Raw genomic sequence first — 144,179 nt, forward strand, 5'->3', positions numbered from 1 at the left:
GATTAACAGAGGGAAAGCACTGGAACTAAGAGTTGGATCAGAGGCAGAACATTCCAGGCATGGGGGACAGCCAGAAAGAATGCCTGAATCAAGAGATAGAGAGGCACTGGAGGTGGGTGAGGAGTAAGGTGTAAGAAGACTGGAAAGGTAGGAGGGGGCTGGTTAGAAGAGGCTTTGAATGCAAAACAGAGGGTTTATATTGGATTCTGGCAGTGATAGGGAGCCACTGCAGTTTATTGAGTAGGGGATCATGTGACTGAACTTGTGTTACAGGAAAATCCTTTTAGTGGCTGAATGGAGGATGGACTGGAATGAGGAGAGACTTGAGGCAAGGAGACCCCCAGCAGCTACTACAGAAGAGAGCCCAGGACACAGTGTAGGCACCAAGCCTGCTCTTCCTCGACTTGCTGCACACCAACCCACCTTTTCCTTTTCAATTATCCATCTCTCTGATCATGTTCTTCATGTACCATTCTTGGGTGGGGACACATTCTAGTTGGCTCATGCCCATCTTCTGCCTCTTGATTGATCTTTGTGTGACCCTATCTCTCAATGCACAAGTCCAGGACTGGTAAGCAGACAGATCCATGGGAAGAATATTACCTGGGAAAAAATGGGCTTTTATTTCCTCATACATACAGGGACATTCCCTCTAGGCAATCTAGGTTCCTTTACTTCTTCTGTTTAATTTTGGGCTTAGCTTGTGGCCCACAAGTCCATTATCTATCCAAGATCAACACACTGAGGGACTTGCTCTATGAACTAAGGAAGTCTTAATAGTAGAAATTCTTATAGTAATAGTAGTGATGGTGGTAGTGATAGCGGTCATTGAGCATTTAGTATATACATATATATAACTTATATTTATATACATTATTTCTAAACATGATATGTGTATATGCATATGCACACATCCATATATATCTGTACATTATTTATATGTAGCTACATCTATGTATTATTTATATACATATATACACTTTGTGTATATATATTATATTTAAATGCATCTATATATTATTTATATTTCCATACATATATATATATTTATATATATCTCCCACTAGGATATAAGCTCCTTTTGAGTGGGGACCATTTTATTCTTTGCACTTTTTTACCCACAACCTGGCGCAGAGGCACATAGTAAGCACTTGATAGATTGTTGATGATTGATTGATTTTTAATCCACTGGAGTTTTCCTCTTTTGATAGTTCAGCCAAAACTTTTTGAGTGATTGTAGACATCATTCTAGAGGTTCTGCAAAATCCACGAGTCTGATGAAATCATGTGCACTTAACCTGTGGTCATTTGTCTCAAATACCAGAGATCCCTGTGTTTAATATGGGACAAAAGACATCCAGCCATCCTAGACACCTTTCCCGTTGCCTTCACTCCCTGCTCCATCCTCTTTAGCCACTCCATTCATTCCTATTTCTGGGAAAGAAGACACAGTACTACTCCAGTCTTATGTTTGCAATGGTATTCCTGGGAGTTATGTTTGTTCCAAGACCCATAGCATGACTTGGAGACATTTTTATGGTTTTCCAGTTGAGTATGAAGCTTTGAGCAAAGTGCTTAGAATAAATTAACAACACTTCTATATTTTACTTCAAGACTGCAATGAAACTTCACCTCTATTTCTTTCATTTTAACAACCCTATAGTAATACCCCATTTCACAACTGAGGAACAATTCTATTTTATAATTTTTGTGGGGGAGCCTGGGCCCATATGTCATCAAAACTGAAAGTATAGCAGCCCCTTACAGGCTGATGCCAATACTGATTGGCAAAGGCTTGAACTTGGTCTGTTTTTCTGGTCTCTGCCAGCCGCCCCTATTGCAACTCAGAATTTCTGAACTCAAGTGATCCAGTAACCTCCCTTCTACTCCAAGTACTTGGGGCTCAATGGAACTTATTTTCATGGCTGGCCATTCAATCAATCTCTCAGTAAGCATTTATTAAGCACCTGCTATGTTCCAGGCATCATGCTGGATGCTGAGAACATAAAGCTGAAAATGAAAAGAGTCCTTGTCCTGAAGAGCTTACATTATCTCAGGGGAGACAAAAATGTAGACATGTTGTAGAGAAAAACCTTTAAAATGCATTAAAAATAAATGCAGCATAGAAATGTCCACCAAAGTAAATATCAATGTCTTCCCTATAATGTGGTGCCTCGAAATACATGGGTGGTAAGTAACAAAATCAGGATTCAGATCTAGGTATCTTGACTCCACATATTGAGGTCTTTCTGACGGGCTGCCTTAAAGGCAGACAAACATAACTACCTTCTTTGACAAGGTTACTAGCATGGAAGATCAGGTCAATGTTGGGATCATAGATTATCCAATGTTGTGGGTTCTCAAATCCTATATAGATTGAAGGGAAAAAGTCTTCCATGTGATTTATTATGTTTTTTTTATTTTAAAAACTACTGGAAGAGTTGATTCTAAATTGGTTTAAATTTGAAGGAAGAAGGAAGGAAGGAGAGAGGGAAGGAGGGAAGGGAGGAATTGATTTACTAAACATCTACTATGTGCTTAGCCCTGAGAAAAGAACTTTACAAATATTATCTCATTTGATCCTCTATATATACACATGTATCTTCCACATTAGAAGGTAAGGGTAGGGAGCCTTATTTTCCAAGCGCATGGCATAATGTAGTAGGCACCTAATAAGTTGTTACTGATTGATTGGTTGATCGATATACACATATCTGTATATTATACATATCTGTGATATTTATGTATGTACAAAATAAATTTAAAGTATTTGGGGGGGGGGTGAGTGCTCTGGTGAGGGTGGATCAGAGTGGCCTGAGCAGCAGGAAGTCCCTCAACAACTAGGGACTCTGAAATGGAGCAGAGAAGGGAGTGATTCTAGGCATGGGAGATGGCCAGTGCAAAGGCACAAAAATTATAGGTGGAATATTTTGTGTAAGGAACTGCAAGAAGTCCAACTTGGATACACTAGGTGTGGCACTGAAGACAGTATTATATAAGAAAACTGGAAAGTTAAATTGGAGTCAGGGCATAAAAGGGATTCAATTCAATATCTCAGCTTATCATCATCATCATCATCACCACCACCACCACTACAATTATTAAAGGAAAAGATCTTAATGTTCTAAATCATCCCCACCCCATCCCTGCTCTTGAGAACTTTCTACTAAGGAGAGAATAATTATGGTTAATTGATGTTTGCTATTGCTAGTCTATTGCCGTTAGATCAAATCTATGACAAAATAGATTGTCTTTTTATGCACTGTATCCAGTTTATGGTACATTGGGGTCCCTTGTACAGTCACTGCAAAATCATTCATTCATTGTACCTTCCTTCAATAAACATTTATTTTATGAGACTGATAGTATATCTTTACTATTTCTGGTAATGGTAATGACTTATACTTGTAGTATCTTTATGTTTAGGATATATTGTTGGCTCTCTCTATAATTTACTTGAAGCTAATACCTTAGTCAGAATGAAAATCCCAACTGCAACATTATTCTCATGAATTGACAAAAGCTGCTCTACAACTATTTTCTCTATTACGTGGTTTCTAGAAATGTATTATGGCAAAAAGTGGGGACATTAGGGGATTGAAAAGAGCTCTATAGCAGCAGATAGCAGATTTTCTAGTCTTGACTCAAACTATATATGACCTAAGGTAGGTCACTTTATTGAGTGTCAGTTGCTGCATCTATGAAATGGCAATTTTACTGCCTAACCTCAAGAACCTTCTGATTCTATGATGCCTTCCTCCCCTTTCCAATCAAAGCTGGGTAGTTATCTGACAATAGAGGTCATTTAAAAATATCAATCTATTCCATCATTAATCCTTGATAGCAAAAGATGAAAGTATTAAAGGATAGAATAGAAGGAAATACACTTAACAATAACTGTGAACATGAATGAGATGAACTCACCGATAAAATGGAAAAGAAAAACAGAATAGACTAGAAAGCAGATTCCAACAATATGCTGTTTACAAGGAAGACACTTGAAATAAAGTCACACAAAGTTAAAAATAAGGGGTTGAAAGAAATGTTGTGCATCAGATGAACTTAAAAAAACTAGTGGTAGTAGTCATGAGCTCTGATAAGGCAACAATACACTTGATTGAAAGAGATAACAAGGGAAATTATATTTTTCATGTCCTATTGCATAATGGCAAGATCAGTTTCATCATTGGAGGATAATGGAATATTGCAGTACCAATAAGAAATCATTACATGGACAGCTGCATAGGAAACAACTTTTACAGTGATAACATTATAGAGAAAAAACAACTATAAAAGACTTTAGAACTCTTCTCAATGCAATAGTTAACACTAATATTATTAGCTAGTATTGAATGTGAAAGAATGAAAAAAGATGACTCATATGGTTCACCTCCTGACAGGTAATGAATTTAAAAACTCAGAAAAAGACATGTGTTTCTGGGCATGGCTAATGTAGAAATTTGTTTTGTTGGACTATGAAGTTTATATGCATACATACGTACATTCACATATGCATATGTATTTAAAATTGGTTTTGGATGTTTTAAAAATTGTTCTGTAGGATAGTGAGAGGGATGGGTTAATTTTTAATGCTTATTATTTGAAAAATAGCAAATTAATCAAAAACTTTAAAAACTATATTATTTTTAAAGGTAACAAAGACAATTGGTCAATATAAACATTTAACAACAATGCACTGAATGGCATAGGATATAAATACTTCAAGGAAAAATTAATTTATAGGAAGAAATAAGCATATTATTGTAATATTTTGCAATCTCAATGGATTCCTCTCAGATTTTGACAAATTTAACTAAAACATAAACAAGAAAGAAATTAAGAACCTGAATATAAATCTTGGATAAGGTAGATATGATAAATCTCTGATGATTATTGCATGAGAAGAGAAAGGAATATACTTATTTCTCAGCTATGAATGACTCACAAAGACTGATCTTATATTTGGATATTAAACTTCTCAAATAAATGCAAAAAAGCAGAAATATTAAGTACCTCTTTTACTTATCATGACACAATAAAAGTTACATTCAGTTAAAGGGCCTTTAAAGAAAAGATAAAAATAAATGGAGACTAAATAACTTAATCCCAAATAATTTGTGATTCAAAGAACAAGTCATAGAAATAATGGAGGATTTCATCAAAGAAAATGACAAGATAGCATATGAAACTTTGGGGAGGCAGCCAAAGCAAACTGAAGGGGGAAGTTTATATCTCTAAACATTTTTATCAATGAAAAGAAGAAAGCACATCAATGATTTGGTTATGCAATTAAAAATCAACAATTAAAAAAAATAACCAAACCAGGATAAAAATTCTGAAAGTCAAGGAAGAGACTAACAAAAATGAAAACAAAAGAATTAGTAGATTGAATGGATGAATATAAGAAGAAAGAGTTTTTTGTTTTTTGTTTTTTTTTTAGTTGACAAACCTGAGACACTAATTCATTCTTGGTAGAACTGTGAACTAATCCAGCCATTTTGGAGAGAAATTTGAAATTAAGGTCAAAGAGTTATAAAACTGCCTATACCCTTTTACCCAGCTATGCCACTGTTAGGTCTGTTTCCAAAGATGATTAGGGGAAAAGGAAAAGAACCTATGTGTTCTAAAATGTTTATAGCAGCTCTCTTTGTGGTGGCAAAGAACTGGAAATTTCAGGGATGCCAATGAATTGAGGAATGGCTCAAGTTGTGGTGTATGATTATGTTGGAATACTATTGTGCTATATGAAATGATGAGCTCAATGATTTTAGAAAAAATATGGAAGACTTGCATGAAACAACGAACAGTGAAACAAGCAGAACCAAGAGAATGTTGTGTATAGTAACGGCAATATTGTTTTAAGAACAACTTTGAGCGACCAAGTTATTTCGATTATTGTAAATACCCAAATTTACTACAAAGGACCTAGGAAGGAAGATGTTATCTGCATCCAGAGAAAGAACTGATAAATAGAAGTATGTAAAGTATGGTTTTACATACATACATACACACACACACACACACATTTGTATCTAACAGTAGCCATCTCTAGGGCAAGGTGGAGGGAGAGGTGAAAAAAAAATAAGAAAGTTATATGATAATTTTATTAGATATTTTTTAAAAAGCAAATTATACATAATAGGTTTGCAGTTTCATGTCCTTTTCTAGTTTACTTTTTTATGGAAATACTCGTTTTATTTCCTAAATTCAGAATAAAAAAGTTTGAAGAATTGATAAACAATTAGTTATCTGATTTAAAAAGAGAAAGAGGGAAATCCAATCACCAGGATCAAAAATTTTAAAAAGAGAGTTCAAAACAAATGAAGAAGAAATAAGGAAATTATTTTAGATTATCACCCCACTTATATTTCAGGAAAATTGACAATGTAACTAAATCTTTACATTATAAATATAAATACCCAGAAGAAATAGAGACTGCAAATAACCCAATCTCAGAAAAAAAAAAAAAAACTGAGCAAGCTATAAATAACTCTACCCACCCAAAATTCAGGACCACATGGATTTACAAATGAATCATATCAAACATTCAAAGAATATTTCATTCTAATATTACATTATTTTGGAAAAATAGGAAAAGAAGGGATCTGAATTCTTTCTATGATATAAATGACTGGTACTTAAAGCAAAGAGATGAGAGATGAGCATCCTTAAAACAAATGAGCATGAGAGTGAGAATGAGAAAAGGTCACTGGATTTAACAACTAAGATCATTAGTTACTTTGGAGAGAAAAGTTTTGATGGAATATCAGTACAAAAGTTTAAAATAAAGTATTAGCATAGAGTTTAAACCAATATGCCTAAAAGATGCCACATAGGATTTATTCTAGGAATACAAGGTTAGCTCAATATTAGGAAAATTATAAACATAATAATCTACAAACAATAAAAAGCACATGATCATATTAATGAAATTTTTTTTTGCAGAATGTAGCACCCATTTCTGTTAAAAAAAAAAGGGAAGAAGAAAATCGTAGGAATAAATGGGTCTTTCTTTAATACAGTAAATAGTTTCTATCTAAAACCAAGAGCCTGACATATATAATGGAGGTAAACGAGATGCTTTTCTAATAAGATCAGAGGTTAAAATGATGGTCATTATCACCATTATTATTTGACATGGTGCTAGAAATGGTAGCTACAGCAATAAGACCAAAAAAAAAAAAAAGAAATTAAGTGAACAGATATAGAGGTAAAGAGGAAACAAAAGTATCTCTTTTGCAGATGATCTCATAAGCTACAAGAGAACCCTAATTAACTAAAAAGTCATTCAAACAGTTAATAACGTCAATAAAGTAATGAGATTTAAAAGACACACAATTTATCAGCATCTAAACATTGCGAAAAAAAAACCAGCAAGAAGGGATAGAAATATAAGCTCCACTTAAATTAACAAGAGAATATATAAAATATTTAGGAGTCCACCTACCAAGACAAACAGTGAAACTATTTCAATACTGTATGTAAGGTGAATTTGAGTGTAAGTAAGGTGGATTTGAGTGTAAAATGAATTTAGTGTAAAGTAAATTTTTGTAATTATTTCTCAGAGTTCAGTTTCCCAGGATCCATAGTCATAACCATCTCTGGTTCCCAGGTACTAGATATGAGTTCCCACAGGTATGGTTCAAAACTTCTCCACCACATTTGCACAGAATTATATAACGGTAAATAACATATCCACTGCAGCTGCTCAGTGAGAAACAGGGATGGTGTGATGGAAATTTGTGAGGCTATTGCTGGCAATATGCCTTCTTTTTCTGTTGGCTTATAAAACAGGTGGTCACTAGACAGTGAATGGGAGACCCTTAAGGTTGAATGCACAGATGCTGTATGTGCCTCAACTGGCCCCCATTGAGGTTTGGAGGGAACCTTAGGTTTGAGTACACAAGCTGGAATGCTGTGTGTGCCTTGATCAGGCCCCATCAAGGCTTGGGGGGAATCTGTGTTTGCCTTAGCTGGCTCCGATTTAGGCTTGAGGGGATTTAGGGAAAGCACAGGCTGTGCCTATCTCGATTGACCCCATAGAGATGTAGAGGTAGTTGCCCCCGCTTCTTGCTGGCCCCTGTGAGAAGGGTGATTAGGGGGTTTGGGTTCCCGTTATCAGAAATCCTCTTCTGAGAAAACTAGACTAGAATAAAGCAAGATTATTAACCCCTTCTTAGTGTCTTTCCTGTCTGGCCAAATGAAGTGAACCTGTGCTAGCAGCCCTCCTGTGTTCTGTGTTTATCTGTCTTACAAATACCACCATAAAAGGTCAGAGAAATGGAGATAGCTAGACCTAAGGAAGGGAAGATGTTGTTATTCATGGCAACATAAAAATGACAATGCCTCCTAAATTATTTTTACTAATTCACTAATTTACTAAATTACAAATTTACTAATTTATTAATTTTACTAAACCAAGATTGTTCTGATAAATGTTAAACAATCAGTTTGCTGGGGGTAAGGGGAGATACAGACGTACAACAACACACCTGTAAGTTCAGTACTTTATTGTCACTTTCTTCATCATGTTCTTAAATCCAAACAATCAACGAAACGACTACAATCCCTGATTTGTAGGATTTCTTAGGTATCATTTGGCTCTCACAAGCAGGTTCCAGCTGGCGCCAGCACACCCCTGAGTGTGATAGAAGTGAATTACCTGTGGAGCCAAGACCCCTGAGTTCAAGTCTCCCATGGCTAAGTCTCAAACCCTCAGAGCCTCTGATAGGGCATGCGTAAGATGGGGGCGTTGCCACCTCCACTGCCTGCCTACCTTCCAGGCTGTAGTGAGGCTAAGACTTGAGTCAGTTCAGTTCTATAGGACTTAAGATACTGCTGTCACGCTCACAGTCTCACACTTTTAGTTTGCTTCACAAAACTTTTTTTTTTTTTGCCAAGAACTAAAGTAAAGCAACCCAGCTTCCCTTCTGAATGCTCTCAGTTTCTGAATTAGCGAAGACAGGGTTAAAGAGGCTTTTCCTCTAGATGACAGAATGACCTTGTCTCACCTGATCACCCACATCCACCATTTTAACTTAAGGGCATTCTGAAGTAAGAGGGAAAGGAAAACCAAATGGGTGTCAGTGAGACAGCACTAACTACAGCCCACGTTTACGAAGAGTTTTAAAAGATTCACAAAGGGCTTTGCATATATGATCTCATTGGCTCTTCACATCAGCCCTGGGAGGAAGATGCTATTATTGTTCCCGTTTTACAGAGGGGGAAACTGAGGTTAAGAGAATTAGACAAGGTCACACAGCTCTTAAATGCCTTGTCTTCAAGTCCGGCGTTCTGCCCAGCAGGGACTTGAAATCAGGCAAGACCTGAGTTGACAATCCTTGCTTGAATAATTTGCTAGGTGGAGGCAATGGGCACTCGGTTTACAGAGTGCTTTACGATTTCCACAAGGATGCTCTATCTTATTTGATCATCATAACAACTCCAGATGGTAGTCAGCCAGTCAACAAACATTTACTATGCACTGAAGAAGACCGTGCCATCAGAGAAATGATGACATGACATGCACTTGACTTTGTTTTGAGGGAGGGCTGGGCTGTGCAGGTCACCAGCCTCACTTCTCCTCTGGAGCCATCTGGATCCAGTGACCAGATATTCATCAGGATGACTGGAGATGACCCAGGATGAGGCAATTGGGGTTAAGTAACTTGCCTAAGGTGACACGGCTAGGGAGTGTCAAGTGTCTGAGATGAGTTTTGAACTCAGGTCCTCCTGACTCCTGCACTGGTGCTCTATCCACTGCACCACCTAGTTGCCCAAGCAGCAGGCGCTAATAGACGGTGCACCGAAAAGCTAACCGCACTCTGTCCCAAGAAGCTCACTCGAATGAAGGAGACAACATACAGACAACTATGTGTGAGCAAGGACAAATTGGAAATAATCAACAGAGGTTGATGGAAAAATCACATAACCTCTGACTCTGTTTCCTCCTCCCTAATTATAATCATCATCATAATAAGATGGCATTTATATAGCACTAAAGATTTGGGAAATGCTTTACGTCTCCTTTGAGCTCATGGTAACGTTGTGAGACAGGTGCCAATTATTGTATCTATTGTATTTAATAATAAGTACCCTAGCTGAGCTGGGGTAAGGGACTTGGCCAGGGTCACTCCAGTGTTTGAGAACGGATTCCACCTGGGGTCCTTCTGACTCAAGGCCGGATAACAGAATAGCCCCTGTCTAAGGTCCAGGGATGGTCATCTAGTCCAACTCCCACTTTACAGATGGAGAAACGGAGGTTGGGGACTTTCCAAAGGCCACACAGTGGCATTTAAACCCACTGTCATTTCAAATTTTAAAAATTAACCAACCTTAGGGTTAGGGTTTATTTATTTCGTAAGATGTGAGAAAGCTGAACATGTTCTCACCTTACTGAGTGGAATCCCCAGCACCTGAAAAATCCACGATGATTCAGTGATTCGTTTGAGGTTCAAATGAGATAATGGGCATATGACTGTAGATTTTATTTAACCTGAGAGGAGACAGAGAGGAACCGACTAGGATACACTCGGACTTTGGATGGAGGGGGAGGGACCGAGGGCTCAGGGGCCTGGAAAGGCTGATGGAAGTAGGGATTGTCGGAGGGAGGCAGAATTGAGGAGGGAGGGCATTCCAGTCTGCTCCATGTGGCCTTCGAAGCTCCCTAGACCATCAGCTTCTTGAGGGCAGGGCCTGAATGCCGCTCCGACGCCAGTGCCCCACGCAGGTGCTCAGAAGGTCTTGGTAACGGGGCTGGGAGTCGTAGATCGAGTCACCGAGCTGGGAGGGAAGCTCATACAGGAGCCCGGCGGCCCCTCCCGCTCTCTCTTTACTCATTCCTAGGTCACATTCACACCCCCACCCACCGGGTCCCGGCTTGTTACCGCAGGCAGCCGCCGGCAGCCCCAAGCGCTCACCCCAGCCAGGCTTCAGGGGAACTCCGACTGAGCGGGACTCGGAGCGGGGACGGCCGGGGTCTGGGGAGCGGGGCTGCCCCAGCACTAGCGGCTTCCCCTCCAAAACGTCTGCGCCTTCCACTCCTGGGCTGATGCAGCGGAGGCCGGGTCCGAGGGGAGCTAGGGAGCCGCGGGGATCTCAGAGGAGCGGTGACTCGGGCGCCGACGTCCCGGGGTAAGTGCCTGCCGGCGGGCGGCCTTTCCGAAAAAGGGGGTGGGAGGGACCCCGATCCCTGCGGGGCTGGGGGGCGGGCAAGTCCGGGAGGCCGCGGCTCAGGCTCGCTTGTCCATCCGAGCGCTCAGCTGTTTGGAGATGAGCTTCTTTCCCTCTGCTCCGAGCTGATGATTTGGGGGAGTTTGAAGGATAGGAGTTCACGGATGAAGAAAGGAAGGAGGGGTTGCCTTTTAAAAATACAGTAACTATTAGGAGTTGGAGAAAAAGGAAGAGAGCTGCGCAGAATACGGGGTTGTTAACTTTGTTCTAATAGACGTCCTTTTCGCTGTTGTGGCGGTGGCTCGGTGGAGAAATGGGTTTTACTTTTTTCTAGTAGCTTTCCATCCCTTACTCCAGGTGTTGCTAGGATTCTTTGGGGTTGGGTGAGGGGCGAGTTTGGTCAGAAGACTAGAGTACAGACTGGAATCGCCCCCGTCACTAAAAAGCCTGGAATTGGGGGAGGGGGGTTAAGGGAGGGAGGGAGGAAGGAAGGAGGCAGGCGTGTGTTATAGAGGGGGAGTTAGGTGTGGAGTGGCCACCCCACTACAGGCCTGTTTCCCACGAGCTTGGACTCGCTTTTGGAACTTTAAAAACGTTTTTTTGGCAACATAAGAAGTGGGAAGTTTAATTTTTTTGGATGCTTAGACCCCTTTGGCAATCTGAAACCTATGCACTGGCTCCTTCTCTGAATGTTTTTAAATTATGAAGACATAAAGAATTACAAAAGGAAGCCAATTGTTTTGGAAGAGACATCAAAAAATTTTAAAGTTCAGAGACCCGGATCTGTCTGTCAGCAAGCCTTAAAAGCCAGACCATGTGCTGTGAGTGCTGGTTAACCCCAGATTAAGTAACCCCTGATTTAAAGGAACTTTATTAGAGCAAATCCCACCAAAAGAGTTTCCTCCAATATGACTAGATAATGGAAGTAAATCAGCTGTTTATTTCACTTTGGACCGTCTTCACAATTGCTTAGCTACAGGAATGGATTTGTGGGACCCAACCTTACTTAGTGTGTCTTATATACAGAACAAGATATAACATTGGTTTGGTTACAGAGGAAAGGACAGTGGATTTGCAGTTAGAGACCTTGGACCCAACCCCAACTTTGTCACTTACTAATTCTTCGACCTTGGGCAAGTTTGACCTCTCTTATCTTCTTTCCTCATCTGTAAATTAAGGGCTATAGACTTCATGGCCTGTAAGGGCCCTTCCCCTTCTGCTCTTGCCTATAAGAGGCAAACTTATCTGATTCTTATTTTTCCAGTGTAGAGGAAACCATGCTTTTCACCAGCCATTTTTGTCAGAAGGCACCTGAAAAGTCAATAAAATCTAAGATCTTTAAGGATCTCTCCTCCTTTCATCCCCAACTTCATTTAAACTCATGGAAAATTATCACACGATTACCCTGCAGGCAAAAGAAAGAGACATTGTCTTTTCTAACACTTTCTTTTAAAAGACTGAATGGGATGTTTATACTTTTATAGTCATGTTACTTTTATATGGTACTTTGAAGGGACTTCAAATGCTCCCATGGAACTTTGGTCTCTGACAAATTATTTATTTCTTAAGATCAGAAAATTGGCCATCTAGAATTGGAGGGGATCTTGAAGGCCAGCCAGTCCAATCTCTTCATTTTGTAGATAAGTAAACTCAAGCACAGAAAAGGGGAAATGATTTGCTCAAAGTTGCGCCAATAATAATAGCTTGCCTTTATCTAGAGCATTAAAGTTAGCAAACTACTTTGCAAATATTATTTCATTCGATTCTCCAAACAACCCTGGGAGGTAGGTACTGTTATTATCTCTGTTTTTACAAATAAGGGAACTGAGACAGGTTAAATGACTTGCCCAGGGTCACATAGCTAGTATCTAAGGCCAGATTTGAACTCAGGTCTTTCTGACATTCAACATTCTATCCACAGTGCTACCTAGCTGCCTTTGCATGAATATTAAGTGGCAGAAATGGGATTTGAACCCAGGTCCTGGGACTCCAAGTCTAGTGCTGCTTCTACTACACCTCAATAAGGGTTTTACTCTCCATAAACTTAGCAGCAGTTGATCAGACTGCTTATAAATCCTCCACATAAATCCTGTTAGCTGCCTAAGACCATGCTTAGATCCAAAATATATCATGAAGCCCTCACAGAATCAGAATTTCTTAGATAGATAGGACCTCAGCATCCATCTCATCCAAGCTGTACCCCAAAGAACCCCCACTGGAGTTCACTGCTCTAGACTGGTTATCTAACCTCCAATGAAGGGCCACCTAGCACCACTCTGGGCAGTCCATTCCACTGATGGGCACCTAAGTGCCAAGAAGATTCCCCCCTGATGCCAAGCTTCAGTTTGTTTCTTTTCAAACTGCCACCCCTTGTTGATTCTTCCAACTGGGGCCAAAGTGAATAACTGATCAGTCTTCCATGTGACAGCCCCTTTAATACTTGAAGACATACCCTACCTAAATCTTCCTTCCTCCAGGGGAACTTCTCCAGTTCCTTCAGCTACATCATGTGGCAAGGACTCCTTTCAGCCAGTCCTTTTTCCCTTTGGGGTCTTGGGTGTACAATTAATTAAATTTCTGATCCCTCTACTTATCTATATGACAGATCCTGGGCTAAGAGGCAGATGCCTAGTGCACATCACACCTTGGGGTTCAACAAGGGATGAATGTTAATATGAATTTTATACATATATATTTTAAAGCCAGGAAATGTCCTGCTTTGACCATCATTGGTGTTTTTGTCATGCCAAGTGACATCCTGTGGGCAGTAACCCATGAATGTTTGCCCTTGGTACGAGAATTATTTTGATGCAAGTTCAAGTAGATTCACTGAGCACCTACAAGGAGAAGAATGTGTGCTAGGAACTATGGGGCTTTAGATTAAGTTAAGCTACCTGCCCTCAGGGAGTTTACAGACTAGCTAGGGGTAGAATGAGAGGGGAGGCAAATACCTGCAGAATTAAGTCTATACAAATGAGCAACAGTGTATGCTATAGACAGAAGATTGGCCTAGGAAATCTTACAATTTGAGCAAGACCCTCTACTCCTCTGGAGCACAGCCTTCTCATAAGTGGAAGGAATTTCATCGGATAATTTCTGGTTTCCTGTTCAGCTGTGTGTGATTCAGGAAATGGGCAACTAGGTAGCATGATGCATAGCATGTTAACTTGGAATCCAGAGGACCTGTGTTCAAATCCTACATCAAGTGCTAGCTAGTTGTGCGACCTCGGTCAAGTCCCTTAACCTCTCAGCCTCAGTTTCCCCCCTCCTCATCTATTCATTCCCACTTCACAGAATTATTGCCAGGATCAAATGAGATAATGGGTAAAGTGCTTCGGAAACGTTAAGCTGTTGTTACCCACTCACTTGCTATTATTAAACACAGGGTTGTAGGAGGTCAGAGTTGAAAGATAGCTGTATCCTGGAATGGTTAGGAAGCATGAGCTGGGCCTGGAGAGATGGGGTAGGATTTTGGTTGGGCAGAGAAGATGGAACACACTCTAAGGAAGTGGGCAGATCATATTAGTTCCAAGTGATAGGAAGTGAATGGGGGAAGGAGGGTTGTGGGGAGAGTCGAGGTATGCTTTGGGAGCCCACCATTCAACTTTCAGTATAAACATTTATACTTCAGAAATCAGCAAACCCTACAAATCTGGGCTTGGTCGATTGTTTTGTTGTCTAGACTTAAGAAAATGATGGTGAAAATGTGAAAAAATGTGAATTAAACTTAAAAGTATCCCCTTCCCCCACCATAGCTGATTGTACCCGTACACCAACTCATGAACAAAGCTCATTCCAAGTCACAGATATTTACCAGCACACCTACTGTGTGGAAATATTGTATGTCTGACTAGAGCTAAAGATACCTGGCAAAGAGTCAGATTAGATAAGGTTGAGAACTCCAGAGGAGTGAGGTGATCAAAGGATTTCATTTTTTAAAAATAAGATTTAGTCGTGCCTTTTCTTGGGAGATAAGTCATTTCTGAAAGTGCCTCCCTTCCCGTCCCCTCATTACCCATCAGCATTGAACCTTCTTTCAACAAAGAAAAACCAGTTAAACCCAAAGAGCCCATACAGTGACACACGTGATGGGGGAAATTGAATTCAAAATCAGTGAATTACAGAATTTTCAAGCTGGAAGGACTCCATGGCTCTAGCCATCCCCCATGCTTAGCTTCTACTAGCTCTTTAACTTTGCCTCAGAGTCCTTCTCTTCTTTGAAGATTCAGCTTAGGCACCATCTTCAACAGGAAGCTTTTGCTGATCCCCTCCCCCATCTATGAAGCTCCTTTAGATTTATTCACTCTGTGTGTTTATGTAAATATGTATCTGGATACACATATGTACACCTGGTATTTATGTTATCCAAGCACAAATACAACGATTGATGTCTTCCCCATTAGAATGTAAGCCCCTTTCAGGTAGGGATTATTTCATTATATCTGTATGCCTGGAACATAGTAGGCACTTAGTAAATATCTGTTGGTTGATTGATTAATCTAGTTCTAGTCCTCCCAAAAAGGAATGCCCAGTAGAATCTATCCTAAGCAGTCTTCCAGCCTTGGCTCAAAAGTCTCTCCTGAGGGAAGCCAAACACTTCCCATGAGAAGCAAGAGCATTGGCTGAGCTTGTGGATGAAGAAAGACAATTCACTCAGAGTGAGCGAGAGAGTGTCCAGTCAACAGACCAAATTTTAGAGAAAGCTAACCTCTCAGGAGAGAAAAGGTAGTCGTATCTCAGTGGGCTGAGACACACTGAAGCTTCATTCAGAATCATAGAACTAGAACTGAAAAGGACCTTAGCAGCAGTGGTGTGCTCTTAAATGTTTAAGAGTAAACTCTCCAAAGAAGCCTGCTGCAGCACATCCTGATTGGCCCCATTTTACTGATCAGGAAACAGGCCCAGGGAGAGGTGAAGTGACTTACCCAAGGTAACACAGAAAAGGTTTTTTTCTGCCATTCCATATGCTGCCTCTCGTGGTCCCGCTCCTCTTCAGTCTAATTTTGGGCTGCCCCTGACTTTCTCTAACATTTTGGTCAAGTTAAAGACTCCACCCTCTCCATCTCTCCTACTCCCCTTCTGTAGTTTGGAGATAATCAATACTTACTTTACAGAGTTAAGATCAAATTTAATAATTAAAGCATATACTGTACAACTTAGTGATGTACAGAATAAATGCCAGTTAAATATAATTAAGATAAGCATCTTAATTTTAAGCATATTGAGGATGAAATGAACCACTGAAAAGTGGTAGAAGCCCTCAGTAGTGGGGGTTTGTGGGTGAGACAAAAACTGAACTTGGTGATCTCAGTGAAAACACCTTGAGAAAGAGCAGCCATGATTAGAGCCTTGGTCTCACAATCCCTAGGGGATGTTTTGCAATTATCTGGAGAGTTATTGTGAATCCTCACAAAAGTCTCTAAACAAAACTCATTTTAATTAGTGGTTTTTTCTAAGGATACTTTACTGTGCTGAAGGATGGGGCTCAAGTTGGTATTGTAGCTGCTTTAAGATGGAACCCATAAAGAACTCCCATCAGTCTGTCATGACAGGCACTGTGCACTCCTGGCGGGGGAGACGGCCTGTGTAAAGACTTGGAGGTGGGAGATAAAGTGATATGTGTAAGGAATGATAAGACCAGTTTGGCTGGACTAGAGTCATAAAGGGAAGTCGTGTGTAATAATTTGGAGCCAGATTGTGAGAGGCTTTAAATAGTTTACTGACTCAAAAAAGAAAGCTAGGAAAAGAAGACCAAAAACCAAACCCACGATGCCTTTCCCAGAACAATCCACAATGTCTCTAGCTTCAGAATATCATCATGTTAAAAAACCTGGGAAAAGGCTTCCAGCACATTGGGTGGATCATCTCTGGAGGACTGATGAGAATCCAGGGATCAGGGTTCAAACATAACCTCTACCACTTACTATGTGTGGAACCTTGGGCAAGTTCGCTAATCTCCCTGAGCCTCAGTCTCCTCATTTGTACATGAGGGTTTTTCTCAGGTCTCTTCCAGCCCTCTGACCCTATGAACCTCTGTTTCCTCTTCCAAAAAATGAAGGTTGGACTCAATGACCTCTAAGATCCCATATAGCTCCCCGCCTCTGAAGGATGAGAATACTGTATGTGGTTGGGTCAAGATACCATTCCTCTACCAGTGTGGGTGCATGACTGTAAGACATGGAGCATCACTATCTTGCAAGAATTAAAGTAGAGGATTGGGAAGGCACATGACTGGTGGGTATCATCAGGCTATAGCATCTGGCAAGCCAGGAACCAGAATCATTGAGGGGATACCAAGCTCAGTTCAAGGAGAGGGAAGGAGCTCAAAAGGAAAAGATTTAAAAATGAAATCTAATTGGTTGTCTATGCAGCGAGTATTCCACAAAACAAACGGGAAAAGGTGGGTAGCTTTAGAAAGGGAGGTTGGGAAGGATTCATTTGAAGGCAAGGGGAATAAGGGATCATCAATGGGGGGGTTTAAACAATGACATCCAGGAACTGAGAATCACTGGGTGAGAGGAATTAAAGGGATGGGAATTTGTTAATCATTGAGAAATGAGTTCAAGTAGATGATTATTGTCTATTATAGAAATTCAGCCTGTGAGTAGAATTGTTTCAGGGCATCAGTTAGCAGTGGGGTAGAGGGAGATGAGGCAACTTCTATGCAGTTGTAGTGGTGGCCTGAAGGAGAGTTTGGCACTGCATCTAATTAGTGGGAAAGAAAAAGGAAGACTGAGCAGAAAGGGGGTGGAGGAGCTGAGAAAGGCAGAGAAGGAGAGAGAGGAAAGGGTGGTGAGTAGGGGAGAACAATGTGAAGAAAGAAGAGATGAGAGAGAGGAGAGAAGGCGAAATGAGAGAAACCCAGAAAATAGGAGGAGGAGGAAGGGAAATGAGGGAGAGAGGAAATATGGAAAGGCATGAGAAGTGAAGTGAGAGGGACAGAAAAGCCAAAGGGGTAATGGGATAGCAGCAGTTCATAATAGAAATGAAACCCCTTTACATAGTCATGAGAGCAAAAATGAAGCTGGGGTGGAGAGTCAGATGCTCTAGACAGCCATGAAAAAAGTTAATGTCTCTTTAAGGTAGAAGAAAATGGAAAACAAGAAAAAGTGGGGGTGGGGGAAGACAGTGGAGATCAAAAAAGACAAGACCAGGTGCTTTTTCAGTTGCTTATTTGAGTTTTGCTTAGAACATTTTGTCTGATCCCCTTCCCCCACCCTTCCTGGGGTTAAGAAAGTTAGGAAGAGAAATAGGTTTTGGAAGGAAGAAAATGAGTTCTCATTTGGATACAAAGAAAGGCAGAAATAATGATAACTGAATCCTTTGGAACTGCTGAGATTGCTGAAGGTTTGGAGAGAGAAGAGTACCAGGGACAGAGCCCTGGTGTACCCCCACACAGAGAGGAGGTCATTGATGATGATGAGGATGAGGATGAGGATGAGGATGAGGATGAGGATGATGCAGCAGCAAATGAGACAGGAGTGGTCAGGCCAGTAGGACAGCCAGGGGAGAGCAGTGTCATAAAAATCTAGGGAAGAGAGAATGTGCTGGAGAAGAGGGTGGTCCAAGGTGTCCGGTCCTGCAGAAAGGTCAAGAAGGATAAAACTGAGAAAGGACAATTATATTGGGCAGTTTGGTCATTACCTTTTCAGTTGGCTTTTTGAATCAGAAGATTTTGGCTGGATGAGAAGTGAATGATGGGTCATGAGGAGAGTTCTGGGATCCAGGGTTAAGGGAGTGGATGGGAAGGTCCATATCACAACCCTCAATATACGTCTTGTCTGTCACCCCACAGACCCCCTACGGAGAATCCACTGGGGTGCTGAGGGTTACCCCAGGTCTCTTGACATTTTGTGGTTACTACTGTACCCTCAACTCATGAAACCACAGCTGCAGTCAATGTAAATGATGAGCTTAGAGAAGGACGAGTGCCATACTCTTAGAGTGAAAGAACACAGGATGCAGTGTTTTTGCGAGCCTTAAAGTGCTGTGTAAATGCTAGCAATTGTGATCTTGTCTAAAAATTGAAATCGAGCTCCCTGGTCTACAGCTTGTAGATTCTGTGCGTTTCTTTCTTTCTTTCTTTCTTTCTTTCTTTCTTTCTTTCTTTCTTTCTTTCTTCTTCCTTCCTTCCTTCCTTCCTTCCTTCCTTCCTTCCTTCCTTCCTTCCTTTCTTTCTTCCTTCCTTCCTTCCTTCCTTCCTTCCTTCCTTCCTTCTTTCCTTCCTTCCTTCCTTCCTTCCTTCCTTCCTTCCTTCCTTCCTTCCTTCCTTCCTTCCTTCCTTCTTTCCTTCTTTCCTTCTTTCCTTCTTTCTTTCCTTCTTTCTTTCTTTTTTTATGGAAATAAGGATTCATGTTCTCCAATCTGTGGTCACCCTCCTGCTTTCCATGAGCTTTCAAATATAGGTGACTGTGGATCAGCATTGGCTGTGCTGGGTGTCTTCCCTTCATCAAAGGCAGTGAAGACCTTCCCAACCTACAGTATCACCTCCATTCTGTCATTCTCCTTGGAGAGAACAAAGCAAAGTTAGAACTGAGCAGCTCCCGCCTCTTTCTGTGGTCTGTCTGGGGTTCTTCCAGATCTGGACCCAGAGAGCAGGATCTGGACCCAGCAGAAGGAATGTTTAGTGTTGGAAGGAATGGATTTACATGATTCCATCCACGCCTGAAGGCATGTGTTTTCAAGGAAGCAGGCCAGGATTCTGAGCACAGCTTGTGGGAATGTGGCTTGATTTGCACTGGTTTCTCAGCAGCACAGTTAATCACAGTCCTGGGGTACAGAAATAGAAAAGTGAGAGCTAGGACCTAGGAATATGTGGAAAACTATTGAAAAGGCATGTGGCATAACATGTATATAAACATACATATCCATATGTCTTTAAGGTATCCAAATGGTCTTATATGCTGGGAGGGGTAGGTGCTATTACTGTCACCATTTTACTACTGAGGAAACTGATGCTGAGAGACTCTCATTGTCACATAGACACTAAATATCTAAGGCCAGGTTTGAACCCATGTCTCCTGATTCCAAGTCCAGTATGTCAGCACCAGCATAATGTCTAGAGTTCTAGACTTGGAGTCAGGAAGACCTGGTTTGAATTTTGGTCTCAGACCTTTCTCTGGATTGGTCACTTGAGCTCTTTGGACGTCACTCTCTTGTCTGAGACATGGGGTAATAATCCTGCAACATTTCTTTGCGGGGTGATTTTGAGGAAAGCACCTGGAAAATCTTGAGTTGCTACTACATAGCACCATGGGCTTGTAGGTGAATAATCTGCAATGAGAGTCAATCAGCAAACGTTAACTAAGGGACTGTGTAATTATTTACGTAAAGTCTTTCTTTTGTAGGTGATTATGTACATGTTGTCCCTGAGAGAATGTAAGTTGCTTCATGTCGTCTGTATCATCAATGCCTAGTTTATAGTAAGACCTAAAATCAAATGTTTGATCAAGTGTCATATAGTAGTTTTGAAAGCCCTTTCCTTGATACCACCCAGGGAGGTAAGGGATCAATACATGTGACATTGTCCCTATTTTATAAATGAACAAAATGAGGCCCACAAAGTTCATAGGAGCAAAAGTCACATCAGAGTAGAGAACAACGTGAATCTATTAAGAACCAGAAGATCCTGGGATAAGCAGTGTTTCACATGCTTCCAGCTGCACAAGAGAGGGACTTTTCAGGAAGGCCCCTCGAACCTGCTTCAGAGATTCAGAAGGCAGAGGTGCCTTCTTAGCAGAGCCAGGAAGCCCCAGCCTGGAAAGTGTCTGAGTTGGAGCAATGAGTCACAGTTCTGCCTTCCCTTTGAACCTCGGACCCAGCTCTACAGTTACCGTACAGTTTTGGTGTTGTCTCTTTAAGGCCAGTTGCATGAAGGATGTTTTCAGCTCTTGGGAAGTTTCACTTTATTGGAAAATGCCCCATTTACTCGAAGTCCTAAAGTGCTCTGAACGTCTTAGGAGGAAGCTGTAAGTTGGTAATGGCACAAGACGGTGTTAAGAGACAAGTAAAGTGAAACCTCATTTCTCTGCTAACCCTTTCTTCATTTTCTGCTGAGGCCAGAATCTTTGGGAAGTGGATTTTAAAGTTGGCCTAGGAGGAGGGTAGAGGGCAAAATTCAGGCCTGGGAGAGGAGAGCTCATTTGTATCAACACTAGTGACATCGGCGATCCCATTGGGTAGATGGCTTGGGGTTGGTGACCCCATCTGTAAAATGGGGGCATGGATCTGTGCCCTACCTACCTCACAGGCTGTGGGGAGGAAACTGTTTCATAAATTATTTACTACAGGTAGGATCTCAGGCAACCAGGGACAAGTGGCAGCTTCCTAGTACCTAGTTTCTTTGTCATAAAAGGAGCGGGTTGGATTTACATGACCTCTGGGGGTCCTTTCTACTTTAAATTTAAGGTCTATTACCCTGAACCATAAAGCACTATAAAATGTGAGTTATTTATACTGCACGCTTTGTAGACCAAATGTGTTAACACATGTAAAGCAATTTGCAAACTTTAAAACCCTCTATAAATGTAATTGCTGTATCAGTCTTTCCACCTCTATGGTGACATTAAAGCTTCATTATTTGAAATTTAATATCTCCCAAGTCAGAAATATAAATAAAACTGAAACCCAATCATATTTATATAAATTACGTTCAATTTATGAATATGTTGATAGAGATAAAACATATGGTTATATAACGTATGTGTATGTATATGCATGTGTTTGTACAGAATATGACATACTTATAAATGTATTGATAAACATATGAAATATATAAATGTATTTGTTCGTATAGATATGTTTGTGTATATGTACATTTATCTATACATATACATGCACACATGCATAGATACACACACACTACACACATCTTTCGATAGAACATAGCATCAGCAAGGCCATGGCTTCCCTTAATCTTGGCCAAAAAGCTTAGAAGTAAAACGTTACCTAATCATAACTGAAATTTATTTAATGCCTTAAAGCATTTTTCATTCATTCAAGTCTTGTCTTTTTGCATTAGAGACATTAGGAAAGGGCATGGCCCGATGGGTAGAAGGTTCATCATACAGTTGAAAAGACCTGGGTTTCAGTCTTGCCTGTAACATATACAGGCTGTTTGACCTTGGACAGGTCACTCAACTCCTTCAAGTGAGAAATAGAAACTATAGTAACAACTTGAAAAAGTTTCTCATTTGTTAATAATCCAAAATAGAACTCAAAACAACTGTGAGGTGTGCCTTGGTCTGGTCAAACCAGGACAAATCAACATTGTCCAGCACGTACCACTGGTTATGTCATTCCCTATTGCTTTCCAAAGGGGTTGAGCCTAGCAGTGCATGACGAGCACATCTGCTTTCCCTTCTCCTTGTCAATATGCATTTTTCTGTCTTGGCCAATTTGACCAGACAAAAGTGTCTCTCAGACTTGTTTTGATTTGCATTTCTTTATTATTAATGATTAGGAAATCTTTTTCAAGATGTCAGTTGATAGTTTGAGAGCAGCCCGGTATCTCTCCTGTCCTGATCAGATTTTACTATTTCTACTTCTAATCTAAAATAATTAAATTAGAAACCATAATTTTTTTTTAAATTCTGCATAAGGTAGAAAATATACATGTTTCTTAACTTTTTTCGAGAGGAGGATTTGGGGAGCGCCTGGAGATAATTGGCAACTTTAAAATTGCATTTAAGATCACTTTCTAGAGTGAAATGATTCTATTTTATGGCCCGTGAGGGTGAACCTATCTGCAAATGGGCTAGTGGTCCAGGCCAGTACTGGGGGGAACCCTCAAGACCGCTCAGAACCAGTGATGATTAGGCCACTTTTTTTTTCCGGCGATTCCTTTTTCATCCATGAAGTGAGGGGACTTATCTCCTAGGTGCCATGCAGCTTGAACTTCTGTGATCCTGGAATTCTGTTGCTAGCTCTGACCTCAGAATGCTGTCCATAGGAGAATTATCCTGTTTTCTTTTTCTGCCCATTAGATTTGGAGTCAAAGGAACTAGGTTGGAATTCCATCTCTGCTGCTGCTTCTTGATCTCTTTGAATGTGAGCAAGTGAACTCACTTTTCTTGGCATAGGACAGTGGGACATGGTCTAAACTTGAAGTCAGAGACCTGGGGTTCAAATCCTAGCATTAATGATTACTCTTCACTTCCTATCTCTGAGTCTTGGTTTCCAATAAAGTGAAGATTGGATAGCCTCCCAGGTCCCTTCCAGCTGCAACTCTATGACACGTCACTTGACCTCTCTGGTCCTCAGTTTCCCTACCTGTAAGATCTTCGGGAGTTGGACTTGATTGCCAAGGTCCCTTCCAACTTTAAATCTGTAGACCTAGGAATGTTCTTCCTAAAAGCTTTCATGGTTTTGTTTCCTGTAGTTGTCCCTTCCTTGGATTTTCCAAAGGGATTGCCATTTCTATGAGTTTTGACGTGTCCTGAATGTTTTGTTGTTGTAATCTTCCATTTAGACTGCATTTTACCAATAAATGAGTCAGTCTCTACCTATGGAATTGTAAACCTGCTGGTGACTGGAACTTTGCTGCCCTCAGTCAAGGGAGGGTGATGGGAGGTGGTAGGATAATGAACAAGATAGTCTCTCTGCTTCGCAGGAGAGATGATAAGTGCACACAGATAACTGGGGACTAGAGAGCCATTGTTGTGCCAAGTGTTTGGGAGAATGGAAGAACCCATCAGAGCCAGTCACCTGCCTTTGTTCTCATGTCCTATGTTCTAACTTCCCTGCCAGTTTTTCATTCTGATTTCTAAAGGCATTTACCTGCTATTACAGTCCACGTTCCAACATCCTCTCTGTTGCTCAGATGGCATTTTAAGGCCTTTTCCAACTCTAGTGTTCTGCGTTCTAAGGCTTCTTCTGGAGCAAACATTCTATGTTGTACTTCTGGTATTCTAGAGTCCTATCTAGCTCCCCCAGTTTATGTTTTTGGGTCTTTTAATCTGTTCTAACATGCTGCCTTCAGAAGTCCCTTATACAACAGTCTATGTTCTAGGACATCTTCTTGATCTGATAATATATATTTAAAGGTTGGAGCATCCTGTGCTCTCTGAGGTTCTAAGGTCTTTTCTAGGTCTCACATTCTGTATTCTCTAAATTCGGAAATCTTTCGTCACTTTTTCTCTGAGCTCCATCTCAGGAGGGATGAGTTCCCTGCCCTTGGAAGTCTTCAAGCAAAGGCTGGATGACCCCTCCTCTTGTATGCTATGGAGGGAGCCCTTTTACAAATTTGAGATTGGGTTCCATAGTCACTGAAGTGTCTCAGATTTTACAATTCTCTCTTCTAAGGCACAATCTAGTTTTTTAAAAATATCCAACAATTTGGTGAGTGAAAAAATGGCTTTTTAACTGTTGGAAATTATCTTAAGTTGCTGGATTTAGGTGATCTGCCTAAAATGCAGCTATTTATCTTTTAAAAATTATATACAGATGTTTATTTATCTAAAGACCTAAATGTAGTTTGTTGATTTTTAGAACCCGGGATCACCTTCAGAGAACAGTGTACCTTTCATGGCATATGCAGCTGGAGTTTACTCAGTGACCCTCATTTTATTCATCACATGGCTGTTAATGAAAGCAGAAATAGGTAAGGATATTATGTAAAAATAAACAGAGACCTTTTGCTCTGTTATGATTTACCGATTAAATGTTTCTTAGGAGTGTTCATTTTTCTTGCTCCTTTGCATTCAATCTCTCTCTAGTCATCTAAATGGATTCATTTTATTATATCTCTGTCTGTGGTTGTGTATGACAAGTGCCTTATTAATTCTGTTGTGCTACAGTCCTACTTTTTACTAAAGTGATAAAGTGCCCAACAAGAGGGACACCACTCAAGATGAGGAATTCTTAAGGGCTGCATTTTGTAATAACTGAGTCACAGAAGCTGAGTTGTTGGAAGGAACCACAAGGTCCATCCTATACCTGACTGAGAGCCCCTTTCTATACCATACCTCACACCTTCCCAGGCAGTCCTTTCCCTCAGTTTCATTCTGATCTCACCTCCCATCCTCTGCTTTTAGTTGGTCTTCTAGGGTCGAGCACAATAAGGTTAATTACTCTTTCATGTTATAAGCCTTCAAATACTTGTCCATCGTTAACAGGAGCATAAGTTCTGAACTTGAGGTCAAATTCAAATCAGCTTCAGACACTTATGAGCTACATAACCCTGAGCCAATCACTTCACCCTTTCAGCCCCAATGGTCATATCTGTGAAATGGGGATAACAGCCCCTTCCTCACAGGGTTGTTCTGAGGATCCAGGGAGATGTGTGTTATATTTTGTTATGTCTATCATCTATTACATGTGTAGTATAACATAATATATGTATAATATGTATTTATATATACACATGTATATGTGTGTGTATATACATATATATATGTATGTATTTTGCAAACCTTAAAGCCATATGTAATGTGATGATTCTGGGAGACATTGTTTCTGGGTCATTTAATCATTTTATTAATAAGGCTAGCACGTTTGTTAGTAAAAAGATGGTCATCTGGCAGTCTCTCTTAGACCAAAGACTTGTTATAGTGGTGAGCTCAAGTTTATAAGTCCGTGGAAGAGCAGAGTTCCTGAAGGGTGGAGATCAACTCTGGCTAACAATTAATGAATATTCCAGTGAGAGACTAGGCTATATGACAGTGAGGTCTTGGGGTTACATGAATTGGATTACCCAAATCTTGGTCAAAGAGACATCAATTTCCCTATCATCCATATGACAAAAGTGAGAATCCACACTTGCCAGACAGGTCTAAGCAAACACAATGAGGGGAAATACACCCATTAACCCAAAGTCAGAATTTCTTTTACCATCTGATTAGATCTTGGCCTGGGTAAATCTTTGAGATTTCCCATTCTGGTGGACTTCTGGATGAGGAAGTAGAAAAAGGGGGAAATCTTGGTCCTAATATAATTAGTTATTAAATAAAAGGGAAATATTCATTTCTCACAGTAATTTCGAGTTAGTAATAAATACTTGCTATGTGCCAGGGATACAAAGAAAGGCAAACAATCCTGCCCTCAAGAATCTTACATCCTAAGCTAAGGAGAGACAATATGCAAATAAATGCATATATCTTATCTATGAATGGAAGGTAGTCTCTTGGGGAGGAGTGGGAATGGAGCTGGATCTTGAAGGAATCCAGAGAAGTTGGACTAGCTAGTCCTTCCCAGGAAGGTGTGATCCTGCATTGATGCTTCTCCATCTCTGTATGAACGAAACCCCAATTCTTGAAGGCTCTGACCTATCTTCCCAAGCTGGAAAACCTGGGTCCAAAGACAGACTGTACCTGTTGTCAGACGACCTGACTTTGGGGTCTGGAGTTTGGGGAGAAGTTACTGATCTCTAGAGAGTTGGCCATCTGGGGATAATAATATTTTGGCCAGAACACCTCCTGAGGAATGGCTACCAAAGTGCGGGGGCGGGGGGGAGGGCGAAGAGGGGGAAAAGTATTCTTACCAATAAAATCATGTTCTTACTATGAATGAGGATAACTGATGGTTTGTCATTGAATGCATTCAGCTATGCTGAGGAAATAATGCCGGGTGCTTTGCTTATCATGAGGGATCTCCTTGGTTCTGAGCAAGCTGGTAGGCTCTCTAACCCATTAGGACAGGCAGTATAATGGTTTAATAATATAAAAATGAGAAATACTTTGTTTTACCCATCAGGACAGGCAGTGTAATGGTTTAATAAATGTAGAAATAAGAAATACTTTTTTTCCATTGCCCTCTTTTTCCCCCACCCCATATCCAATTTGTTGACCTGGCCCATTGATTTTATTGTGAGGTCTCTTGCATTTGCCCCCTTCTTTCCTCTGACTTTGCCACCCTCCCATGCAGACCCTTCAGCTCAACCTTGACTAAGCAAGGGCTGTTAATGGGTCTGCTGCCCTAAGTCTCCCTGTACACCCCCCCCTCCCCCCATTCCATCCTCCATTCAACCACCAAAGTACTTTTCCTAGAACAGAAAGAAGTCAGATGATGTCACCCTCTACTCAATAAACTCCAGTGACTCCCTATGGCCTCCAGGATCCAGTACAGAATGCTCAGGCTTTTAAAGCCCTTTCCAGACTCTTAATTCTTATTCCTGCCTGTCCCCCCCCTCCCGACCCCCCCCCCCACACACACACACATTCTCAGCAATCCAGGGACATCAGCCCTGGCTGCTCCTCAAACAAGATGTTCCACTTCCCAATTCTCTGTTTTCAGAGATTGTCCCCCATACCTGGAATTCCTTCCTCGTGACCATCTGCTGCCTTCCTTCTGGCTAAAATCCCACCTATTAGAAGATGCCCTCTCCAAGACGCCTTAATGATAGTGCCTTCCCTCCATCGATGATCTCCAGTTTACCTGTGTGCATATGGGCTGTCCCAAAAGTCTTAGTGCCATTTTAGGCCAATAAGACTAACTTACCCTACTGGAACAGGCTGCATCTAGTTTGTACCCAGCTGTATGCATGTTGTGTATCATAGCAGACTGTGGGCTCCTTGAGACCAGGCACTGTCTGTTGCCTTTCTTTGTATCCCCAGCACTAAGCATGGTGCCTGGCCCATAGTAGGTGCTTAAATATGGGTTGACTTGTCCCCTCAATTATTTTTTGTTTATGAGAAATAGACTGTGTATTTGATAAAGAGAGCTGGGCTCAGAACCTCACAGACTTGTATTCTAGCCCAACCTCTGACCCATATTGGTGGTGTGACCCTGGGCAAGTCATTTCACTGTTGATATTCTAGATGACTTTCTAAGAATAGAAGAGGTGCCTCCCTGCTTTGGAAGAGGAAGTTTCCTTACCTGAGATGACCATTTGCCAGTGAAATCCTAGGTCCTCATTCTTTGCACAGAGTTTGTATTCGTTTACATATTGGTCCCCATGGAATCGAAGCTCTTTGAGGGCAGAGACAGTTCATTTTGTCCATTGATTGGCATTACCAAGAACAACCCTTATTAGTAGAAGGCAGATGATACCAGCTTATTGACTGATAATCAAATTGAAGAAAATGATAACCTCTAGTCTTCACTTAATTCTCTTCCTTGAACACAGAGAAGATTCCTACAGATAATGGATTTTCAATACTCACTTATTGATTAACTTTTATATTTCTTCCTGTTTATGTAGTCTGAAATCACTGGCATAGATCAAAGAAACCTTATAAAACTTAAACAATAAATCTCTCCAGTGGAAGCTTTACACAGAATCTCAAAATGTGGAATCTGAAATTATGATTATAAATATAAATTTATAATCCTCTCTTTTCAACCATTTGGCAAACAACACCAAGAGAATGCCATGAATAATAGTTTCCCTAGATTGTAGCAAAGTGTTTGACAAAGCGTCATCTTGTGAGTAAGATGGAAAATGGGGTTAGACCATAGCAGAGTTAGGTGGATTTGAAAATGTGTGAGTGCCCGGGTCAAAGAGTGGTCATGAATGTTCCATGTCATCTTGAATAGGAGTCTCCAGTAGAGTGCCTCAGAGGATCTGTCTTTAGTTCAGTACTGTTTAACATTGTTTGTTAATGTCTTAGGGGCAGCTAGGTGGCACAGTGGATAGAGGACCGGTTCTGGAGCCAGAAGGCTTTGAGTTCAAATCCAGCTTCAGACCACACCATTTATGTGACCTGAGCAAGTCATTTAACCCTGTTTGCCTCAGTTTTTTCACCTGTAAAATGAGCTGGAGAGTGTCTTTGTCAAGAAAACCCCAAATGGGATCACAGAGTTGGGCACAACTGAACTTGACATCAATGTCTTAAATAAAAGGTTTGATGACATTTGCTGATGACACAAAACTGGAAAGAATCTCTAAGATGTTGGATGGCAGGCTACAAAGGTGTTGACAGGTTAGGGTAGTGGGCACCTTACTTTTTTTGATCACATACCCCTATCAGCAATTTTTTTCTGTTGGTATGCTGGGGAGATTGGAGGATTTGCTGCTTCTGTGAGCGTCCAGATCAGGGTTAGGTTATAACTGCCCCTGGGGACTGATGAAAAGGAGGAAGGTTGGGAGCTTTTGCCGCAGTCAGGATAAGGTGGAGTAGAAGGATGGTGGGTTATAATGAATGAAGTGCAAGCATGATTGTATTGAAAATGAGCCTCAGGATTGACTATCCTTGGGAACAGTGGGAGAAGACCCATCTCCTGCCCTCTGGTTGATCAGGTAACCCTCAACAGCAAGCCATGTTTCCCTTGAGGTTATGCCAGGGCCCTCCCAGGGTACCTGCTACCCTCCTCTCCACACTTTGGAGACCACCAGGATAGAACATTGATTCAGAGCTAAAGAAATGAAACATGAGAGATTAATATAGTCTTATAGTTGGATTTAAAAGCAGTGCAAGAGAGTAGTATGGTTATTCATCAGTTTGTCTGGAAAAAAAAATTTTGGGGCTTTCAAGGAGACTATAAGTTCTTTATGAGTCAGCAATAGGGGTATGGAAGCCAAAAAAAAAAAAAAGGTGATACAATATGAAACTGCACAAAGAGAGGCATCTCTCCTCCCTAGGACCATGGACGTGAGAGTCCCATGTCCTGCCCTGGTCAGAGCATATCTGGAAAGGCATATTCAGTTCTAGCCACCATGTTGTGCAATGGACATTGATCAGCTTGAGAGTGAGGGTGACCAAGACTGTGAAGAGGCTTGAGAGTCAGATCAGCTGAAGGATCAGGGCTGCTTATTCTAGAGAATCGAGTGTGGGGAACATGAGAGTTATGTTCAAGTAGAGTGCTAGCCTTGGTGTCAAGAAGATCTGGGCTTAAATCCTGCCTGCTTCTTACACTACAAGGATATCCCTAGGCAAGTTGTGGGATTATAGCTTTTGAGCTGGAAGAGTCCTGGAGTGGTCTCTACTCTAATTTCCTTTTACAGATGAAGAAATTTAGTCTTACAAAAATTAAATGACTTTCCTAAAGCTGCACAGTACTAAGAGACAGAAGCAGGTTTAGAACCCAGGTCTTCTGACTCTTTGGAACCAGTTTTTTTTACCACTAAGCGCTGCTGCTTCTTTCTCTTGATCTGCTTTCTTGCCTGGAAACTGGGGATGATGATGTCTGTAGTTCTAGATGGGCAGAGTAGTTAGGAAATATTGCAAAAAATAAATCACCTATTGTGGTAGATTAAAAGGGCTATAAAATGGAATTGTTACCATGTTTTTCTGTTGAAGTCACTGTTTATTGGGGTCAGTGTTTTCAAGGGCTCTATTAATTTAACCTGATTCCCGTTGCTTGTACATATCTTCATTGTGTCTCATTGAGAAACCAGCATAAACTGGGAGTGACACCTCAAGGTGCTTCTAGGATTTTGCTAGAATGATGTCACCAGGCTTGGTAAATGACCACATCTACCATTTTCCAAAAAGCCAGCCCCTGAAAGCTTCCTTGAGCATCACCATGTGCTTTTCATTGCAGAAGTTTGCAAGAAGGGAGTCGTAACTGTGAGTCCCGCTCGGACGATTTTGTTTGGATCCACGGTCAATGTTTCATGCTCTTTGAAGCCGAAAGAAGGCTGTTCACGCACTTCTGATTTCCAAAAGTTAACCTTCTACCAAAATCGCATTCGGGTTAGCTCCCTGAAGAGCCACTCGCTCAGCATTCAAGTCTCCAATCTCCACCTCGGAACAACTGTGTTTGTGTGCAAGGTCTCGTGTGGCGGCCTCACGGAGAGTCAAGTGTGTGGGGCTGATGTCTCTGTTGGCGGTAGGCAGACTTTTTGCATCCTAATGCTTTCACAGGCTTTTGGCGTAAAATTGAAATAGTAGATAACTGCATTTTTCATGTATCCCAGTACTGGGAAAGCTAGAATCACAAACCTGTCACATATGATCATAGATATAGAAATATAAACAGATATAGATAATAAAGATTGAAATAGCCAAACAACTGTTTTCTGTGCATCCCAACATTGGGAATGCTAGAATGTCAAGTCTGGCATATGTACATAGATATATGCACATGGGAAAACATTCTTAGAGCCCAGGTTAAGAATCCCCTTCAAAGAGAAAGCCAATACATACAGGGAAACGTGACTAGGGAAAGGGGGTGTCTTGATCTGGGAAGTCTTGGGGATGTGAGGGTAGCCAGGACAATTGACCTCTGGTCCTGCAGCCTTAGAGGTCTGATTGGTACATGTAGAGGCTTCATGTCCCTAGCACCTAGCACATCAAGCCCTTTGTAGATGCTCATTGACAGGCTGGGTCAAGTTGTCACTGTAAAATTAGGAATGGTACAATGTAACCGCTCTGGTCTCTTCCACCTCTAAATCTGAGATCAGATGAGCCTCTTTGGTCTGCCATGATGACCATTATATGTCTTTGCTGTCAGGTCTTCTGCTGCTTTGGAGGCAGGACAGGAGGTATAGAACCCAATTTTATTGGAGTCAGGAACTCTTAGGGAGGAAATTCCATTGATGGTGCAAATCGTTAGCTCCATTGCAACTTCTGAGAGTCATTGGGGTGAACTGAGACCCTTCTCAGGGTTCGGTGGCCAGTAGTGTTGAAGGCAGCGCCTTGGCCCAGTTTGCCTGACTCCGAGGCCATTTACCCACCTATGAAGCCACATTGCCCCTCCCCTCCCTAGAATCCCAGTCTTCTTCCTGGTCCCTACTCTGCCCCCCAAGCAGTCATTGAAGCATTCCCAGATAATTGAGGTTGGCTGCCAGTGGAAAATTGATCACAAGCATTTATTAAGCACTTATCATTTTCCAGAAACTGTGCTAAGAGCTGAGGATACACAAATAAATAAAATAAAAGGGCAAAAACCATCCCTGCCCCCAGAGCTTCAGTTCTAATGGAGAAGAGAAGATGTACAGAAATAGGGACAAAAGAGAGAACAGATGGAAAGGATGGTGGCAGTCACTGAGGGGGCTGGAAAAGGCCATCTTCCGAAAAAGAAACTGGAGCTTTCTCTTCCTCTTCTCTCTCCCTTGCTCTTAATTTTTTTTCTTTTTCTTTTTTTTTTTTTTTTGTTCTCCCAGAGTCACATAGCTACTAAGTGTCTGAGGTTTGATTTGAACTTGACTCCTTCTGCATCCAGGGCAGACATTCTATCTACTGCAGGACCTAACTGACCCTTTTCCTTTCTTCTTCTTCTCCTTTTTTTTTTTTTTTTTAAGATTCTTTCCCTAACAACAAGCATTTATTTTTTCTTCCTCTTGAGAAAGGAAAAAAAGGAGACCAAACCTTTATAATAATTTTACATAGCCAGCCAAAACACATTCCATGTTGCCTGTGTCCAGATACATATGGCTTATTCATCATATTCTACCTCTCCATCAGGAATCATGCTTCATCACCAGAACTCTGATGTTACTGGTCATTGCCTGATCAGAGTTATTAAGTCTTTCAAAAAGTTACTCAGCTTTTCCAAGCTGCTATTGTTTTAATAAAAGGTTCTCCTGGTTCTGCTCCCTTCCCTCTGCATCAGTTCATCCAAGTCTTCCCGGGTTCCTCCGAACCATGCCCTTCATCATTTATGGTACAATGTTTATATACCATAATGTGTCCAGGCATTCCCTTTTTGATAGGCACTTCCTTAACTTCAATTCTTTGCCACCACAAAAAAGCTATTTTTTATCTGTCTTAAAGGAAGGCAGGGGTTCTTACCTACATACTTGTCTGTATCCATGCAATCATCTCCTATACTCCGTTAGTGTTTACCATGATGGACCTCATGTGGGCTGGCTCACTGGGGCAAGTCATGGGTTCCTGTTGGGAGAGGTAACTGTAGAGACAAATGACTTAGGTGTGTTTGTGTGTATGTCTATCTGTCTGTCTATCTATCTCAAACACCCAAGTAATAGGCTATTACTCTGAACCAGGACAGCTGTTTCAGGAAAAGTCACAGTAACAGATACCTGTTGAGAACTCCTGCCTCAATCTCTCCCCACTTCAATCCATCTTCCATTCAACCACCACAGGGATTTTCCTAAAGCACAGTTCTGATCATGTCCCTCTCTTATTCAATAAATTCCAGTGACTTCCTATCACCTCCAGGATCAAATACAAACTCCTGTTGGGCATTCAAAGTCTTCCATAATCTAATCCCTCCTCCCTTTCCCATCTTCTTACACTCTACTCCCCACCACATAGTCTTTGATCCAGTGACCCCGACCTTCTGGCTGTTTCAGTAACGAGACCCTCCATCTCTCAGCTCTGGGCATTCTTTCTGTCTGCCCCTCAGACCTGGAACACCCTCCCTTCTCAATTCTAACTCTTGGCATCCTTTAAGTCTCAAATCCCATCTCCTACAGGAAGCCTTTTCCAATCCCTCTTCATTCCAGTGTTTTTCCTCTTTTATTTTTATGTGTATTTATTTCCAAATCAGTCTGTCTGTAGCTTGCTGGTATATATTTGTTTACATGTTGTTTCCCGTTAGACCATGAGCTCCTTGAGGGTAGACTATTTTTTTTGTGTGTGCCTATATTAGTATCCCCAGCACTTAGCACAGTTCCTGCCTAGTAGGAGCACTTAATAAAGGTTTGACTGACAAGGGAGCTTAACTCCACTGACGCCCTCCCTTGGTGGGGGAGCATGTAAGCTCTTCTTTCTGAATGACTCCTGGCCGTGACATCATCAGTAAAATGGAGTGTTCCGTGGGTGTTTGAAGCCCAGGTAGGGTTCTGAGTGTTCTCACCACAAGTCTGAGTAACCCTGACACCAGGCAGAGCTCTCAGGTTCAGTCGTCTGCAAGTCACTTCTCCCCTCCTTCCTGTGACTGTTCAAACTGTAATAACCAAGGGACCCTTGCTCATTCTGGGTTCCATGGAGGATCATTGGCCCAAAGACCATTAGGACATTAAGTAACCATAGAAGAGGTCTTAGACCTTAGAGCTTTTCAGGATAATTTTGTACCTGGTGCCTCATTTACTCAAACTGCTCTCTCCTTTTGGAATAAGGATCTTCCTACTCAGATGGACTGCCCTACACATGGGTTCTATTTCTGCCCACTGAACTAAGGATTCTTTGCTTTCTTTCAAGCCTCAGACCCCTCTGGCTGTCTGGTGGAAGCCTGTGGTTCCTTTCTCAGAAAATTCTTTCTCAATATGCACGAGACAAAATACAGAGGATTACAAAGGTCACCCATTATACTGAAAGACATAAAAAAAAATTCTCAGACCCAAAGCTAAGAAAGTATAGAGTAATGAGGCTATCCATGAGATGACTTAGTCCTCGAGACAGAGAATGGAGAAAGAATACTGTGTCTGTGACAGGAGACCCCTGAGTCGTGACTGTGAAACTTTAGGCAAGTTATTTCACTTTCTCAGACCTTAGTGCCTTCATCTTTACAAGGGGAGTGGGGGAGGTGGTTGTCATAATAGATGACTCCAAAAGTCCTTTCCAGGCCTAAGTTTACACTCCTATAAATCTCCTGTGGGCTGGCGGTCACTACTGTGCCCTGCTAGAGAGGGGAAAGGCATTCACAGCTTGTATCCCATAGCTTAGGGTTTTGAAGAGCATATTTGTTGCAGGTTGTGACTTCGTGCCCATCAAACCTGTCCTTGCCATGAGGAAGGAAGCACCTGCAGAGGGTTAGCAAGCACCTGGCTGCTTTCCCTGTTTTCTTAGCGTCAGGATAGGAACTAAGTAACAATAATTCACACGCATGTTTATGCCCCCAGAGTGAGAGTGGGCACGAGGGGCACTCGGCCATCCAGGGAGATAACAGATAGGTGTGGGTTTCTCTTTCATCTCACCATCTTCGCAGCAAATAGTCTACTTTCCACGTTTGCCCAGGCTGTGCTGGAGCCTGGGACGCTCCCCCTCATAGCTGCCTTTTCTGGGAATTTTTACCTCCAATTAAGTTCAGCTCAAGGCGTTTCCCATCTGTAAAATGAGCACATTGGACTCAATGACACCTGAGGCCTTTCCATCGAGATTCAGGCTCCTCTGACCACAGGTCACAGAGTAGATGCTGGCCTTCATTGGCCTAGAGACAGCTCCCTCACTAAATATCAAGGATGCCGTGTGTCTGGCCTCTAAGCTCCCAATAATTGCACATGATTGAATATTAACTGGATAATGTCGAGGAGGGATTTGAAAGGGTGAGATGAGATAGTGATTGGAAAGTTCTTAGCCCCATACCTGGCACCGTACGGTAAGCGCTATACAAATGTTGGTTATTAATTTTTGTGTTATCATGGTGTACAACACCATTTTGGTAAGACTCAGATGTCGTACTTACTGACCCTCCATTTTTTCTTTGCCTTGTTTTTTGGTAAAGTCACTCCAGAGCAGCCCCAAAACCTCTCCTGCAGCCAGCTTGGAGAGCACGGAAATGTGATCTGCACCTGGGATAAAGGAAGAGACACTCACCTGTACACCGTGCACACCTTGCAGTGAGTGATGCAGCCCCCTACCAGGGCTCCCTGAGACCAATTCTCTTCATGCCTGAGCCAGTGGGGCTTTAGGGAGTCCCTACAGAATGCTGCCTTACTTAAATCCAGTTCCCAAGCAAGTCAAGACATCACCCATGATGTCACTAATTTTCTTCAAAAACGAGGGACAAACAATTAAGGAATGGTGGAAAGAACACCGATCCTGGAGTCCCAAGATCCTGCCACCGATGCTTACTGCCTGGGGACCTCATCGAACTCCCTTTACCTCTTCGGCTCTCAATTTCCTCCAGCGTAAAAGGAGGAGGCTGAATGCTTTCTGAGAGTCACTCCTAGTTATCTATTAATCCTCCTACAACTGCTAAGATTCCACGATGATGTGGGACAGGGCTGGGACTCAAACCTGGGTCTCCTGCCTTCTAGTGCTCGATCCCTGGCACTGTGCTGCCTCTAAACACAATGAAAAGTCGCTCTCTTTTGTTCTTTCATTGAAGACCCCTCCTTAGAAAGAATCTCTTCCTGAGTCTCAGACCAGACACCTTTAATCCAACTCCTCCCAGGTGGAAAGGGAGACAAAATTCCCCGTCTTCCCCTCTCCCCCTCTCCCCCTCGCTCCCCGCCCCCTCTCGCTTTTAATCTAGTTCATGGAATCCTAGATATAGAACTAGCAGGGAATCTCCGCCGCTGAGCTCAGCCTCCTCCATGTACCAGCAGCAGAAGTAAAAGCATGGCTCTGTCTTTCCTTTTTCTAGAGGTTTCCAACATGCTTAATAAAACCACTTGGATCTGAAGCTTTTCTCTCAAACTCTCAGAAGGGCTGCAGGGTTTTTCCCACTTCTGGATGCCTTCAAAGCATTCTCGATGCACGATCTCAGCATCATGGAGCTGGAGCCAAGCCTCTGGGTGGTCTTCACTATTGCTCTCCTCTTTCTCTCTGCAATTTTCCCAGTCAGAGCCAGCTCTTCTCTGATGGCTTCAATTTCTTCAGGTTCTGAATCCTCAGCTCTCCAACTAATTCGCTTCTGATTGAAATGTTGCTCCTGGCTTGGGTACTGACCCACTCCTGAGTATAGCCCAGGCTTCTCTCTCCTCGTAAGGAACTGAAGCAGTGGCAGTAGTAGGTCTCCCCCCTCCCCACCTGAATACATTTATATACACCTTATTCACAGACAGATCTTACAGAAGAATATGAACACCTGTCCTTCTAATATACTTTTAACTAGCTTTATTTAAAAAACAAAACTCATTGTTTCAATAACAAATACTTTTGTAACCTTCTTCCCAAGAACCTTGTTAAATAAACAGGTGTATGATATTCCCAGTTACCAAATAGGAAAACTAAGATACGGAGAAGTTAAAATGACTTCCTCTGTCCCAAAGTGATAAGTGACAGAGGGAGGATTTGAACCCAGGTTATCTGTCACATCTCAGTCAAAGTGAATAAATGTTATTGTTGAGGGCTCTGTCCCTAGGATGAGAAGCCACACGTGTTCTGTGGAGTCTAGTCACTGCTTTAAACATTTCCTCAAGTGAGAACAGGGATGTCAAAACCACCCTGGGAGATGGGAGGGCCCACAGCCTTGTAGGTGAAGAGGACCCTTTTCAGGATCGTATATTGGTAGAGTTTGAAAACTCCCAAATTGTCATCAGATTTGGAAGCCTCTGAAAATGCTTGCTGTACAAGTTCAGAATAGGTCCTGGCAACAGAACGAGTCTGGAAGTTTGTCTGGAGCAGGGATGGCTGAGAAGATCCTTTGTTCAGAGCTCTCTTGTCTGTTCTGTTGTGTTCCCATTGGCTGATTTGATCCTCAGGGGTAGATGCTACTGTTTTTCTCAGTTTTTTAAAAAACAGTTTCATTTAAAGTTTTGAGTTCCAAATTCCGTATCTCCATCCTTCCTTCCCCTCCCCCTCCCTTAAAAGTAAGCAATCAGACATAGTTTATAAGTGTGTAATTATGTAAAACATTTTCATATTAGTCATTTTGTACAAGTAGATTCAAAAGAAAAAAAGAGAAAAATAGCCTGCTTCAATCTGTATTCAATCAATATCCGTCCTTTCTCTGGAGACAAATAGCATTTTTCATCATTCTTCCTTTGGGATTATCTTGGATCATTAGATTGCTGCGAATAACTAAGTCCTTAGCACGTCTTTGTTGACCAACGTTGCTGTTACTGTGTATAATGTTTTCCTCATTTCATTTTGCATCAGTTCATGGACATCTTTCCAGGTTTTTCTGAAATCATTCTGCTTGTCATTTCTAACAACACAAATAATATTCCATTACAATCCTATACCATAGCTTGTTTAGTCATCCCCCAGTGGATGGGCATCCCCTTGATTTATAATTCTTGTCTATCACAAAAAGAGCTGCTGTGAATATTTTTGTACTAATAGGTCCTTTTCCCTTTTTTTTGGATATCTTTGGGGTACAGACCTAAGGTAATGCTATTATTATTTCCATTTTCACAGATAAGTAAACTAAGGCAGAGGTGAAGTGATTTGCCCAGGGTCCCACAGTTATAATAAGTATCTGAGGCAGAACTGGAACTCAGATCCTGACTCCATTTAACTGCCTCCAGATGAAGCATTTCAACTATCTGAACCTCAGTTCCTTCATCTATAAAATGAGGGAATTGAATTGCATGATCTCAAAGGTTCTTTTTGATTCCAAATTATCTTGTTTATCCCCTTAAGCTCTCTGAGTCTCAGTTTTCTCCTCTGTAAAATGGGGTAGTAAAACTAAACCTGTGAAGTATTGTCATTTTGAAGAAAATGATTTGAAAACTTAAAGGTCTGGGCTTTAATCCAGAAAGACACTAATCTAAATCCTGTCTCTGATACTTCCTACGTATAAGACCCCAAACATGTGACTTAACCTCTGTTGCCTCAGTTTCCTCTTCTGTAAAATGAGGAGGTGGCATTTGAGGGCTCTTTCAATTTGTCATATGACAAGTCAGACTCCACAGTCTCAATTTCCTCATTTGTAAGAGGTGGAGATTAGACTAGATTGCCCATGAAGTCTTTCCAGCTCTAGGCCTCTAGGATCCTGTGACCTCTAAGTGCCATGGAAGTGTAAGTTATAGAAATAGGAGTGGTAGGAATGGTACTTGTGGTAGTAGTAGCAGCAGCAGTAGTGGTGGTGGTAGCAGTGATATTAGTTGTAGTAGTGGTGGTGGTGGTAGTGGTAGTAAAATTGGAAGAGAATTCAGAGATCACCTAGCCAATCCTCTAATTTTACAGATGAGGAAAACTGAGCCACATGAGATCACCTAGCTAGGAAGTGTCTAAGAAAGGATTAGAAACCAGTTTTCCCAGTTCTTGCCTTGTGGTCCTACATCTTATGGACACTAACGCATTTCTTCTTCGTAGGCTGACAGGGCCAAACAATTTAACCTTGGAAAAACAATGTGCTCCATATCATGATGATTTGGATCTTGGACTAAGCCTGAGCCCAGCTTCTCCTGAAGTCAATTACACAGCCAAAGTTGTTGCTTTGAACAGCCTGGGGAATTCTTCTTCACTCCCGTTGGTGTTCTCCTTCATGGACATAGGTGGGTGTCTTTTGTCCTCCATCTTTGTGGCTCACTTGATGCTCCGCATTTGCCACCTGTAGTTCTCAGCTGTTTTCCCCTGTGGCTCCTGGAAAAGTGCCCCAAGAGATGGGGAAGCTTCTTGAGGGGTAAGGCTGGCTTTGTGCTATTTCATCTACCTTTGCACCAAGCACTGTGCCTTGCACATAGTAGGAGCTCAATATGGTAACATATATCTTGATGGATTGCTTTGTTTAGACTGTCTCCCTTGTACCTGGAAGGCTTCCTGATTCACCTCTTGGAACCCCAGACTCTGTGCAGCGCTCCATTCATGCAAAATGCTCACAGGAAGCCTCGCTGACCCCCCAACTCCCTAATATTCTCTATAGAACCATTAAGTCCATACTTAATGATTGTGGTCTCCACCCAGGCATGTGTCAGCTCCTTGAGGATGGGTACAGTTTGGTTTTCACCCCTGTATGACCAGTAATTACTTCCTAGTAGATGTTATCAATTCAACTCAAGAAGCTTTTATTCAGCATCCACTTTGTACTAGACACTGGACCAGGCTTTAGTTCTATAAAAAAAGAACCAAAATAATCTGTGCCTTCAAGGGCTTCACGGTCTGCTAAATATTTGTTGGATTAGATTGATAAAATGCCTGGATCTTGGGGCATGAGAGGTGGCTATTATATTTAGCACCTGAGGATATGTGCAGAATAAATTGGATTTCAGGAAATCGTTCTAGTGTCACCTGCTCATATTCCTTGGTGACTCCCTGCCCATCCCACCCTTTATATCTACCACCACCTCTAAACTTCCTTTTTTCTCCTGCTCTTCTTTCTATTTCTAGTCCCTCCCCTACCAAATGTCCTGTGTTCATTGTTCTATGGCACCATCCCCTCTTTCTTCCTCTTCCTCTTTTGCCGCTTCTGTGTTCTTTCTAGCCTAGCAGGTCATTTCCCTCACATAGTCTGTATGTCATTGAATTAATGCCTTTAAATTAAAAAAAAAAGTCCACACCAATGATTCCATCTGTATAGGGAACTTTCAGTGTGGAAATCCCTCTGCCTATGAAGATTAGCCTTTTTTTAAAAAAACTGAGTCTTAGAGAATCTAGACAGAATTTCAATGCCTTAAGTAGGTTCAGACTTCCATTTGGTCCAAAGGAGGACTTGAACCCAGACTTCTGAAAATCCAAGTATCTGCTGAAGCAGCGAAATTAATGAATTAAATAAAATCATCACCAAGATTGATGGTAGTCATTGTCTAATTGGAAAAAGTCCGGAGTGGGTTATAGGAAGGGAAATCCATGTAACAACTCGCATCTTCTTCTCTTTCACCACAAACGAGACTTCACCAAATGAAGTGCTCATGGGAAGCAAGGTCCATAGTGCTGGTGACCCCTCGAATACCCCCGGTGGTGATGTCTAGAACTGCTGGCTAATTCCCTTTTCTGCTTGGGTTACTAGTGAAGCCTCTTCCTCCAAGTGACATCAGAGCTGACTTTCCCAATTTGTTGGCCAACTTCTGTACCTTGCAATGGCAGGACCAAGGGCCAGTGGTGCTGAATCGCCTCCAATTCCGGCCAGTCCGTGGGAGCACCTGGAGAACGGTAATCATTCCATAGTGGTGAGAAGGAGAAGGGCCTCACCTTTCCTTTAAGTGTGTAATATCTGTGGTGGGAAAGAGATTTCATCAGATATTTTCAATATGATGACCTCAGTCTTTCTCATTTTTATTCATCTCTTTCTATCTGAAAATTAGGGGCGCTGAGATGATTTGAACTAAAGGATACACGTTTGAGTCATTCCTGAAAGTCCTGTGTGGTTCTGTCTTTTAGTAAATGTCATAGACTTCGATCAATGATATCAATAGTTCTTTTTGTTTTTACATCCCTAATGACCAAAATAATCATTCACGTGTAACAAAGGTAATAATAATAGCAGTATTTATATAGCTCTTTTAAGGTGTGCAAGGTGACTTTACATATATGGTCTCATTTTATCCTTACAACAACCCTTGGACAAGAGATGCTTTTATGATCCTCATTTTACAGGTGAAGAAACTGAGACCCAGAAAGCTAAAGGACTTGCCTAGCTAGTAAGTGTCAGAGGCAGAATTTGAACTCAGATCTTTCTAATTCCAAACTCCAAGCCCTGCACTCTATCCACTCCTATATCAAAAGAGATAATATTTGTAAAGCATTTAGCCCAGGACCTGGCACATGGTAGGAGCTTAATAAGTGCTTGTTGAATCAAAATGACTTACACTGTTTACCCCAAGTTATTATGTTTTTCTGAGGGCTCATCAAAGTGAATCAATTAATGGTTTATATCTCTGAAAACAAATGAAAGTTGTTGCTTCCGCACAAGCCTCAGCTTTTTCTTTAAGGAAATAGAATTGGCAATTCAGTTCAATTTGTCAGGCTCTTATTAAGTACCTACTATATCCCCAAGCATTGTTCATGGCACATGGACAAAGGATGAAACATTCCTTATCCTTCAGAAGCCTATATTCTCTCAGGTGGCATGGAAATGTATGAGTTTACTAAACATACCTTTGATCATTTCACTGCCTTACTCAACAGGGACAGCTAAGTGGTGCAATGGAGAGAGCACCAGTGCAGGAGTCGGGAGGAGCTGAGTTCAAATGTCACATCAGACACTTGACACGCACTAGCTGTGGGACCTTGGGCAAGTCACTTAACCCCAACTACCTCATCCTGGGTCATCTCCAGTCATCCTGATGAATATCTAGTCACTGGATTCAGATGGCTCAGGAGGAGAAGTGAGGCTGGTGACCTGCACAGCCCTCCCTCACTCAAAACAAAGTCAAGTGCAAGTCATGTCATCATTTCTGTGATGGCATGGTGTTCTTCGGCAACAAAGGACGAACACACACCCTGCCTTACTCAACAAACAGCTGTGGTTCCCTACTAATACCCTTAGAGTCAAATACAGACTCCATTGTTAGGCAGCGAAAGCCCTGCCCAATCTGGATTCAACTACCCTTAGACCATTATATTACCTCTGTCGTCTTGGTAACCAGACCTTCTTCCTTTCCTCATCCACTGCGTTCTGTGCCTTGCCACTAGCTTGCCCCTCTGCCTAGAATGCATTCCTTCCACACCTCTCTTACAATCCTTTGCTGAGGAAGCAGAGACATGCTGAAGGTCACTCAACCAGTTAAGGGCCAGCATTGAGATCTGAACCTGGATATTTGGAAAGCCTCCTTTGACCCGATCTTGCTGAGACAGTGAAGGGTTGACGTGTCAGGGGTTGAAAGTGTCTGGAATCTGATCAGTGAAGAGAAGAGGAAAGAAAAGGATGAGTTAAAGATGCAGACACAAGAAAAAAGGCAAGAGAGGGTCAGGAGTGTCTGAAATGGAGTTGAAGACTTGTAGGCAGCAGCTTGAAGTTGACTTTCTGTTTCCACTTTTCTCACATCACTCCTCTTCAGACCTACTCCACTTGAATCACAAGAACCACTGATCTGCATTCAAGTCATGGACAAGACCTTTTTTCTGAATCAATAGCTTTATTTACATGATTCCCCATGCCTAGAAGATCTCCTACCAACATACTACCTCCTCTGGGAGACTCTTTCCTGACCCCCTTAGTGGTGGTGGTGATGATGGTGATAGTGGTGATGGTGATAACTAGAATTTATATAATGTTTTAAGGTTTGCAAAGCACTTTGCAATTATCATCTCATTTGATTCTCACAACAGCCCTGAGAGGCAAGGGCTATTATTATCCCCATTTTACAGATGAAGAAACTGAGGCAGAGAGAGGTTAAGTGGCTGTCCAAGGTCACTAGTAAGTGTCTATGGCTGTATTTGAATTCAGATCTGGATCTCTATCTACTGCGCTGACCTAGATAGATGCCTTAGTTGTATTCCGCATAGCACTTGTACCATCATATATTATGTGACAGTTATATGTGTTGTCATATATCTCCACTAGGTCTTAACCTTGGTGTGGGCAGGCATAGTAATTTAAATCTGTTCATCCTCCAGGGATCACTAGAGTACTCTGCACATCGTGTAAAGCTTCTCAAGCAGAGATTGTTCCACTCTTTGTACTCATGTCCCTGGCACCTATGCAGTAGGGACTTAATAAATGTTCAGTAATTGACATAGTTGGTGCTTAATGAATGATCATGCAAATGCTAACTCAGAACAAAGAGGTCAGAAACCCAGACTGACTGACTGTGATTTCTTCTCATAGCATCAGAAATGGGAGGTAGCTTCAAAGGCCATTGGGCTTCATCGTTCTTGGGCGAACAATACAAAACTTTTTGTTTGTATTGTATTTCAAGGTTCATGTCACTAATTCTGGAGGAAAATACGATCTGTACAACCTGAAACCATTTACAGAGTATGAATTTCAGATTTCCTCTAAGCTACATTCTGTCAAAGGAAGATGGAGTGACTGGAGCAAATTACTGAGGACTTGGACTCCGAAAGAAGGTATTGCACACGTGCCCACACACATGCACATACACGTTCTCATTACTCTAAATCTGAGGAAGAAAATTACTGTTGCTTTTTACTAATCTCTTCTTGAAATAGAATGTTTCCTTCAGTTATTTAAAACCATTATTCTGAGAATGGGCCCAGAACAAGATGATGCATGACCCCCTGGCCTTAGAGGCAACGTAGAATCATAGAAGACTTTTGAACATTCAAGAGCTCGAAACCTTTCTGATCAAACGGCTTGGGAAACAAGGATTTTTGTCCATGGTGCTCTTGTTTTCATTGGTTCTTAATCAAGGGAACACTCAGATCAAAGGTTGGAGTGGAGGTGGTTTGGACTAAATTGGTTTCAGTGTTTCCCTCTTCTTCATCAACAAACAGAATCAGAATTGTCCGAAGGAAAAGGCCACCACGTTTGGCACATTATCAGAACAATTTTGATCTTTTCATTTTAAATTAATTGTGTTCTATTTTTCCCTACCACATTTTTGGCCTAATCCATCAAACGTCTTATTCATGATATCTTCCAAAGTTTTAATTCAGTCTAACAAGGTGAACTTAAACTATTGTTCGATCATGTTTGACTTCATGAATGACCCCATTTGGACTTTTCTTGACAAACATAATGTAGTAGTTTGCCATTTCTTCTCCAGCTGATTTTACAGATGAGGACATGGAGGAAACCAAGATTAAGTGACTTCCCAGGGACACATAGTTATTAAGTGCCTGAGGCTGGATTTGAACTCAGGTTTTCCTGTCTCCAGGCCTAATGGTCTATCCCTCTGCACCACCTTAATTAGTAAGAGGACGGTCATCATCAAAGCCATAGGGAGAGAGTATGCTGGTCTTGGAGGCAAGAGAGACTAAGTCTGACACCTAATAATTACATAGTGCTATGTCATTTGCAGTTTCATGGATTTTATCTCAACAGATTCTCACAACAGGGGAAGCGAGGTAGGAAGTTAGATGACTATCGCCAGATAAAGAAACTGAGGGGTCAGGGAGGTTAACCTCTCTGGAACTTACCCAAGATCACACAACTAGGGATTCTCTAAAAGAGTAAGTTAGTGATCTGCCAGGTCTGAATAAGTGAAGGGAATTTCCACACTGGGAGTTATCCCCTCCCCTTTTCCATACAAATAGTTCAGGCTAAAAATAATAAAAACAATAATTTTATAATAATAAGCAAAATTAAATACTAAAACTCAGGACTTGACTTTTCATATCCCACAATATGCTCAGCAAGAGATCTGTTTGATATGGGGAAGCGGGTAGAAGATTGTCATTCTGAAGGCTTTCTGATACTCATGCAGAAAAATTGCCTACTCTCCTGAAACAGCCCTCCCTTAGCAGTCTTCTTGGCTGACGCCCAATGTTTTCATCTTCGTTTTCTGTATTTCATCTTCTTGTGGGTTGTTTAAACACCCTGGGCTGTATTCTTAGCTCCTTGACTCTTACCGCTCACCGCTATTTCTGTCATCAGTTCCTTTCTGAAACATTAATTGATGCAAGACCCAAAAGGTGTGATCTCTCTCTCTCTCCCTCTCTCCCTCTGTCTCTCTCTATCTCTCTGTCTCTCTCTCTCTGTCTCTCTGTCTCTCTCTGTCTCTGTCTCTCTGTCTCTCTCTGTCTCTCTTTCCCTCCCTCTGTCTGTCTGTCTGTCTCTCTGTCTGTGTGTCTCTCTCTGAGTCTCTCTCTCTGTCTCTCTCTCCCTCTCTGTCTGTTTGTCTCTCTGTCTGTCTCTCTGTGTCTCTCTCTTTCTCTCTCTCTGAGTCTCTCTCTCTCTGTCTCTATCTCTCTCCCTCTCTCTCTGTCTCTGTCTCTCTCTCCCTCTCTCTGTCTGTTTGTCTCTCTCTGTCTGTCTCTCTGTCTGTCTCTCTGTGTCTCTCTGTGTCTCTCTGTGTCTCTCTGTGTCTCTGTCTCTCTCTCTCTCTCTGTCTCTCTGCCTCTCTTTCTGTCTCTCTCTGTCTCTCTCTGTCTGTGTCTCTGTCTCTCTCTGTCTCTCTCTCCCTCCCTCCCCCTCTCTCCTCTCCTTTTAACCCCTTAGGCACACATTTGTGTGCTCGGGGTTTTTCACTTGGGTTTTTTCCACTACTAACTCAGTAGTAAGGTTTCAATTCAATTTCATTCCTACCGTAACTATTATTGTACATTGCACTTACATGAAATTGAATGTCAGCTTCTTTTAAAGCCCTCCAGCAGTGACTTGCTTCTCAAAGGCAAATGCTGACATATCATCTCAAAATCACGAAATCCTTGGAGCTGAATCAGTGGCTATGGAGCCCACCCCCTTCTAAAGTATCCAGTCCACCACATACCTGACAAATGGTCACCCAGCCTTTGCTGGAAGGACTTTAATGAGGAGAGAATCTGACAAAATATAGTATGGATTTAGTTGTTTGGAAGGGCTCATCACCAGGTTGGCCATCCCCAAATAACACCTCCTATGACATGAGATCATATATTTTAAAGTTAAGCCAATGTCCCAGGCAATGCAGAAATCCCCCTTCCCTTCTTTTTAAAATGTTCTTCTTTCCCCCATCCCATTCCACTTTTTCTTTTAAATGAGAGATTCTGTAGTCTTAGGAAATCTGATTTTCACCTCACTTTTTTTTTTTTTTTTTTTTGGAGGCAGGGGAAGCTTAACCTTTTCTAGTTCTTTTCATGTTCCAAAGTTCGTTGGGTAAAGAACTGGAGTCAGGAAAACCTGGGTTTGAACCCTACTGTTGACATTTACTTGACTCTGGGCAAGCACATTCCTTGAGTCATCTGTCAAGTGAGGATAATAAGCCCTGTAGAAGCCACCTACCATGATGGTTGTCAAGTTGATAAGCATTTATTAAGCTCTGTGTATGTGCCAGGCATTGTGTTGAGTACTGGAAATACAGAGCAGTCATTTGTTAATTATAATAATATAATATATATAATTATTTAATAATTAAAATAATAATAATTAATAAATTAAGCATTTATTAAGCTCTTCTGGTGTGCCAGGAGCTGCGCTAAATACCAAGGATACAAGCGTATATTTTAATGGGGGTTGGGTGGGGGAGGGGCAGTGGGAGATGAATGTGAAGTGCTTTACAAATGTCTAACGCTATAGAAACACAGGCTCTCCTCTCTCCTCCCTGCCTTTTAAAACCACCAAGATTTAAGGTAGGAGTTTAGATCATTTTTGTGTTGCTAAATGTGGGTTGTGACAGTAGTAACTGTATAAGCTAGGATTAGACCCCTATTCCTTAGAACAGGTGTTGCCTCAGGAAAGGACTATATTTTCATTTTCTTTGTATCGCTAGAGTGTAGCCCAGTGCCTGGTAGAATAAGCCCAGAATAAAAAAATAAATATATGGTGACTGATCATGACCTCGAGCTTTGGGCTTTTGCTTCTGTATGTCACTGCTTCTCAGCCCTGCCCAATTTATCATGTAAAGAGAAAGACCTCCTAGAAGGCTCATGTTAGATCAGTAATGAGCACTGACTTGGAGTCAGAAGACCTGGGTTCTGATTTTGCCTTAGTGAATGGAGTGCTGATCTTAGAGTCAGGAAGCCTCATCTTCCTGAGTTCAGATCTGTCCTCAGACACTTCCTAGCTGTGTGACCCTCGGTAAGTCACTTAACCCTGTTTGCCTCAGTTTCCTCTCTGTAAAATGAACTGAAGAAGGAAATGACAAACCATTCCAGTGTCTTTCCCAAGAAAATGACAAATGGAGTCACCAAGAGTTGGATATGACCGAACAAAAACTAATATCTTGTTAGTACTAATAATTATTTTCAGAAAAAGGCACTAGCTGCCTAACTCTGGGTAATAGTAATTTGGGTCCTGGGCTTGAAGTCAGATAGAAGTGAATTTGAATCCTACCTGCTGGGAGACCTTGGGCAAGTCATTTAACCATTACTGAACTTGGGTTCCCCATCTGCAAAATGGAGGGAAAGGAATATGCCGCATTTACCTCACATGGTTTTTGTGGGAACCAAATGAAATCACTTTTGTGAAGATTCCAAGGCATTGTACAAGTTTAATGGAGTATTGTTATTATTTTCTTCCGAAGAATTGTCATTATTAATCCTAATAATAGTAGTAATGAAAAGGATGTTACAAGTAGAGCAAGATTCAAATATATACTATTGTGGTACCTGGTATACAGTAGGCATTTAATAAATGCTTGTTGATGGATACATACTACATACACAGTACACATAGATGAGGGTGTGTGTAGATATGCCTTGTTTTAAAGCCGCCTTTCCCCACCCCCTTACCAAAGAGCATATTTTTAAATATCTCATAACAAGGTGTTTAAACCGATGATTCCCCTAAGGATCAAAACCAAGTACTGAAGTTCAATTTGTTGACTTAAGAGCTAAGGAAAACCTTTACACATTTGCATGGGATGGTGTGACTCTTTGATTCTATTCCAGCTAATTAGGCCTATGTTCAAGAGTTTGTGTCATTTATGAAATGTCATTTATTCAATTTTCTGGTCTACATCTCAAATTGGGTTTTGGGGGGCTTTTTTGTTGGGGTTTTTTTTGCCTCTAAGCACAATAGGTCCATGCAATGGTTTTGTTTGGTAAAATTTTTTTCTGAAATAAGGTTTTCATCAATTTCAGGGTGATTTGTTTTGTGGTTTTTTAAAATGACTTTTTAAAATCACTATTTGATGGGCAATATGGTAAGGTAAATGGAGCATAGGACCCAGAATGGGGAAGACCCAGTTTCAAATCCCATCTCCAACACTTACTGAGTGACCTTGGGCATGTGACAATCTCCTGAGTCTCAAAAATCTTTAAGATGTATGTAGTTTGACTGAAGAAAATTTCTGTGCCAGTTAAATCACAATTCATTGACATAGAAATATATGACATTTTGACAGTTCCATCTTTAATTAACAATCCAAGATAGTAGTAAGTCAATTCAGCATTTATGAAGTGCCTGCTATGTGTCAGGCTAAGCACTTTACATATGTTTTCTCATTTTATCCTTGCAACAACCCTAGGAGGTAGAGGGACTATTGTTATCCCCATTTTATAGTTGAAGAAACTGAGTCAGACAGAAGTTAAGTGACTTTTCCAGGGTCTGAGGCTGGATTTGACTGGCACACTATCTCCTGCAGAACTGCCTCTGCCCCTTACTTCTAGAACAGTGACTGACACAGAGCAGGTCTTTGATTAATTGAATTGACTAGAAATGGGATGCATTTAACCTGGGAGAGCCTTTAAGTCAGGAGCTCCTGAACCATTTTCAGTCATGGACCCTGTGGGGGTCTCTGCTGAGGCCTCTGGGTCCCTTTGCAGAATTATACTGAATTATACCAAATTATGTTGAAATTAGCAAAATATTTTATAAAAACAAAGTCTCCCCCCCCCCGCCCCAGGTTTTGAGTCTCCCACAGCCTATGACTGTGTGACATTTCGCATTTTTATAAATTTATTTAAAATGCCTTTGTCATCAATATTTTAAAAGCTCTGCGTGGCCCGGTTGAGACAGTTTATTTCTCTTCTTTTTGAGCAGAACCGGTTGGAATGCTGGACGTGTGGTACACAGTGGACTACCTGGAAGGGGGCCTACAAAACATCTCTCTGTTTTGGAAGGTGAGGCTGTGGTGGAAGTCTGAAAGGCTGTCGAATTCTTTCAAGTATCACGAGAGCTTCAAGACAGAGATGAGCCTGAAGTATGAGTCACTTTCTCTGTCCTCCAACATCCTTTAGTTGCCCAGAACAAAGCCCACTTATATTAGAGAGCATTGTCTGAGGCTCAGAGAATTGCTGAAGGTCACACAGATTTGGAGTGTCAGATTTGGAGCTGACTCTGGAGCCAGTTTGCCACCCGCATCTCCTTAGTGATAGAAATTATTCCTTAACTTAACCTCCCTGGGTCTCAGTTTTCCCGTCTGTAAGATGGCACAGGTTGAGTAAGGGGACCTCTGACATTCCTTCTAGCTCTAGAATTGTGATTCTCTTGTGGTTCCTGGTGGGGGAGTTAACACAGACGAAGGGGTGAGCCCTGGGGCTTCCGAGATGGATGCTCTGGGTCTGCTGATCCAAGACTTCCAGTTTTGGCCAGACTTGCAGATGTATCATCGGCAGTGGGCAGGATCATCCTGCTCCTCTTGGGACTAAGGAAAGTTTGACTGGAGGGGGCAGGGCAGGAAGGAAAGAAATTGAGTTTGTTCCCTCCAGTGTCTGCTGGGACCCTTTTCCCCCCGAGAACAACCACTTCCTGTCCCTCAAATCCTCTCTCTGCCCAATCACAACAAGGCATGCCTGGGAGTGTGGACAGTGTGCTGGCTTTGGAGCCAGAATGCTCCCTCAGATATTTACTATTTGGTTGGTCCTGGGAAAAAAATTTCATCTATTTCTCTTTTTTCTTCTCTATAAAATGAAGGGTTTACTCTCCACGGTCTCTAAAGCCTCTTACCCCTTCCTCTGCCTATATCAATCCCCAACCAGGCCTTCCCCCACCCTCATTCCCCTCACCTTCCTCCGCTCTGACAACCGTATTCCCTCTTCCTTAGCCTTGGTCCAATCTGTGGTCCCATAACCAACCCGGGCTTTCCCCTAGAGTCAGAAGATCTGGGTTCAAAGCTCACTTCTGAAGTGTACTGCATGTGTGACCCTCAGTTTGCTGTCTGTAAAATGAAAGTTTTGGCCTCTATGGTCTCTGAGATCACTTCTAGCTCCCAGTCTGTGATCCTCCACATTCTGTAACCTTGTCCTTTACTATACATCCGGCATGCTTTCTTTAAAAAAAATCTCTTTAATCGATCTTTTGTTTTTACACCACTTTAATTTCCAAATATATTCCCTTTTCCATCCATTCATCCTCTTTGACAAAACTTTTAAAAGGAAGAGGAAAAAAATCAGGAATCCAACCAACACACCAAATATATCTGACAATATGCCACACTCCAGGTCCTACTCCCTGTCCCCTAATCATAAAGGGGAAGAGCCAAGCGTGGACAGAGAGTTCTTTCCCCATCTATGACTCTGGGGTGTTGGTATAGGGAGAGAAAAAGAGGAAGGAAGGGAAACAGAGACTCATTGATGTTTCTTCCCACCCCCAACTGTAAGAAGGACATGGGTCACCTTTCCTGCTCCCAGCTCTGCCCCACACTTTGGCCCCTTTAACTCTAGGGCCCTACTGGGCTTGAGGAGGAACTCTCCAGAAAGAGGCTGCTCCTTGTTTCTCAAAACCCACTTCCCTTTCCTCATCATTGTCCCCAGAAAAGGATACAAAGCAGTTATATTGAGACAGATCCACAAAGTCAGAAAGGAAACTCCATGTGAGAAGGGTTCCTCGGGGGCTTGGAGGTAGGGATTTGACGGATAGTTTGGATCCTTCACTTGTCAAAAATGACGGTGGTGGAGAAGGAAGGAGCTCTCTCCTCCCCACTGTGGTTTTATCTTGTTTCTCCTCTTCCTCCTCTCTTTCCTCTCTCCTCCACCCTCATTTTTCTCTCTTCCCCCTTTTTCTCCCCTCTCTCTTTTCCCTTTTTCTACCTTTCTCATCTTTCCTCCTTCTCCATCTTTTTTTCCTCTTCCTTCTCACTCTTCTCTCACCTTCTCTACCACTCCTTTTTTTCTCCTTCTTTCTCTCCCTCCTCCCCATCCTGTCTCCCACACACAAAAGTTATTGGCTACCAGCATCAGCCTCTACATCAGGGACTTATTGTAAATGGCATATGGATTGGCCATCAAAGCCTTAGAATGGCTGCAACCATTTGTATTCCTTAAGATAGAGGTTAGACCTGTCATTTCAATGGCTTAGGGAACTCTTGGAGGAGGACAAGACCCCTTCTTTGCAATGTATAATCTTAGAGATTTGCCTGGAGCACTGAGAAGTTAGACTACAATCCAGGTCTTCCTGGCTCCCAGGCCAACTGTCTTTCTACTGCCATAGCACTTAGCGCAGCACCTGGGATATAATAAGGACTTAGCAAATGGTTATGGACTGACTTGCTAGGTCAAGGTGCATTCATTCAGATTAAAAATAAAACAAAACAACTGCTTCTGCCACCAAAGTGACCACCATCTTGGGGTGCTTTCAGAGAGTTACAATTTCTAGGAATGTCAGGGTGAGTCTGCTATCCCTGCCCCTAGTCAGAATTTACAGCTAAAATACTCTGGTCAGTCCTGAGTACCACAGTGTTAAAGGATATTGACCCTAGACAGCAGGCTATGGAGGGCAGCCAGGGTGTGGTGAAGAGTCTGGGCTTTGTGCCATGCGATGACTGGGTGAAGGACTAGGGGATGATTGCCTTGGAGAAGGTAACACTTGGAGAGACCAGACGGCTGTGGGTATCATTTACTTGATCTTAGTAAAGCTTCTGATAACCTTGCTCTCGCTATTTTTGTGCAGAAGATGGTGGGGTATGGGTTGGCCAGTAATGGAGCCAGACTGTTTTAAAGCTGGTTGGATAGCGAGATTTAGAGAGTCCATAGTTCTAATGACTTGGTGCTAGCATAGCAGAAGGTCTGCAGAAGAGTGCCCCGGGGATCTTTAGTCTTGTGCAAAGTGGCCAGTCAGTGACTTGGGTGAGGTTTGCTGGACAAAGATGCAGAAGGACGAGAGCTGGGTAGAGTTGGCAGGGCATCAGATGATGGAATCTGGATGAAAATGGTTCTTGAAGCTCCAGCACTGGGCTAGATCCAGGAAGGTGAAATGCATTAGCAATTCATGTAAAGTCTGTATACTTTGACACAAAAGTTCAACTTCACAAATAGAAGATGGAAGAGACCTGAATAGACAATGGCTGTTCTGAAAAAAATCAGGGGGTTTAAGTGGACTGCACGATCAGTCTGATTCCAGCAATGGGATATAACTGCTAATGCAAACATGGGTTGCACTAATAGGGGCTACTGTTCCTGGAATAAGGGAATGAAGCATTGCTCTGTGCCCTTCTCAGCCTCCTCTGGAGCCTTGTGCTCATTTCTGGGCACCGTGGTTCGAGAAGGAGGCTGATGAGCTTTGAGGGTGGTGGTGGAGGTCAGCAGGGGAAGCCAAGGCCCTTGAGCTCCTGTCATTGGAGGAAGTATTTGGAGAAATGGCTCACGTTCAGCTAGAAGGAACGATTTGGGGGAGGTGTAAGAGTTGCCTTTCAGTAAATGAAGGAGGGACATTCTGTTTGGATCCAGAGGGGAGACCCAATGGGAAGGCTGCAAGACGGTTTATTCATGTCAGGAAGGCTTCCTAACAGTAGGAGGTGTCCAAAAGCCTAGAGCTGGTGGGCTCCCTCTCCTTGTCAGCTTTTAGGCCAAGACTGGATACTGGCCATCAAGTGTGTGATAGTGGGGGATTCCTCAGTGTATGGGACAGACCAGGTGACAGCTGAGGTGTGCTTTATGCACTATAAGGGCTGCCATGGAAATAGGATTATTAACCCTGTGCGGCTGTACATCGAGAGGGCAAAACCAGGTGTATTAGGTACAAAGGGCCAGAGGACAGACAAATCAAGTTTGATAATCGACAGTCTTATCTGCCTCGGAACTGAATGGGCAGCTCTTGCCTCCTTTATCAGAAGAAGAAACTGAGGCCCAGAGAAGTCAGTTGTCCTAGGGCTCTCCGATGGTGTATGCTTCCAGGGGTCCCAGCCAAGGCTCTCCAGCAAAGTTTTAGTGGCTGCTCCTCAGTGTCTGGCCAAAAACACGATAACTATGGCTAGATTCTTCCCCTTGGTCTAAACAAAGTATCTTCCCTCAAGGAGTTTGCCACGTAAAGGAGTCCTGTAGCAAGAGAGCTGTGAGTTTAGCGAGGACCAGCCGCCAGGCCTGAGGCTTTCTCTTCCTTGGGGCAGCAGCACTGTGCAGGGATGCTTCAGCGGCTGCTGCTGGGCATTTGAGTCCCGATCATTTCCAGTTAAAGCCCAGCAAGCCAGCATCTGAGAAGAGAGAGGGGAGTTTTCTCAGCCTGAGGAAAGACTCGGGGTGCTGTTTCACTTTTGTCGGATGTTTACATTAAGAGGGGGCACAGAATGACTCGGCGCAGCCCCTAGAGCTGAGAGAAGAGGGAAAATCCCTCCCGAGTCACAAGCATTTCTAGGTAGTTACTTACTCATTTTTCCAGGGTTCTTGGACAAAGGGCAGTTTCTGTTTCTCCTCTGAAAGTACAGTTTCCCCAAGCTCTCTTGTCTTTCCTTTGGTGGTTATTTTTAGATCAAAAATTTCTTTCTTTCTTTAAACAGTCAAAAAAACCCATCCTAGAGGATACTATGAAAACAAACGCCACTGGTATTATGTTAAAAAAAAAATTAAGTATTGCTAAATAGAAACTCATCTTGAATTAGAAAATGACATAATTTGTGTTAGGTCAGAGCACAAATATACTTTCTTTTCTTGTACTGGATCAGCAGCACCTACTATGTGCCAGATGCCGTGTTAAACCTGGTAATACAAATATGAAAAAGAAAGTCTGTCTTTGTCCTCAAGGGACTTAGAGTTCAAAGGGGGAAGAAAGACAATCCACAAAGGGAAGCTGAAAAAGGGGGGTCCTCTGACTAAATACCCTTGCTGCTTTTCTCCTCTGCCTTCCCAGGGCAACATGGTGCTAGGGAGTTGGTTAAGAACGGTCAATGGAAAGTTCTATAAAAGTCCCATGAGTGAGGATGAAGACTTGGCAAAATTGAGAGTCACCCTAGAAGTTGGAAAGATGACAATTTAGGCTTGATGTCAGGAGAAACTTCCTAAGAAGTGGTGGGTTCCCCTCTCACAGAGGTCCTCAAGCCAAGGCTAGATGAACGTGTGTGTGTGTGTTCATTCTCGGGTCTCTCCCACTTTCAGGTGCTGGAATTCTGCTTCATAGATCTAGGAGCATATATTTAGGAGAACAGAATAGCAGATTCTTGAGCTACCCAAATGTTGAATGTGGAGGGCTTAAATTCTCTTTCACAGGAGATCTTCCAGCCAAGACTAGTCAACCGCTTGTTGCACATATCACAGAGAGGATTCTTCAGGTTCAGGCTTCTGAGGCCATGAGCTGCCTCTTCATTTTGGGTTCCTAGACGGTTAAAGACAGGCCAAGGACCTTGGGGTCCATCTGGTCCAGCCCTCTAAGAAGGGCTCTGAAATTGACCTACTCTGAGCTCAGGACTCCCTGCAGGAGGGGTAGAGAAGCAATAGCCATCAATGTTCTGGCAGCTTTCTGGTCAGTGAGAACAAGACCAGGATCATCAGAAACCTATATGGGTTAATGGTCACATGAAGGTGAGAAGGAAAGGACCCAGCAGGTCAAGAGTGAACTGGAAAGCGAAACATTGGCAGGTAAAGCTGTGAGTCACGCCTCAAATTCCCCTAACTTTTTTCTCTCCCTCCCACCTCTGCCCTCTTCATTCCCCCAACTTTTTATAATATTTCTATTGTTTTCTGGTTTCTTCCAACTAAGTGCCAGTAATTGTATGTTTTCTTTGAGGGGAAATGGTTCAGAAACAAAATGCTAGCGTATAGATCTCCCCTAAAACCCCAGACGCATTTTAAAAAGCCAGGAAGTTTATTTTAAACCTCAAAGTGGCAGGCATAAGAAATTGATGATTGAGATTCAGGGAAGTCATCCTGCCTACCTCTGCCTTGTAATTCTATAGATAATGCATGCCTGTGTAGGCTAGGGACCGTGCTCAGGACAAATTAGGCTCAAGCAGCCTCAGGGACTGGAACAGGGCCTTCGTGTCTCCTGGGCAAGGCTGCAAAGCCAGGCTGCTACCTACATCCCCAGTGAGTCACTGCGCCCTGGAGGCTCTGAGCCTTCATATTACTGTGGAAGCCTTCCTCTTACGAGCTAGTTGTGTGACCATGAGTAAGTCACTTAATTTTGTGACCTTGGTTACCTCATCTGTGAAATGGGGATAATACCTACACTTCACCATGATGCTCACTGAGATGACGTGCACAAAGCACTTTGTAAACTTCAAAGCATTTATTGTCACCCACCTGGTCCAGGCTCTGTACTCTTCACCTCCCAATTGCCCTTTTTATTTCTTTGAACAAAGAGAAGATGTGGCCTTGGAGTCAGGAAGACCTGGGTTCAGATCCTGCCATTGGCATACACCAACTGTGTGGCCCTTGACAAGTCACTTCTCAGTGTCCCAGGTAACTCCTCAACATCTAACACAAAGGATGAGGGCGGTGATTTGCCTTAGTGGAGGGAGTTTCCTCATTAGGAAACTCTACTTCCCTCCCTCTACTGCTGAAATCATAGAACTCACTCACACACACACACACTCACACACTCACACACACACACTCACACTCACACACACACTCACACACACACTCACTCACTCACACACACACTCACACACTCACTCACTCACACACTCACACACACACTCACACTCACACACACACTCACACACTCACACACACACTCACACACTCACTCACACACTCACACACTCACACTCACTCACACACTCACACAGTCACTCACACACTCACTCACTCACACACTCACACACTCACTCACTCACACACTCACACACACACTCACACTCACACACACACTCACACACACACTCACTCACTCACACACACACTCACACACTCACACACACACTCACACACTCACTCACACACTCACTCACACACTCACACACACACTCACACACACTCACACACACATTCACACACTCACACACACTCACACACTCACACACTCATACACTCACACACTCACACACACTCACACACACACTCACTCACACACTCACACAGTCACTCACACACTCACTCACTCACACACACACTCACACACACACATACACTCACACACTCACTCACACACTCACACACTCACTCACTCACCCACACCCCTTCCTCTCTCTCCCCAAGAAAAAGAAAGGCAAACTGAATTTTGAAGGCTCCAGGAGGGTACCTGGCACACAGTATTTCATTTACTAAGAAGTGTGGTACAGTACCCAGCCTTTGGATTCAAAGAACCTGGGCTCCAACCCCACCTTAGGCACAAGTCATTTCATTTCCCTTGTCCTCAGTTTCCTCATACGTAGAATGAGGGCTGGGTGGGAATTCATAGCATTTGAGGTAACTCCCTAGAATCTGTGATCTTATGAATGGAATCGAAATAGGATTTGCTTTTGATAGAGGAATCAGCTTTCATCATCCTTGGCAAGCCAGACACACGTGCACACAGACACGTCCAGTGGTGGGTGTCTCAGGGCCTGGCTGGTGGCTTGCTTCAGGTGTCTCTTAGCCTCTGCTGCCTGGGGAAATGAGAAAAAATCAGGCAGCTACCCCTGATCCTCTTTATTTATGAGGACAGAAGAAAACTCAGCCCTCACAGCCTCTTCATGCCCTCAGAACCTTGAGAGTATAACAAGCTCATGGGGTCACGGTTGTTTCTGCCGTGCTCTCAATCCTATGCACTTCTTTTTCAACCTAAGAAGTTTCCTGACCAACCTGAGGTCTCACCCCCTCCTTCCCTCTCTCCCTCTCCCCCTCTCCCCCTGTTCTCCTCTCCCTCCTGTCCCCCCCTCCCCCTCTCCCATTCTCCCTCTAGTGTGCCAAGCAAAACTCTCAGAAGAGCCCAAGTCCCTTTATTTTTGCCTCCACTAGAGGGAGCATTGAAACCAAGTGTGGCCTTTCCTCTCAGTAGGATGAGTGGGAGGATGTGGGTTATTTGGATTCCATAATGGGTGGGAGTCTATTCTGTTTTTTGGAGGGGGGATTGTCTGGAATGATAATGATGACTGTTGTTTTTATAACACTTTAACACTTGGAGTACTATAAAGCGCCTATTTCCTAACAACTTCCCAACTATTCCTAGGAAATAAAGACAGTAAGTCTTATAATCTCCATTTGACATACGAGAAAGCTGAGGGTCAGAGAATTTACACCATTAATATACAATGGAGTTAGAACTCGAACCCAGGTCATTGGACTCCAGGACCAAGATGGGGCACAGACCTGTTCTGATATTAGAGGCTCTTTTCTATGCTGGAACATCTCTGCTAAGAGTATTACAAGGGAAGTAATGAATTCATAACAGTACCTATGACATAGGGGAATGGGCATGGAACCTGGAGTCCGGTTCTCAGTCTGCTACTTCTTAACTATGTGATCTTGGACAAGTGTTTCTTCTTTGAGCTTTAATTTCCTCTACAAAAAAAAGAGGGGATTGGACTCAGCCTCTGAGATCCATGGTGGCTAAATCCTATGATCCACGGACCAGGCATGGTGGCAATAATTTAACTTCAGACTAAGTCTGGTATAATTCCACAGAACTTTCAGAGGAGAAATTTTGAGTCTCAGTCTGGTCCCTATCTGTCCGTCTGACCTGCCACTGATGAGCTGTGTGACTCGGAGCCTTCTTTTGCTAATGATGGATGAATGAATGATGGATTGTATGTGCCAACTGCCAGAGGTACAAATAGAAAAGTGAAATTATCTCTGTTCTCAAGGCGCTCACATTGGAAAAGAGCTTGGCTACAGGAGAGATGGAAAGGCCCCAGTCCTTAGAGTGTACTGGAAAGGCAGAAGGTGATGTCTTGGAAGACACAAGAGCAGAGCAAATGATAAAGCCTGGTGTCTCTAGGGTTTAGTGGTAGGTCAGATGGCCAGGATCACTGATCCATCCTACCTGAGGGATCATGGCTGGTGACTACTTGCTTATCAAAGCTGTGTGGGTGGCTGTGTCTGCCCTGCATCAGGAAGGCCAGAGGGGTCTGGGCCCACAATAATTTAGAAGAAGATCTTCAAAATGAGGGGGGCAGAGGAGATATACTTGCATTACATCCCCTAGAGCAGGGATTCAAGGAGCATGCAATTGGGTGGTTCAGTGGATAGAGCTCTGGGCCTGGAGTCAGGAAAACCTGAGTGCAAATCCAGCTTGTGAGTTGCATGACCTTGACCAAGTCATTTAACCTCTATCTGCCTCAGTTTCCCTAACTGTAAAATGAGGATTATAATAATACCTTCCTTGCCAGGTTATGATGATCTAATGAGATAATATTTATAAAGCACAGTGCTGGACATGTTGTTGGTGAGCTATTGTTAACAGTACAAACTGTAGTCATCTATAAAGTGCTTCATGAACATGAGTTACTATGATTGGCTCAGGTCCCTGCATCTTGGGAGAAAGGGGTTCTGGGGTCAGGACTCCAGAGTTGATGCCAGTTTCAAGTCACAGAATCCCAGAGGTGGAAGGCTCTCAGAACCATATTGACTCCACTGTACTTGAAGGCAAGTTCCTGCTGAGAAGCTGGAATCATGAGTGGAGCTGGAGAGAACCTGCCAGGAGACCTAGGCCCCGTGCCCCCTTCATTTTACACAGAAGGAGGCTGGCCCTTGGACAGGCTAAGATTCTCTGTCTAGAGCCAGGGAGCTTTTCACCATCCCTGAGAAGCAGTTTCTTCAGCCTCTGCCTAAAGACCCCCAGGTAGGGAAACCCCTGCACACACACACCTCCTGAGCCAGCCCATGGCACTTTTTGGACAGCTCCAGTAGTGAGGAACTTTTCCACCATATCCAGCCCAAACCTGCCTCTGCAACTGTTGGTCATGATTCCTTGTCCCTGGAGTCAGGAAGACCTGAGTTCAAATGTGACCTCAGACACATACTAGCTGTGTCACCCTGGGCAAGTCACTTAACCCCATTGGCCTCAGTCTCCTCAACTATAAAATGAGCCAGAGAAGGAAATGGCAAACTGTCCAGTATCCTCGCCAAGAAAACCCCCAATGAGGTGACAGAGGGTCAGACATGACTGAACAACAATTAAAATTCCTCTTCCACAGGACAGCTTTTCAAGTACTGAGAGATTTCTTCTTTTATCTATCCCAATTTATCTATCCCAGTCAGCATGGCATGATCTTAAGAGCTGATTTAGATGTAGATCCTACGACGGAAACTGCAGTGTGAGCATCCAAAGTCAGGAAGGCTTTTCCTGGTAGTGTCTGCCACTCTAGGCTTCTTCTCCCTGACTGGGCAAAGGCCACCTGGGCTCCTCCTTTTACCTCACCTCAGTGCCAGGAGCATGAAAGAAAAGGAATTTGACACACTCCTTTGCTTTCATATCCTTTTTTTTAAACCAAACTAATTATGCCATCTCTGAGAGCTTCAGGTGGGTGAGTCCCCAGCCAGCTCCATACCTGTCCTCCTCCTGGCCTGTGACAGACCTGGTTTCATGAATCCTGTAGGACAAGCTTGGCCTGTCTTACAACTTGTGCAGGGGTAGATTGCATGTGGGATAATAACCTTCATCCTTCAGTGCTCAAACTTGACTTTCACGAGGGTTCAACATTATTGATCAGCTTTACTGCCTGTCTCCTCCCACCTTTCTCTCAGAAATTCTGCTCAAAAGGAGGGCTATGAAGGTAATTTTGCAAGCCCTGGGCCCCAGTTCATCACCACTGCTGGGAAACTTCATTGATCTTTGAGGTCAATGTTCTTTTATCGGGCCACTGACTGTCCCAGGGTTGCAAACATTTGTGAGAATCTGGGTTGCCCAACAGCTTTGCCCTTGCTTCAGCAATTTCCAATTGCTTTTGAGTTAGATTTGCTTCCATTGAGGTTGGTGGCTGGTTAGGAGAATGGGGATTGATTGTGTAGACAGCAAGTATTCATTAAATGCCTACTGTACATCAGGTGCAGGGCTCAAAAGAAATGTGAGATGTGCAGATTTAGCAACCTATTTGTGCTTGACCTGGGGCAGAGGCTTCTGAGCTTTCTTTGGTCTGATCAGTCACAGCTGGTCATGCTGCAGACCCTGACTTAGTGGTGCCATTTTGGTCCTTTGAACATGGAGGACAATCTTGTATGTCAGGTGCTCGGCATTCAGAGACAAAAATGAGTCTTCACCTGAGACGACGTATGTGTATTTAAGATTTTTTTCCTTTAGAGTTTCAGGTTTTATAACTATGTCCCTTTAGGCCAGAAAAGGAGGATGAGTTGCTGTAACCCTCTGTGGATATCTTCCTTCAGGGCTGGAGGGACACAGGGGGCAGGCTGCCTCAGTAGCCCCAGCTCAAGGAGTTACCAGGGAGACATCAAAGAGAAGGGGATGAGTAGGAATGACCTTCCTCCAGCCTCAATCCATTCACCCTGGGCAAATGGCCAACACTTTCTTTAATTTTCCAAAGATCAAACAACCACATTCTTCCTTTAAAATAATAATAATATACTAGTCACTGACATTTCTAATGAGTAGAATTTGAATCTTGCCTCAGATACCAGCTGTGTGACCCTGAGCAAGTCACATTCTGTGCCTCAGTTTCCTCATCTGTAAAATAGGGATACTAAGAATCTATCTCATAGGGTTGTTATTGAATCAGAAGATCTGTGTGAATCATATTGCACATCAAAAAGTGCACATAAATAGTGGCTGCCATTGTTAAGGTTTGCAAAGCACCTTATATATGTGTTCATATCTCTAGCCTCATTTGAACCTCATCGTGTCTTGGTGCATCAAAGATCTAAAACGGTATATAACTTAAAACCTTAGAAAGATGCTTTTGGCTAACAAAGGTTTGCCATCTTGCCCAGAGTCACACAGCTTGTTGAAGGGGGGGGGGCGTAGTGGGGATTCTAATACAGGTCTTCCTAATGCCAAGGCTAGCTCCTCTTGTGTTCTATAGTGTGATGTCTAATGTTAAACCAAGGCTGGTAGCCACAGGTGATATGTCAGGGTTTTGTTAGGGGCTGGGAGAAGGGGCGGAGAACAGGGACCTATGAAGTAAGGAGATATATGGAAAATGGGCAGGGAAAGAAAGGGGGTGTGAGTAGCAGTTCTGCAGTCCACATTAACGACACATAGCACTGAAAATCTAAACATTTGACACTCCTGGCTCTGAGGAAGTTTGCAAGAAAGGGTGGAAAAGGGACCTCCATCTTGTGCTCAATATAGCTGGGAGGGGAGAAGGGGCTCCTTAGCAAGCAGGCATCTTCCCCTCCTGACAAACCTATGGCTTACGGACTTTCAGGAAAGAGGCTGAGGAGCCCAACAGGATGTCTCAGAACCTCAAGCGAAGGACCAGGATGGAGGAGAGCAGGTTCTATTGGGCTGAGGGGGTACCCAGTTTATTTAATTTATCAAGAGCAAGGGGCAGAATGTAGTGCGTGACCCCAAGACCCACAAAATGGCCATAGACATTCTGGCCACAGGCCAGAAGGGCCTGGTGTGTGAAGTACAGCCTCAAAGGAGATTTTGGGGGAGAACTATCTGTGATGAGAAACTGTGGATGGGTTCTAATCTGTTCTGATACATGAACTATCTCCACCCTAACAGTGAGATCACTGCTCCATCCAAATGTGGGTGCAGAAGCTCAATTCCTGGGGCCTTTCTTGGTCTGTCTAGCTGCTGGACTGAGAAGATCTTTCCTTATCCAAGTAAATCTCACCTATTTCACCATGGTTTGGGCGGCATGTAGATGTAGGATGCTTATAAATGCTTTGGGACTGATCCTATCCAAGAGTAAATAGGAATTCGGTTTGTTTTTGTTGTAGAACATGAGTGTGTCAGAAGCAAAGGGGAACATCCTCCGATACCAGGTGACTGTCCAGGAGGGGACTGGGAACAGCTCAGCCATGCCCCCTACCCTGGAGACCTTCACCAAGCACACTTACTTGGCCGTGGTTGTGCCCCAGAAGGACTATGCCGTGGCTGTTTCTGCAGTTAACTCTGAAGGAAGCTCCCCTCCCACCTGGACCTTTATCCCCCATCAGCCCCTCAAAGGTAGGACCAACTTTTGGCTAGCTTTCGCTCCCAGAATGCTCATGCCCAGGGAAGCCAGTTGCTCACTTCTTGGCCTCTGCGCTTCAGAGCCCTCTTGTCCCTGGACTCAAATTCCATCATGGCCCATCCTGTTCAGCTGCAGTCCTAGCTCTAATGAAAAGATAATTTAGTTCCACTGGGATGCACCCTTGGGATAACAAACCCTCAGACTGGAATGAAGCAGTGCCCTGGAGCAGCCAGAATGTGGGCTTGGATCCATCCAAGAATGCCCGGATAGATAGGATCATGTCCTACTATGTAAGTATAGATACACATCTATTTAGGTCTATAGATCTATATAAAATAGCTAGCGTTTATCTAGCACTTTAAGAGTGGCATCGCTTTTTACAGATGTTAGCTCCTCACCAATTTTAGGAATTACTAGGTACTGCTATTGTACTTATTTTACAGATGAGAAAACTGAGGCAGATAGAGATTAAGTGACTTGCCCACGGTCACACAGCTAGCATCTGAGGCAGGATTTGAACTCAGGTTTTCCTTACTCCAAGTTCAGTGCTTTATTCATTTCAATGATAAGAGGAGTTTATGAGGATGAATCTATGGGAACACAGATATTAGTAGAAACAGAGCAGTTGGCACAGTTTCCAGAAAAGAAGGGTATGATCTGCTGGTGGTCACAAAGATAGTCCAGGGAAGAGCTGACATGAGGATGGGGACTCTTCTGTCCAAAGGTGACAACTTGGAAGGCAGGTTATAGTCTGAACATATGAGGAATGAGTGGTGCAAGGCGGAGCTTTTGGCTGAGACTGGAGAACGAGCCTAGAAACATCCCCAGGGAGGAGGGAAGGGGCTTGCGTGGGTGCAGAGCGGGTGCAGGTGGGGTTAATGGCGAGTCAGAAGTGGACGCCACGTGTGTGAGCCTGGGCAGAGGGATCTGCATCAGCCTGGCAGTAGTGGTCTTTTAGGGCACTCAGATGGACATGGGAACAGCACAGAAACAATGGGCACCTGCCTCTGATTGGAGCTCAGAAGGAAACAGTCACTTCATGAGAGCGTCCTTCAGTGCACATTCTTTCACTCAGCAAATACTAAGCGTCTCTGAGGTGCAATGATGTGGGCAGACGTACGCTTTATAGTACAATGTAAGATACGTAAACTATAAGATATACCATTTTAAAATGTTATATATTTATGTTATAACGTAATAATCTGTATGGTGTATTCTATAACAGATATATGTAATACATTATAATATTTTACAATATATAATTACCAATGTACAATACATATGATATGTACAATGTTTTCTGATATATAGATACATGTATATCACCATATATTATAAAATATAATTAATTCTATAATAGAGACATAGATATGTGTATAATATATCGCAATATATGATAGACATATATTGTGTATACATATGTATATATGTATTCTATAATACATATACACAATGCATATGTATTTTATAATAGACATGGATAATATATATTGCAATATATTATATATGATTATCAATACATATATAATACATGATCCCTAATCTCAAGAAACTTACAATCTAATAGAGGAAGGAGATAAGGACCCATGGATGACAAATTTGGAATTGGAATCAACCAATCAAGAAACGTTGATTAAGCATCTTCTATGGGCCCAGTCTTGTCTTCTTAGGTACTTGGGACATGAAGGCAGGAAGGAAGGGAAAGAAAAAAATAGAATCCTGCCCTCGTGCAGCTTCTGCTCTATCAAGGAAAGCAAGTTCTAGAAGTGCCTGAGGTCTTCTGGTCCAAATCCCTCCTTTCATGGATGAGAAAGCAGAGGCTTTGAGAGGCCTAACTAGTAGGCAGTGAGAGGTGGGATTTGAACCCAGATTTTCTGGACCCCAATCTGGCACTTTGTCCATGGAGCCATCCATATGAGGACAGAATCCTGGCCATGGCCCTAGTAGGTCTGAGTCCCATCCCGAGCTTGGGGCCTACTCACATAGGTGGCGACTTTCCTCTGGACTGGCTGCTTTTAGGGCCCCTTCCTGTGAGGAGTCTATGACTCTAGGATGGTTTGACCTGTATAGACGTGACTAACACCAGATACAGCCTGAGCACCTAGGATGAACCTAGGCTCAGGGAGGGTCAGGATGCTAGGGGAGGAGGCAGGCAAGACCTCGAGGCACAGCATGCCTTTGAACTGCCCACAGTGTCTGTGGGAGCCCAGGAATGGTCTTAGTTTGGCTGCGACAACCCAGCCTCATGAACGCTGTCTAGGAGACCTCCCAGTTAGGAAACCCTGGGTTCCAGCCCAGCCTCAGGCACTCGCCAGCTAGGTGACCCAGCAAGACCCTGCACCTCAGAGCACTTGGGGACTTTCTGGATTGTAGATGAGATGCTAACCTGGGTTAGTGAAGAGTATTTCCTAATTGTGGAGTGCCGTGTGTCAATGAAATGACAAACCCAGGTCCATTGATCAAGCACTTGCTGTGTGCGTGAGATAAGACTGAAGAGTTAGCTCCATGGGATTTAGAGTTTAAGATGGAGTTTCAGTCAGCCATGGGAAGTCATCGAAGGTTCATTCATTCATAACTATTTTTTAAGTGCCTACTGTGTGCCAGGCACCACACTAAGAACTGGACAGTCCCTGCCCTCCAGGAGCTTTACAAGCAAATGGAGGAGACATACATGACAGATGGCCGTGACACAGAGGGAAGGCCTGGAATTGAGGGGGGTTGAGGGAAGGCTTCCTGTAGAAGGTGGAAATTTAGGTGAGACTTAAAAAAGAACCTGGGGGGTCCTGTGCTCCTGTGTAAATTAGCAATAGCCTACGTTGGTAAAACTTCAAAGTACATGTTTGATCCTCACAGCAACCTTGTGAGGTGGGTGGCATTATTGCTCCCTTTTTACAGATGAGGAAACTGAGGCACACAGAGGCTAAGTTACTTATCCAGGAATACAACCAGTAATGACTGAGGTGGGATTCTAACACGCATCTTCCTGGTGCTGAGCCCAGTGGCTTATTTACTATCCCAGGCCTCCTCAGTCTCCCCAAGGTAGATGAAACCCATCATGGCTTACACTTCTATAACACAGTGAGATACGCAATGAATTTTCTTCTTGTCATATGCTGGGAAAGCACTATGGCCTCTACTTTACACATAAGGAAACTGAGGCCCTGAGATGTTAACAGACTTGCTGGGAAAGCATCAGAGTGAGGATTTGAACCCAGGCCTCAGACTTAGAAAGACATGGAGATTAACTGAATGGGGGGAGGAAGAATTCATATGTTCTAGAAAGATAAAGGTTCTAGACAGATAGGTTCTAGGAAGATAAAGATTAAAGAAGAAAAATTAAAGCAAAAAAGAAAAAGGAACAATTAAAAAAATAGCCTGGAAAGAGATGCCCATATGAAGCCTCTACTAACAAAAATCATAGGAAATGGGGAGGGAGCCAGTGAGGAGGCAGTCTAGAAGAAACTGGGTAAGACCTGCCCGGAGCTGGAATCCTGGGAACCAAGATGGTGTAAGGAATGTTCTGGAGGATGGTTGATGGAACTCGAGAACGGGACATGTGATGGAGGAGGTAGCGTGGAGAGTTACAGCACTGGGTGGCTCAGGACCTGGGTTCAAATCTCACCTCTGACACCTACTTGGGCAAGTCAGTGACCTCTCTGGACCTCAGTTTGCTCATCTGTGAATGGTAGGTGGCCTCTAAGGCCCTTCCCAGCTCTCTCCATGACTGCCCATAATGCATCATCCTTCTTCTCTAGTCCTCTGGAGGAGAAAGATGGAACCTGATCTTGGCATGCCAAGGTCTCCACACTAGAAATAACTCCCACATGTAGGAAGACACGTGGCCCTTCAGAAAAAAGAGTGATGAGCCACAATGCACATGAAGAATAATGACCTAAAAGCACCTAATAAACGCTTTCCCATACGTCCCAATCATTATCATTCATTCATTGGATCATAAATCTACAGCTTCACAAGAACTTCCAGGGGCCATCAATTCCAACCCCCTCATTTTACAGATGAGGAAACCAAGGCACAGAACAGTCAAGAGACTGGAGTCACATAGCTACCAGGCGAGGCAGGATTTGGACCCAGATCCTTGTAACTCCGCGTCTAGTATTCTTTTCATTGTCATGCTCTTTCATGAACAGATGCAAAGTGAGTCAATCAGAGTCATGAAAAACCTGTGTGCCCTGACTACAGTCTTGTAAATGGAAAAAGACTGAAACTGAATGAGTTACACTCTAGCCTGGCTTCTCCACAGGTGTTCACTTTCTGCACAGAGGTGGGACACCGGGTCTGCGTGATACCATTGACTTTTTCAGTGTGCCGCTTGGTTTTGCTGAACAGTCTTTTCTTTTCTTCTCTCTAAGTTGATAAATATGTATTAAACACCAACTGTATGACAGGCACTGTGCTAAGGACCAGGGACACCAAGAAGGTCAAGGCAGTTCCTGCTCTCAGAGAGCCCACAGAATAATTAGGGAGTCAAGACAAACATCTACACACAAACCAATCCTGCAGGCTATGTGGGGATTGTCTCAGAGGGAAGGGACAAGTGCCACGGGGACAGGAAAGGCCGGCAGAAGGTGGGATTGCAGCTGAGACGTGAAGGAAGCAGAGGATTATGAGGAATGGGATCACGGGAGGTGCTGTAAAAACAAAAGCCTCCTTTTCAGAAAAGAGGAGACACTGAGGCTTCAGAGCATGGGTGATTTCAGCCAGAGGTTGCAGTGGAAGTTGGGTCTGTGCTGTGGATGGGTTTCATGAGACAAAGAGTATGACCCAGGGTTCTGAAGGTTCTTCCTTAGGAAACCTAGGGAAGAAGGAGCTGGAAAATGTGAGGACTGATGGGTGAAGGAGGAGAGGGGAGGCTGGTCAGCAATGCTGGAGGCACTGGGGAGAAAGGGAAAGGCCAGGATTTCTTCTGGGGCCTGCAGCAGCAACAGCAAAGAAGCAGGTTTAGGCTCCAAGTCAGGAAACACTTCCTCGTGAGGACTTAGGTGTGCCAGCATGGCATGGGAAGTCTCAGGAGGGGACTCTCCCTTGTTGGAAGTCTTCCAGCAGGGGCCGGACACCACCTTGCCAGATACGGAATGGCAGGAATTCTTGTCAAGTGTAGGTTAGCCTAGACCAGGGGTGGGGATCCTGGAGCCTTGAGGCCAATAGGACCTTCTAGGTCCTCAAGCATGGCCATTTGACTGAATCCAAACTTCACTCGGCCTCCAAGGGCCCTTCCAACTCAGAGATTCTGGGATTCTGACTTGAGATTCTCATCTGTCTTGGCTGGAATGAGCTACTCTTACCAATCACCTCCGTCCCTCTGTGCTTTTTCCTTTATAAAGCTCCTCGAAACGTCTCGGCTAAACCTCAGGGGACAGATGGCATCAGGGTGACGTGGGAGCCTCCTGGTGAAGCTGCCACCTCTGTCAAGGAATATTTGGTGGAATGGAGGGAACTCAGCACAGGCAGCAGCACACCCTCCCCCATCAATTGGCACCGGCTTCCTGCCATCAACACATCGGCAGTGATAAGAGGTGAGGGACCTGCCAGCCCCACTCTAGAATGTTTGTTCTACTCTACAACTGGAAGTTGTGCTGATCATATTTAGATTATACGGAATATGTGTGTTTATATATACATATATAGATATATACACACAGGCAGTATAACACATGTATGTGCATATATGTATTATGCATGTATATATGTGTATTATATATATATATATTCCCTATATACAAAAGAATTATAATAGAGTACAGGTGAGCAGCTAGGTGACTCAGCAGATAGAATGTCAGGCCTGAAGGCAGGATGACTCATCTTCCTGAATTCAAATCTAACCTCAGATACCTACTAGCAGTGTGACCCTGCGCAAGTCACTCAACATTGTTTGCCTCAGTCTCCTCATCTGTAACATGAGCTGGAGAAGGAAATGGCCAACCATTCCAGTATCTCTGCCCAGAAAGCTTCAAATGGGATCATGAAGAGTCAGACACAACTGAAATGAATGAACAACCCAATAAAAAGTCCAAATGGAAGTTCCAACATATAGTAAGGTCTCCCAGATGCCTTAGTTTGCAAATTCTATAGCTTGCTTGTATCAAGCCCTGGAACATTGTTTGTGAGACCTGCAGCCACTCAGAAGAGTTCAACCCACGTGGGAAAAAAACAGTTGGAAGAAGAATGCCTTGTCCAGCCTGCGACAGAGAGTTGGCTGCTCTGTGCATTGAGTTCATTGATCGGCACGCGTATTTTGGATAGACCCTGATGATGGACAATTGGCTGAGCCCAGAGTCAAGCAGGAAGGATGCCCTTTGGAGAAAGTGGACTGCTTTCAGTAATCGAGAAATGTTTTCTAGAGAAAATGATGACAACACCCATATTTTCTTTCTTTTTTTTCCACACCAATCTTCTTCTAGGCATCTTTCCAAGATTCTTGAGTTGCCAAGCGCATGCTACTCAGCATTGGTAGAGGAAGTTTTCTTTTAATGCTAATGAAATCACATCACAGGTCCGAGCCAAAAATGAGCCAGAAATGATTTCTAGTAAGAGAGAATTAGGAGGCAGATAGTGCTGCCCCTGAATTCAAATCCTGCCTGAGACACTTACTAGCTGTGGCAAGGTTCTCTCTATTCCTCTGTTTCTTCAAATGTAAAATGGGGATGGAAGGGAGATAATATTTTTGAAACACTCTGAAAACTTAAAAGAGTCATGTCTGCTAGTATTATTTAACCTCCAGAGTCTCAGAGGATTTCCTGGGACCACTGTGACCACAGACAGGGGAGTTACATCTCTGCATCAGTGGACAGTCTCCACACCCTAGAGGTTCTTACACAGATGAATCACGGAATTGTAAGGTCACTCAAACAGGAAAGGATCCCAGAGATCATCATCTTTATCCCGTATTTTACAGACGAGGAGATGGAAGCCCAGGAAACTTAAATCATGTGCTGTGTTGCACAGCTCCTAAATGTCTGAGGAGTGATTTGAAGCTAGGTCTTTCAGACCAGCAGTATCAAACTCAAATAGAAAGGGATCCTTCAGCCTGGCATCTTGACTCAGAAAACCACAAATTAACATTATCTATTTTGTGTGGTATTTTTATTAATTTTGTTAAACATTTCCCAATTGAATTGGTTCAGAGGCACTGAAAGTTTAACTGGCTGTGAGTTTGACACCTCTGTTCCAGACTACAAGCCTTGGGCTCTCTCCACTGTACAAGACTTCTCACAAGGCTAGGCATCCCCCTAGAGATCAAAAGCATGCTTTCAGTGATGCTACAGGGCCATGGCTCATGAATCACCACCATCTCTGAAGAATAAAAAAAGTCATGGACAGCCCAAGGGACCAGGGGCAGAGATACATGCAGGCATCAGTTGGCTGTGGCACATTGTCCTTGGAAGCTTGCACATATAGTATGTTGCCATTGCAGACTCACATATAGTAAATGGTACAAAGGATTTCCCTCTAGGAGATGGATGTTTGGAAAAGAAAGTGAGTTGGTCATACTTTGAGGGACAGCTTGTATGCTGCACTGCAGCCAGGCCTAGAGGATGGTCTTCAGCGTATGGAGAACTTCCTCTATGAGAGGAACAGGAGGACATGGACAGGGGTTGTAACTGGCTCCATTGGGGGGAATGGCCACATCAGGGAAATCCTGGCTCCAAGGAAGCACTGCAGCACCCCTACCTATGCCATCTTGTTAGATTCAGCCCACCTTCCCAATCCCTCACCATCTTGCTGACTTGGCCATTAGAGGGTTCCCAGTAACCTTCTGAAAAGTAGTTTTAGAATGTGTGGAAGCCAGGAGGTCAAAGATGATGATGGGGGAGGGGTCATTGTGATGTGGCACCATAGACAGCTGGCCTAGAGTCAGGAAGACCTGAGTTCAAATCCTCCTCCCAACACAAATCTGCTTAGACTCTTAGTAGCTGTGTGAGAAGTAGTCATCTGCTAGATGATCCTGCATCTTCATTCATGTCATTTCCACTGATAAAATCAGGCTGGTTTCTGATGTTGAGCCATGGGACAGGGTCAAGAACTTTGGTGGAGACAGGCTTTGTAGGTCTTCAGAAGCTTTGGCTGCCCAGGGTGGGTCGATATTTAAACCTGAATCCTCAGTCTGCAGATCTCCTCCTCCCACCATTCCCCCATGAGGCTTCTTGCTTGGTTCATCACCATTAGAACCAGACTCCTCAGGCTTAGGAATGGCAAAGAAAAAACCACTCACAAGATCCATTGACTCAGCTTTTGACCCAGACTATCTTTTGAACCTATGCCAGGGTCAGAGGACCATAGAGTTAATGCTGGAAGGGGATCTAGAAGACAGTCTGGTGCAATTTTATTTTACAGAGGCAGGGTTACTGAGTCCCAGAGATTTGAGGGAGGTACCCAGTGCTAGATGAGGACTGTCTACCCACAAGGAGGAGTCCATACAAGGTCACACCATCCCTTAAAACATCTCACCAAACTCCTTCAGACTCAGGTTGGGTGGGGGACTCCCTCAAACCTGTAATTAAGATTACCAAACTTCGACCAGCCAGGTCAGCTCATAGTTTTGTGATCTGAATAGAACTCCCAAGGCCCCAGGTGATGCCCTGTTTCATGCCCATGTTGGGGGCTCAAAGTGGAAGGTGGTTCAGGAGCTCACCTATGGGAGGGCCATACAAAACATGACTCTTCTCTTCCCCTATGAGTTTCTGAATTGGCTTGCAGTGAGAAAGGAGCTATCTCTGTTGTTTGGAGTTAATGGTGACTCTTGCCTTATTTCACTTGGGCAAAGTAAACTTGGTACAATCGCTGGGAGGGGCGGGGTGTCAATATTCCAACAAAGGTACCTAGGATTACTTACCTAGGATTATTTTTTTGGAAGAGGACTCTTTTCATGGTTGATCCCAGTATCAGTAGTGCTGGTTCTGGACACCTGCTGCCTCCTTAATGGGATTTCACGTCTAACATTAGGTTGTCTTCTAAAGTCACATCTCTACCTCTGTTTCTTCTCTCTCTCTCTCTCTTTCTCTCTCTCTCTCTCTCTCTCTCTCTCTCTCTCTCTCTCTCTCTCTCTCTCTCGCTCTCGCTCTCGCTCTCTCTCTCCCTCCCTCTCCCCTTCTTCCTTCTCCCTCTTTTATCATATTTTCACATGTGTGCAGATGTGAACACACATGCACACACACACCCCTACCCCTACCCACCCTCTGGTGACTTACTATTTAAAGCCTGGGTGTTCCATCCAAAGAGAAAGTAGTCATTCCAGCAGATTTGCCAACCACTCAGCTACCAGCCAAGAAGGGGCCCGCATCTGATTGTCAGATGATTGCGTTAGATGACTGCATTAGTCTCTTCATTGGTGGCTCCTCCTCAAGTCTCTCCTCCCTCCAATTCAACCTCCTTTTAACTACCAAAGATATTGTCTTAAAGCCTAGGTCTGACCACATCATTTCCCCTCCTCAGTAAACGCCAGCAGCTCCCAGTGTCCTCCAAGGTCCAATATAAAACCTTCTGTCTGGCATCAGAAGCTCTTGATCACTTGGTAAATTCTGACGCTTTGCCCTCTTCCAAACATTCCCTGCCCCCTGGCCTCCTTGCTGTCCTACAGCCACAACACATTGTGCTTGGGCGATGTCTCTTCCAAGTCTGAAGTTCTCTCTCTTCTCACATCCTCTCAAGCCTAAAATACTCCAAATCCTTACATCTGCCCCTTAGTTTCTTTCTTTCTGCAGGAGACCTTTCTCAAAGCTAGTCCCCTCAATGCTAATACCTTCCAAGATTACCTCCCTTTGCCCCTTTCGGTATCTTGTATGTTCATGGTGGTTTGCACATTATCTCCCTTATTAAAATGTGAGCTCCTTGAGAACAGAGGATTGGTGTTGCCTTCCTATCTCCAATATTGAGCACAGTGCCTAGCACATAGTTGTAATGACAATAGCTAGCATTTATATAGCACTTCAAGGTTTACAAAACACTTAACAAATTGTACCTCTTGAGGTAGGAACTCTTATTATCCCCATTTTACAGGTAGGGAAACTGAGAGAGATGATGGTTAAGGGTCTTGCCCAGGATTACCCAGCTAAAAGGTTTCTGAGGCTGGATTTCAACACAAGTTTTCCTGACTTCAAAGCTAGGTCTCTATCCACTATGCCAGCCAGCTAATTCTGTTTCTACAATTTAATTAATTTTATGAATTATTGAGTGTTTCATGGCAGGGATGTTGGGTGCTGCTTCAGAGATGAAATATTTCTCTACTCAAGAGTGATAATATCTGTTGAACAATTGGCAAACCTTACAGCCCTATGTAAACAATAGCTATTATTGCGTTGTGTATATAAGTATCGCATACCTACATATACACACACATACTTCTATATACATACACATACATACCTATATAAAGTTAGTCCAACAAATATCAAGTTCTTCCTCTGTGCTCTGTACTAGGCACTGGGAGACATACAAAATTTAAATGAGGTACAGTTCCTGCCCTCATGAAATTTATATCCTACTATAGGAATAAGAAGTATGGATAACAATATTCTTTAACAATGATTCTCAAATCTTTTGGTCTCAGAAGCTCTTTATATTCTTCAGAATTATTGAGGACCCCAGAGACCTTTTGTTTATAGGGGGTTATAGCTAGCCACATTTACCATATTACAAATTAAAATTATAAAAATGTTAAAATATTCATTTAAAATAACAATTAAAAACCCATCACATATTAACATAAATAACATAATTTATGTTATCATAAATAACATAATTTATGAAAAATAACTTTTCCAAAACAAAAAAAATGGTGAAAAAGTAGCATCGCTTTTACACATTCTGTGTATTTTTGTAAATCTCTCTGGCTAGATAGCAAACAGCTGGATTCTCCTCTCTGCTACTACCGCTGTGCTTAGGTTGTGTTTAGGTTGAAGTCTATGAAGAAAATCCATTGTTGCACATATATGTAGTTGGGAAAGGGAGGCATAATAGGGCAATATGTGTCTTCGTATTATTATAAAGGTCATTTTGACCTCAGGGGACCAGCTGAAATTTCTTGTGCCCTCCTGAGGGATCCTCAGGCCACACTTGGAAAACCCCTGCCCTAGAAAATGACACAAGTGAACTAGGATGGTGCAGAGGAGGCCTAAAGGTCCCTATCTCATCCCTGTCTGAGGGTCATCAGGGAAGGTTTCCTGTGAGACATGGTATTTGAGTTGGACTTGAAAGAATAAGTAGAAATTCAATAGGCAGGGAAGGATGGAGAATGTTTAAAGGCAACAACCTGGTACAGTGGCAGGAGCAGAGTAAAGCCTGGGATTCAGAGGAGGGTTAGGGTGAGGGAGTGCTGCCTGTGTGACTGTGGGTGAGTTGCTCTTCACCTATCCAGGCCTCAGTTTCTCCATCTGTAAAATGAGGAGAGTGGGTGAGATGACTGATGAGGTCCCTTCCAGACCCAAATCAAGAATCTTCAAATTGGAGGGGATTGGAGGCAGCTTGTCCAACTGTACGAGGGAAGAATCCTCTCCACAGCAAACTAAGACAGGGCGTCAGCCTGAAACCCTGCAGTGGGGGGAGCCCAGTCCAAGAAGCGGCTCCCCTTCCATCCAGACAAAATGGAAGTCCAGATTGGCTCGAGGAGGGTGCTCAAAGAAGCTCACCTCATGAGGTGAGACTGAAAAGACAGGGGAGCACCAGACTGGAGAGCTGAGCCTCAGGCGGAAGATGCAGAATTTTATTTACTTGGCTGACAGTACTGTGCCGCAAAAGAAAGCTTCTGGAGTCGTGGGACCTAGGTTCGAATACCTGGAATGTTCACTGTGTGAGCTTGGACAAGTCACCTTTCTAGGGCTATCTGTAAAAGGAGGGGTTGTTCTGGATGGCTTCTGAGGGCCTTTCTAGGACAGATCTATGACCTGTGATCTAGAAAACTTCTAAAGATTTGAGCTAGTGGTGCTGATGATGTAAATGATCCTGATGATGATAAAAAGCCCACATTTACGGAACACTTTCGGATTTACAAAAAGCTTTACAGCATATCTCACTTAGAAATCAATTAACAAGCATTTATTACATATTAAAATTATTCATATTAAAATAAAAACTACCAAATACGCACTAGGAGCCAGACAGGGCCAGATGATCCTTGCCACATCCCTGTGTGGTAGGTGCTGTTACGACTCCCACTTTAGAGATGGGGAATGCAAGGCTTAGAAAGGCTGAGAGAATGCATTGGCCAGAGTCGCGCAGGTAGAAGGGTCTGCCCCAGGTTTGAGCCAGGCTCCTGCTGCCCCGAGTCTGGCTCTCTCCCCAGTGGGACTGGGAAGATGAGGCCACTGAGGAACACGTACAGTTTGGGAGATGGAGGTTGGCGCAGGGAGTGACTCGTGTGTCCGGGTGGGCTGAGATATGGTCTAAGAGATGAACTTGGGGCTGTTTAAGTGGGCGGCCCCGAGCTGTAGATCAGGGGGCGCTGCCGTAGGAAGGGGGGTGTTGTCAGGCGGGATGGGGACGTGAGGGTGGCTTGGACCCAGGACTGGGCGCCCCATTGGTTGCCACCTGTCATGATCAGTCTTCTTTCCCTGCAGAGTGCGTGAAGCCGCACTTGTGTTACCAGATCCGCCTGTGTGCCCTGTGGCGGGATGGAGCCGGCTGCGCCAGGACCTGGGCTGAGCTGGCCAGCAAAGGTGAGAACTCTGGAGCCCCTTGGGTGGGCAGGGAGCGGGGACGGCTTCCAGGGGGCTCACGCTCTCCTGCTATCCCGTGGTCTGCTTCACAGAGCCGCTGACCGGGCCCCAAGTCATCAGCGCCTCAGCAGGCAAAGGAACGGCCTCCGTTACCTGGGACCAGATCCCTGCCCACGACCAAAGGGGCTGCCTCCTTCGGTACAAGATCTACCTGCAGGAGCTGCGCTCCCAGGCCCCGCCTCGCATCTTCGGTAGGTGGATATTCCCAAGTCTGGAAGGGAAGGGCAGGCAACCCTCCTCACCCCCAGCTCCCAGCCCTTCTCAGAAGGGACTGAAGGTCCAGTAAGGCTTGTACGACCATGGCCAAGGGACTCTTCCACCAGGGGCCTCAGATTTCTCCCTGGAAAAAGGAAAAGAGCTGAAACGGTACAGGGAAATGAACACTGCTTGAATCAGGAGGACGGAGGTTCCGATCCTGACTGATGCCTACTTCCTTGGTGACCTTGGGAAAATCACAATCTCCTGGGCTTCAGTTTCCCCCTTTTTACAATAAAGGGATAAGACTAGATGGCCCCTCTGTCCTTCCTAGCCCAAACTCTGATCCTTTTCGCCTACTATGTTCCAGGCATCAGAAACACAAAAAACAAAAAAAAATCTATGCCCAAAGCCCCTCATTTATGTAAAGAAAAGAGTGCGGTATTATCATATTAAATGACATTTAAAATAGGGGACAGCTCTAGAAGAGGGACTGGGCCATATTTGCTGAGCCAAAGTACATTTTCACATATGTAAAGGATCCACATGAACCATAAATGTGCAAATCCACTATGAAATAGTCTTGTACTGGGGGGGACGGGACACACTATGGTACCATAATAAATACTGGCTCCGGAGTCAATGGACCTGGGTTCAAATCCCATGCCTCCAATAGGCTACCTGTAGGAAATCAGAAAAGTCATTTAGCCTTGGGCAATTAGGTGGTGCAGTGGATAGACATCAGGCCAGGAGTCAGGAAGACCTGAATTCAAATGGGGCCACACACACTGGCTGTGTGACCCTGAGTAAGTCACTTTAAAAAATATTTATCTTTTCCCCCATTACGTTTAAAAATTTTTTAACATGAGTTATTTATTTTTAAGTTTTGAGTTCCAAATTCTATCACCCTCTCTCTCCCCTCTCCTCAAGATGGTAAACAATCAGATATAGGGTTATACATGTTCAATCATGTAAAACGTTTCCATATTAGTCATTCTGTGCAAGAAGACTCAGAAGGAAGAAAAAAAGGGAAGGGAGGGGAAAAAGGGAAAGAGTATGCTTCAGTCTGTATTGAGATGCCATCAGTTCTTTCTCTGGAGGGAGATAACACTTTTTATGATGAGTCCTTTAGAAGTGTCTTGGATCATTGCATTGCTGAGGAGAGCCAAATCGTCCACAATTCCTCACTGCACAATGTGGTTGTTATTGTCCACTGTTCTCCCGGCTCTGCTCACTTCACTCTGCATCAGTTTGTGTAAGCCTTTCCAGGTTTTTCTGAAATCATCCTGCTTGTCAGTCCCTATCCTTGGGCAAGTCACTTCACCCTGTTGGCCTCAGTTTCTTCTTCTGTAAAATGAGCTGGAGAAGGAAATGGCAAACCCCTCCAGTATTTTTGCCAAGAAAATTCCAAGTGGGGGTTTTCATAACCAAAATGACTGAACATCAAAAAGTCTGTTTCTTCTTCAGTAAAATGAGGGAGTTGGACTAGCTGGTGTTGGAGGTCCCTTTTCCCTTCAAATCTCCAAGTCCATGATCCTGACAGCATTAATGCCATTCTTATCCTATATGGCTTTTTGGGAGTATCTCCTGTACATATTCTGCACATGGTCAGTGTGGGAATTTGTGTTCCTTGACTATATTTGTTAGAAGTTCCCTCCCCCACTTTGTTCTTTTACATTGATAAGGGCAGAAGGGAGAGAAAATAAATGTTTGTTAACTGAAAAACAAAATGAAATGGAAAAAAGAAGTGTCTCCTAGCAGCACACAGCATCTCTCTGACTGTCTGACAATCAGCTTTCATCTCTCCACCACTTTCATCTATTCTAAACGTTCTCTCTACTCCCCCAGTAGTTTATCAGGAGGCCTCTTAGATCCCTTCCCGAAAGCTGATGCAGTCTTGACCCACGTCCCAGACCAGCATATCTTGCTAGACGTCTTTCCCTTCCCTTCAGTTAATTTCCAGACCACAGAATCACCTCTGGGCTATCACCACCTCCAAATCCACCCCTGTCTCACATATACTTCCCGATGCTCCCCACCACTGGGGTTAGGGTTAATGATCCATTTTTTAAATCTCCAACTCAACACACCATCAAACTCACTCAGCTCCTCTTCGCAGCCAGGCACTAGCTGCTTAGACAAGCCAACCTTGGGAAAGTTGGCTCAGGGCTTTCTCCATAAAGGTTACTTAGCCGAGTGGGCTGATGGAAGGAGTCTTAGCTATGGAGTCAAACAAGTCAAACAATCTAGGCATAAGACTGGTCTGCCACTTACAGGCAGTAGCTCAATCTTTCCCCAGCAGGCTGTAAACTCTTGAGGACAGGGATTGCTCCTTTTTTATGTATTTCTACATGGCCTGACAGTTAATCTAATCCACAGGTTTTTACCCCTTTTTGTGGTTTCTCTGGACCTTTTGAGCAGTCAAGGGAAGCTCGTGGACTCCTCCTCAGAATAATGTTTTTAAAGGCATAAAATACATTATATGGAAATCAATTCCATGGAATAAAACTATCACCTAGGTGGCGCAGTGGATAGGGCACTCGGCCTTCTATCAGGAAGATCTGGGTTCAAATCCAGCCTCGATACTTACTCTCTATGTGACCCTGGACATGTCATTTAACCCAGTTTGCCTCAGTATTCTTAACTGTAAAATGAGCTTGAGAAGGAGATAGAAAACCTCACTTCTTGGGGTTGCCAAGAAAACCCCAAATGGGGTCACAGAGAGTTGCACATGACTGAAAAGCAAAAGCTATCAAAATGTTCATAAGCCCTAGATTAAGAATCTCCAAAGCAGTCCAATAACGATCGTGTGTAGACACCACGTACGTTGTCTAGTGGGAGGAATCCTGGATTTCAAGACGGGAAGACTTGTGTTTGTATCTTACCTCTAACATATCTTGGTCTGTGTGACCCTAGGCAGGTCACTTCTTCTCAGAACCCCGGGCAACTCTTCTACAACTGTCAGTTGCAGATCTGCTTTGGTAGAGCGAGTTTCTTCACTGGGAGTTTCCCATATCAATGAAATCACAGGTTCAGGCCAGACAATTTCTCCTATCCCCCACTCCCTCACATCCCCCATATTTGTGATTCCATTGGACAAGAAGCTTCCAGTGAGCAATTTTCTCTGCCCATGCAGAAGGTTACTTGGGTACTCAATCAGTCATCAAGCTTTTGTCAAGGACCTACTATGTGCCAGGCACTGGACTAAACACTTTACAAATATTATCTCCTTTGATCTTCACAGCAGTCCTGGGAGGGAGGTGTTATGATTATCCCTATTTTACAAGTGAGGAGACTAAGCAGAGATAAGTGACTTACCCAGGGTCACACAGCTAGTATGTGTCTGAGGCTGGACTTGAACTCGGGTTTTCTGTGCTCTCTGCAATATCACACTACCACTGGATTCACATTTGTGAAACATCTCTCAGTTGTCAGAAAGTGCTTTGTGATCACTAAAAGTTCCATACAGATGCAAGTTATTACCCTTATTCTTATTTTTGGTACTGGTGCTCCAAAAGCTAATTTTCTTCTACTGGATAAATGTATGGGATTGTCCTCTAACCCAAATGTTAGAACTGAAAGGATGTGTGGTTCAGTGGGAAGGGAGAAGGATTGGATATCAGAGACCCTGGATTCTATCCTGTTGCTGGGCTACAACTTATCTGACTTCTCAGCCCTCAGTTTTCTCATCTGTAAAATGGAGGCAGTTGGATTAGATAGATGCCAAAGTGTCTTTTGACTCTAAATCTTATAGCTCATGAATTCAGAACAGACTTTTGGGTTCCCAAGGGCTTGGTGCTAATTAGCTGCCCAGGCCTCAGTCATCTCATCTACTCAGTGGGGCTAGTCATGCTCACCTCACCCACATGTTGTCTGGTATTAATTGGAGACTAAGAAAAACCAAGATTTTTCAGATATGAGGTACAGTGAAACCACTGAGTTCCGTCATTCACATTAGCTCACGAGGACAGACTCGTCCCTGCCCTGTGAACAGGGGTGCTCAGGCAAGGCTATTTTTGCAGCCAGGACACCATCCTTGCCCACTCAGAAACCAAAGTGAGTTGGCCCCACTCTTGAGCACTCAGAAGGTCAATGGAAGAGGTTGATCTCCCCACCAGCTGGTGTTCCTTTTTTAGGGGGGAAAACAGTCTTTGAGAATTTCTCCGAAAATAGTCTTGGTTGTATGGAACATCAGGAAACAGGAAAAGCATAAGGAAACTGAGTTTGCCAACATGATCCATATACGGTTCCTACCATTTTGTTTAATAGCTTCACAACAATGGAAATAGGAGGACCTTTGTGTTCTAAAAAATTCTTTCCCGTTGAAAGACTACAGTGAGATGGAGATAGAGAAAGAGGTATAGATAGGTAGATTTGTGGCTAGAGATAGAGAGATGGATAATTGGATGGATGGAGAGATGTGTAGATAGAGGGATGGATGGATGGATAGATAGAGGTAGATGGATGGGTGGGCTGCCCTACTTCTGACTAGATAAAGCAAAGAAAAGTTCCCCTATGGCAGGGAATGGAGCCTAGTTTCTGTTGCTGCATAGCAAAGTGAGGAGAACCCCGCATTTATTCTTTTAGACATTCCAGCCTTTCTTCTCCATCCTTATCCCTTCTTTTAGAAATTCCCTATGAGGTGGCAAACACTTCAAAGCTGATTGAAGGCCTCCGGCCTGGAGTCACTTACACATTGTGGATGACAGCCTCCACTGCAGCAGGAGAAGGCCCCAGAGGAACTGAGAGGCAGCTTTCCTTGGAAGGTAGGTCTCCTCCATGGGAATGTCATCCTAAGGAAGGAGCCCAGGGAGACTCAACCTGCTCTGCAGTCTTCCCCCAGGTTCTGCCCATGACCATGTTTGGGCATCATTCCAGCAGGCCCCTGTCCTCCCTGACTCCTGCTGACCCACTAGGCTCTCGGACCTCCCACCTTGTCCTTGATAGCCAATGCTGCTAGAACAAGGCAGGTCCTATGCTTCCTGCCTCACACGGGAGGTAAGCAACTTCCCTGAGACCCACACCGAGTTAGTGAGAGAGACTGGGAAGCTAATCAAGGGACCAGCTCTTCTACTGCACCATCCTCCCTTACCAGCAAGTTCATTTTGTGGGTCACAACCTGTGACCAGGTTTATCAGGATGGAAAACTGGATTAAAGCTCCTTCCATAGGTACAGATCAGGCCCCGTCTACCCCTGCTATGCTCAGCCATGTGCCCTGCCCTGGGTCAGACAGTCAGTGGGGAAGGCAGGCCTTGAACCCATGTTTTACTGAGTCCCAAGCTACCTCTGTATCCATCATCCAGTGAGATAACAGGTAAAGCAATTGCAATCTATCAAAATGTGCCTTGTTGTGATCATCAGTATTATTACCACTGCCCAGCCCTGTTCCTCTTCGGTAGAAAGTGAAACTTAATAGACTCGGAGAATTCTTTTGACCTAAAAGGGACTGCAAGTGTTAACTATCCCAGCCCCTAACCCTTGCCCCCTGTACTGAGTAAACTCCTTAAGGCAGGGATCTTCAGTGCTTAGCACTGTGCCTGCTCATAGTGGGTGCTTAATAAAGGCTGCTGGCGAAGAGGCCAAGATGTGCAGGGATCTTGTGACCTGCATGAGACCACACAGCCAGTTAGTAGACGAGTTAGGACAGGAATCCAGGTCTCCTGACACTGTTCTTTCTACAATAATTCAATAAACATTAATTACATGTGCCAGGCACCATACTTTTCATATGAAAAGAGGTAAGAGGCAGTCCATGCAGTTTACAGTCTGATGGGGGCAGCAACATGCAAACAAAGACGTAGAAAGCAAGCTATAGACAGGATAAAGGAAATGATAAATGGAGGGAAGATTCCTTATGTTCCCTCAATGGAGGGGAAAGCACAGGCTCTCTGGAGGGGCCACAGAGGTCAGTGCCTAGAACTCAGAATCAGAAGAGGTGTGGGATCAAGTCACGCTCCAGGACTTCCTAACTCGTGCAGGGCTAAGTAAGTCTCTCATCCTCTGAGAGCCTTGGTTTCCTTGCCTATAAAAATCATTGATCCCTGCACTCCTTCCCTTGCAGGTTGGGACAATAGCATTTTATAAACATTTTAGTGCTATGGCTGTGAGTTATTATCAGAATATGAACCTGAGTTTCCGTAGGAGGAGGAATGACTGAGGATTCATGAGATACTGAGCAGCCATCCCTGAGGAATCTCTGTAGCTGACCTGTAAGGGACTTCATGCTCACAGAGCTTCTTGCTCTTTATTTCACAGCCAGCCTCCAAGACAGGGTGACTGAAACACCCTGGAAACAAGGATGATACTATCATATGATGGTCACCTTTTCAATCCATGCATTCACAAATGAATTCGTGAAAAAAGCATTTATTAAGCACCCGCTGTCTTCCAAGCACTATACTAAGTCCTGGGGGTACATAGAATGAGACATGGAGCTCCCACTGTGATTGATGGAGGTGACACCTAAGACAAGGTCATTTGGAAATTATTTTAAAAGAGCATTGACTCTAGAGTCAGGGGACCAGGGTTCATGTGCATATTTGTTTGTGTATGTGTGACCTTGGGCAAATCACTCCCTTCCTTCCTTCCTTCCTTCCTTCCTTCCTTCCTTCCTTCCTTCCTTCCTTCCTTCCTTCCCTCCTCCCCTCCTTCCTTCCTTCCCTCCTCCCCTCCTTCCTTCCTTCCCTCCTCTCCTCCTTCCTTCCTTTCTCATTCTTGTGTTCAACCCAAATTCCAGACTTTTCCTTCATCCCTTGCTAGGGTCACTATCACCTCCTTCTCTTTCAACAGAGATTTCTGACAAATGGATCATTTCTCCAGTTTTCCTCATAATGCATGTCTGTAGTAAAATCTGAGCGATATATAATCAGCTCTGGTTGCACCAGCTACCCTGTCCACACTGCCTGGGGGTGTGGCTTTATTTGCACAAGTTGCAAGGGCAAAACAAGTTACTCTGGCTTTTTATTAGGAAGTTAATTAGGGCGACCGTCCCAGAGTCAGTCCATCCTTCCAAGTTACCTCCTTATTTGGAAGGTAGACAGAGGTAGCTTGGCAAAGGATTACAACAGCATCATGGACCAAGAGTGGGAGGGACCCTAGAGGTTTTCTAGTCAAGTCCACACATACTGTGTTAGTGTCAGGATGTGCTAAGTGCTGAGCTAAACACTGGGAGTGCAAACACAAGCAGAAAGACTATCCCTGCCCGATTTCCTAGTGGAGGAAGACAGGCCCTAAAAGGAAGGAGGGGGGAGCCTGGTACGAAGATGTGGATGGTTTGAAAGTTACTCTTAAAATAGAGGTTCTGGGAGAAACCATCCAGTCCAAAGGAGGGACCACAGGGGTGAAAAGGACTTCCAGTGTGAAAAGCCCAGGGGTGAGGGAACATTAGGGAGAGGAGGCTTCTAGGGCTTGGTAGAGACAGGCTGGAGAGGACCGAAGATTTAGGCACTTAATAGATAATTATTGACTGACCAAGATCACCCAGGTGGCTAAGCCTCTGAAGCTGGATTTCAACCCAGGTCTTCTCATCACTGACTCTGGAGTCAGAAGCTACAAGTTGGAATCCTGGTTGTGCCACTTACGAGGTGTGTGGCTTTGAACAAGCCTGGGTCTTGCATCTGTAGGTCTCAGTTTTCCTATCTATAAAATGGGGATAATAGTCATGCTACCTCCCTCAGCACATGGTGCTGAGGCTAAATTTGAACAATATACGTAAAGGGATTTGTCAGCTTGGAAGTGCTGAATCAAGAATTAGTCATTCAAGGAACCTCCCTCCAACCCAGCCCTATCCCTGCCTTGAGTTTCTCTTGCATTTTGGCCATTTGAAGGCTAAGAGCTGGACTGAAAGGCTCAAAACCTTTCCAGCATGATGGCTCTAGGCAAGATCCCCCATTCCAAAGGACTGGGAAATTCTAAAGAAATGTTAATTGTAGCTAATTTTACAGTTTCCTCAACTTTAAACAGGGATGATAACAGCACCTGCCTTGCAGGGTTGTTGTGAGGATCAGATGCAATGTTTGTAGAAGATGCTTTAGCAAAGTGCCTGACAACTACCAAGTATTATGGAAATGCTTAATCCCTCCCCTCTCCTCCAGTTGTCAGGCACTATTAAGAAGAGAAGGTGGCTGACCAGCAGAAAGTGGCAGCAATCAGGGGACAGGATTGCTTCCATTAGAAACTGTAGGGTCACTTTTGAAGAACCAAGTTGAAGCTAGCACATCGTTTCTTTTGAAACAAACAAACAAACAAACAAAAGCACCTTTTTCAGCCGTCTCCTATTGCCTCTGCTAAGAAAACCCTTCTCTGCCAGACTCTGCAAGCCTGGTCCAATCTGGCCCACTCCCAGGTTTCCAGTTCCCCATTTTTCCTCTGGGGCATTCACTAGCCCACTCACCAAGCTTTTCCTGTATGACACACCCCAGCCTGCCCCTGGGCTTGAGCAGGAGGGATTCCTCTCACCTGAAGAGCTTTCCCCTTTTTCTTCTACTGGTAGGCTCCCTAGCACCTCTGTGGTTCCCCTTTCTTCACAAGACGTTCCTGACTGCTTTCTCTCCCCATCCTGTTATTGTCACTTTCTTCCCAGAATCACTTTGTGTAACTTTTACTTTGTCTGCGTTGTAGCCCCAGGAAAATGTAAACTCCTTGTTTCTGTACTGCTTTCCAGTACCCAGACACATAACAGGCCCCTAATAGGTACTTGCTGGATTGAATTGAGCCTGCACTGTCATATAACACAGTTCTATAAATTTTCATGGGATTTCTGGTGATCTGTCTTTATAAGGATTAGGAAGCAGGAAGGTTTGCAGTTTATAAATGATAAACTGAAGTGGAACAAAGTTAAGGGACTTGCCTTTGGTTATGTAGTTAGCTCCATGTTCATTCCCCGTTCACTGAGAACGCCAGGCTAAGGCTGGGGAGATGTTTGAGAAAACACAGTCCTTCGTGTCCTAAAGGAGAAAGGTGTCTGGCAGAGGCTGGGTGACAACAAATACAGAAAGGAGAGATTCCCTTTCACCTCCCACATTCAGTCACTTGGAGCATTAGGTTTTGAGTCAAAGGACCCGGAACTTCAGATCCCTGCTCTGTGTATGATCTGGGGGACTCACTTTGTCTGGGCCTCAGCTCTTCCTCCGCCAGAGGAGTTTGGGTTTGAAGATTTTAAGACTGCTCTCAGTCCTATATACTCCTACGAACCAGATCAGCAGTTAATCTGCATCTTAGTGTGTTAGAGCAGGGGTCCTTAGCCTTTTAAGCATCTTGGACCCTCCACCAGCTGTTGTCTGGACCCCTTCTCAGAATCATGGCTTTAAACGCATCAAATAAATACAGAGGATTGTAAAGAAAACCAGTTAGATTGGTAGGCATGTACAGAATGAAAAAATGTGAGCATGTGTGACCTAGCAGCTGGTCTAATAAGTACCATGTTTTCAAAGTAAGTCTTAATTCCATACATCTCTAACAACTGCAGTGGAATATAAAATATCTGTGATTTCTAATACTGACAAAGTCATAGGTTCTGTTAGTGCTTCTGTGGTTTGTTGAGTACTTCCTAATTAAAGAAATGCTAGATTTCATCAAGGATTGGTGAAAATAAAGTGTCCTTTTTCTCCCAGCCAAGTTTGCAGACCCCAGGTTAAGAACTGTTGCAGGACACCATTAGAATCCAGGTGTCCTGATTCTCGATCCAATATTAGTTCCACTACACCACCACTATTTTTAGGCTCTTCCCAGGGCAGATTGAAGCTCTTTCTCTTAGGACTTTAGAATTATTGTTAGTCTTGGTTGTGAATGCTGAACCAGGAAGAAGTCAGTTCCGTTTCCCAGCATGATCAACCAAGTCTTGGGGACAGGGATGGGGTAGACAAGATGCATAGGAAAAAAGAAAAGAAACACAAGTCTGTTAAGTGCCTACTGTGTGCTTTGATCCTCACAGCAACCCTGGGAGGTAAGTGCTTTTATGTCCTCATTTTACAGATGAGGAAACTGAGGCAGGCCGGGGTGGAGTGACTTGCCCAGAGCTTCCAGATGGCACTTTGAGGGTGACTGAAGTCAGTTTGCTAATGTTTCAGATGCTCCCGATTGGAATATTTTGGTGGCACTGGTCGCTGTGGCCCTCATCGCTGTGGGGATTTTCTCCATATCTCGCATTCGAGCAAAGTAAGTTGACTGTTCAGCCTCCCAGCAGCAGCAGAGAGCAGTCATGGCCCTGGCAAGTTTTCTTTGCCCTGGACCTTGACCCTTGGCTTCTAGATCCCATGTGGAAGCCTCCATGTTGGACATACTGACATTCAGCGCAGAACTCTAGTATTCAGTCAGATGGCTCCCAATGCTGGCCTGCAGGCTGCTAATTCAAAAGCATTTACAATTTTGTTAGGCATATTTATAAAAACAAATTCTGCCCTTTTGGTGAAACAAGAATCCCAAGGCTGGGGGATAGGGGGGCCCATGAGGGCTGTTAATGGCTTGTTTTCATTGCAGAGCACTGTCTGTCATCTCTGCCCTACAACCCCAGTGGTATAATCAGGAGATCCCAGACCCAGCAAACAGCATATGGGCCAAGAAATACCCCATCATGGAGGTAAGTACTAGATTACCTAGTCCAACTTCCCTTATATTACAGAAAAGGAAACTGAGGCTGAGAGGAAGGTGAGACAAAACCTCAGTGTAATTTGTCTGTGTGCTCACACTGTTTCCTCATTCTATCAGGATGAAATGCAGTTCCATTTTGAAAGTCTGTCAAACAATTGGACCAGTTCTGAAGAACCTGAAACTCTTGAAATCAAAGAAGTTCTCCCAAAACCAGCCCCAACCCTCCAAGAATCACATCCCTCTTGTTGGCCACGAAATCACAATCTCCAGGAACCAGGTAGAGAAAACTGGCTCCAGGCTCCAAAATCCTTCAGAGTTGAGGCAGAATATGATGTCTCCCCACCCTCCACACCAGGGTCACGCCAGGCTGGGAAAGAACAAGTGACCGATCTGTACAGGGTGATGGGACCTGGGGGACCCAAGGCAAAAGACCCAGTCAGCCTCCTTAAGGACATCCCAGTGGACTACCTGCCTGCCCACATAGATTACTTACCTTCGAACCTGGACTACCTGCCTTCCGTTGCTGCTGACCCTCTAGAAGACAATGAGCTGCAGAGTCTGTCTTTCTCCATCTTCCCAAAAGGCTCCTTTCACCCAGTCACCAGGGGAGAGAAGCTGACCCTGGATAGAGTTAAGATTGACTCTGGATCTTTTACTCACTAACTGGCCATATGCTACAGGACTTTTTTGGATGCTGCCATCATACTTTCCATCCCATCCTCCCAAAAGGATTGTGCAGTGCCCAACCCCAAGCAGGGGACTTTCCCCACCTGGGTACCACTCACTCAGTTCAAGTAATCAAGAACAGACAATTCATATTTTACCTTCAGAGTTTGCATCACATGCCGATTTTATAACTAGAATATGTGTCTTGAGGGCAGGGCATTGTTCACTTTTGTACCCACAACATTCTAGGGGTTTAATCAAAGTTTTAGGAGGAACAGCTAAATCTACTTGGTTCTGGAAATAACAACCCATCCATTGAGTGATTAGAAAAAAAGAACAAACTATTTTATAGGAATGTTATGAAATAATACTGTGCAATGAGGAATATGAGAAATTCAGAGAAGTGGGGGAAGATCTGTAGGAACTGCTGCAGAATGAAGGGAGCAGCAAAGTGCCTTGTCACTATCATACGATGAAAAAAATGACATATCATACGATGAGAAAGATGGACATAAAGCTGAAATCTGAGTCGAGGGAATAAACACTGAGATGTCTTGGAGGACAGAGAACACAATCTATGCCCTCCCTCAAGCTGAGAGATGGAAGCCTCCAGGCACACAATGCTGTGTTTTCTGAAGATGGCTTTTGCTTTTCCTTTGTTACCAGGGGGAAGGAGGACAATCTGCAGAAGGCAATAAGAAATGATGTAAGGGTAATGTTTCAGGGCATGCAGAGAAAGGATTTTTAAAATGCTGGATAATTTTGAAGATAAGTATTACCCACACTGACTTGGTAAAAGTCTTAGGGGTTTTAGACTGTGTTTGTCCATCTCCTTGCCCCCGATGCTGATACTCTGGGAACACTTCTTACCCAGATGGTCCATGTGGAGGAGAAAACTCTACAGGGTTTTCCAGAATTAGTCCAAGCCAGCTGATGCCACACCTGTGCCCTTCAAAGAGGTATTTTTGAAGCAAGGGTTTTGCTTTGAAAACCAGTTTGGTCAGGAACAGAAACCACTCCTTCCTGACTGTGTTCATCCAATTTAGACACTGGCCAGAGATTACATCTCATCAGCCGCACCCAGCCTGAGACTCCAAAAACAACTAACCTCTCTGAACCAACTCACAGGTACAAAAAGCAGTGTCATGGGGTCCCTAAGACTCAGTTCAAGTCTGCATGTCCCTGGGCAAGTCTGAATCTTTCTGTCTTAGCTTACTAATCTGTAAAATAAGGCAGTTGGATTTGTTGGCCTTCTAGCTCTATGATCCTGAAGACTTACTGCGTGCCATGCACAGCACAAGAAGACCAGTTTGGATTTAATTTCTGTAACATGATGAAAAACGAAGTTATCAGTGTGAACAAGATATACAATTGGTGGGGAACCCAAGGTTCAAGATTGGGGGAAAAAAAAAATCAGTTGCCACATCACAGCTTGTCTCCGGTTTTGTGTGCGTGCCCAATGTTTTAAAAATGGATACTTTAGGACTGATTTCCCCACAGTGGAGAGCTGGATGTGAATCCTGCCATTTTCTATTTCCATGACCTTGGATGATTCATTGAATTTCTCTGACCTTCTGCTGAAGGGGAATTCTAATAGATCCTATCTCAGAAGGCAATTGTGAGACTTTCTCTACATAGCAGCCTATAAAATGCTACAAGCACATGGGCTCATGTCAGGCTTAACCCTGCTGACAGTACTGCTCTGAAGGTGACTAATCCTAACCCTAAACCCCCAGTCTTTCTGTAGGAAGCATAGAGTGTCCAAAGCCCAAAGTGACCCAATCATGGGAGACAAGAACCCTCCGATCAGGTTCTGGGGAGAGTGGGGAGGTAGGTGCTTATGGAAGCCATGGCCAATGTTGAGAACCGAAGTCAAACCACAAAATGACCATCCATGCCCAGACCTCATGGCGCTGACCCCCACTTTGGATCGTGGCAGAAGGGGACCAGAAGGGAGAGGGCTGAGGGACCCAGGGGCAGCTTCATCCTTACACAATCGTGACAAGATCATCATACGCCGGTGGGAGGGAAGGTCCACTGAAGGCAGGTCACAGCATTGGCAAGCGCCAGCCTGGGGACAGAGGACAATTTGATCTCCCTTCCTGAGCACATGGATGGCCCCAAGCACAACTGGAAAATGGGCAGAAATTTTCTTTGGTTGTTTTCCTCCTTCTAGTGCACTGGGCCTAGAGTCAGAAAGACCAAAGTTCAAATCCTTCCTCAGACACTTAACAGCTTTGTGTCCCTGGGCAAGTCAGTTCCCTGCTGCTTTGGTTTCCTCATTGGTAAAATAGAAATAATGCTAGCACCTCCCTCCCAGGGTGGTCGTGAGGATCAAAGCGCTTAGGCCCCCCCACCCCCGCAGACACATAGTAGGGATTCAGTAGATGCTTGTCCGTGCCTCTTATCCAGCGACCTTCAAAGTCCTTTCAAAGCTTCCATTATGACACATTTCCTACCTCCATCCTGACCAGAACTGTCCAAACTTCAGAGTAGAATTTTGGGCAGGAATTCCCTGCCCCCCTCTTAGATAAAGTCCACCCAGAGCGAAACCAGAGGTCCCAGCCTGAGGCTGGGGAAAAAGGGACTTCCTCTGGTCATTCAAAGGTCAAGCCAAAAATCCTGCCTTTCTCCAAGGGCCAAGCCATCCCTTCCCTTCCCTGGCAAAGAGCTTCTGTCTGCCCCAACAGAAGGCGAGCTCAGCCTGGAGCACGAGAGGGGCTTCTGTTCAGGACCACACCCCCTGTCCCAGATGACGCTGGTCTGCAGCAGGTGCTCAGTTAATGGGGATGAAGTCCTCTGAGGGGTCAGACCTCGGCCTCCTCACTCACCTGGCGGGAAATGACCCAGATTTCCTCAGCAGAGAAGGGGTCTCTAGGGGTCTGCCTGCACTAGGCTTATACCTGCTAGTTTCATTGCAATGTTCCTTTCCTCTCTTCAGGCTCCCAGCCTTTCCCAAGGAGTGACCTCCTTCACCTAACCCGCTGAGACCATCTTCAGCTGCCTTCTGGGCTATAGACACCAGAGTGAGATGGAGAGCATGCCTGGGGTCCAGGTATCCCTGGTAAAGGGGCTGGAGTCAGATGAACTGAATTCAAATCCTCTCCCTCTGATTCTCACTGCCCATGGGACTTTGGACAAGTTCTTTACCCTCTCTGTGCCTCAGTTTCCTTATCCACACAACTAGATGCATGGACTAAAGGCCATCTGTGTCCTTTCCAGCCCTAAATCTATGATTCCACACAACACATTTCAAAGGTTCCTTTCCAGAACTGCCATCTTCTTCTCTATTTCATTCCTGTAGAGAATGAATTTGGCTTTGATAGATGTCTGGGAATGGATAGGCCCTGGGCTGAGAGACAGGACAGACCCAGGTTAAATTCCCATTGACTAGGCAAGTTATCTCAGTTTCTCCATCTGTAAAATAGAGATACTTGTACAGTTACTGCATCATGGGACCTGTTGCTGCCCTAGACCTTTGATAATTCTATTTAAAAAAAAAACCCCAATTTCCAAGTGGAATTGAAGCTCACATCCAGTTCTTGGATTCTGCCTAATTTTAATTACTACAAATATGTCCACTGGAATCATCTCCATTGGTCAGCAGGATTCCCCCAAATACTACCTTGCAGGAAAACTGTTTTTCAGACTGAGGATAGTTAGGTACCAACAAGGGATGGACAGAAGGGAGGGGGCATCTAACAGTAGCCCTGGGTCCATTTCCTCTTCTCTACTTGGAATCTGTCTCCTTTTCTTGGTTCTGTCATGTGTGAAAAAGAAAGAGGGAGAATGTGTGTCACCAAATTTCAATCCATTACCTTATCCATAGCTTGGTCACAATAATAGTACCTACCTCATCAGATTTTTCTCAAGGATCCAGGGTTGTGTGTGATGTGCTCTGCAAACTTTTAGGTATGACATAAATGTGAGCTCAGAAGTCAGCCACATCTTTATAGCCCCTTACCTGACCAGTCTTCCACATGAATTTCCTGGAGAAAGTGGGCTGCTTCTCGGTCAGCTCCTCCTGTAGCCCTTAAGAAAAAAAGAAGACAAATTCAACTGGATCTGTTCTCCTTCTCCCCCTGACCCCTTCCTCCTTCCTCTCTCTGTTTCCCCCTCCCTTTCTCTACCCTACACCAATTCTTGTCTCTCCACCTCCATATTCCTTCTTTAAAACTCATGTTTGTAGTTAGCCATTATGGACACTCGTGGAGTCGTCAGGAAAAAAAATCAGGGTTCTGGACATCCGGTCGCTCAGGTTCCCCTTAGTCTGAACCAGTGTGAACTATGTGAAGTCCTGCCACTTCCCTCCCCCACCCTCTTTAGTGGTCAAATTCTCTTCCCAGCATCCACCACTCAATCACACATCCAGGTGAGAGAGAGAGAGAGAGAGAGAGAGAGAGAGAGAGAGAGAGAGAGAGAGAGAGAGAGAGAGAGAGTAGGAGGAGAGTGCAATTCTGCTAGGACTTCAGGGATAAAGAAAGCACCACCTCAGACAGGAGTCACAGGCCAGGGCCCTGAACTATCCATTTTAAGCATCCCTAGGTTTGTTTTTAGAAGGCAGAAATTACAGGAACAAAACCGCAGCAGGACCCACCACTCTATGCCAAAGGATGTTAGGCTGCTCTGCAGAAACCAAGCCCTGGACCTCTAAGAGGTGGAAGGGAATTAAAGATCTCCTTGTACTGAGGAGGCATCTAATTTTCACTAAATTGGGAGAGGATGTGAGGTTACATTTCTGTCTCTGTTGAGTACCCTCCTCAGCACCCCCACCATGATCATCAGTGCCCTCCTGGTTTTGTAGATGGTCATCTGTCTTTGAGACTCTCCAAAACAATCCATATTGTGGAGGCTGGCCTCCTGGCAATAAGCCATTCGGGTGCCCCTGGATTGTACTTGGTTCTCTCTACAATCTGCTGGGAGAGCCCCGCAAAACCAAAATCCCTTCTACACCATGAGGTTAGGATGTTAATGGAAGCAGTCCATTGGAATGAGGCCACATAGAAGAGACCTCAAGAAATAGGTGGCTATTTGGTAACAGCTTCTTTCCCACGGTCATTAGCACTCCCATCAACGCAGAACACAAACCAGTTACCTTCACTATGCATTAGAAACTCTAGCAAAAGAGGGGAAAGGCCCAAAGAGGCTATTAGAATCCAGTTTTACTTTTAAAAGGGGAGGGAGGAGAGGGAATTTGAGCCAAATTTGATTTATCCATTCTATCCTACTTCCAATTCTGTGATGCCGGTAAATATGCAAACATATCATAGCATCCTGCAGAAGTGCTGCTAGGAATGTCATCAATGTTCTGTTTTATCTAATTCTTTTTTTAAAAAAAATTCTGTTAGCTGAAGTTTCCTATACCTTGACAATCATTCTGTGATGACATTTAATAAGTCAAAGTAATTCAGTACTTAAGTTCACACATGTGATTGCTGAGTTCATTTTTTTTAACCTAATGAAACCATCATAACCACCAGGAACCCAAGGAAGGCACCAGCTGAGGTGAGGTCCTAAAATAGAAACCAACCCAAGGCGATGTAGAATTGTCCTGTACTGTCATACTCAACCAAAACACGGTGAATCTGGCCATCCAGGAAATGGGATGGAAGAAGGCTATGGTCCTATCTCCAACTGCGTAGGAACACAACATAGCCAGTGGCTAGCACCGTAAACAGGGGGATTCTAACTCTATGCTAGGCAATCTGCATTGCCTAGCGTAAATTTTAAAAAGGTAAATTTAAAAGAAAAATCCAGTACAAATTTATAAATTATTTTCAAGGTCACTCCTTGCTCTCAAGTTACCTGATGCACACAGTCCGGATTTTATATTTCAAGTTTTAAACATGCCACTATTTAATAATCAGAAGCAATCCAGGATTTCATATTCACCTTCCGCTGGACCTGATTGATTAGCTCTTGAGTCAATGAGACAGTAGACAAGCTGCCCATTTGCTCTCCGTTAACCAACACCGCTTAGTGAAGCCCAGGGAAGCATTTTGTGGATATTGCCGACTGCTTGAAGGAGCAAAGTTGGAGCAAATATTCTGTAGGAATTTAGATCAACATGCATATGATTCCAAAAGCAGCTGAATTAACACCAAAAACATCAGTCTGCTGATCTCCGGTGAACACTAACCATGACTCCCATTTCAAAACTTAGGCCATGCTAAACATTTGAAAGTTAGTAACTTCCTCCAGATAGTTCTGGATAAGGGAATATTGTCCCAGATAGGAAAAACACCAATTGCCTAGAAAAGAACATTTTATACCAAGTGGGGAAAAAGAACCCTCAAACTTTCATCCATTTATATCTTTTTAGTTTCACAGGAAAAACAGTATGTTTAAACAAATAATTTAAAGCTTAAATCGATAGGTACATTTTTGTCTAGTCATTTCAGTCATGTTCAAAAGACAGAATGGTTTGGCCTTTCCTTCTCTGGCTTTTTATAGATGAGGAAACTGAGGCAAGTAGAGTTAAGTGACTTGGTTGGGTCACACAGGTAGTATCTGAGTCTGGATTTGAATTCAGGTTGTCCTGACTCCAGGTCCATCGCTCTATTTACTGCACCACCTAGCTCCCCTGGCAGGTACTTAGGTTCCATTTCATCTCAAGGTAGCCTAACTAACCTAGATCAAGGTATACTTTTAAGGCAAAGCTTTCAAAGTTAGATCAAAACTAACAAAAAAAGCTGAGAACAGGTCATCTGAACCTGTCATTATCCCTGCTCCTCTGTTTAAAATCCCACTCAAGTCACTTTCCACCTATCCCAGGAGCCAGGACAGCCAACACCTATTTAAAATAAAAGTTTTGATAATGTTGGGACCCAAATTTGTAGAGTGAGGAACAGATTTTCTTCAGGAGAAAATAGGACTTTCCAAGGCTTTATTTAGAAACAGGACCATTTTATTTTATTTCTATCACAAAGTAAAAGAACAGATCCATTTCCCTCCCCAACCCCACTTTTCTTCAGCGCCTGGTAAACTCAGCTCTGATTTCCCTAGGTGTCTTAAGTTAGCGGAGTGAGCCTCGGTTGCTGACTCAGGACAAAACTAGTTTCCTTTGTCTTTCCCAAAGTTCATGAAAATGAGTTTGCCACCTATTTACTAAGCTACTCTCCATTTCTTTTCCAAGTTCTTCCATGCTGATACTGATACAGCAGGATAGCTTTCAAAGCAACTAGAGAAATAGCTTCTCATAAGCTATTTTTTTCATAAAACAATGTTATGCCTTGTTTAAAAAATGTGGCTATTGACATAGCAAATGCCATGTTTTTAACTGCATTAAAAAAAAAAAACCCAGTATGGTTAAAAGCAATGAAAAATCACTCTGGCAGGAGATGCTGTCTTCAAAACAGGGGGTGGTCAGGTATCCTATTCCTTCTACACATCTGCAGGCATTTTCAAAGTCACACAACTCTGACTTAGTAACCACCCATGATCATTCTGACAAAGTTGAGCAAAGGGAGAGCTGAGGGAGAGCATGAACTCTTCTGAAAAAGACCGAGTTCTTGGCAGCACTTAGAGAGGAAGCGTTAGCTAGCAGTTGACACCGTCTACTTTCTTGTGCAAGGTTTTCTTTTTCAGGCCACTAGGCAGTGTTTTCAGTTACAACTACTTGTTGGTGTAATCCAGGAGACAACGTGCATTGTAAATTGTCAGATGGAAGTGGTTCTGATGTGCTAGATTTTTGCCAATTTCAAACGTACAGGGACGACTCTGAAATCTTCAAGTTTGGCAGTCTGGAACTATGAAGATATCGATCCCCACCAAAAGCTTGTCAATTGACTTAACTAAGATAGCAAATCCCCAGTCAGTATCATGTGTCTCTAAGTTGGTGACAGCCAATCCAGTCTCCATCGGGACTCCCAACGCCTACTGGCTCTTACTGGACAGTGCCATTGTGTTATTAAAGCAGGCTGCAGTAGGTAGGAAAATCCAGAAAAACGCTCCATCCGGTGAGGCTGTTTTGATTCCAAACCAGCAAACTTGTATGACACACATCAAGTTCATTCTGTAAGGTTCCTGGGAGAAGAGGGTAGTTTGGTTGCTTTTGCATACCCATCATTTGTGTGGCTGGCTAATCCCAACTGTAGTGTATAACTGGGTCCTGAGGTCAACTGACAATTTAACCATTACAGTAACTGGCTTTGCTGTGCTTGGCAAGCAACTGCTTCCAAAGAAGGCCAAGTTAACTACAAAATCAAAACATTCAAGGTCTGCTGCTGCTAAATATATTTGCCCTGGGTACGCTCACTAATTCTTATAACCATGAATTCTTATGTAAACACGGTCTGACTCAGGTTTCAATATTCAAAGGCCCTACAAGGCCAGAAAAACCTAATGGATCATCCAATCAAAATATTAAGTTTGTTTTCAATCATAATAATAAAATAATCTCAGGGCAAATGAGAAACTCCATGAACCTAAGTCAGCTAGTCAAAGAGTACCCCAGAGAGATGTTACAAAGCACAATCTCATGGGCTAACAACAGGAAAATGACTTCAGTCCTGTAACTTCCCTCATTCTGAATGTCTGTGACACCTCTGAATGAGGAGGGCAAATGGAAAGTTAATCTAATTATTCTAAATTATAAAAGTACATATGGAACATCTGGTGATGTTTAGTCTTGAAGAATCAACTACTACTCCCCTACACTGACAGTGAGGGAACAGTGAAATTCTGAACATTGCTAAGAATGTCTACTTCCCCACTCTAAAATAATTCAATTAAATGCCACCATGATTCAAAGAAAAAAGAAATACGAAAAGTCAAGTATTGACTGTATCCTCAAAATATAAAGGAAAGTAATGAATCCAGTACCAGACATCCTGATGACTGAAGATTCCTCAGATGCACTCATATCCATTAGGGCTAGCAAGAGACCAAATCACAAAAAAATAACTTGGCACATTTTTAGATTTGGTCCCATGACAGTTAAAATTCAAAATCCATTTTTATCTCCTTTTTACACACAAGCAAACTGGCAATGAGGTTTAAGTGACTTGCCTCAGGTTCACACACCTAATATTGGAGCTGAGATGAACTCAGGTCTTCCCACCTCCAAGCTGAATACTACCCAATATTTTGTGCCAGTATTAACGGCACAAAAGTTAATATATTTTTTCCTAAACGGGCAACCTATAGATATCCTCTGAAGCTGTCTTTGTGTTGTTCAGAAATGTTTAGCAAATGTTTGTGGAAAAGGGTCAGTATTCCATTAATTCCATTAATAGGCATTTTTCAATTGTCTTACCTACAAAAGGGAATTACCAAGTATTTGTGGGAGCCAAGAACAGGGATTCAGTTCTAAGCAAATGTCCAGTGCCATGCAAAGCATTACCTGAATCATTGTGTAGGGCCCTTTCCATGGAGCTTTACATTTGTACTAGTAAATCTTAATTACTGACAAATTTTTTGATAGTTCTGGATTTGTACTTCCTTCGTTAACGTGATTCCTTTGACGACCTAGGAAGAAATACGTTCGTCTCAGTCTATACCTGAGTAGACACACTGAATTTCCTAAATTACCTCATATATAACACCAGTATCATCTCTGCAGAAAGACTGGCCTATTCCTGGATAGGTAGCAAGGTCCTTCCAATACCAAACTCAAAGGCCTACTTTGGAATCCAAAGGAAAAGGCAGGAAAATGTACCTAAAACCAGATGCCACATAAAAATGAAGTATAAACTGATTAGATCATGTGGTGAGGTAGAATTTAATACCAGCCAAAAACAGCTATCGGGGGCCTGGAATAAGATCTCCTTGCTCCTCTAAAATCCTGGGGAGTTGATTGGGATTCCATTTCCTCTCACACACACCCCTTCCCAGGCAACAAATTAATGTGAAATACTTGCCACTTTTCAACCCTGGCTCTTTCTGCCTCATCACTGTATGTCCAAGTTAGAACCGATAGCCAAGTGTGGACCATCTCTATTGAGCTGATATTGAATTAATGCTAATGTGATTTTTTGCCCCTCATTCATAAGCTAAACAAGGCCATCTCCTGCCCCTACAACCAATCCCTCTGCCTTTCCCATTGTTTGAGTCTAGACCATTAGATTGCACCTAATCACACTTAGGATCCTCATTTTTTAAACTCAGTTTTTAAAGTCAACAGACTAATATCTATCATCTTTGGCTTTTTTGTTCCCTAAACATAATACTGATTTTTCTCATCCATTATCTTCCTTATCTCCTCCAAATTCATTTGACTTCAAATGTAGTCATTCTCAAGCAAGATTTATAGTACTAAAAAAGATTATAACATTCAAGGAATATTTTCCCAGTTTGAATATAATCTCCTCGCCATTTTTCCTGGCCGATGTTTAGTCACCTTTTAAAATTTTCCTTTTTCCAGATTTGTCTTTGGGAGAAAAGCTCTTGGGAAGATCAGAGCAAGCCGATAAGCAGACAATCTCACCAGCATCTGCTATAATTCAAGAGTTCCACAAGCTATTTTGCTACTGAAATTCACTTAAGATACACACTGCTAACAGTATGGTGACCTGATTGTTTTCACAGACGTTGTTACCTAACAATCTATCTAGACTCACTAGGCACAGAGTCCTGAAGTGGGCTAACTCTCTGGTGTCTTTATCACACTGCTATTAATTATACTTTGCAAATAACACATACTGCTCCATATTTGCATCTTCATCTAAGAATTCTTCAGACGATTTTAGATTTCAATATCACCATCTTGACTACAAAAGTCATCATTGTACCAAGCTGAGTACCTAGGAGTATCTATTTAGAGAGATACAGGCTTCCTGGCTCAGTAAGAAGGCAGATGAAATTCAGTTTTATGCTGACAGTAACAATCCAAAGCGCTTTTATGATTCCCTGAAGGCTATTTATGGACCAAAAACTTACGGTGCATCACAACTACTCAGTGCTGATGGAGCCACATTGATTAAGTGATATGGACATGATGCTAGAGAGATCTGAACACTTCCATAGTGTTCTCAAGAGACCATCATCAATCAATGCTGAGGCCACTGTTACCTCAGGTTGAAGTCAATCCCTCCTTAGCTGAACTTCCAACTGAAGAAGAGGTTTTGAGGGCCATGAGGCTCCTTTCATGTGGCAAGGTACCTAGTGTTCATTCTATTCCAGCTGAGATTTACACGGTAGGGAGACCATTGCTCATACAAAAGCTGACTGAAATTTTCCAGGTTATATGGCAAGAGGAGGTTATCCCCCAGGAATTCAAGGATGCCTCCATTGTCCATCTCTATAAAGGTAAAGAGAATATACTGTCCTGTGGCAATCACAGGGGGATCTCTCTCTTAGTCACTGCTGGCAAAGTTCTTGCTAGAGTCCTCCTTAATAGGCTGATCCTTCACCTGGAAGACAGTCATATACCTGAGAGCCAGTGTGGCTTCAGAAACGGTTGAGGAAGTCAATATGGTGTTTGCTGCTTGAAAACTCCAGGAGAAATGCCAGGAGCAGAACATAAGTCTGTACACGTTCGTAGATCTGACCAAGGCCTTTGACACTGTTAATCATGAGGGCTTACGGAAAATTATGTCAAAATTTGGTTACCCGGAGAAGTTCATCAGTATTGTACATCAATTTCATGATGGCATATTTGCCCAGGTTCTGAGTAGTACACAAAGCTCTCATGCCTTCCCAGTCACCAATGGAGTGAAACAGGACTATGTGCTTGTTTCCATGCTTTTTAGCATGATGTTTTCAGCCATGTTGACAAATGCTTTCAATGAGGATGAACATGGCATCAAGGTCAACCAACCGTACTGATGGCAAGTTCTTCAATTTGAAAAGACTACAAGCCAAGACCAAAGTGGAGGGAGTGTTGGTGCATGATTTTCTGTTTGCAGATGATTGTGCACTCAATGCAACCTCTAAAACTGAGATGCAACAAAGTATGGATGAATTCTCTGCTGCCTGTGCTAATTTTGGCCTAATAATTAACACCAAGAAAACACATGTGCTCCATCAGTCACCACCACACCACACATACATGGAACCATCAGTTACAACAAATGGAGAAGTTTTGAATGCTGTGGATAAGTTCACTTACCTTGGTAGTATACTTTCCAGGGACATACACATTGACAACGAGATTGATGCCAGAGTTAGCTTAGTCTTTGGGAGGCTCCAAAGACAAGTTTGTGAGAGAAGAGGTATTAGACTACCAAACTGAAGGTCTGCAGAGCCATTGTGCTGACCTCATTGTTATATGCTTGCGAAACATGGACGACAGTCTACTAGCAACATGCCAAGAAACAGAATTGCTTCCATTTGAACTATCTTAGGAAGATTCTGAGGATCACCTATCAGACACTGAAGTCCTTGCTCGAGCTGAACTGCCAAGTATTCAAAGTATGCTTCAGAGAGCGCAACTTTGATGAGCTGGACATGTTTGAATGCAAAACTTGCATGGGGCTGGTGATCACATGGTGGTCAGAAGAAACGACACAAAGACACTATCAAGAACTTTGGATTTGACTGTGTAACATGGGAAACACTGGCATGGGGCCGCTCACCATGGCATGCCCACATCAGAAAGGGTGCTGTGCTCTATTAGCAAAGCAGAATTAAGACAACACAAAGTAAATGCAGGATGCACAAATTTGGGATATCCACCCCAAATATTCACATGAACCATCTGTGTCTAAACTGTGGTAGAGCATTCTGAGCTAGCATTGGTCTGATCAGCCAGTCAGACACACTGAAATTTCACTATATCATGGTGACGGCATTTTGGTCCTCTTTGAAGATGAAGGACGACAACCAACTGTTCCATATTTGCATCTTCATCTAAGAATTCCTCATACTATTTTAGATTTCAGTATCACCTTCTTGACTACACAAACTATCATTGTACCAAGCAGAGTACCGAAGAATATCTACTTTTCCTAATGCTCTTAACCAGTGAAAACTGAAAAGTTGTTAACTGAGTCAACAAGTGGTTGAATAAGAATCTTAACTTGCTCTTATGAGCTGAAGTAAACTCAAGGTTAAGCACAATCTTTTTTCTGAGTTCAAAATTGGTTCTCAAGTTAGCAGCATGTCAGTTTAAAAAGTACCAAACGATGCCCGTTTACTTAAAAATGCAACTCAGCTCCAATATTCAGATTTTCAAAGCATTAGCTTACAATGCTTCTGAGAATTTCACACACATGCGCACACACACACACTACATATCTCAACTAGAGTCATTCCCATCATTAATAGCAAGAGAACATTAAGGTCTCTTCTCCCCTCAAAACCTTTTTCACTGGTGCTGAGATTAAGTCCTGTTTTGACATAAGATGCTGGAATAATCTAGGCCAGGCGGTAACTAAATCTTCACAAGTTACCTTGTGAAGGTTTCTCAGGAGAGTCCAGCACAAAGCTACTCAAGCTCTCTCTAGGTTTTCTCCCTAAGGTGGACAGAACATTCCAAACTTGACCCCCCGCAGGATAGTCAAGCCAGTCTCCATTAGCATGGCATATCTGTAGTTTGTAGAGGTAGATAACCATGTCATTCAACTTGTCCATCCTTTAAAGTAAAAAAAAAAACAAAACAAAACAGCTTATACCATTTATCTCAATTTTTTCCTTTAAAAAAAAAAATCAAGATTAACTTTCATGCTCAAATATACCAAACAGTGCCTTGTGTTTCAATTGTTACAAGTGACTCTTAGAAATTAGTGATCCAATTACCTGAACAGTTCTACTCACTCATGGTCTAAATCATCCAGCTGAGATGTAGCAGCTTACTGTCCGCCCCCCACCCCCCCACAAGGGCCAAGGTGAAGCTTTTCTGAAGCAGGTTAACAGGTAACAATTGCCTGAGGTTTCTCCCCTAGGTTGAACACAGGCAATGAAGACCCCACAAAATCAAGTCTTGGGAAAACATAACCCTAAATGGGCTCCTATTTCAAACTGTTTTCATGACTTTTTAAAGAGAGCATGAAAATAAACCTTTATTTTCAGTTTTCACCCACCAAAGAGAAACGTTCACAGTTTTAGCGCGACACAAAACGAACTGAGGCAAATTTACATCTATCAGAGAAACAGATTGACCAACTTTAAAAGTACACGCTGGCTTGAAAATCAATATGTGACACATTAACCCAAATATTGCTGCGGTCTCGTTTGCCAACAGGGACGTGACTTCTGGGACAGAATCATGGATTCGAGCCTTTTATTTGCCTGCACGCTAGAAGTCTGAAGGGCTCAGGTGACAATGAAAACAGTAACTGATAAAGCAGGAGACGAGAAAGCACTACCTGAATGACTAGCAGTTTTAGACATCTGTGCTTTGGAAACAGAGAGCAACCAAGGTGCTGGGCTAGTAGACCACATTCCTAAGGAGCAACCACCACACTGATCAGCCTAGGCTACATCTGTACAATCCCCAGAGGACTTCTATTTACACCTCTTGACATCAGATACTTGAAGGAAATTGTTCTGTTAGCACCAATGCAGAAAGAACATGCTTAGTGTCAAGATTTACTAACACCAGCACAGAAAGATCGCTCAGAAGGGAAAACCTACTCCTTATACTTTTCATACTCCTTTCTAGAGATTAAATGAAGTAAATGCATTACAGAATCAATACCCACGTATTAATACTATTGTACAAGTAACTTTTCTGTAGAGAAGGTCTAGGTAAGCAAGCCAAAGAGTTCGCTGTTTTCACATTCAACATTCTCTAATACTCAGCCTGGACCGCACTTACTATTTTTTTAAAATAGGGCATTATTTTTCTAACTACCTTGGTAAAAAACGAATTACAAATGAGTTGTTTTAAGTATTTAGCATTAAATGGAAATTCTGTTTCCTATTATCCTAACAAACGTGGCAAAAAACCCCAACCAAGCCATTGATTTATTAGTTGCTAACTCCAAGTTCAGTCTGTAGAAAGTGGTGATGCTCCTGCTCACAGGGATAAATTATTAACCTAATTTTCCAGAAGAGGAGAAATTCTCAAGGTGGGGGGAAAGGGAGAAAACAAACATATTCATCTGTCAGCAACTGGAAACCAGAAATGGAAGCAATATAGCAAATTCAAAAAACAGTGAGACGTTTTTGGTATGTATTTCAGGCAGCATGCTGCAGTTCCCACCATTTCCAAACAGTCTGCTTTTCTCTTTCAGGAAATTAAGATCTTCCCTCCTTTCCCCAAGCTAGCAAGTGCCCTTTGGTTTCTTCAGAACACAGCTTCCAAATAATGATACACATTTTCTCATCAACCTTGGACACATATAAATCATACTGAATGGCCACTGTTCTGCGGTAGTTCAAACATACTGCATTAGCCAAATCAAGCCCTTCCCCCACCCCTGTAGAACACCCCCCCCCCCACACACACACCTATCTTACATGACAGGATAATTTTGTCTCACCAACAGTGAGTAGTTTAAACAACTACCGAACAAGGACTCTAATTTGTGGGTTTTTTTTTTAAATTGAGAGAGAAAAGTTTCACATGAAAGTGTAGATAGCTGGAAAGGTAAATAAGGCCTAACTTTTGCCTAATGAACCATGCATTACTGCTGGATCAAGAGTTATGTGACTCAACCAATGTGCTTGGAATCTCTTCAAGTACTGATATTGTCTGTATATAAACATCTAGCATACATGAAAGCTACCACAACAGTCCTTCCAAGACTGAAATTATTAAAACTAAGTTAAAATACTTCAGGAAGTTAGTATTCCACAAAGCATCAAGTTCGCCAAATTAAGTGTACATGTCCCATTTGACCACATGTGACAAACTGCAAAGCAGGTACTAAAGAAAACAGATGATGTCCAACATTTAAAACCAGTTTGTAGTTGAGGGAAAACACCTAAAATCCTTAATTAAAAAACACAAATGAAATGAAAGCTTTAACTGGTACACACTGTTCACACCTATATTTCAAGTTTGGAAACGCATATTTTCAAGCAGCAATACAAAAAAGTATCCATGAAGAATGCATCATCTCTGAAAATTATGAAAACATCCCTGCTACCGTTACATTTCTAAATACAAAACTGACTACCATATTTGTTGCTTCTGTGTAGCGAGAGAAGTTCATTTTCAAAACAGATAAAATTCAGTCTTTAGGTGTGAATGGTATGAATGACAGTCTTTTTTTAAAATTTCTTAGTCGTTTAGGATCGTTAAGCATGCAAGCCTCGTGGAGGAGGGTCCACCAAGGAACCGGGGTTGGCTTAGGATGTCCAGTTTAGGCCAGAGCTGGGAAAGCCTCTGGGTCATCTACATCAGGAGCAGAAGCACTTGACTGGAAGAGAAACAGAGACTAAAAGTTAACCAGACAAGCACATACAACTTAGACCCACTATGACTGTTCCACCCCACCGCCCTCAGATACACACCATGGCTGATATCAGACAACTCATACAGAGTGTAAAGTTTCACACACCAATGGTTTGTTTCCAATTTCTATAAGCCATATAACTTGCTATTAAGAGTGCAGTGTTAACATTACTAATGCAGGTTCTAGCTTACTATAAAAATGTGAACCATACTTCCCAGACTCTACATTAAAAAAAAAAAAAACCAAAAACACACGTGAATTTGGGGTGATACTCCTTTATAAGGTATCAGCATGGCGATACTTTTCTTCCCCCCATTCCCAAGAGCACTTTGCTAACAGCAAAGGCCTTAGTATTCATATCCTCTTCTAGTAACAGCCGATGCTAAGCCCCAAACTGGCCAGTGGGGACAAGTTTGTGCTTAACAGCAAGAAACCAAGTGTCTTTCTAGGAAAAAGGCAACTCCAAATCTCCCTAATCAATATAGGGTGTCTATATGTGTACACACACAGTAACAGCATAGTGTCATAACACAGCACAAACAGATCCAATAAAAACTAAGGCCAGGTTGTGGCACCAACGTCTAGTAAATAACTGGCTGTCAGGAATCCATTATCTATCTTGATGACTGGTAGTTTTATAAGTGCTTTGGGGCCATGATAAATCATGAAGCCCTACTTCACCCACTGCCAAGTTCCAAGATGCTCAAGAAAGCAGTCCCAGCCCAGAGTGCAGCAGGTAAGACCACACAATGATGCATGGAGATACTCAGGATCTGAACATGCTCCCAGGATAAATGTTTTCCAAAAACCATTTTTGGTCTTCTTTGGGGAGAGGCCTGCCTGCACGAGTGACCTGGGTGGCCCTTGTGAGCTCGTACCTTGTCAGTTCTGCTTCCACGGTTGGGCCGTCCACCACGTCCACGCCCGCCTCGCCCACCTCTGCCGCCACGTCCTGGGCGACCAAGGTCTCCGAAATTGATCTCCAGCTGGGATGTGATATCGTTGGCGGGCTTACGGAAGTGATGATCCATCACAGATTCTTCAGTGTGCGCCTGAAATGGAAGGGAAAGCCCCTGAGCAATCACTGACTCATGCTAGGTGCCAGCTCTCCTGAAAAATGAAAACAAATTCCTCCATTGGGTCTAACAGATGGTCCCTCCCAACTTGTCAGAACTGACTCTGTTTAGAAAAGGCTCCCCCGCCCCAAGCAAGTAGCCCACACCGCAAGTGCGGTCTGAAACAGGATGACCTTAAGGACAGTCTCCACACTGGTACCCTGGGACTGTGCACCCAGTTCTTCCAAATAGGTTAAAAGTTTAAAATCAAAAGGTTTCTTTCTAAGTTCATTATCCAAAAGGTGTTTCAACATACCTGCGTTTTTAAAAAATTCATCCTGCTACTCAAATAAGACAGAAAACAGATCTTGGCACTGATTTAATTAATGAAGATTATCACCTGCCTTAAGCTCACCACCCCGTGCCATCTTATATGTGACTTACTATGACTACTGACATCTAAATGTTGTCACTAAGAGACACCCAAGTCTTACTGATGATATTCTCCGAATTTTTAGCTTTATTATATTGCTTAGTACATTCAGTCACACTTAGATTCATCTGCATTTTATCAAAACAGAATTTACTTTAGTATGTAATATACACAGACATGTTCACATAAACTGGAATGGGGCCATGTGCAAGTGAAAATGGCACTTTTGTGTAAAAGGCACATTCCTGGAAAGTCATACACAAACTGAAGCATACTCTGAGCATAATTAGAAATTACTTAAAGAGACGTTTTTGTGAGTCGTTTGACAAAGCCAAGAATGACTCCCAAATCTCTTAACAGACAAATCTAAAATTTCCATTAGGTTTGTCTGAAGTCATAAAAATGTCTGTGATGCCAAATCTGTAATTCTGGACAACGTCCACAGCACAATAGGATTAGACTAACGTAAACAGATCTTTATGCCGTCTCTTGTTAAATACACAGCAAAAGCCTGAAAGGCTAAGTAATGTTTTCTCATTTGACCAAACAAGAATGAAAAATTAAGGTGGCTCATTTTAAATTTTGGAAAACCTACTTCCAAATCAAATGTCATCTTTTCTAAGTAAGTTTTAAAAGCTTATAGATCTACAGAATGAACGGAATCTCTGAACGCGATAAACGGTTCAGAAACAAACACTGTATGACATCTACTGAGGTTTAACGCCACTCTCTTAACATCCGGATTCCCAGTGATTCCCGATCACTGTACAACCCTCAGTTCCACAGCCTTTTTACAACGGACACTCCTGGAGAACAGAAGGTAGGTGGATTCCAAGAACACTCACACAATTTCCCTATCAGTGTTACCACGAGATGCTGAGGATGAAAGTAGGCTCACCAGCACGTGTCTAACTGGAGCGATTTTCCCCGTCTTCCCCCAGCCTCCAAAGCAGTTGCTACTGCCAGAAGACAGAACCGTGGGCAGATGGAGCAAATGGAAAAGCAGCATCCAGATAGTTTGACTATGCTATCTTATTCTAGAGCAGTGAATGAGGATCCAGGGGAATGGAGGTCTCATCCTAGTAATGTCACTAACGTGAATGTGACATGTGGCAATTCAAGCCATTTTAACCATGCTGTGCCTCAGTTTCCTCATCTGTAACAGAGCTAGTCATGAGGATCAAATAAGATAATGAATATGAAATGAAAATGCCAAGCAAGCAATAAGAAGTTATTCTATTGCTTCTATGAAGCGATTCCAACTGACCATGCCAGCCAAGTACTATGGACACTGCAAGGATACAGGAAACCTCCTGATTACTACCCAGTTGGTGGGAGAACCTACACCTGGGCTGGGGGGGTGGTGGGGGAATGGATCATGAACCTTCCGCTACAGCTTCTCTGCATCAGAAACCCTCTTACGACTAGAAAAGAAAACAAATGAAAAGATCAGCACCTCACTTGACTCCACATGGCTCCCCTGCACCTCTGCCATTCCCTTCGTCTGAGGTAAGTCATTGGTCCACACCCAAGAAAAGGGGGAAAAAGGAATAAATGAGATTACATATGGAATTAAAAAAAAAAAGGAACATGAAATTTCTAAAGTGAAAAGGCCAAGACATGGCTACCATGGGGCTCAGGAGGAACAGGGCTAACATTTCAAAGGCTTCTAGAAGGTTGTTTCTTCAACTTCAGACTGGCGGGTCATGTTTGGGGTCCTGCTTTGACAGTCTCATGCTATACAACTTCCTTATTCCTGAGCTTTCCAAAACTCACAAACTTGAGGCTACAACGTGGTCTGGTGCCAGCATGGCCTAAGTTCAAACTAGAATCTGGATCCCACCTAGTTCTATCACAGCACGTCTGACCCTGGGCAGTTGGACAGTCATCTTCTGTGCTTGGGGCTGGATCAAAGTGAGTCAGAATCAATCTGCTACATGCAACTTTCCCTGAGGTCCCTGAAGTCCTACTGAAAGCTCAGGGTAAAACCATGTGGAGGAATCCTACAACGAAATCTTTCCTCAATGTTCCTAAAGACCATTTCTCTTGGGGGTGAATCTGTTTTCTCTTGTGTAAGGTTTACATGTCGCAGAAGTCAGGATGTGGCACTTATTCTGATGGTTCTTTCCTCCAGCATGGACTGGCTGTGGTTTTCCTCAGATACCTGACTTGTAAAACAAGCATCTCTGAAAGAACTGAAAATGGGTTCTTATGAAATAAAGCCCAGATGAAAAATTTTAACTTTACAGCATCGCATACTTAACCTTTTAAGGAGATTTTTCCATGAGAAGGTGGCAAAAGGCATGTGTTTCTTAAAATGTTCCAAATATTAAGATTCAGTACACCTAACTAACAGATGTGTCCCTGAAAAGGTTAAGTCCCAAAGAGTAAATTATAGATGTAAAAAGAAGCAATTAATTTTTATCTACTTATCTTCATTATGAGTAGTATACCCACAGTTAAAATAGTAACAAGACAAGTATCAGGGGTTGGTAACACGTAGCTCACTAATTACCCCCTGACTCAAATTCTCTCTTCTGTGAAGTGAAGGATGACTTTGGTGACCAGCAGTGGGCCTCACTCAAGGAAGAAGCAATGATCTCTGGAGATCCTCCTGCTCATCATTACAACACCTTTCCTGCTATTTCTCCCCGCCCCCCCTAGGCACATGGTCTGAGGAGTTTACCCGAAAGTTGAGTAGGAATCTAGGGGATGGAAATAAAGAACCAGGTAGAGAGAATAACTCCTAGAATTATGAAAGATGAATCAGTGGGAAGAGAAAAGGAGCAGTCCTTAAAATTTCAGTGAAGAAGTTACCAGATACTTAAAATGTCACTCTGTATCATCTTTTACACTCTACCTTCCCCCTTCCACCCAAAGCAGAAAGCAGCAGTCATGGGGCACAAAGAAGGCCAATCCCTGAGCACATTCTTTGGCAAGTGTCCATCCAGTCATCCAAAACACAGACGATACAGTCAATGACTCCACGAGTCCTAAGCTCGGAGCCCTCTGCCCACTCTTGCTTCTTTCAAGTCGCTGCTTTGCTCCTCTTTAGAAACTGTCTTTTCAGTGTTCCCCCAATGCTTACTGGCAATACGATGATCAGAACAGACACACCAATTCTTTCCCTCCCCCCACACCAGTGGGCTGCTTCTGCCAATAACATCATAGCCCACCTGGAAAGGAAAGTAGAAATCTGTGGGGCTTCCGCCCACGGTTTCTCATCATTCTATGGCCTCGACTCCCTGTGCCAACAAGCAGGACACCCGGTACCTTTTGGTAACCAGCAGGGACACACGTAGCAGGACCGTGCTTTATTTCTCACACATGCAGCTCAACCTTCAATTGAAACTTGTCAATGGGTTTCTGACCCCACAGATGTGAGAATTTCAACAGGGCTGAGCCAGTCCTCCCTTCCTCCCTGCCCCAAGATGCTACTGACCAGGAGTGAGTGAGACCAACAAACCCAAGACACCGGTACAAATGTCAGTCAAGTAAGACATATCCTCAAAGGTAAAGGGGACAGCACAAAGCAAACAGCTAATCATTACTAATTACTAACAGCCGGGGGACTTGTTTTGTCCAATGGTCTCATCCCTGGGCAGATACTACAAGTACAACAGAAAAGGCTTAGCTCACACTCATGTGGGCGCCAAAAGGACCAAACAGAGTGTCCAAGTCTATTGAAGAATAAAAGTGAATGCATCTAGAAGGATGCTGATGTGACCTCCACTAGATTTCGTGACCCTAAAGTTAGGTGGACCTTAGCAGGATGCTGCTTAACAGTCTCTCATGAAAGCTAGGAGGAAAGCTGGTGTCCAAACCAGGACAAGTGTGACCTTCTCCAGGGTTTCCACAAGTGCCCACATTTCTAGCCTCCTCTTTATCATTATCTGGCTTCACCCCATATGAACACTCAACAGGCACAACTTGACATAAGTTTGTAAAAAGCAGAGTCTCACCAAGGCTCTCAGACAGAAACCTGAAGGCTGGCTGCTCTGGCCACTGCCTTGCCCACCCCAAGCACTTACACTCTCAGCTCAACAATAACATCTTGGGCAAAGGATTATGCAAGAGGTCATGGGATTCATTTCCCAAGTCCTGAAAATGGCAGCAGAGTCCCTGTGTTCCGCTGGGAACCATCCATCCCATGGAGAGTCAGACACACCTTGGCCAAGTGCTCCCAACATCAGCGTGACTCACCTCCTCACTCTTGGACTTGTGGAGCACGAATCCCTTCTTCCACTGCCCGTCGGCACCCTCGTTGGGTTTGCGAATGTTAAATTCTACTTTTGCCCGGTCCTTATTTTGAATGGCCTTCCACTCATCCAAGGTCATTTCTTTCGGGCCTTCCTCCTTCACCTCTTCCACCTCATTTTCTCTGTGAAAAGAATATTCCATAAGACAGGGAATTGCAGAAAGGACACTGTTTTGCCCCACTTATATGTACCTTAAAAAAAACAACAACGTACACAATACCGCAAAAGGTTAAGTCAGAAGAGTAAACACAGGTGTCCAAACGTTTTAGAGCAGCTTAAGTTATTAAGGCTTTTGGAACCCTGTATGGCAATTTCTTCTGTAAAAGAACTGATAAACAAGTCATTTTATATCTTGTAGGGATGTACTGATAGTATTTACATAAAAATAAAGCATTAAATAATGATTTCACAATTTGTCAAAAAGGAAACTTAGCAGTCCTCCCTTTACTGCAGAGGTGAGACCAAAGCAAGGCAAAAATCATTTATTAAGTGCTTACTACGTGCCAGATACTGTGCTAAGTCCAGAGGAGTGAAAGAAAAAGGCCCCTTGGCAGAAGGTGGAAGAGAGCTAAGCTGTGCCAAACTGAGCACTTCCTATCTGATCCTAGAGGCACGGAGGCCAGCCCTATACTTGAGGACCATCACCTCAGCCGCTGAAGGGAGGCAGGATTGGAGGGCAGATAAGAGACTCGAGGTAGGTTGTTACTGAGTGATGTGGAGGAGACATGTGAGACGAAGGTAGAAACCACAAGAACTGGCAAAAGATGAGGATACGTTGGTTGGATAAGAGTGAAAGGTCTAGGATGATTCTGAGGGTCGAGCATGGTGGTGTCCCTGACAGATTAAAATGGGAAGGGAGGAGGGTTTAGGGGCTGGGCTGGGGGAGGAGATAGTGAGTTGTTTTAAAGCCATTATAAAATTTAAAAAGCATCATCATCCAGTTAGTTTTTAAAAAGTGACTGACATCAGGAGAGTTGGAGGTTGACCAGGTGAATCTCAACCAAAGCCTTTACGTAATGGGTAGGTGAGGCGGGGAAGAGCTCAGGATTTAAGTGTGGCCAATCAGACCCTGCTACCCTTGGACCACCGGGCTGAGCTTTTTTCAGTGATGACAACCAAAACCAAGTATAAAAATGAATTACGCTCAGAACCGGACAGAATCATCGTATCACTGAATTAAGCCAAATCAACTATTTTAAAAATGACACAGCACATTTACTCCTGTTACTCTGAATACCTTAGCAGCAGTTGAGAGCAAAAGGGTTTTTCTATCATAAAATATTTTCAAAAGGCTTATGTAAATGTGTTCAGGTGTGTCCTTGGTTTGGAGAACCCTGGGTCCAGACCACCACATAGGGTGAGTAGACCACCAGAAGACCCAATGTCCTTTCTTTCCCCACCAAGGCCTGCTTTTTTAACCCTAACTCCCTAACTCCACATGACCAAAATCAACCAAGAGACTGACAACCCATCTTTCCTATGGGTACCAGCCTCTATCTGACTCTGCAACTGAGACCTCAGGCAGGAAGGCACAAGGGAAAGAGCAGATGGCACAGAAGTAGCCCTTGATTCCCAGTGACAAATTCTCAGGGTAAGAGGACCTGTGAGGCAAAATCAAAATTCTCTATGATTCAAAACAGCTGCTTATACATTCCTAAAAGAGTACTTGCCAAGGAAAGCCATGCCCGAGCAGAGCTGAGTTTTGAGTTCCTGAACTCAAAATCTCAGGCTGATCTGTCTTCTGATACTGATCCATAGCATTATGCTTTTTTCAACAGAAAATAACTAAGAATACTTCAAGTGAGAAAAACTGCAAAATACGTTTAAGCATTTGACTTGTCTAGTATCTGCAGTGTTCAATTTCACTGTGTTAGCTATCACTAAGTTTTATCATTGTTACAGAAAAGTGGTGTGGTCCTATTGCATATAAGCACCTGTCATGGGCCAGGAGCTAGGTGACAGCACAGCACATAAAGCAGAAAGACTCATTCCGAGGTCAAATGTGGTGTCAGATGCTCACCAGCAGTGTGACCGTAGCCAAGGCACTTAACTCTATTGGACTCAGTTTTCTCATCTGTAAAATGAACTGCATAAGAAAACGGCTTGAGAGCTCCTAGCCAGTTATCCAGCTGCCCTCCTATGGACCTCTGGGCCATGCCCCAGGGCTATATACCATCCCACCCTCTTCCTCTTCAGCTGCCTTTCTAATGGAATCCAATGGCACTTTCTCCTTTAGAGTCGAAGCTCATTGAGGGCAGGGATTTGTATCCCCAGGGCTTGGCGCAGTGCCTGGTTCCTATCAGGAGGTACTTACTGACTGACCTGAGGTTACATACCAAACGAAAATTATTGAGGCCCTACTTGGATGATGTATAGAGGGGATAGCTGTGAGAGCTGGTTTCAAGTATTTGGAGGCTGATGTGGAAGAGGGAATCGATACCCTAGGAATAACATTTGGGGAAACTGCAGATAAATCAGGGCTCCCCATCAAGGAAAACTCCCCACCAATCAACACCAACCACCTTACAGCAGACCTCATGGGCCTTCCAGGAAGGCTGCAGGTTCCCCTTCCTGCTGACCCAAGGTCGGAGGAGCAGCTTGACCACAACTTGTCAACCACATGGGCAGATTCTCATTCACCTGGAGTTCTTTCTGATAGATTCGAATCACGTGATTCTTTGACAGAAATATGCAAATTGGGAAATGCAGATTTAGGGAGAAAGGATGTTCTAGAAACCCCTGGGAGTTCAGGAGAATGATCAAGATCTGACCTTGAGCTTTGTGAATCATCCACATATAAGTTAGGTTAGAAGAGATGAACAAAGGAGAACACAATCAAACGCCCACATCCTGACAACCTCATTAAAGTCACTGCAGCTCCGAAACAAGGGCTACTGACCACCCTGTTTTGGACTTTCTGGTCTCCTGTGAGAAACGCTCCCCTAACAAATGAATAATTATGCAATTGTGAAGTAGGGTCTGTTTACAGCTCTTCACTCCCAGCGCCCATCAAAGATACTTGTTGAAGTAAACTTAGCACTCACAATAAAAACAAAAGACCAGGTGACTCCTAAGACACTGAGTTCAGTCAAGAAGGCGGCCTACCTCTGAATCCAGTGGAGAGTATTTATTACAGGCTTGCTTGAAATAGAAATTGCTTTGCATTTTAAATCCTCTCTTATGTTCTGCTACACACATTTTTTCGCTTTCTTATTTTGTATTTAAGTTTAAAAGAAAAAAGAAAAATGCCTAAAAGGAATGGATGTCACGGCACAGAGGTGATGCAGAGATCTTGGACAAGTTGCCGGTGGGGAGCCCGCTGCCGACAGGTACTAGGGATGGGCTTCACTGCCAGCGCAGCCTAGGGAGGCCAGCATTTGGCCGTTACCAGGTTGGCTGCGCCAGAGCAGGTTTTTAATCTGCACTGATAGAAGAACCTGCACATCCCTGAAGTATGAGCATAGCCTCTCTCAAGGGACAAGAGAACCCTACCTATACTGAATACAGGTAGAGCCTATTAAAAAACTCCTTGTAAAACCTTTCATTCGGATCACCAATCCTGCAAATTCCCTATACTGTGGATGAAGAACACAAGGCACTGGGGAGATAAAGACACTAACAGCTGAGGCCACCTTTGCTCAAAGCACTCCCATCTATCACAAGAGTGGATCGGTATGTACTCCCCACCATGGACGAAACAAATCCAAGGCAGCTCTGGAGGGGGCGCTAGTAGCAAGGGTGATGAGAAGCAGCTCCCTGCAGAAGTCTATGCCAGTGGGTAAGCAGGCTAGTCAATTCAGCTTGGAATGCCCTACTCCAATTTCTTTAAGCACGAGGTGCATAAGGCAGGACAAATATTAAGAATTTAAGAGTTTAGATCAAGGGAAGATGAAGAGTGAAGCAAACCTAACTCTAGCAAAGGAAACGGAGCACAGCATGAAAAACTTTGTAAGGAGGCTCAGCCCTGGAGGGGAAAGGAGGTGGGCCCCAGGGTAGAGAACAGTGCATATGCTTTCAGATGTAGGGGAGGCAACAGGGGGACAGAAAGTAAGGTATCCCCACTGGAGAAGCAGCCCACACGCCCCCCTCGTCCCTCCACTGTCCTGTGACTAGAGGTTCCCAATTCTGGTGCCCCATCACTTTGGTTAATGCTTTTGCTTCTAAGAGTCTTCTCTTTTTAGTGGCATTAATATTCCTCTAGCAAATGTTTACAATCCTGCTCCACTGGGATAACTGATGACTTGGGACTAGATTTCTGATGGGGGCTATCCACAATCTCTCATGTTTCTGTCTTAAAGGAACGACTGCAAAATTAAAGGCACTTTAGCACAAAAACAGATGAATCCGACTTATCAAACATGTCAATATGGCTCTCCAGGATGCTTCATGTAATAGCCTGACTTTAATCCATTTGATTTTCCAGATGTAATTCTTTTTACCACCTGAACTCTATGTAAGCTAAGAGACTTCACCTTTTAGAACAGATTTTCCTACGGGGATATGAATATTAGTATATGCAAATAGAATCTTTCGTTCTGTCTTAAAACTAGACAGGAAAAAATGACTGTGCATGCTCATGTACTTTCAGGGCTTGCGGGCTGGAGAAGAAGAACTGTTACGAAACACTAGCTAGCTACCTGGCCTCTCAGAATTATGTTCCTGATCTAAAAGGAAATCTGTATCATTCAGACACAAGAATCCAGGGATTTACTGAACACATAAATGGGGTGAAACCCATTTCAGTGTCAAAGGGAAATATAGCGGACCCTTCGTCCCTCGTGGGGGCTGCATTAAAAGACTAAACAGGTGCCACGCGCTACCACAACTTCCCCCAATTCTACCCCGACACATCCATCAGAAAATGTCACCTAGGAGACTCACCAGATCTCCAATTAATTGGTCAACTTTTCCTCTTCTCTTCCTCATGATCACTATTCCACTTTCAATCAAAATGCCTTCTCTGATCAGACCCAACACCACCTCCATTCAGAGTCCCTGTGCTCGGGAGAGGCCGTGGCTTGGGATGGGGGAGAATAAGAGGATAACTCACTTATTTTCTGTGTCAGCCACTGGATGCTCTTCTCCCTCAGGTGTCTCCTCGGTCACAGTGGTTTGCTCCAAGTCACTGCAATTATAAGACATTGGTTTCTGAATGTATTGGGGGCCCCCTCTAAGGAGAGAAAGAGAGACAAGAAAGGCGCCTGGTTCTTTATCCGTTCCCCAGTTGTGCGGCCCCTCTCCCCAAATAAAAACATCAACTATCTCCCCCCACCCCAAAACATTCCCGAGCTTCCAGCAAGAGCATCAAAGCATTCATCCTCGGCAGCGAACAAGACTCAGATACTCCAGCTCAGCTGCTACGGGACCAGAACCGTCCGCGTGTTCGTAAATACCAGGAAAGGAAGGAAAGCTCGGATCATCGAGCATTCCACGACATCCCAATTCCGGATAAACCGTACCTTACTAAGGACAGGACCGACACCGCAAAGGTGCGAGTTCAAATCCTGCCCCATGCACCCGGCTTCCCCTGCGCCTGCCTCAGTTTCCTCCAGCGCCCAACGACCCCCCAGGGTTTCCCGAGGCCCCCCCCCCAGAGCGGCCGCGCGGAGGGGGGCCCCGAGGGGAGGGGGGCCCCGAGGGGACACTCACGTCAGCTCGTCCTTGACCGTGCCCCAGTTGTGCGAGCCGCCGCCGCCGCGCTTGTCCTCGTGCTTCAGCCCGCTGAAATGCGAATGGGAGAAAGAACTGCCCGCCTGAGTTAACACGGCAGTGGCGGGCCGCGGCCGCAGCGCAGCCCAGGGCTCCCGCAGCCCCCCGCAGCCCCCGCACCCACAGCGGCCCCACTTACGATCTGTCGCTCCCGCTGTGCCGGTCGAACTCTCTCTTCCCGCGGGCGTCGAAGCCGTCCCCTCTGCCCAGGCCGCGGCCCCGGCCTCCCCGGCCTCTGCCCCCGGGGCCGCCGCGCCCCCGCACGGGCCGCTCCAGCACGGGCCTGGGGGGCGAGAGCGGCAGCTTGGGGTCGGCCCGCGGGGTCTGCCCCGCTCCCAGCCGCGCCCCCCAGGGGCCGGCCGCCCCCCACCCACCCCACCCCGGCAGGCCCCGCGCACTCACTTGTCCACCGAGAACTCGGCGCCCTCGCCCTTGTCCTCCGCCGCCTTCTCGAAGCGCCGCTCGCGGGGCGGCCGCCGCTCCAGCCTCCGCTCCATCGGCTTGCCCTCGCCCGGCAGCTGCTGGTCCGGCCTGCGGCCGACGCGCCGGATCCCTGCGGGGCAGAGCGCGGAGGTGGGCGGCGGTAGGGAAGCCCGGCCGGGGGTTCCTGACGGGGACGGCCCAGGCGGGCAGAGCGGCCGGCCCCGCACACGGACGGACCGGCCCGGCTTAGGCCCGGCTAACGCGCCCATGCCAGCGCCGGACCCCAACAGCAGCCCCCGGAAAGCCACCCCCAGAGCCGCGCTCTAACAAGCTACAAACGTCCGGCGAGGCCCAGGGACCCGCCCCCTGCCGTCTACACAGGACCCGGGCGCCGTCTACACAGCAGGACGCCCCACAAGCACACGGGACCTGTGGATTCACGATGCCCGCGGGCCAGGAGCGCCCGGCACATCGCGGACACCGAGCCTCCCTGACGGGAGCGCCAAGGCTTTCACTCCGGGATTCGGGGGTGGCCCGCACGCGCCCCCCGTTCTGGGAGTAGGGGGGCCCGGGCGGAGCTGCAGGAAGGGTGGGCACGAGGGCGCCCGGGGCCAAACCCCCGAACGAACAAAGGCTCCCGCCCCCGACACGAACCCCGCAAGCCCCCCGAAGGCGCACCCCCTCCGTCCCCAAGGGGCCGGTTCCGAACCGACCCCGGATAAATGCCCACAGCTACCCCCGGCAAGGCCCGGAGGCCGGTTCGGTTCCGCTCTCCCCGGCGCGCTGGGCCCGGCCCGGCCCCCCGCCCCGCTCGCCACGTGCCGCGGCCTCAGTTTCCCGGCTGGGCCGCACGTGGCTCCCTGCTCCCTCCCCCTCCCGGGCCGCACGTGGGCCCCCCCTCCCCCCCGCGGTTCCCCGGCCCGCACCTTCTTTCTTGAGCGCGGCGGGCGGCGGCGGGGCCTCGTCCTTCTTGTCGGCCGCGGTGGCGGCGGCCGGGCCGGAGGCGGCGGCGCTGGGCGGCGCGGGCGGCGGCAGCGGGTTCTTGCGGTCCTTCTGCGACTCCTTGCGCAGCGGCTTCCCGGGCGCGCCCCCGCCGCCCGCGCCGGCCTGGGCCGCGGCCTGCGCCGCGCTCTTGGGCCCGGGCCCGCCGCCGCCCCCGCCGCCGCCGCCTTCCTTCTTCTTGTTCTCGGCCGCCTTCAGCACCTCGAAGGGGTCCGATTCGTCGTCAAATAGCTGGTCGAACCGGTTGGTGACGACGCAGCCGAAGCCTTCCTGCAGGTGGCCGGGCATGATGGGGCCCCGGCGGCGCGTTCCTCCACGGATTGCAGCGGGCCGCGCCGAGCCGACGGCGCCTGCTTCAGCTCGTCCCCACAAGATGGCCGGGCCGAGAGAGGGACCGCCTTCTCTTCCGGCGCCGCGCACACATCCGGGAGCCGCCGGCGCCGCGGGGCACGCCGGGAAGGGCAGGCGGCCGGCGCCGCTCCGCCCGAGCTTGCGCCAGCACGGACTACAACTCCCAGGGGGCGGCGCGCGCCGGCGGGCGCGAAGCGGCGCGGGGAGGGCGGAGCGCGGCGGGGAGGCGGGGGAGGAGACCCGAGCCCGAGCACCTGCCGCCTCCGGCCCCGCGCCCCCGCCCCCCTGGCGGGCGAGGACGGCCGCACGTGGCGAGCACGGTCAAGGTCACTCCCTCCGGCGTGGGGCCCGCCCACTCCTACTCCTCTTCTCCAGGCCGGGAGACTGAGGCCGCGCGAGGCAGCGCCGGTTTTCCGAGCGTCCCGCGGTGGGCAGGAGGCGGTGTGCATTTATTAGCCGCCCCTGCATGCCGAGAAGGCGGAGAGCGGCCTGCCCTCGGGGGGCTTCAGCCGGCCGGGCCCCCCGCCAGCCCCGCCGGGGGTGCCCCCCCCCCCCTCCCCGCTGTGACCGCCACGGCCAGGCTCCTCCTGCCCCCCTGCCGGGCTGGGTCCGCCCCCCAGCCCCCAAGACGCCCCCCGGAGCGTCCCCGCCTACAGGGGGCCTGGGGAGGGGCGCCTGCCACGCCCCCAACTCCTCCAAGCTCCCCCTGTGTGCGCCCCAAGCGTCGGGGTCTGCTAAGGGGGGGGGGTGCCGCGGCGGCTGGAGAGCCCCTAGGGTCCGCCTTGGGGCGAAGGGCTGGGCCAGGGGCAGCCGTGACCCTTCTGGGGGGGCCTGTCTTCGCTCACTCCTTCACTCACTCCTTCACTCACTCCTTCACTCACTCACTCCTTCACTCATTCATTCACTCACTCATTCACTCCTTCACTCACTCACTCATTCATTCACTCACTCCTTCACTCACTCCTTCACTCATTCATTCACTCACTCATTCACTCCTTCACTCACTCACTCATTCATTCACTCACTCCTTCACTCACTCCTTCACTCATTCATTCACTCACTCATTCACTCCTTCACTCACTCCTTCACTCACTCCTTCACTCACTCACTCCTTCACTCATTCATTCACTCACTCATTCACTCCTTCACTCACTCACTTCTTGACTCATTCATTCACTCACTCATTCACTCACTCATTCCTTCACTCACTCCTTCACTCACTCCTTCACTCATTCACTCACTCACTCCTTCACTCACTCCTTCACTCATTCATTCATTCACTCACTCCTTCACTCATTCATTCATTCACTCCTTCACTCATTCATTCGCTCACTCCTTCGCTCACTCCTTCACTCACTCCTTCACTCACTCCTTCACTCATTCACTCCTTCACTCACTCACTCCTTCACTCATTCATTCACTCACTCATTCACTCCTTCACTCACTCACTCATTCATTCACTCACTCCTTCACTCACTCCTTCACTCATTCATTCACTCACTCATTCACTCCTTCACTCACTCCTTCACTCACTCCTTCACTCACTCACTCCTTCACTCATTCATTCACTCACTCATTCACTCCTTCACTCACTTCTTGACTCATTCATTCACTCACTCATTCACTCACTCATTCCTTCACTCACTCCTTCACTCACTCCTTCACTCATTCACTCACTCACTCCTTCACTCACTCCTTCACTCATTCATTCATTCACTCACTCCTTCACTCATTCATTCACTCACTCCTTCACTCATTCATTCACTCACTCATTCACTCCTTCACTCACTCCTTCACTCATTCACTCCTTCACTCACTCCACTCATTCACTCACTCATTCATTCACTCATTCACTCCTTCACTCCTTCACTCATTCATTCACTCACTCACTCATTCACTCACTCATTCATTCACTCACTCATTCACTCATTCATTCACTCCTTCACTCATTCATTCACTCCTTCACTCATTCATTCACTCACTCATTCACTCCTTCACTCACTCACTCCTTCACTCACTCACTTCTTGACTCATTCATTCACTCACTCATTCACTCACTCATTCACTCACTCATTCCTTCACTCACTCCTTCACTCACTCCTTCACTCATTCACTCACTCACTCCTTCACTCACTCCTTCACTCATTCATTCATTCACTCACTCATTCACTCCTTCACTCACTCCTTCACTCACTCATTCACTCCTTCACTCATTCACTCCTTCACTCACTCACTTCTTGACTCATTCATTCACTCACTCATTCACTCACTCATTCACTCACTCATTCCTTCACTCACTCCTTCACTCACTCCTTCACTCATTCATTCATTCACTCATTCATTCACTCACTCCTTCACTCACTCCTTCACTCACTCCTTCACTCATTCATTCATTCACTCACTCATTCACTCCTTCACTCACTCCTTCACTCACTCATTCACTCCTTCACTCATTCACTCCTTCACTCACTCACTTCTTGACTCATTCATTCACTCACTCATTCACTCACTCATTCACTCACTCATTCCTTCACTCACTCCTTCACTCACTCCTTCACTCATTCATTCATTCACTCATTCATTCACTCACTCCTTCACTCACTCCTTCACTCATTCATTCACTCACTCATTCACTCCTTCACTCACTCCTTCACTCATTCACTCCTTCACTCACTCCACTCATTCACTCACTCATTCATTCACTCATTCACTCCTTCACTCCTTCACTCATTCATTCACTCACTCATTCATTCACTCACTCATTCACTCATTCATTCACTCCTTCACTCATTCATTCACTCACTCATTCACTCCTTCACTCACTCCTTCACTCCTTCACTCACTCCTTCACTCACTCATTCACTCCTTCACTCACTCCACTCATTCACTCACTCATTCATTCACTCATTCACTCCTTCACTCACTCCTTCACTCATTCATTCACTCCTTCACTCATTCATTCACTCCTTCACTCATTCATTCACTCACTCATTCACTCCTTCACTCACTCCTTCACTCCTTCACTCCTTCACTCACTCCTTCACTCACTCATTCACTCCTTCACTCACTCCACTCATTCACTCACTCACTCATTCCTTCACTCACTCACTCATTCACTCCTTCATGCACTCATTCACTCCTTCACTCACTCATTCACTCATTCATTCACTCCTTCACTCACTCACTCATTCATTCACTCACTCATTCACTCACTCACTCATTCCTTCACTCCTTCACTCACTCACTCACTCATTCACTCACTCACTCACTCATTCATTCATTCACTCTCCTGCTGTAGAGACAAGGCATTACCCTAGCCTTGTCATTTTCTAGCTTCCATGAGATCCAAGTATCACCACAGGCCAGGAGAGCAATCCGAGTTCTCCCAGAGAACGCTCCTCCTTGGCTAACCGACCAGTGTTTCTGTTATTTTGTCTTAGCCAGTCAGTTCACAAGCATTTATTAAAAACTTGCAAAGTTAAGTCTGGAGGATACCAAGAAAAAGGGAAAACCTCGTTGCCTGCCCTCCAGGAACTCACATTCTAGTTTAATAAGGAAGACTATGCAAATATATACAGCTGTATGTATACACAGGATCTTTGTGTAGAACATAGGGTGTTCTGTATAGCCATTTCAGGCTTGTCCCCAGCTCCCTTGTCCTTGTCATCTAGCTTTTCTGTGTGCTCTTTCCGCATTACATTGTAAGGTCCTGGAGAACAGGAGCTGACTCGGCTAAGATGCCCATCCTCAGGGCTTAGCACAGAGCTTTCACAAAGTAAGAGAGGCCAGGCAACTCTCAGACTACAAAATCAACAACGATCCAGCCCCCTGCCTCCAACTGTCCCCCAAATGACTGCCAATCTGCCCTCTTCTCTTTTCTCCCATCCAATCATCTCTGCTCCTCTAGATCCTACACCAACGGAAAAGAGACACAGATGGGGGGTACTTTCCCATCCTGGAAACAACTCACAGGAAAAGGCTCTGGGAATTTCCACACTCATTCCCAAAACCTAGAATCTATCCACTCCAAAAAGCACACCAGGTGTGGAGAAAAGGGGGTAGGTGGCACAGACAAGAGAAAAACAAATGCCCATCCTCAGGACATTTACAGTCTACTAGTGGGGGGGGGGGGGGTGTCAACAAATGTCTCTTAAACACCAACAGTGCCAGGGGAGACCCTTCCAACTTTAGAAAAGATCAAGTCTCTGCCTAATAATCAAGTATGCTACTGAACTGCTGTAAAAACCAGACCTGAGATTTTCCTAGGCAGAAGCTCTGTCTACTAATGAGATCATAGTGATAGCAAACATCCTTGTTATCTCATTTCATGTTCACATGAACCCCTACTAACTCTAGAAGTTGTAATTAACCCCACTGTCCCAGAGCTAGGAAGTGTGTGAGGCAGAATCGGAGCACTCATCATCTGGATCCAAGTCCAGTACTTTATTCACTTTGATCAAGCACCCAGCTAGTGCCAGTCAGAGGGTCGACTTGAACCAGGGTCTACTGGAATTGGAGGCTACACTGCTTTTCAGATCCGGTGAAGTCCCTTATTGACCGAGAGGAGCAGTCTTCCTGGAGGAGGTAAGACTGGCAAAGTCAAGGGAGGCCATGCCAGGCACAGAGGACAAGCTGAGAAAAGGCCCAGACTTGGAAAGGAACAAGGCTTATGTCAAGACCCAGAAAATGGACAATTTAACTAGAGTTAATGGGGGGCAAAGGTGACTCACACTGTGTAGTGGAAGGCTCTGTGTTTGTTGTGTATTTTTATTACATATTTATTTGTCTCCTCCATTAGGAAAAAAAGCACCTCTTGAGTAGAGGTAATTTCATTGTTGTCCTCAGATGCCCAGGGAAGCCTAGTTTGCCAGTAGGAGTCTAATGAATGCTTGTTGATTGATTGATGCTAAAGAAAGGCGTCTGAACTCTGCTCTGTTGGCAGTAGGGAGCCCAAAATAATTTTGGCCCAGAGGAGGCAGATGGCCAGATCCACAGGTAAGGAAAGAAATAAATCTGGCAGAAAAGCACACAGAATGTCTTGGAGGAAAAGAGAGTGAATGATAAACTTCAGTGGCCCCCATTGCCTCCAGGACCCAATATAAAACCTTGATTGGCTTTGAGAGTCCTTCCTGACTGACCCTGTCTTACCTTTCCAGTCTTCTTGGGTCTAGCTCCCCACCAGGCCCTCTTCCAACCAGTGACACTGGGCTCCTGGCTGTTCCTGGAAAGATGCTCCGTGCCCCATGGCTGCCCCAACTTCAGGCCTTATCTCTGGCTGTCCTCTGTGCCTGGAATGCCCTCCTGCATCCCAAGGCCTTGCCTAAACCCTAAAAGCGCTTCCCTGGTTTCCTTCAAGTCCCAACCCAAATTTTATCTTTGATCAGAAGCCTCCAGGCTGAGATTACCCTCGGCTTATCCTGTATGTCTCTTGCATGTCTGGAGTGGTTTTCTCATTGTCTCTCCCATTAGAATGGGAGTTCCTTGAGGGCAGGTACTCTTGGGGGGCTTTCTTTGTACCCCTAATGCTTAGCAGAGTGTCTGGCATACAGTAGGTGCTTAATACATGCTTCTTAACTGACTGAAGGCTGGAAAACGACCTTCAAAGGAGTCAGAGGATCCTCCAGATCCATTTTTTGTTTTGTCTGATTGATCACAGCCCCCTGGGGGAAGATACTTTGGGGAAGTGCTTTTCTTGGGAAATACAGTTCTGTAAAAGGGATTGATTGTTTTGCTGGTGAGTTGCCTAAATCACTTTTAGATTTATTTCGCTTAATTTTCAGTGTGAATTCTGTTTGTGTAGATCGCCTGAAGCTTGGGTTGAACCTTTAGATTCCATTTGGAAGGAGAATGCCCTATGCTAGGGACCCTGCAAGCAGTAATCACACACACACATACACACACACACACACACACACACACACACACACACACACACACACACACCTCCAAGCAGTAATCACACACACACACACACACACACACACACACACACACACCTGCAAGCAGTAATCACACACACACACACACACACACATACACACACACACACACACACACACACACACCCTCCAAGCAGTAATCACACACACACACACACACACACCCTGCAAGCAGTAATCACACACACACACACACACACATACACACACACACACACACACACACACACACACACCCTCCAAGCAGTAATCACACACACACACACACACACACACACACACACCCTCCAAGCAGTAATCACACACACACACATACACACACACACACATACACACACATACACACACACACACACACACACACACACACACACCCTCCAAGCAGTAATCACACACACACACACATACACACACACACACACACACACACACACACTGCCTCTAGGAACTGGAGCTAGATAACTCTTATGGATTAATATAATTCAAAATGAGCAAGACCTGAGTTCAAATTTTGGCCTCTAACACTCCTGAGCTGTATGACCAAAGGCAAGTCCTTTATTATAATGCTATACACTACTGGATGATGGAACATTGGGGAAACAGGCCATTGTCCTAACTTGTCCCATGTGAGGGAGGCACCTATAGAACGTTGGGAGTTTGGGGAAGCTTTTTATCTTGTTTTGACAAAGCACTTGGAATTTTATTCTCATTTTGTCATCATTTATTGACAATAGAAATAAATGTTTTTGATTGATTGATTGATTGGTATTAGCCCCATCTTGATTGACAGCTGTCTTGCCCTGTCATCGTTTGCACACTGGCAGATCTCCGGGATGTCCCATTAGCTTCTCCAACTTTATGTCATCATCCTACCCCTTCAAACCTACCCTGTCTTCTATCCCCCCCACCCACTCCGGCTGTCCCAAATGTGCAGTTTTCACCATCAGCCACATTCATCAGATCCAAGCTACCCATGACTCTTCCCTCTGAAGCCCAGTTCAGCCAGGGCTACCTGCTTATCACAGCTCCCATCTGTCCCTCAGCCCCAAGCTCATGGTCCCCACCCTTAGTCAGGTCCTTATCACCTCTGGTCTGAACAACTCCAAAAGCCTCCTAGCCCTCCTCCCTGCTTCTTGTCTCTTCTCTCATCCGACCTCTGTGGAGTAGCCAAAGTTATCTTGCCAATTCATTCCAGGGCTCCTGGTTACACCTACAGTGAAATCTTGAGTCCTCCAGGCCAGTTGGCTTTGTTTCATAGAATCCAATGGCACATGCTCCAGTTTCCTCTCAAACTGGGGTTCTAGCTGCCGGCCCCTGATTCCTTCACCTTCAGCTTCCCCTCCTCCAGGTCTGGGATGTCCTGCTTTCCCATCTTTGACTGTTAGAATCTCATCTTCCTTTAAGTTGCAGTTGGTATTTCTTCCTCCTCTTCTTTCCTCCCAAAGGTAGGCAGCTAGGTGGTGCAGTGGATAGAGCACCAGAGCAGGAGTCAGGAGGACCTGAGTTCAAATCTCACCTCAGACACTTGACACTCACTAGCTACGTGACCTTGGGCAAGTCACTTTACCCCAATTGCCTCATCCTGGGTCATCTCCCATCATCCTGATGAATATGTGGTCACTGGATTCAGATGGCTCTGGAGTAGAAGTGAGGCTGGTGACCTGCACAGCCCTCCCTCACTCAAAACAAAGTCAAGTGCAAGCCATGTCATCATTTCTCTGATGACATGGTATTCTTCAGCAATAAAGGACAAACATGCACACACATAGGCAGTATGGTGCCAGGGGAAGGGTGCTAGACTGGTGTCAAAGGTTCCAACTCTGCCTCTCTCATTTGTTACTTATGTGGCCTTAGGCAAGTAGCTCAATCTTTCTGAGTCTCAGTTTCCTTCTCTGAAAAATGGGAGGTTGGACCAGAGATTAAATTCTCTATATATTATTTCCCATGCTACAGATAGAGAAACTGAGGTTTGGAGAAATGACGTGACTGGTCTGTAGTCAGACAGCAAGGAAACATCACAGATGAGAGCGGACTCAGGTCTCTTCATTCCAAATCCAGAACTCCTTTCACTGACCTTCACCACCTCTCTAGTAAGTTGGATGGATCTCAGCCTGGCTGCTCTCCACATTATTTACCCTTAACGTGGCTCCTGGGCCCATGACTCACTTCTGGAATGTGGCTTCTCTGTCCTTTGTCTCTTTTCTCCCTTTCCTCTCTCCCTCTTTTTACCCCTCTCTTCCTTTCTTTTTTCTTCTCTCTCTTTCTCTCTCTCTCTCTCTCTCTCTCTCTTTCTTTCTCTCCTCTCCCTTTTTTGTCTTCTCTCTTCTTTCTGTCTCTCCTCTCTGTCTTTGTCCTAATCTGTCTCCATCTCTCTTCCCTCCTCTTGTCTCCTCCTTTTCTTTTTCTATCACTTCTTTCTGTGGAGATATAGTCATCACATTACTCTTCTGCTCTGAGATGTTCAGTGACTCCTCATTACTAAGTAAAGTTCAAACTCTTCAGCTCATCATTCAAGACCTTCCAGGATCTGGTAATGCTTTACATTTCCAGCCTTATCCCATACATCAATTAATTACAAACAAGTCCTCTTTATGTGCCAGGCATAGTGTAGCATATCCCCCAACCACTTACTTGAGGGGCACCTTCTCTTCCTTCTTGCCAAGATACTTTTTATTAGGATTGACCACCATGGATTCTTCTTCCAACTGTCAATGACAAGGTCACAGGTCTTTCATGTCAGGTTGAGTAATGAGAAATATATTGGAGGTAGGAGTATATTTTCCAATGGCACAGTAGCATTATATGTTATATTTAAATAGCAGATATATTATGTGGTCAGGCGTTGTTGAAATTATATTTGTTTCTCATGTACTCACGTACATACTTTAGTGATTATGTAGATCCCAGGATTTAGTAGTAGAGGTTACTGGAGGCTCAATGGATAGAATCCAAGGCCTGCAGTTAAGAAGACCTGAGTTCAAATCCTGCCTCAAATACTTACTAGTTGTATGACCCTGGGCAAGTCACTTTACCTCTGTTTGCCTCAGTTTTCTTATCTGTAAAGTGATAATAGTAGCACCTACTTCCCAGGGCTGTGAGTGAGGATCAAAGAAGATAAATTTTGTAAAGTGCGTAGCATAAGATCTGGCACCTTGTAAGCTCTGTGTAAGCTGTGTAAGCTAGACAGATGACTACCTATTCAGACTTACTCAGCTGATGTGACTTGTCCCTACCATGTCCTGAGTTGACCATGGAGGGTCCTCCTAGTGTGCTGAGTGCCTTCCTCAAGCTGTCTTGACATGGAATGGATGTCAACTGGTTAATCCTCACTCTCACTACATGTCCAGTCCATCTATTTTTCTATCCCCCATTACTCTGATGACACATTTCCCCAGTTCTCCTGCATACTTCTTCAGTTGTAAAGTGCCACAGCTTGCTCACCCCCACCATGTATTTCTCCATTACCCTCAAGGTGATCCTCAACTTCAGCTCTTCAGAGACCAGATTCCACAACTCACAGCTGTACAAAATTCAGAGAAGAATTCTGGGGCTAAAAAGATGGTCTTTGGTTCAGGGAGAAACGAGGGGTTTCTCCCAAGGGTGATCAAGTAGTTTCAGGTACATTCTAGACTGGGAACCTAATTATCACTGATGACCTTGCTCCTACAGTCAAATGTTTCCTCAGTTCCACAAAGCCCCTTCTAGGGACTGATGGGTTGTGTGAAGGTTCAGAGGCACAGAAGCCTCGGTGTTACTCATGTCAGAAGGCAGTCCATTCCAGTACAGCAATCTTTGTGTAACCAGCTACACAACTGGCAGAAGCTTCTTGGGAGATCCTATGAAGGATCTCGTCCATTATGGGATCTCCATGAATTCTGAAATCTCCTTATCTGTCATTGTTCCCCTCCCTCTGCCTTGCAAACCCAAACCCTGTTCTTCCTCAGTACCACAAGCTCTCATCTCCAAGTCTCCTCTTTTCTCCATCTTGACCCCTTGGTAAATCAATTTAATTCTACATTATTGCCTTCTTTTGAGTCCCTGGTTCCCCATCTTCTCAATCTTGCCCTGCCAAGATCACTTGGGTCACTCCCACTATCTGCCTTTACTCCACACACATGCTGCTGAAATAAAGGGGGAGGATTGCAACTGGTTTTTTTTGGATCCATTACAAATTCATGTTATGTGACCTCAACTGGACCCTCGATGTTGCTGGGCAATCCTGTCACACCTCCCTCATCTTCTCACTATACCACTGTTCATGGTGGCTTCTCCAAACCTTCCCAATCTTCCTCAAACCTCTCGTGGCTCCCTTACCCCACCCTCTTAGTGAAGAACTCTGCTTCATATTTTACAGAACAAAATTGAGGCCATTTCCTGTGAACTTTAATTTTTCCCCTCTTCCTCAGCTCCTACCAGTCAAATGCCTTCTGCCTCTGTTTCCTCCTTTACCATCCTTCACTCTCCCATTATGAGGTGACCCCTTTCCTTGATGAAGAAACCCTACCAGCACAAACACTCCCAGGCTACCCTATCTCCTCCATCTCTACCCTCTCACTTCTCATTAATCTCTCCGTCTCCTGGCTGCAAACATGGTCATATCTCCCACGTCCTCAAAAACCCCTTGCCTGATCCAGCCATCCTTGCTATTTACAATTCCAGAGCTCCTTGAAAAGGCTGCCTACCCTAGGGGCTTCCACGACTCCACTGCTGCTCTTCTCAACTCTCTGCATCACAGTTTCTGGCTTCCTCACTCAACCAAAACTGCTCTGTCCAAAGTTACTAATGACCTCTGAACAGTCTGATTGAATGGCCCTTTCTAAGGCTTCAGTCTTCTCGACCTCTCTGCAGTTTTTGGCACTGTTAACCCTCCATTCCTTGACACTCTCTTCTCTCTAGGTTTTGAGAACACTCATCTCTCCTGGGTTCTGCTCCTATCTACCTGAACACTCTTTCTCTCTCTCCTTTACTGGACCCTCATCTAGGTCAAGCTGTCTAGCAATAAGTGTCCAGTAAAGTTCTGACCGAAACCCTCTTCTGTGCTACTTTTCTTGGTCATCTTATTAGCTCCCATGGATTTAATTATTATTTCTCTGTTGAAGATTCTCAAATCTACCCATCCTGCCCCAGCCTCTTTGCTGACCTCCAATCTCACATCTCCAGCTTCTTGTTGGCATCTCGTGGATGTCAACATGGCCACAACTGAACTCATTGTCTTGCCCCTTGGGAACCTCAGCTCTTCCTAACTTTCTTAGTATTGTCAAGAGCACCACTATCCTCTCACTCACGGAGCAGGCTCACGAAGTGTTGTCATCCCTGATTCTTCACTTTCTTTCAGCACCCAAGTACAATCTGTTCAAAGGCTTGTGGACTTTACCTTTGTATCACTTCTCACATGTACCCCTCCTCTCATCTGGCACTGCCAGGGTCCTGGGGCAAGCCCTTCTTACCCCAACAGCCTGATGGTTACTCTCCTGGCCACAAACCTCTCCACACTTGAGTCCATCCTCACTCGGTTATCAAAGCGATCTTCCTAAAGCCCAAGTCTGACCATGCTACCCCCTACTCAATAAACTCCAGTGGCTTCTTAACACCTCCAGGATCTAATAGCAAATCTGGTTTAGTGTTCACGGCCTTTACAACCTTCCCACTCCCCCATCGATTTCTAGGCTTTTGCTCCTTATCCCCACTGTACCACCCCCTGGTTACCCTGAATCCAGCGACCCTGGCCTTGGTGCTGCTTGTCATACAAGACCTTCTTTCTCTTCACTCCACACATTTTCTTTGGCTGCCCTCCCCAAGGATGGAATGCCTTCTGTCCTTGTCGCTACCTCTGGCATCCTTGGCTTCCTTTTCCTTCCCTAAAACTAAAAGCCTTTTCCAGCATCTCTTAATTCTAGTTCCTTCCCTTTCTTGGTTGTTTCTTCTTTATCATGTCTGTGGTCTCTTTGTCCATGTGCATGTTGTCTTCCCCATCAGTTTGCAAGCTCCTTGAGAGCCAAGCCTGGTTTTTGCCTCTTTTTGTATCCCCATGGATTAGTCAGTGCCTGGTGCTTGGTAGGAACTTCATAAATGTTCACTGACTGACCACCTGACCTGAATCCTGTACTCCTTCCTCCTTATGAGTCAGTTTATAGTGGGGAAGGTTCCACTGTCTGCACCTAGAAAGGAAAGGGAATCCTTCCCTCTCATGCATGAATGTAAGAAAATGGCTGCAGTAGGCTGTCAGGTTGTTTTAAAGACTATGCCAAGGAGAGTAAAAATGCGTTTCCCAAACCCCTGGCAGACTGGTGTGGAATATGCATGCTCTCTCCTGTTCTCATTCTCCAAGCAGCAGGACCTTTGGTGTGTTTCCTGTGGGTGATGCCATTTTAGGTGGTTGAAGCCTGCACACAATCCCCATGACAGAAAATGCTTTGTACTTTTGAAAGTGCACATGTTAGCATCAGCTATGAGTATCATGGAGCATGGCATCGCTTATGATCCCTTTGCAGATTGACTGACACATATCCATCTCCACCTTGGGTTCTTGTCCTCCATTTCCAGTTGATTGCCAGGTTATCCACATTGAATGTTTTACTGATACTTCAAATTCAGAAGGTTCACAACTGAGCTCATCATCTGGGCCTTTGTGCCCACCCCCACCCTAGGGCAGTTTCTCCATTTCTGCCTGTGTCAGCACCATCCTCCCAGTCTCCTTGACTTATGGCCTGGCAGGAGGGCATGCCTCTTGCTCATTTGGGCTGCATCCTATGTGGCCTCATAATTACAATTTACGTAGAATAATTTGGACTTTGCTGTTTTTCCCCTCAAAGTCTGGTCACAGCTTTGCTTGGCATCTTGCCAGATTTGAAGTCAGAAGACCGCAGCTCAAATTCTGCAGTGGCCTCTCACTACAAGAGCAATCTGGAGCAGGTGGACTAATCCCTTTCCTTTTCTGATGACTTGCCTCAGGGTTCTACAGACAGTCTCAGAGGTGGCATCTGAACCCAAGTCCTCTGATTCCAGAGGGAGTATGCTTTCTCACTCCCAGTAAGGAGATAAATGCAATGTGGAATAATGGGATTGTAAGCCACAGCTAGAACAGACTCCAAAGTCATCTAGGTCAACGTCATTTTACAGATGAGAAAATTGAGGCCAAAGGAGGTGAAGTGACTTGCCCAAGAAGGTATGATGGCAAAGGATTCAAACATCCATTCTCTGCTTTCCACTGTCCTATGCTGCCCTTCGTTAGAGCAGATCCCACCCAGTTCCAAATCTATGACTCTGTTAACACATTCTTTCCTCTCAGTGCAAGCTCTTAAAGAGCAGAGCACCTTGTTTTCTTTTGTCTTTAAATTCCTTCGCCTCCTATGTAGTAGTCTCTTAACCAATGTTGGATATGGTTGGAGCCATAACAAATCAGGAGGATTTACTTTTTCTTTTCACTGTTCAGTGCCTTGTCTCCTCATCTTGATAGTAAGCTTGAAGGCAGGAACTGTTTCTTGCTGGGCCTGAAGAGTGATTAGGGCCATCCCTACATCCTTCACCCTCTTACTTCCCTGCTCACAACCTTTTCTTTTCTGCCTGGCCTCCTTGTGTTTCTTCCTGTGAAAGAAAGAAAAATTAGACCTATATCCCCAAAGCTGCCCCCCTTTATGAGCTGGATGTGTGGGAACCTATGAACTAAGCTGATGATGGGATGCAGCCCTCAGGAAACAGTGCCTGACTGCCACTGCCATAGAAGTGTACCTAAGATGAGTCTAGTTAAAGATGCCTACTGAATTTGGGGCCAGAAGATAAGGTCAAATATGAATTCTACTACTCACTAGTTGGGTGACCTTGAGCAAATCATATAGCCACTCAAGCTTTCCGTTTCTTCATGTATAAAATCAAGTATTGGTCCATTTGGATAGCAACATTGTCCTGAAAGTCTTTCCTAGCTCTGAATCTGTCAGGGCTGTACCTAGGGCAGGGTGTTTGGAGTTTTGTCTTAGGACAGCACAATGAGAGGGTACCAAAGACACCTTAAGCAGAATAGAAATGAGAACTCAGCTCTCAATTAGCCAGAATAGCTAGGAAGCTTCCAGATGGCATGCTGCCCCACCCACCCCTCATTGTCTCCCTTGTAGGAGTTCCAGAGTTTCTATCTCCCAATGCCAAGGACAAGTGTCCTACCCAGTGCCCCTCAGCAGAGAGCACCTTTCATGATGCTTGTACCATGTACAGAAGTATCATGGCATCATAGCTTTAGAGTTAGAAGAGAAAACCCACTCCTCCCTTCATCTGACATGAGAAGGAACTGAGGCCCAAGGGAATTAAGTGACTTACCCAAGGTTACCCAGGTCGTTGTCACAGAGCCATGATTTGAACCCAGGTCTCTGACTTCAAAACGCCTCTAAAACCCCTTCTGGAATCAGTGCCTCATGACTTGTAGCCCAATGGCTTGTCTTATTGTGGAGACAAAAGCTCTGTCTCAGGAGATCAGATTCTAAATTCTCCAAGGCAGCTACATTTCATCTCTAGACTGTTGGTAATGGAGCGGGACACAGGAGACTGTCTGCTGCTGGATATCCTGGCCCTGCCCTGAGGTTCTCATTTTCCTTTAGGGTTGAGATGAAGGTGTCAAGATGCCTGAAACGATAATAACTCATTGAAGTTCATGCATATTGGGGCTTGTGTGGTGGAAGGAGCACAATGTGTAGAATCAGGAAAGGTCTGCCAATTACTGTGTAACCTTGAATAAGTCCTAACCTCTCTGGGCCACCGTCTCTCATTTGTAAAATGAAGGGGCTAGTCCAGGCCTCTGAGGTCCTGCTAGCTTTAATTCTATGATTCAGTGACCCTACAATGGGGAGACATAAAGATATTCATGACAGGAACAATACTGACTCATAAACTTAATGTTATTAATGAATTATTCAGTTTATTAACCATTAATAATTAATTTACCACTAATGATTAGTTATTAATAAATAATAGCTGACATTTATATAACACTTCATAGTTTGCAAAGTATTTTACTTGCTTAATTCAATTCGACATTTATTAAAAGCCCAGTATGTACAAAGCACTCTTAGGTGCTGGTGAGTCAATAATAAAATGAGACACAGTCTTTGCCTTCAAGGAACTTATGTTTAAAAGGAGATTGACTTATGTGCACAGATCACAGTGACCCAAGGCAGAAAAGGACAAGAAAGAGTGGAGGCCCTTGAAGAAATCAGGAGAGGACTCTTTGAGCTGCCTGATCAGGTAAGGCTTCATGGAGGAGGTGCGTCTGAACTGGACTGTTAAAGAAAAAGGAAGGCATTCCAGTAGGCAGAGGTGGACGTTGATAAGGAGAGTGCCAAATATGGGGCACAGCTTGAATAATCAGAGAGGTGGAAGACAGTTGGACAAGGACTGGGAACAGTTAAGAGTCAGCTGTGTTAGACTATAAACTGTAAAGAAGGGGGCGAGATACAGTATTTAGAAGGGGCGCTTAGATGTGGGCTGTGAAGGGCCCTGAATGCCGAGATGAGAAATTTATAACTTATTCAGTAAGGGACAAGGATCTACTGAGAATAACACCAGTAACAACAGGGTGGTACAAGTTCACTCTCGCTCCCCACTCTCTCCCTTCTGTCTGTCTCTCTCGCCTCTCTCCCTTCTCAGTCACTGTCTTTCTCTTTCCATCTCTTTCTGTCTCTTCTCTTTTTCTCCTGCCTCTGTCTCTCTCTCTTCCTCTCTCTTTCTCTTTCTTCCCTTTTTCTCCTACTCTCTTCCTTCTCTCTCTCTCTGTCTCTCTCTCTGCTTCTCTGTCTCTATCTTTCTCTCTTTCCTCCCCAATCTGTTTCTCTATCTCTCTTTCTTTCCTTTCTCTATCTCTGTCTCTCCAGAGCCAGACTACTTCATCAGTCCCTCAGGGCTCCAAGGTACTCTGAGGATTTGGGAGCCCAGAATGTCACCAAAGGAGTAGACAGGATAAACAGCTGAGGTTGCAAAGAATGCCCATTCATTTCACTAACTTTTAAAAGGCCCTCAGGCAAAAATGATAGAGGAGGGAGAAACGGTAGGTAGTTTGAAGTTTGGAGACAGCACAAGGATCAGGGAGGTCCGCAGGCATTGTCACCTCCATGCGAGTCAACCCCAGCGTGATAGGGCCTCCGACACACCAACGTCATTTTGGCAGCATCAGAGTTTCCAGAAATAAGGGGGTGACTGCAGAGCTGTGACCCGCTATCCCACAGCTTGGGTGACAATGCTGAGGGGGGGGGGGGAGAGGGAAGGGGGCGGGGCTGCATGCACCTGTGTGTGCTGGAGGCAGGTTAGAGAGAGAAGCTGCGGGACTTGAGGAGGTTGGAGCTCAGGGTTTTAGAAGGAGGTGGAAGCCGGGGAAAGGCGTAAACTCACTGGGGAGGGGGGATCATGGATTGCACATCTGCAGATGACAGCCACGGGGGTCTGGACGAGGTGGCATGAAGTTGAAGGGAGGAAAGGCACAGTATCCGGTTCTGGGCACCACCGCCTATGAGCTGGAGAGCTTTCAGAGGAGATCAGCCAGGACGTTGAGGACCCTCAGGGTCCTACCCTCTGAGGATGCCATGTTTAACAAGACAAGGAAGAACTTGGGGGAAACCAACTGCCTTCAAGTATTTGAAGGGTTGTCCCTGGAGAAGGCAACAAGATTTGCCTTGCTCTTCTTGGTCTCTAGGGGCATCACCAGAGGCAATGGATGGAAGCTGAAACAAGGCAAATTTGATCCAGGAAAACAAAATTAGTTTGCATTAGTGCAAAGGTGCAAAGCAAACAACTACCACAGAACAATCAAAAATGACTATTGTGAAATTTTAAAAAAAACTGAACCTCAATGAAGAAATATGAGAAGACGTCTTCCTTTTCTTCCACTTTTCCTTTCTTCCTTCTTTTCCTCTCCTTTTTGCATCTTTCCTTTCTTTTTCCTTTTCCCCTTTCTTTTTTCTTCCTTTTTTTCTTTCCTTACTTTAAAAAATCATTTATAATAAAGGATGTCTGGACAGCTCTCTAAGAAGGGGCAAAGTGGAGTTAATAAAGAAGTCTAGGTGGTATGAACACAAAAGATATCAACAAAATCTATTTTTTAAAAAAAAGAAAGAAGGCACATTTAGATTTGATGTTGGGAAGAACTTTCCTACCAATTAGGGCCGACCTACAGTTGAATAAGTGGCCCGGGGAAATAACTTCATTACCCCTCAGTGGAGATTTTCAGACCAAGGCTGGATGGTCATTCATTTGTTGGGTATGTTAAAATGGGAATTCTTTTTTTTTTTTTTTCAGAATTTTCAGAAATGTTCACAATTTTCAGACTTCAATGGCCTCTGAGTTCCTTCTAACTGAGATTCTGGGCTTCCCACATATAATGAAGAATTGATTGTTTACTTACACTTAGAAAACAGTCTCCTGAAGAGCTCATAGTGCTTTTAAAAAAAAAAAAATCCCAAACTTTAAACTCCCAGAGGTTCTTAATCTGAGTTCTATGCACTTGTGTTTTTTTGTTTCATATTTTAAAAATTGTATTTCAGTGTATTTCCTCTGTAATCCTATGTAGTTCACAAACATGATTCTGAGAAGGGGTCCCTCCCTTTCATCAGATTGCCAAAGGGACCTGTGACAAAATAACATTAATGACTCCCGTAACAGAATCCTTAGAAACTTACCAGTTGAACAGATTTTCCGTGTTGTTTATCTGTCCTCTCTCTCCTTCCACCACCTAAGTTTTTCTCCCACACTCCCCTCTCCCCACAATTCTCTCGGGAACACGTTCCCTTCGATCTCTATTTAAAATATATTGCCACTAGTAACGGTTCAAGTTGCATTTCTGTATTTTTCAAGCAAAAGACTAGGGATGAAAGTTACAGAAAGCAGTGGAACACTCAGTCCTCTGGCTGCCAGCCAGGGAAAATGTCAAAAGCCACCCAGATTACTGAAAGCTGTTTAACCAAAGGCTTATTATGCTTCTGGGCTCATCAACAGGTACAGGTTGAGAAACATCATCTAGGGAGAGAGACTTGCATTCTCAGATTTGGCTGCACAAGCAAGAGAATTTCTGGCAAATTACAAGACCCTCCCCATCCTACTCCCCACAAGCCTGGTCATCTTCCACAGCCTGAAAGGGAAGCAAGACATGAGAGCTTTACATGCTGGTTCTTGTCTTTGGAGTCATGGGGCATCTCTCTTTGTCCATGATATGGCTCATAGGAGCCTACATCTAGACCTGGAAGATTGCTCTAAAGGCAATCTCCTTCCAACCTTCATTTTACAGATGAGGCACCAAATCTTGGAATCACCCATTTAGAGTTGGAGGGGACCCCAGAGGCCATTTAATCCAATCCCTTCATTTTACAATAGAGTAAACTGAGGACTTGCAAGGTGAAGTGATTTTCCAGGGGCATTCAGGTATTAAGTACCATGATTTTATTGTAACTATTGTCTTTGCACTTGGCAAATCCAGAGGTAGGATCTCGGTCTCCACAGCTAGTGCTCTTTGTAAATCAGTGTGAATAAAATAATGTGAGTGATGTAACAGACTCTTGCCCCCAACCCACACAGAGGAAACATGAGCTTCAGGGGGCTGTCAAAATGCACACAGCCACGAGGACAAGTGACCATGGTTAGGCAGTGATGGAATGACATTGAAGTCCATGCATGTCGCTCAGTCTTAAGGCATGGAGGAGGAAGCCTTCCCTGCTGTCCAAGGGCTCTCCTCATCCTGGGCAGAAACAGCAGAAGAGAGAGGGATTAAATACTTGAGATGCTAAGGCAACCAACATGCCAAGTCTGTTGACTTTGTGGTTGGCATCTGTCAGCGTTCCTCACATTCTGCCTCTCTCTGATCCCCCAAGGACAGCTCCAATGTCTCCATCCTCACTGCCTGATGGTTCTTGTGGTGGGACATGCTGCCGGGAGTCCTGGCTCCTCCTGCCTGGAGCAGAAGGTGCAGGTTGTAACTGCCCTAGGGATAGGGCAAGTCTGTGCTGATGCTTTTCCCCCCATAGGTTTTGCCAGTTTAGGGCCACATTAACCAGATAAAGAATCCAGATAAAGAATCCAGATAAAGAATCAAAAGCAGAGTCAAACAGGATGATAATCGTGGCTGCTCTTTAAAAGTACCTGAGGTGGAATTTGAACCAAGGGCCCCTGGACTCCACATTCAGAACTATGTCTTTGACTTGAGCTTGAGAGCAAATGTGAAAGTGCTTTGAAAAAAATGAACAACCCCTGAACAAACACAAGATATTTTTGTTGCTAAGAAATTAGAATTTAAATAAATATATAAGTTTATGTGAATGAAAAATGAAGAAATGGAGAGTTATCCAAATTAGGGAAGCTAAGTCTTGGGCAACCTCTTAGGCTGAACGCTCCTAATTGACTTCTTCCTGCCTGCCAGGAAGGGATGTAGTCACCAGAGCTCTGGGCTTGGAGTCAGGAAGACCAGAGTTCAGATCCTACCTTAGATACTCTAGCAGTATAACTGGACAAATAACCTCTCTCAGCCTCAGTTTCCTCATCTGTAAAATGAAGGAGTTGAACACAACGGTCTCTTAAGATCTCTTCTGACTTTTCATCTTTGTCTCATGAGTCATCACAAAGAACACATGAATTTGGGGACCTCTCCAGTTATATCTCCTTCCCTTTGTTGCTCCCCTAGATGAGTCCTCTCCAATTTAATTCAAGGAATGTTTATTAAATGCCTACTATGTGCCAGACATAGGTGATTGAGATATGAAGACAAAAATGACAAGAGTCCCCATTCTCAAGTGCTTGGTGTCATGCGTGGAAGTGGAGAAAACATGGGCCCAGAATGGCTAGACTCACTTTTTTCTCACTTCTGCACCTCCATCCACCCAGGGAAGGACTCAACACCTGGTGACTGACCCATCTTACTTTACCTGAAACTTTCCCACTGAGAGGTAACTACAACCTGCCACTTTCCCTTTGATCCTTTCAAACTCACTCCTACCCATGAGAAGAAAGTCTTTGTTTCTTCTTAAAGGAATCACCAACATCGACAAGTTGGTGAAGAGGTTCTTAAGACGCCTGAATTCCATGGGCCTTGAAGGGCAAGCTACCTCTGCCCTTATCAGGTGGGCTGGCCTCTGACTAGGCAGGACCATTGGTCCAGAGCCTCTTCCCACCACACTAGGCTACTCCTCTGGGAATGCCAAACAGCGTTACTGGAAAGCTGGTTCTCCAATTTCTAAAGGCAGCGCTGCTTGTATCACTCAATCATTGGGTTCTTCCTGGACCCACGACCTTCCCTAACAGCTGATGGGCTGCCAAGTCCTTTTTCCTCAAGCCTCCACCCCATCTTCCTTCCTTCTTTGAAAGGTGAAGATAGAGTACTAGACCTGAGGGCATGAAAAGCTGGGTTCAAACCAGGATTGCGCTGGTAAATGTTCAACAGCAGGTAAGCTTAATGGACATTATTGACGTTTTCTTAACACTTTCTTAAGCCTCAGTGATCAACAAGCAATGACTCAAGCCTTGATTGCTAATTTCTGAGTATAAATGCTGGAACTCAGTCAGTAAGAGTGAGATCCAGGCCACACCTCCCCTCCCTCCCCTGCACCCATACAGCCCTGAGTTCAGATCCTACCCCAGATTTCCTAGCTCCATGACTCTTTCCATTCTCCACTTCACTTCCTCACCTGTAAAATGAGGATAAGAATGGCATCTATATCCCAGGGTTATCGTGAAGACAAAATGAGATAACATGAAAAGCACTAGCTTTTATTTCTTTATCCTGACCCACTGCCTCCCCAGAAGGTTGAGTTTTTCTTCCCCCAAAGATCCCAAGTTAGAGTCAGTCCCATCTTCTTCTGCCCCAAGATCCTCAGATAAAGATTTTGGTTTTCTAGCATATGTGTGATATGATCTTAGTTACTTCTAGAGAAAGGGTAGTGTGGTGGATAGTGAGCTGGCCTCTATCTCAGGAAGACCTGGATTCAAGTCCTGATTCTGACCCTTCCTGGCTCTGTGGCCTCCTTCTTCACACCAAGTGACTCTCTAAGGGGCTCATTCTTCTGGGGTTCACAGGCCCCCACCTACCCTGGATCCCTGGAAAGATTTCAAAGGATCCTAGAACTTGAGTAGAAAAAAAATCATCATTATCTTCATTAACTTCCAACTCGGAGCATTTCTTTCAATTAGTAGTATTCTTTGAAAGTCTATCCATCAGCTTCACCAAACTGTGCCAAGAGTGGGGGGGCAGATAGTGTTTGTGATACAAAAAAGATTGGAAACCCCCTACTCTGTGTTTCAGAGAAGGTACCACTCTCTACTGATACAGGGAGCCCCTCAATCAGGCTGGGTCTTCACCAATGAAATCACAACTCCTGCCCTTTCCCCCTCACCTACCCATCCTAGCTGCTATTTAAGGATTTCCCATAATGTAATGCCTTTTATATGACAATCTGGGAAATTTCTCTAAGTCTACTATGTGATGGCATTTCTGTCACTTCCAAAACTGAGTCAGTGGGAGTTCTTTTCAGGAATACACTGACTTCACATAGGTGTTCTAAAGTTAGAGACCCTCCTGATATCCTGGGCTATGTCTGGGATGCCTTTCACTTAGAAAAAAAAAAGCATTCACTCAGGTGCCTTTGCAAAATAACACTAATCTATGGAAACTACCTGTCCTGGAAGAATACCATCAAATGAAAATTGCTGCCAAGATTTTAGTAAAAATTTAATAAATTTAGTAATCTAGTAAAAATTGAGAAGGCTTCTCATGCTATGCGTATACCCAGGAGAGAGAGACATGTTCTAGTTTGGCAATACGGCTAAGTAGGCTTGGAATTGGCTGAGAGGCCTGACCCAATGAACAGTCATCAATGGCATCTATTGCTGACTCTTCCTCGAGTTGGGGCACTCAGCCAGTTCCAAATCTGACTGATTTGGAAGGAGGTCTGTCTCTAGGGGATTGCCCCAGCCATCTGTACTTGGCCTGTGCGATTGAGCATTTTTATCTATGACTTGGATAAAGGCCTAGAGGGCATGCTACTCAAATTTGTAGACAGAAGAAAAACTGGTGGAGATATTGAACATCTTGGACGACAGATTTGGAATTGCCAAAGATCAAAGATCATATAGATTGGGCCAAATTTAATCAAATGAAATAGGATGGGAAAACAGGAAAAGTCTTAAACTTGGTTTCAAAAAATCAACCCACAGGTACAACAAGGTACTCACAGGTACAGCCATACAAACAGCTCCTCCTGAAAAAGATCAGGAGGATCAATGAGTCAACAGTGTGGGATTGTAGCCAATGGAGTTAAGTGATCTCTGATTACTTTAAAAAACACAGAGTATCCTGGAATAAAATAGTGAGAGTTCTCCTGTGTTTGGCCCTGGTCAAGGTACCATCTGGAATGCCATTTTCTGTTCTAGGCAATACAACTAAGGAAGGACATTGATAAACTGAAGTCCACATAGACACCTATGATATGGATAGATACCATGGAGGGAGCCTGAGAGCTGTTTGTGGAGAGAAGGATTAGTCTTGTTCTGTTTTCCCAGAGGGCAGAACTCCGAGAAGTGGGTGCAAGAAGCAGAGAGGCAGGTTGAGACTTGATGTGAGTCCTTGAAGAGTGGAAAGGGCTGCCTTGAAAGGAGAACATTCCCTCCTCCGAGGGGGTTTTTAAGCAAGACTGGACTTGGGGCCATTTCTTGGGTATTTTGTGGACGGTTCAGATGAGATGCCTTCTTTCTGAGATTCTGTGGTTCTATAAATTCAAAAGTGCTGGATCTGCAGTCGGAAAACCTGGGTTCAAATCCTATCCCTGGCACTTAATACCATGGTACCTTGGGCAGTACTCAACCTACCTGGATCTCAACCTGTCTGGATCTCAACCTGCTCAGATGTATGTCTATCTCTTCCTTTGTGAAATGAGGGGATTGAACAAGGCTCATAGATTTGGAGTTAGGAAGGACCATCCAGGCCTAGATCCATGATTCTGCTATCTGCTGTGTGCCAGGCGTTGTGCTAGATGAAGGGTCCCAAACAGTCCTTGCCATCAAGGAGCTTACGTGAATACGTCTGTGCAGTGGGGATGAGGAGAGTGGTCAAGGTCATGGTTACAGGCGAAAAGATCCTCCTGCTCTGCATTCTTTGTAGACAAATATTTCTAGCTCTGACAATCAGCACAAACATCCCCAGCAACAATAATAAGGAGGATGCTATTCATGCTGCCATTTATAGGTTTATAATGCTTTTCCTCCAAAGACCACAAGGTGTTTTATAAGCATAACCTAATGCACCCTCACAACTTCCCCAAGGATGGCCCCATCTCATGGATGAATGAAGCCAAGTTCCACCAGAGTGCAGTGACTCACTCAGAAGCAGGCCGGGAGCTGGGGGAGTGTCAGCTCAGAGCCCAGGCTGGGTTTTTATCCCAATATCCTTTGAACCAGACTGTGTTGTCTCATCAACTTTCAGAGCTTTCCTGTCACATTAAAAGCTGAAAAGATGATGAGGAGGCCATCTTCCATATCACTGCCAATTAATTAACTATCAGGCTATCATGTCCTTCTGTTCTCTATGATAGTCAACTCAGGCCTCTAAAGCACTGAGGGACAGCCAGATAAATGCTCTGGGACTTCACTGAAGGGGTTTCCTTAGGTGAATCCATTAAGAAAGTACCATATGTACAGGGCTACTTCTTTTTTTCTTTCTAAGTAGAATGGAAAATTCAATGGAGTTAGTCATAGATTAGGACTGGAAAGAACCCTGGAGCTAGAATCGGAGGGACTGGGTTCAAATTCCACCTCTGGTTATACACTGGCTGTTCCTCTGCTGTAATATTAATAAAGGCTAACATTTACATAGGACTTTAAAAATGTTCTGTGAATATTATCTTCTTTGATTTTACAAATGAGGAAACTGAGTCAGAAAGAGGTTAAGTGACTTGGTTAGGGTCATACAGCTAGAAAGTGTCTGAGGCTGGAGTGGAGCTCACGTCTTCTTGACTATAGGCCCTTCAGACTATTCACTGGACCACTTAGGTGCTTCTGGTTAGGTCAGAGACAATGGTTGCATGGTAACTTAATGAGGTTCCTTCTGGGACATTCACATAGCCTTGACATGGTATCACTGAAAGGAGTGAACACTAATTTGCTTGATATCTATTGTCCTCCATCTCTGAAGTGTTTTTTCTCATCTCTTTTTTGCAACTAATCTTGGTCATTATTATTATATAGCTGAACAGGTAATTTACAACTAAAAAATGTTAATTAATTGAAATAATGCTCAGTCTTTCTAACAATCAAAGAGAAGCAATTTAAAAATTTTAAGGGAAAAATAACAGAAACCATGAAACTCCATGTTGTCAGAAGGTGGAATAACAGTAACGCTCATGCATTACTGGTGGAATTGAAAACTTCTAGAATTATCTTGGAGAGCAACCTAGCCTTAGTAGCTATGATGATGGCTGGCATTTACATGGAGCTCTAAAGTTTGCAAAGCGCTTTACAACTGTTACCTTATTTGAAACATACAACTCTTCTGTGAGGTCTCATTTAACAGGGGAGAACACTAAGGCTCGGAGAAGCCTAAATGACTTGCCCATGGCCCCATGGTTCATGATTTTGGGAGCAGGATTCTAATCCAGGTCTCCTTGGATCTGAATCCATCTTTAGCCCCAGAGACACAGCTAGGAACAATGGGCCCAAATTATAAAGAAGCATGTTTAAGCTTGATGGAAGAAAAGAATTTCTAATAATTCAAGCTGTCTCAAGAGGGATGGGCTGCCCCTAGAGGGAGGGGGTTCCACTCCCATCATCACTGGTCTTCAAAGCCAAAGCTGCAACCATGTACTTGTTGCATATAATTAAAGAGGGTCCCTGTTCAAACACAAGTTCTCCCTGACCTCTGAAGGGCCCTTCAAACACTGAGATTCTGGGATTTTGAAACATTTCCCTGGGACTCAAAACTACAAGGGCAGCAGGATTTTCGTTCCCATCTTAAGTCATCAGAGACAGGTGGTGACTCTTGAATCTGTCAACTCCCTTGAGGTTACATGGACTCTGGCAAGCTTCCACATGACTTAAGTAGCTTGTATTAGCCCTTGGATACCAAATTAGGATGCGAAGAACTAGTGAGACCTGCTTGATCAGATCCCCAAACCGGAATTTTCCTGGCTGGATCCTCAATTGCTTGGTCTCGAAAGCATTGAGCAACAGCTTAGCTGTTGGAGGATGGAGGATCAAACATCTGGCTGACTCCAAGCCTGCCGCAGTAATAATGAGATACATGATGCGGCTCCAGGTGGGTTAGCAAAGAGTCACTCCACAGCCTGCTCTTCTTAGACTGTTTATCTTATCCTCCAGAGACATAGATGGGTGGCTTTTATCAGCAGTGATTTAAGACTATGAGACAACCAAGGAAACAGGTCTAGGGGTCACAACACTGAAAGTTTTAGGCTTTTGTTCTCATTTTCCCAGGGCCAGTTTTGTATCCCACAGGGTCTCTTGGGCCCTAAGGAAGACTGTGAGAAAAGGTTAGAGTTTTTTCTGACAGTGTTTGCAACATTCCCCATCCAAAATATAGCATCTTCCAAAAAAAAAAAAAAAGAAAATGTTTCATGATTAGTCTTCTGGAATCAAGAGAGGCAGTGCAGTGTATATAGTACAATGGTATCAAACTGAATTAAAACTATGGCCATTAAACCATACATATGGATCTCTATGACAGCATATTAACTTAGAAAACCACATATTAACATTATCTATGACCTGTTGTAGTCTACTTTATTTTGTTAAATATTTTCCAATTACATTTTAATCTGGTTGGGTAAGGGTCTTGGGGTAGAATGTGGGTTGTCTTTTTGACACCTCTAAAGAATTGTGAATGACTTACCTACTCAGTCACAAAATGATCCAAGACAGTCCCAAAGGACGCATGATGAAAAATGCTATCCACCTCCAGAGAAAGAACCGATAGCATCTGAAAATAGAACAAAACATGCTTTTTTCTTCCTTTCTTTCTTCCTCCCTCCCTCTCTTCATTTCTTCCTTTTTCTTTCATTCTCTTTCTTTCTTATTTGCTTCCTTCCTTATTTCTTTCTGTTCAAGTTTTCTTCTACAAAATGACTAATAGGAAAATGTTTTACATGATTGCACATATATAACCTATATCAGATTGCTTATCATCTTAGGGAGGGGAAAAAGGAAGGAAGGGATAGAATTTGGAACTCAAAACTTAAAAAAAAAACGTTAATAATTTTGCATTTAATTGGAGGAAAATAAAATATTATTTTTAAAAAAGCTACTATGTGCCAAAGCTCTAGGAATACAAAGAAAAAGCAAATACAGAAAAAGCAAAAAGCATGGTCCCTGCCCTCAAGGAGCTAACAATTTAATGAGGGAGACAACATGAAAATAACTTGCACCTATGAGACAGATACAGTGTAATCTCAAAAAGTGGTGACTAGCCAAGGGAGGGTTTGAGCTGAGTCTTGACTGAATCTAGGGCAGCAGGAGGTGGAAGTGAGGAGGGATGACTGGGTGCAAAGGCAAAGAGATGAAGTATTTGTTGTGGGTGAGGAACCACAAGGCAGCCAGTGCTGCTGGGAACAAGGATTGGAAAGGAGGCGGATGCCAGGCTGCTGAGGGCTTTAAATGCCATGCACAGCCCTTGATGTCTGGTCCTAGAGATGATGAGGAGCCGCTATATTGTATCCACTAGGGAGACCACATAGTCAGAGATTTTCACTTTACAAAGACCCTTGTGATGACTGAGTGGAGAGAGACTGAGGCAGGCAGATCTCCCAGCAGCCTTTGCAGTAATCCAGATGAGAGGGTTTGAGGGTCTACACCAGAGGGAAGGCAACATCTGCAGGGAGAAGGGGGGTAGAAATAAAAAGACTGGACGGCAGATTGGATGAGCAGGATGAGCAAGAGTGAGGAGCTGAGTATGACAGGGAGGTGACTGAGCCTGGGTGACTGGCAGGATGGTGGCAAAGATGGGAAGAAGGGACAGTTTTGTCAGGAAAGTTAATGGGATCTGTTTTGGACTTGATTTTAAGATGTCTATAGATGAAAAAGAGAAGGGAGGGAAGAAGGAAGGAAGGAAGAAGGAGAGAGAAAGGAAAGAAAGAGAGGAGGAAGGAAGGAAGGAGAGAAGGAAGGAAGGTTTTTAAGTGGAGACTGAGTGACCATTTGCTGGAGATATACACAGAGCATTTGGCAAACCTTAAGTGTGACCTATTATTTTGTATTGGAGACAAGATTCTTAGTCGGTTCCATATTGGACTAGGGAACCTCTGAGGTTTCCATTTCTGAGTTTCAATGGGTCTGCATTCTAAAGGAGGAGCACTATTGGGTCCGAAAAGCTAAAAAGAATCTAAATTCATTATCTAGGCAAGGCATTTCACTTTCCCAGGCCTCAGTTTCCTCATCTGATGAATGATGGGGAGGGGCTCCAGGGCTTCTGAGATTCTTTCCAGCTGTAGACCTATGATCCTCTGACTATATGAACTCCAAGTTCTGTTCCAATCCTAAATCTATTATTTGATAATGCATAAAGTAACATCCAAGACTGATGCCTATTTAATATTTTGTAAAAGGGGGAGGGGGAAGTGGAGAAGGAGAAAGGGGAAATTAAAGCAATCCAGAACAATCCTATCAAAGACAGGACGATCAGGAAAGCCCCCAGAGTGCCATCTTGTTTTGTGAATCTCTGAAAATCATTGGCAGATCCCCAGCACTTGGGCACAACTCCCCATCCCCCTTCATGCGCCATGTACACGCGTGTGCATATGTATACACACACTCTCATACACATACACATGCCCCAGGTGCTATTTATGGCAGCTCAAGGCTGGCCTATAGCTGTCTTACCTAGGGCACTGCCCCTGTTCTTACCAAAACAGGAGCCCAGGGCTTTGTGACATCCTATCCCATGGGTCTGCTATTTCCAATACCAGCGGACAGCTGCAGCTCGCCTGCTCAGGATGAGGTCCTGTAACAAGCTATGGGAAATGCAACCCAGGAGCCTCCTGGAAAAAATAAAAGACAACTTCGACTTGGCTCCCTCATGGAATATTTAACCAAGCACCTAGACTATGTGAATGCTGCTATTTGTGGCCCCAAATAAATTAGGCAGAGGACTCAAATAACAGCTCATCGGCTGGGTCAGCTCTTTTGGTTCAGGAACCGATGTGGGTCAGTGCAAAAAGCCTGGGTCTTTGCATCAGAGAACCTGGTTCTAAAACCTGGCTCTGCCACTCACTCCTTATGTGACCTTGGGACTTTAGGTGACTCCTCCTGAGCCTTAATTTCCTTGTCTGTGAAAGGAGAGAGTTGACTTGTATGGTCTCTAAGGAATCTTCCCGACTTAAATTCATGATTCCTGACA

General features: G+C 44.2%; 2 protein-coding genes across 10 annotated transcripts; one reads left to right on the forward strand and one right to left on the reverse strand.

Annotated features, from left to right (window-relative positions):
• The first annotated feature begins 10,766 nt into the window (after positions 1-10,766).
• On the forward strand, positions 10,767-86,463 carry IL12RB2 (interleukin 12 receptor subunit beta 2). Of its 2 annotated transcripts, XM_072649771.1 has the most exons (16): positions 10,767-11,133; positions 24,661-24,772; positions 30,592-30,879; positions 35,401-35,515; positions 38,883-39,064; positions 40,516-40,658; positions 43,367-43,517; positions 49,033-49,112; positions 61,965-62,193; positions 67,543-67,734; positions 74,770-74,868; positions 74,961-75,119; positions 79,752-79,889; positions 85,192-85,279; positions 85,601-85,700; positions 85,829-86,463. In XM_072649771.1, exons 2-16 carry the CDS (start codon positions 24,697-24,699, stop codon positions 86,372-86,374), a joined length of 2,586 nt encoding a protein of 861 aa, XP_072505872.1. In that variant the 5' UTR covers positions 10,767-11,133; positions 24,661-24,696; the 3' UTR covers positions 86,375-86,463. The 2 variants fall into 2 exon arrangements, with proteins under 2 accessions (XP_072505872.1, XP_072505873.1); XM_072649772.1 differs by lacking the exon at positions 67,543-67,734.
• A 15,762-nt stretch (positions 86,464-102,225) lies between these two features.
• SERBP1 (SERPINE1 mRNA binding protein 1) lies at positions 102,226-115,999 on the reverse strand. Of its 8 annotated transcripts, none has more exons than XM_072649793.1 (9): positions 115,466-115,999; positions 114,519-114,669; positions 114,256-114,399; positions 114,057-114,152; positions 113,458-113,577; positions 108,352-108,529; positions 105,605-105,652; positions 103,539-103,712; positions 102,226-102,624 (listed from the first exon to the last, which is right to left on the reverse strand). In XM_072649793.1, the coding sequence occupies exons 1-9, from the start codon at positions 115,827-115,829 to the stop codon at positions 102,568-102,570; spliced, it is 1,332 nt and encodes a 443-aa protein (XP_072505894.1). In that variant the 5' UTR covers positions 115,830-115,999; the 3' UTR covers positions 102,226-102,567. The 8 variants fall into 8 exon arrangements, with proteins under 8 accessions (XP_072505894.1, XP_072505890.1, XP_072505886.1 ...); XM_072649789.1 differs by having other exon boundaries at positions 113,458-113,532; positions 114,057-114,128; positions 115,466-115,998; XM_072649785.1 differs by having other exon boundaries at positions 114,057-114,128; positions 115,466-115,998.
• Between the last annotated feature and the right edge of the window lie 28,180 nt (positions 116,000-144,179).

This window comes from Notamacropus eugenii, chromosome 2 (genome assembly GCF_028372415.1).
Source record: "Notamacropus eugenii isolate mMacEug1 chromosome 2, mMacEug1.pri_v2, whole genome shotgun sequence".
Classification (NCBI taxonomy): Eukaryota; Metazoa; Chordata; class Mammalia; order Diprotodontia; family Macropodidae; genus Notamacropus; species Notamacropus eugenii.

Coding starts and splice junctions, on each gene's coding strand:
- IL12RB2 (XM_072649771.1), top strand. CDS start 24,697: ATGGCATATGCAGCTGGAGTTTACTCAGTGACCCTCATTTTATTCATC. Junction 24,773..30,591: donor GTTAATGAAAGCAGAAATAG/GTAAGGATATTA, acceptor TTTTCATTGCAG/AAGTTTGCAAGAAGGGAGTC. Junction 75,120..79,751: donor GGCCCCGCCTCGCATCTTCG/GTAGGTGGATAT, acceptor CCCTTCTTTTAG/AAATTCCCTATGAGGTGGCA.
- SERBP1 (XM_072649793.1), bottom strand. CDS start 115,829: ATGCCCGGCCACCTGCAGGAAGGCTTCGGCTGCGTCGTCACCAACCGG. Junction 114,670..115,465: donor CGCCGCGCTCAAGAAAGAAG/GTGCGGGCCGGG, acceptor TCTGCCCCGCAG/GGATCCGGCGCGTCGGCCGC. Junction 103,713..105,604: donor GCCATGTGGAGTCAAGTGAG/GTGCTGATCTTT, acceptor CTTCCATTTCAG/GCGCACACTGAAGAATCTGT.